Source organism: Rhyacophila brunnea, unplaced genomic scaffold (assembly GCF_057557595.1).
Source record: "Rhyacophila brunnea isolate RB1 unplaced genomic scaffold, BYU_Rbru_1.0 scaffold_8, whole genome shotgun sequence".
Lineage (NCBI taxonomy): Eukaryota > Metazoa > Arthropoda > Insecta > Trichoptera > Rhyacophilidae > Rhyacophila > Rhyacophila brunnea.
Window position 1 is genome coordinate 8292321 of NW_028233350.1, and position 101978 is coordinate 8394298.

Below are 101978 nucleotides of genomic sequence, written 5' to 3' on the forward strand. Positions count from 1 at the left end.
TTTCGAGCCCTGGCGCTCCTCAATTTTAGTTACGGCTGGCAAACGATTTTTGTATGCTAAATTAAAGTATTTATTACTTTAATTACTAACCGACGTCACGTATCACTGAATTTTTTCTGTTGTAACTTACTTGAACTTGCTAATAGTTTTAATGAACTATTTATTTTATTCAACGAATAATTCACAAGATTTAAGAATGTACCATTCCAATTATTGAACATTTAATTATTCAACATTTAGTTAGAACGGTACATTCTTAAATCTTGTGAATTATTCGTTGAATAAAAGAAATAGTTAATTAAAATTTGACAATAAGTTTAAAAAAAAACAATTTCATGTATAAATTATTAGGAAAATCATGATAATTAAACAAACGTCATTTTGAATTATGAGACTGCTTTCAGCGCTATCTGGTGGCGAGATTTGTAAGCGGCGATCGAAAAGTAAGTGGGTCGATCGACTCGTCCGACCGGTGGACGCTTTTGAAAACTCTGTTCTCGGCATTATACTCGAGAGATCGCGACAGAGCGGAAGTGGAGAGTCGTCCATTTGCAATAATAATACTAAAAAACTGCTTTATTTTAATCTAAAAGCGTGGAATAATTACAATTTATAGTTGAAAAAGTTATGTGCCGTGATTTTGTGTTGTTTACTGGAACATTCCGAATCGAGCTGTGGAGATTCGGGAGACTTTAAGTTTTCTATGACGAGGTTTGACGGGAGACTTTCGCTCTACTGTTTTTAACGGCGACTTTCGCGTATCGATTCGATTATTTTTGTGTGTAAAAGGACTTACGTGACAGCGTATACAATGATCTACGGAAAAACTTACGATATGGACAGTGAGGCGGTAAGAAAAACAAATAATCATTGTTCAAATAACAGAATTTACTAACAATAAAAAGCTTTCACAAACCATTTTGGAAGCAAAGATTTGTATTATTTATCAATATAAAAAAACCGGTTAGATTGGCATTAAATTAAATTTATAACCTGATTATTTCATTTTTTAAATTATATTTAAGTTTTAAATTTTTATTAACACTCCAAGTTTTTTTAAATTTAATTAATATACTTGAAATCTAAACATTTTTTTTATTTTATCAGCTGTATTAATTAGAATATTCTGTATTATATAAAATAATATTGTAATGCTTTCAGAAATAGTTGATAGAAAAAAAACAATACGAAACAATAATTTTAGTTTTTAATACCTACATTCTATAAGCGAAAGAAGGTTCAATTTTGAACAATAATAATATAATATGTGAATTTCAATGTTTCTGCCAGAAAATTAGGTACCTACCCACTAATTATTCAGTAATGTTTTTTTCCAATAGCCCTTTCGTCATTTGTATACACTCCATTTTTTCAGACATATATTATACTGTCATTTGCACAAAGAATGCAAAAATAATAATGTTAAATTATTGAATCCCTTTACTATATCATTATGAATTAACCTACGTGAATTTAATTAAACAGATAAGATAAATTACACAAAAAAGTAACCTTTCAGTTAATTCCATATATCAGAATGCTTAATTATTCCAGTGGGTCTATTCTATACTTATTGAACACTAAATTAATAAATAGTATCAAACTTAGGGTAGGTTTGTATCAAAATATTAGCACTTATTGTAACAATTACACGAAGCTGGTTTTTATTGTTGCAATAAGTGCGATATTTTAACAGCAGCAAGATATGTGCTGTTAAAATATCGCACTTATTGCAACAATAAAAACCAGCTTCGTGTAATTGTTACAATAAGTGCTAATATTTTGATACAAACCTACCCTAAGTTTGATAATATTTATCACTTTATCACTTTAGCGGTCGATAAGCATAGAATAGACCCACAGGTATAGATAGAGAAATATTTGGTACTGTTTTTATCATAATATAATATAAATGTCAGTGGCGAATGGTGGAGGTAGGTTGTTAATATCTGACATAAATAGTACTACCTCCACCCTCGCCACTGATATATGTATCTATATTTATACTAACTGTTTGCTGTATTAATTTGTTGAAAATATTGACATATTCAATAATCAGTTATCAATTCAACTCTCGTATTGTTGATTTCAAGATTTTTGTTTCACTTGCTGAATATTGATTGCATTAAATTTGGACAAAATTCCGTCATGAAAATAATTTTTGCACGAGCGAATAAATTATCGCCTCGTGTGAAAAAGAGTTGCTAAACAATACTTACATATATAGATAAGATGATCAATACAAGTGAGTAGTTTGTTTTAATAATATAATATAAATACAACAGACGAAAACATTATATTTTAGCCACATAAATACGTATAAGTAGTAGTATATACATATTTATTTGACTTTATGATTTAGTTATGATACTTTATTTATTTAGCCTCACTTATCACGCAACTTGTCTTTTTTATGACTGTATTGGTGAGGTAATCCTGTTTTTTAGTGGTTGATAGTGACTGGTAATAAATATCCATACGGATACTTACACACTTACACCGGGAATCACTATACAGTAAAGTTAAATCATTAACATAATGTAAATATTAAGGATTTTGTTAAATCTATGATATTTGAAATATTGATACTGGTAGCTGTTTTGGCTATAAATCCATCTTTAGAATGATTAAGATAACTCTGTTTTGTTTTAAATAATGATTTAAAACATAAATAACTCAAATTACGTAAAACAAAATAATAAAGACCTACTTAAGTACACTCCATTTCAATTGATATATAAATATACCAATAATAATTTATGTAAAACAAAGAAAATCTACTATATAAATAATATAGCGAAATATTTCATATTGTAATACATATGAAAATATTAAAACAATACTACACTTGTATTCACAGAACAGATTAATAAGCTGATATAAAATGTAAAATCCAACGACATGGTTTTAAAGCAGGGTATTTTATCACGGTTATGTCATAAAACCCAAATAAAACAAAGCGCGTCGACTGTATCAAATATTGAATGCGCGTTATATTAACGTGACAAGCTTTCATGCATATTATTATGATACAGATGTAACAATTGAAAATAATAAATTTCTTAACACGTGTTCCAATTCCAATATTTTTCGGCACTAGAGAAACGTAGCCTGTCATACTACATCCAGCAGAGCAAGCCAGTTTTGTGTTCCCTGCTTGTAACAAAATGTATAGTTTCTCAGTTTATAAAATATATTACTTAATCCTAATTGGATTCTTATTAGTCAACGATTAGAACATTTTAATTGAGCAAATACTACGGCGCTTTGTCGTAGAATAATATTAATTGGACTTGCACAATGAAAACATTACATTGAACGAAATTCTTCCTTTACAATGGTCGTGACAGCTTTAATCTGTGGGAAATACTTATATAACATAATATTATTTAACAATACAGGTATATACATTTTTTCTTCTTTAAGTGCTTGGTCTGGCCTTCCTTATATTGGCGATCTTTTTAGAGAATTCACTTATCTCTTGGACACTCTGACAATAACAATATTTTCTGTGTTTATTAACTTTTGAGTTCTCCAATATTGGGCTTCAATAATATTGGCCTTCAATATTAATTGCAGTATCTCGCATTTTTACAATCTTCGTTCTACCTGATATTTTGGAGTTGATTACTCCTCCGTCTATAGATACTCTATATATATTGGTTTATTAAATTTAAATAAAAATTTACATCTTAGTCTGATAGAACAAAAATTATTAGACGTATGTATGCTTTGACTAGTCTTTATCAAAGTATACAATTAAAAAAAAAAAAAAACAGAAGTATAGCGTCATTTTGAGACAGCTCAAACTATTTTATTTCACCAGGATTAATATATATTGGAATTATTCAGAAATGATACTTAATTAAAATTAAATTGTATTCTACAATTCGTTCATAAGTATATATTTCTGATCGCAAGTATCGCCCTTAATGCCAAGACATTTCCATTCTATGAAGCAACAAAGTACAATGGCAACCGTGCATGCTCAATTCATCATATTAATCGTGACATCATATTTTTAGTTAAGATGGTACAAATAAATCCCTACAGATAAATCTATCTTTATATTATCAATATGTTCCTTAACCTTTAATCCTTAACATGTCTACTTTTACATAATTTTTAACTTATGCATATACTTTGAATGCATTTATATCAAAATAAATCAAAAGTTATTTCATCATGTAATAACATATAAAAACAAGAATATTGAACCAATAGAAAAGAATGATCAATTTCTATACTCTTAGTTTTATTAAAATATTATATACATATCACATAACTCAAGTTAGGTCACATTATTTCAGTAACACAGTTAAATTTTAATAATAATTGATTTTTATTCTCACTATACAAAACTATTTCTTACATATCTATTGTAGAATGATAGTTTGAGTCACAGCTAAAAAAATCTTCATAAAATATTATGACTCAGATTACTAATTAAATGCCAATGATTTATCGATAAATTGTTGTAAGAAATAGATCAGGAAAGCATTATTATTACTGAATATTATGTTCTTTATTCTGCTACGCTTCCGTATTTTAAACTGTATTATATTACCATTAAACTGATTCTAATAACACTATTGTAATAATATCATGACTCGAAATTATTAATTGGATCAATGTTTCTAGTACTATATATACGTCGAACGTACGAGTAATCATTCATTTGAGAATTATTCAATTCAATTTATTTATTTTTAACATATTGTAAACATTACAAATTATAAGTCTAAGACGTTCACAACATGACATTTATAAACAAAGAAATATAAAAAAGAGATAGATCAAAATAGACATATTATATGGTAAGTTATTAAAAAGTAGAAATGTGTAAGTACATACAAAAAATATACATTAGATAAGTACAAGGAAGTACGCCGGATGAGTTAAGCAGACCCTATTTTAAGAATTTATAAAACAACGTCCACTTATACTCAACCTCACGTAGGTGGAATATATCAACACCCGAAGCAATTTCGTTGAACATAGTTATCGCCCTCCCCTGTAATTAATAATCATAGAATTACTGGAGTTTATTAAAATTATCCAAAATAACTATAACCATCCAAAAATTAGATTAATGAGATTATGCCTTAATTAAGTAATTTTACTATAAATGTTTTGGTATAATCTGATAACGGTTGATTATTAATAAAATATTGCGGTATTTCATTTTAAATAATCCTCATTATTTGCGGTTGCCCTTTTTTAAAATTTTCCTTTTATTTTTTACAATAAACTTGTATATGTTTTCAAAGAAATTACAACTTTTTCCTATACGCGTAATGACCTCATTATTTTTAATTATCACTTCCTTTTTTGTGGTCATATTAATATCACAATGCATTTACACCACTGGCGAAAGAATCATATATAGCAAATTTCGGAAGGATACGACGAATACCAATTGTGGTTTGTTGAAAAAACTAAACCTTTTGTTTAGCAATAGTCAAGTAAATAAATTAATTAATAAACAAGAATTTTGCACGTGATAAGTGATTAATGATTACACATGTTGTTTTCACTTTTGTCATACATTATGATTTCAAATCGAGAAACAATATTATTATTTAAAATGTATTAATTAGTGACAATTAAAATCAATGGCAACTATCATAATATAAAATTAGCTGACTATAATTAGTAGAAACGTCTGGTAAACAAAACAATACATTACAATAAATAAGTAATTTTTGACAATATTATTCTAATGATAAAACTTTTATCTCGGAACGTACCTCTTATACTTAAGTATTTATTGTGACTTAATAAATTACGTTCGTGATAGAAGAATGTATTGATTACACGATAAAGCTTGTTCAATAAATAATAATTAATATGTAATTTGGAAAATTGAGAGAAAAAGTTTATTTCACAAAAATATTTATTCATACATGAAATTCGAAAAAAAATTTCAAGGTGAATTTGAACTCGTTAATACCGTAATGCTATTATGATATTGGGGGTTTCCTTAAAAATATGACTCCTGCAATCCGTTCAGCCTTCGCTGAGTTAACTGCATATTTATAATCATTAATTAATTCACATCTGGGTGAAGGTCTCTCTAAGCTGGAAACATTTTTCTCGGATTCTTTCGTGCGGTGTATCAATCGGGTACATCTGCAAAAAATAATTATTTCGCCCATCCAGCAGTATCTTGGTTTGTCTTTCAAATTTAATGTTTCCCCCATCATGGGTACCACTAGTCTATATTTATATATGTGTACCCGTACATTAGATACATAATATGTAAATATTATTTTTATTTATTCAATACATCTATAATATACGAGTATATAGCCCAATCTGTAATATTATATAATATCGTATTTATTCTGTCAATTTAGCGTAGTTACCTATTTTTGAAATGTGCATCTTCACAGATGAGATAAAGAAACTAGTTCAATTATCTATTATAATATATGCAGCTGCTTTTTATTAATTTCATTGGAATTTCGTTGGAAGAATATATTCTTAAATCGTGTAAAGATGACTAAAAAACGTTCCGCATGTATTTAAGTACTTAAGAAAGAAAACCTGTCAATGAATATACCATTATTATTAGTAATATAACAATAAACATATCATTAAATGGACGCATGTTGGATTTTTATGACAAATTATATTTCGTTCGGCTCGCGTCATTTGCACAATCCGCGCATCGCCTAGTCACGATCTTTTTAGACCATGCCGCAGCTGAGGTATAGCCTTAATATTAATAATATGTTGACCATTGTTTCTAGATTAAAATACAGTATATTAAAGAAATAACAAACCCTTATATTTTCAGTTTTTTACAACACTTTCTATATTGGTAAAAAATGTGAAAATAGTAATAAAATATTTTACAGTTTGTAATAAAGAATATACCTAAATGAAAATAATATTTCGTAATAAGTCGCGGAGAGTATTGGTGTTTTTGTCTTATCTGTTGCATGCGTATTATCACACTGTGACCGTTTTATCTTATCATAACATTTCATTATCAGTTTATTAACTTCTGTTCAATATATTGATTACCCAAATCTGCTTATACAGAAGAAATAATTTATGAAAAATATCATATGGAATGATTAATTTATACAATATAGGCATAGTCTACCTACACACTATTGCAGTGGAGAAGGGTGAGGAAAGCTGTTAAGATCCACCTTAAATAGTGCACATTAAACTTTGTTAGTCATACGTATTTGTTTTCATTGAAAAAATTGAATTAAAAGCTGCGAAAATCAAACGAGAAAAAAAACAGGTGCGTATGACTAACAAAGATTATTGGGGCACTATTTTTGACGATCAGCCTACTTCAACCCTTCGCTAATGTAATATAGTTAATAGGTTGAACTCAAAATTAGTCTAGCTTTCTTTAATTTGCTAAAAATCTACTGTCTATACTCTACGTCTTGTGTGACTGTCCACTTACGGGCCCCAAACGAGCGGAGTTGTTTGCTCGGGTCCGACCCCATTTGGGCCCAATAGGACACGCGGACATGGTGGCAACCGAGGCCAATTTTGCGGTCTTTACTAAATTCGCCAGGGCGTACGGGGAGCGGGATACTCCCGACTCCCCTTGCGACTCTTCAAATTAAAGTCACTCTGATAGTTGCCATATAAATTAACATCATGCATTCGCACTTCGGTGCAAGGTTGCATCACCAGTCCCGTACGGCTCTGCTCGGAACAAAATGAGGGCTTAAATTCTTTGATCTGGCACACGTAAGGGTTATGTTAGGCGGCCGCGTACGACGTGGCTGCATATACATAACACACCATGTTTTACACACCATGTCTATACTCTATAGCTATGCATCCCATTATTATCAATAATAATTGTATTCAATTTAAAATTTACTATTTAAGTATTTACAAAAAAAAATTGTTGTCAACGGTTTATTAAATTTATTCATTAAAGGATTATTGCATATGTGGTCATCGAGATGCATTTTTTACACTGCCATAATTTAATAACAAAACTGCGTTCCTATGGCAACTAATGTGTGTGTGTATTCAAAAATATAGCGTATACCTAATACTTTTTTTATTACTTATCGATACATAGCGATTAAAGAATTTGAATATTTGTTTCACCTTATCTGTGTCGTCATAGAATGTTCTCGAATAAAAATATACCTGCTCTTAAGCAACTGATATGTAAGTACGTGTATACTAAACTGGCAGTATCATTTATAAAACGGTGAAAGTTATTTCACAACACTGTTTCTTGGGCCGTTTGATCGAAATATTTTACAGTATGAACTTGAAATGATTGTGTAAATCTTACTTATTAGTTTTGGCCTGTCACTTAAGTGAGAGTCACCTACTTGTGAAATTAATGATTACTGTATTATTCACGCTATGACATAATTGCATTACTCTTTTATAAAAGTAGTTAAATCAAAGGTTATTTTTAAATATAATATACTTATATACGTAACGTATATATACACACATCAAGTACCCAGTTTATAAAATACAATGTATTTCATTACAAAAAATAGTAAAAGTACATAAAAACAAGATTGTGAGCGAACAAAAAGTATAATAATTTTATACGACATTTACGTCTGAAGACTAAAATGTTGATACAATGCGACGTGATCACGTGCCAAGCTGATTTTGGAAAAACCACAAACTCTTTTTAACAATGTCCTTGGACGAGGCGTATAAGAACTGAACCGGTTACTGATGTGAGATGGATTTAGGCAATTGTCAAGTGATAGACAAAGATGGCTCTAACCAACTTTTTTAATGTTTGTTATTAAATCAGTGGTGCCAAACGTCCATAAAACGTAATCACAAGAGATATTGTTTTTAATTTAAAACATTTTTTTAAATCATGAGTATATTGTACATTTATATATTTAAGGCTTTTACGATCATGTTCCAGCTATTTTTGGTTTGATACTGTAGCCGATAGCGTAATGAATAAGAAGCATAGTGCAAACTTTTTTAGATTTTGGTTGTGAAAGACGTATGCAATAGCTTAATGAGGCTACTCTTATTGACACTTTTATTGAGTCTAGAAAAGAAATACCCCTCCCTTAATCAATTTACATGTAATGAATAGTGAAAGAATTATTTTTTTTTTCTTATTTATTACAAATTGATCAACCAATGTAGACTTTGGTAAATTCTCAATTATTAATTTAAAAAAAAAATAGGGTCCCCAATAAACTTAGTTATGCTTGTTCATATCTGGCATTATACTTATTAAAATCTATATATATGGTGACTTATTATATTATATTTACATTTTTTCCATTGAGCACCATTTGTTTGTTAAGTTTATATTAGCCAGCCTAATGGAAAAATTCAAATTTTAAATTATAATCGACATTCCAAGCATTTTTGAATAACCAATTTCATCGACTTAAGTGTAAATTCAAAGGTATGTACCTACCTACCTTTATATTTTTTCTATAATATTTTACATGTCCAAAATGACATTCCTAAAATTCCGATTGCGTTGGTGTGATTGTTACAAAATATTTCAATGTGAATTGTAATAAAAAATGAGCAAAGTATTGTTAGTTATTCATCATAATCAACCAAGCTGTTTCCATTCATCTCGGTTTTGTGCGATGAGTCGTTGTGTATTTCCTCATAACTTAACTAATTCGTCGATCCGATGGTATCTAGGTCTACCTTTCAGATTTTTTTTCCTCTTGGGTATCGCTAGATGACCAGATTTATCTTGACGTTATTTTTTTTCTTTGAACCACATGTCCTGCCCATTTTTATTCAAAGATTTTCACGAACGAATTAATAGGTTATCTTGTTTTTTTTCTAATTACATACCTAATAAGTCTGCATTACAAATATTTTAATATATTAATCTCAGAAAATATAGTGAATAATATTTTTTTTTACTTTGTAGCTATATTACCTATATTAATATTGATTTGATATTTTAACGTATCTGTATGGAAAGTTTTCCTTTGTTACCGTGCGTTGAAGTCTCTTTGCAAAAACTGTATTGACGGTAGACTCGCAAAAGCTACTCACTGGACATAGCGAATCTACATACACATCTATCTAGTAGTATCTACTCACTTAATAACGAATTTTTGTTTGCAATAAAAATTATCATGGGATGTCTCACAAATATGTTAAATCTAAAAGCAAACAATAAAGATAATATATAGTAGGTATACAAAACTTCAAACTAAAAAGTAAATCTTTGCTTTGCTTATATTTAATAGAAAAGATGTTTGGAAAATATACAATATACTGACTTCTCATTGGGTTATTTTATATAGGTACCTACTTGCATGTATATCACTCGATTCCATATTGCATACTGTGGTCGAATTATATTGACGAACATAAATATATTAAATGTTATTTCTACTTATTACATATTAATTAACATAATAGGTAAAAATGTGAATAATTACAATTTAATTCAATATTGAGTAGAGATTTGACGATCTATCTCGTATATCATTCCACGATAAATTTTCTTATATTAGCAGCTCTAATGCAGCTCCTCAATGACATCCAACTAGATATTAAAGGCTTTCAGACTGTCATTCTAAAATTAGTTCGTACTAACTATCTCGCATTGTTGTATTAAAGTAAAGACTACATTGATTTAACATTCATGAAGTATTATGCTCCGGTGTTGGGTGAATAGGCTTGAACAATCATCTTTTCGTCCGTAAAAGTAAACGTTTTTAGTAATATGTTACTTAAATAAAAAAAATCAGCTTCCTATATAACTACTACTTTACTACTTTACTATGTTTGATCCTAAAAGAATTCTGTGGGCACCCACAGAGTTTTTACGAGAAATGGATGTTAGCTACTTGCTCAATATATTAAGTCCATACTTTGACTCCAAATACAAATTGCAAAACAATATCTGTATTTGCCAAACTCAGAATTTGAACCTGGGACTCGCGACATTACAAGCTAACGCTTAAGCTGCTCGGCCATCGTGGGCGTTAAATTTGTTATATAAGAAGTATCGTGTCCAGTACATACCTATTCCTGGGTACAATAATAAATAACTATTTATGAATCTTTTATAAAAATGTATGCTCTATATTTTATCATTAAAAGATATAAAATATTCTCAGCTAAAATGGCGAGAAAGATTTTGTGGAGAAATGAGTTTTGTTTAAATTAAAAAAAAGAAAGTAAGTAAATATAGATACCTACGTATTTATATGCAATCAAAATTGATTATATTTCGCTCTCCTGTAAAGTTTCGAATTGTCAATTATGGCTTAACACAATCGATATAAAGTGGGTACGATAAAGTCTGTAATAAATCGTGGATAAAAAGAGCACAGGTAAAACGGCATGTAATAGTAATGGGAAATTGAATGATATAACAAAATATTGTTATTGTTTTTTAACAATGGTACGTAGGTACATACACAATCGTGAGACCCCCGCTGCGATACAAGGCAAATCAAATGTCAGAGATGACACAGTTTGGCTAACAAAACGAATCGTCTTTTAAAATAAAGGTCAAAGATGTTCCGATTGGAGAACGATTTTCTTTTTTATTCCATGACTAAATGAAGCGCCAGTATTTTTTTTTTTGAAAAATAAATTATGAAAGGGTAATCCCTTCGTCAGAAACCTTTATTTTAAACATGTATCATAATATTAATATTTTTAATACTAGACTATCAGCATGCAAATAGCTAGTATTTTAAAAAAAAGCATACAGATAAGTACATAAATACATAGTATTTTTAAGAAAAGTATTTATTAAATTAAATTTAAATTAGTATGACAATGTTAGGTTAAATTAATCTCTTATTAACTTTATTATTAGTATGTAAAAATACATTATTTAAAAATGCTCTAAAATATATTTAAGTATTGAAAAAATCATTGAAAATGACGTGGACCTGGTAGGATTTGAGCTTATGGTGTTCATTTTCCAGGAAAGCCTTCTAATCCAATTACAAAGTTGCTGATGCAGGAGTCTTTAGTGTGTTATTTTTCTTAGTGTAGGTTTTTTTAATTGGTATATATTGCAAGTTATCTACTTTAATCCTTCTCATTTATTTATAAAAATTCAATAAATATATAATACATGTAGAAATTATATCAAAAAGGACATCAGCTAAAAAAATCAATTGAGTGAACGTACTATTATTTATGTTAATAAAAAATATATTTTTGATTTGTACGTAAATACGTTATGCATATTTTGCACTAAGACCCAATCATTTTTCCCTTATGAAACAAATTAAATACATATAGGTATACTAACTTCATTTTGACGAATTTTTACATTGACTTAAGGGGGGACATGCTCAGCATACGTCAAAATGGAGCTTTTATACTATATTAAAAGCATGATCCTGGACATTCCTTAAACGTTGTAGATAATCCATTTACATAATTTTGAAGTCTTATTATTCTTAATATTTATTTTAAATATATGATGACTGTATAAAGTATTTTTATTACATAAAATAGTATTCTTTTAAACCTCTCGCTCTGATGTTTTAGAATATAGTCATATTTCAGTACGTCCATGTGAAGTGGTGTTAAGATTTTTTTATATTTATTAATTTTTAAAAGCACTTATAAAACTATAAGTAAAATTTATGTTGACATTATTATAGTGAAGTATTTACAATAAAAAATTATATTGATAATCTCTGTGATCCCAAACTTGACAAGAATTAGGCATTTTATTATTCAAAAAATGGGCAAGATTTACACATTTAAAGATACTTTTAAAGATACTTATTATAAGTTATGTCTTTGACCATTCAAATATGATAAATATTCTACGAATAATGTTTGCTTTACAATAATTATTGACCTAAGAATAAGGTAGTATTTTTTTGAAATACGCCATTTCTATTGGCATTTCCCAGTGGCTAAGCTACAACATACGGCCGTAGCCATAAATTGACAAACGATAAATGAAGTAGGGAGTAAGATCATGTTAACGCGCGTGTTTGAACATGTACCTAACAGTACAATATGTTGTATAATTAATAGCTTTAGTTGACCTACGAGTGTAACAAATGTACGTCGTACAGGGATCACTAGAAAAATTAGCGCGTACAAAACATTTAATGAATTACATTATTCATATCACCAATACCTGTATTATGTAGTATTGAAACAAACCGCTGCTTTTCAATAGTAACTTAAAATATACTGTCAATGAGTGTAATTAAGAGAAAAACAACATGTCAGAGTTATCGCATCAGAAACCTGTTGCATTTTCAAGGTATGGCGCTTATTAACTGTCTTGTTTGTCGTAATTATAATTACTCAACTCTGAGCAAATATAAAATTTTCATTCATCGTTGGAAAATTACGTATATCAATTTGAATGAATGACTACTAATGTAATTAATATGCTATTACTATACGTAAATGTACGTAAGCATTACTCACAAATATACACCAGGAATACTTTTCAGACTTAAAAATTACGTATTCATAATAAGTTCATATAAATAGCTCTATTTTACAACGTTTTTATTAGTTCGTATTCATATTTGTCCGGTACAAATCTTGCAATCGATTTTAACTAACTTTCCGACTAGCTAGACATTTGAAACTTTTAGAACATATCAGAACACGATGCCAATGCATTTTTTAATACTTTTAGCCATTTTTAAGTAGAATTAAATTCATTTTCAGTTAATTCTGTTTTGTATGAAAAGTTATGTCGGAAGAAATCCGTAATCCAATCCATTATTATTAGTTGCTAGGGTCTTAACTACTAAATTATTAATATATACCTGCGTTACTATGGAAATCAATATGAGTGTCAAAATGACATTTCAGTATTATTTCTATCAAATACACTTTTTTGATCGTTTAAGCTAGTTAAGTCAATTTATATGATTTAACAGAAAATTTAAAAACGTTTTAAGTACATAAAAGTTCTTTTCATTTTGTAATAATTTTTGATAACATCAGCTACATCAAGCTAATAAATCAAAATATAAAACAATTTTGAATGTAGTAAACTCAGATAAACATTGCCAATCGCAACTGTAGTAAGTACACTTAACAATGTCTTTATTACACTCCAGCTTCGGAGTACCTATAGGACTTCCAAAAGGTCACGACGATTCCATTGGACGCTACATCTACTTTATTTATAAGACTCTTGTCGACAAAAAAATATCGTCAACCAGACAAAACTAAATGTATGTCGATAAACAATACTAATTTAATTTAGATTTGTAACAAAAGTGAGAATAATAGTATAAAAGATGATTGTTTATAAATATTTAAAGGATATATAGGTATATCGTCACCTTAATACTACAACTAGATAACTCTGATTTGGTCATTGTTGGGAAAATGAAATTTAAGCTTTACTTGATTTACATAAATCTAGGCCAAAATTACTATTTATAATAAAAATGGAAAATTATGCTCGTCTAATTAGGAACAATTAAATAACATTCAATTATTGTATGAAAAAATATTGTAGGTATATTATTTTATATATTTAATGCATTTATGATTTTAAAGTTATCTAATATTTTCAAACTAATACAGTTCTCATTAATTTCTGACTCAAAAACAGCAAAAAAGTTATCTAGTTGTAGTATTGAGGTGAAGATATATAATAAAATATAGTGTTTCCCATAATTTGGTATGTTAAATTGCATTTTACGTACCTTACTTTTTTATAATTATGTTCTATTACAAAAAAGGGAATTTTTACATTATTTTGAAACACCGTGTTGGATATCATAAAATTATACTGATAGCTTTTAATGAATAACTATATAAACTCACGCGGTAAAATGGTGAAGTTATTGGCATAGTGTTTAATTGAAAAAACGGTTTTGCATGCTAAAATTCGGAACATACTTCTTTGATAGGTAAAGTTTAAAAGTATTTCGGTAATTCGTTCCACTAAGTTTATTTTAAAATTATTAGCGTTGTAAAAAACATAATTACCAAGTAACAACTGCTTGGCAACAAAAAATACAATCAGTGTAGATACTGTTTAAAAAAATATTTAATAAGTTTATCTATGCGATATTATTGTTGACGACGTAAGGTTAATGTGTGGTTTAAAATTGGTCCCATTGTCATGAATTTTGCAGTGGCAACATGAAAAAATATATTATGACTTGCGTTTATTTTTATTGTATTCAAAAGTTTATAATAATATTATATACTATAATTGCCATAATAAAGATTGAACTAACTAAAAAATTAAAATTAATTCTAAATACTTGTTTTTGTAATTAGCATTATTCGAATGCCGGAGATAAGAATTTTAGTATGTTATTTCCATATCATATTTTATAATAATTACTACAATAAAAATTGAAACAATTCAAAAAACTTATCTCACAATATTAAATATAATGTCTGATACTCTAATGTGCAATTAATATTATTCAAATCCCTGAGACTAAGAAGGATTTCAGTCTGAAATGTAGCAAATGATAACCATTCTCGTAAGAAATTTAATATTTGTAATATTATTTTATGGGGAAAAAGGCTGAATAAAAGGGTTACCAATATTATATATGTATATTAAGTGACAAATGCGAATTATTATAATACAGTTTAGTAAATAGTACGCAATTCTTATAATTTATTAACTATTAAGTTTATAATGTTTACATAGCCAATATCTATTTAGACGTAAGCATATGTATTTAAAACATCGTGAAAATGTGTCTAATTTTTGGTAGATATTTTAGTAATTAATATGTTCGAAACTTCCAACCCACATAAAACAAACAATTTGCCAATTTTAATTCATTTTGATATAAATATGAGTTACGCCTATAAATTGCATGACGGTATAGTATAGATCGGTAGATTTACGAGTTTTTTTTTAATAGACGGGCATGAATATAATGATTATTCGTCTTCTGTCATGTCTTCTCTTTCCAATCATGCCTTAGCATGATGGTGTCGGCATTGTGTTCAAACATATCATTGATGATGCAGTTGGTTGCAACGAACCGATAGATCAAAACATGTTCCGCTGTTCACTCGGCGCCATATTTACAGTTTAAAGGATCATCAGAGAATCTCTATACCATATTCTTTTTAGTTCTAGTTATTCCGGTTTGGATTCGATTCATCGTCCTCCAGGTATGTGTCTGATATTTTTATCCACTTTGCCATTATTTTCACCGCAGGCGACTCCATAATCTTCTTGGATAAAATAAGGAAGGTTTTCCTGGATTTTAGGCATGGTTGCGCTGATATATTATATCCATATAGTGAATGCCTTTCTTCACACAGTTGAGAGCTGTGTTATGTACGTTGGCGGTCACTTCTCTACGGTTATCTTTTAATGCAATTCCAGCCAGAGTGCGCATTTTTGCAACAAGAATCGGTTTCAAGCATTCAGTTAGTATGCGACAGACATCAGTATTCAGGGATGTATCTACCTTTTTATATGATGTGAACGGTTTCATACCAGTCGAAAATACGGTGCATATCACAACTGCCTCCACGTTGAGCTCTTTTCTCGCAATTATGTTCTTTTACGATGAAAGCTGCTAACTACAGTCATGGATGGTTTGGGCATTAATGCATTGAACCTTATTCATCCAGTGCTCTTAGCACATTCATATAAATATTTATTTTAATATTTGGTGACTTTACATATTGACATTAATATACGGGTAATTATAATAATCATTTCATTAATTTTCCAAAGAAATTAAAAATATCAATAACCAAAACTATCTTGATAATATATATCAAAATTGAAGATCCACTTTCAAATATAAAATTTATTTTGGACAGGCAAAACCAATCATTTTATCAACGCCTTAATATAGTAATATAAAAAGATAGTAGCTTATTTTACACATACGGCCTCAACATTAATCATAATAATACATAATTCTCCACTAAGTAACACTTTTTACAGTATTTACAATGTACAAAACCATTAAGTATATGATTACTATTGGTGAACGACAATAATAATTATACATGTGATTATATAATCAAATAAAATGTGCGTGATTTTGTATAATTATGTTTGATTATATCACCATTATAAAAGAACTAAACGTAGTATGTATATTGTATATATAATACGTTTATATATGTCGATGGAATAACCCTTGTTGGTTTATAAATACACTATTGCAAAGTTCTATCATCCTACGTCAGTACGTGGGTATTGCAAATATTTATATTACCGTGTGACTAATCTAATGATTTTTTTTATAACAATAAACGGGGTTTGCTTTATTTGTCGATATAATCCAACGTAATGACAGTTCGAATAGGTGGGCGCATCAGGCACTCTGCGCGTTTGATGCTTGGAAATACTCTTGCGGTTTGAATGGGGTTTTCAAAGATGCAAACAAAACCATCTCGTCGATCATATTGGATGTATTAAATAATGAAATCTATTTATAACTATTTCAACTCGAACAAAAAACGATAAGTATATGGTGGTGGAATATGAATAGAGTGGTTACGTAATACTTAGCTTACGTACTTAACAATTCTTTTAAAAAATATATTTATTGGTGGTTTAAAATACGATTAAGAATTATTTTCTTGGCTGTAAAGTTAGATATAATTGTAAAAGTTGATCGTATTATAACACATTGCATTGTTAATGATTTTATAATCACTCAAATTATTGTTTGTCATGTTGAATTTCAATTGATTGTTAAGTTTTGAAATATAATGCTAAATTAGTTGAATTTTAAATTAAAATAAGTATTGTTTTTTTATCCAACAAATTGGTTTATTAAATTATTAGCAAGTGCAATTAGTATTCGAATGTCAGTTAGTAATAAGGGAACTTAATTGATACCTTGGCTTAAAACACAAAAAACCAATATCAAAAATTAACGCAATTTGATAAGTATTTTATATTATAACAACTACTAGTTAATGTCATAACAAGAATATGGGAAACATGTAGCTTTATTGGGGAAGCATATTGGCGCGAATCCAGTGATTTGTGGTATATAATTAACTGAGGTGTTTTATAATTATGTAAGTATATTTACTCTTCACATTTTATTTTATACAAATTAAGAAGTGTAGAGTATTTTTAATCAAATCTCTGGAGATAAGAGAAAATAGTTTGTGTTGATCAAATATACGTAATATAACATGCAACTAGCATCTATTAGCATTATTGTTATACTGAGTCTACGTAATACGCTTACAAAATTCATTTATTTTCAGGCAAAATCGAACTGCTTAAGCTGTTTAATATGCTTGTTTTATATTACAGTAAATACCAAGTACTTACTTGGTATTGTATTATTAATAATGAAATTTGGCCAATTGAATAAAGTACCTACACACATTAGCAGGGGCGGCTCTACCTTAAGGGTTCGTAGGGACCATCCCCACATCATTATGTCAAAAATACAAGTTCGATATTTTTATCACTGTCACAATAAACCATACATATTTACATGATTAAATTAAATATTTAATTTATTTTATCATATTGGGGAGCGAATCAAATGACCCCATGGTGAGTAAAAATGCTCGCTGTACGTCGTTGTTTAAAACTGATAATGGTAAGTCTATAATAATTATTAATATGTAGATATTAATTAAGTTATTATTTTTAAGAACGCTTTTTAGATGTGATTAAGTGACGACTCAGATAATCATATTATTTATTCTGAAAAATTACTCATTTCCCCATTAATAACATCGTGTTATTAGAAGTATCATTTGTACAATGTGAGAAAGTAGGTAGATATGTATGTATATTTAATAATTAATGGCTAAACCCCACCACCTAGGAAGTCGTCGAGCCGCCACTGCACATTAGCCTTGACTGATATTTATATAGTGATGAAAGAGGGAAAAATAAGCATGACGTGTTTAAATATTATAATTATTGTACCTTTCAGTGAGCCTGTAGATTGTATATAAAAAAATAACACTTTTTAGTAAACGTAATATGTAATATAAGGTTTTTCAGCCGCTTGATGTGTACGTGTTGTATTTTAGGAATTTCAGGCTTCCGTTATAAATAAACTCAATAGGCGAATTGACTCAAACTATCTGATACATTAGGTATGCAGTTGGCAACTTTTTATGCAAAATCATTTACACAAAATACTGGGTCTAAGATACGGAAATGATTACAAGCAAAACTATTAATTAATAATTTCACTTGTTATATTCAATATAGACAATATCATGCTTATTGAACATACATAACTTTGAAAACATTTCTGATAACCATATTTCATATAACCAATAAAAAATATTTCTTTTTGGAAAAAAAGATGGCGTGCCAGCAAGATCGAAGCTGCGTCTCGCGCCCACGCACGTCGACACGCACAATGCTATTGGTATCCTATATATTTGTGATAAATTTTAACTAATGTCTCTTACAATAGTCTCTGAAGCGCTTTCCAATATGAGTTATTATTGGCGATCGGGTTTTGTATTTTAATTTAAAGTAGGTATTAATTACTAACCGACGTCACGAATCACTCTAAGGCTTTTTGTTGTAACTTACTTGAACTTGCTAATAATTTTATTAATTATTTTTATTGATCAATAAAAAGAATTTTACATTCTTAAATCTTGTGAAATATTCGTTGATTACTAAATCTAAATAATTATAAAAAAATTAATTATAAATTAGTAAGTAAATAATGCTTATTAGGTATAACAATGGAATTATAGTTTCGGTATTGATCCAATATAATAAAAAAGACCTAAGTCAAATTTAAATATTTGCAAAACTATAACATCCATTGTTTGTTTGGTGTTTCATAAAATTCTTGATATTTACAGTGTAATGTAAACGTAATTAGAACCTATCTTATCTTCAATGGTCTACCGGTCGCTTAATGTTTTTCTCCACGCAAAATGGGCAATTATTTAAATTTTAAGCAGTCAAAGACTCCATCGAAGCAAAACTGTCACTCGTGATTGCGTAGTGCACCAAAGATTGGGTCTGTTGACCGAATAAAAGCAGCCCAATGACGTCACTGCCTCACCAGGAAGACTAACGCCACGAGGACTTGAGAAAAATCCAAGGCGACCGGCACAATGTCGACAAAAGCGAGACGCACGTATCACAGCTACCACACGTCAAAACGAGATAAAAAAAAAACATTATAAAAGACTAACTTTTTGCATGCCGTAAATTATATCAGGTATTTCCCATGATGATTATTGTGCGTGAACGGGACGGATCAATGCAGGAAATAGTGAGATAGAACGAGTCGGAGCTTGATAGATCAGTTGACTTGAAACTGAGGGATAGAATGGTCGCGAAATTGAGTGCTCAGTGGTTAATGTTAATTCTGTGGTGAGTGGAGTCCTGATAGTGGAGATCTGGAGTTTTGGGTTCGAGTCTGTGACATAGTGGAAGCTCCTCGCGATGGTTCCGGGCGCACTTTAGCGCCAAAGGTGATGATTCCAGTGAATATTATAATATGAAAAAAAAAATCTTGTGTTTTCGCCGGTTGGAATGGCACGCAATGCGGAAATCCTTATTTCGATCAGTTTATTGCGGATTTGTTTTTATTATTGCAATGTCTGTTGAAGTGTTTTTGCAAATTTTTATATTCGAATGGCTAATTCAAATATTCAATTAAGTATATTATTTAATATACGTGAAAGGTGTTGAGCTGCTATTGTATAACGATTATCTAATTAATTATTTCAAATATTAAAACGTCTCAAAGAGGTTAGGTGCATAAAGTTATTTTATTGGAATACCTACATAATTTCACGTAAAAGAGAATTTGTTTTATATCAAACCCAATTTCATTATTTAAAGCTACTTGCAACATTACACAATACATCATTTCATTTTTCTATTATAGTAATTTATTATTACATTTGAAATTAGAATAAACATACATTCAAATATTTGAAACAAAAAAACTTCGTTTGAATTTTGATAACCAATCATTCGCGTTAAATGTTGATTGAGTAAATGTAATAAATATGTCACTCAGTGAATAATTAATATCATGTTTTAATATGGAACTCAATACTGTACCACTTTCATTACGCCAATCGAGATTTTTCAAAGAAAGCTTGCAACCTGTTGCAGTTTCCAAGCGCCATCTTGGATGTCGACTTATGTATGAATCACGACGTCATCTTGTCAATTTTCCCGCGCATTTATTGCTGGACGGTTAACTAGTCGAATACTTATTTTCTTTTTACAGTGTTTTATTTATATATTTAGTATTACTGAGATCGTTTAATTAGATTCAATTCAGGCAAACACAGGGGGTGTCAGGGAAGTCTAACTGTTAACTCATTTTTATCAAAGTCATTAGTTACGTATGTATAGTTTTATATACAAAAATATTAATGCATTATTAAATAATATAGATTTAGTTCTGCATTGACTTTATGTAATTGTAAAAATCATATCACTCAGCTTTAAATTAGTGACACACTTTAAAATCTATGTTTTTTTGTCAAAACAAAACAATAGAGCGATAATAAGTGTCAGCATTTCCCCAATCATAACTAAATAAGTAGGGTCTATTATGGTTAATTGCAACAATATAACTTGTAATATATGTACAGCATTTATCTAAATTGGAAGGACAATGCTTGAATCCTCACTCACATCGAGTCCGTCACGAGACGCACTACTATTTTCACGAGTCCTTCACTCGAATCAAGTCTTTCAGTCCATTAATATAATCAATCTCTTGATCACATCGATCTCACCAGTACATCCGTATCCGTGATAATAATATCACATTATCATCCCTGTTATTGAATTTAGTGTGTTCTTGTAACGATCAATACATTTCTCTCTCAACATCCAAGCAACAACGATCTTTTATCGCCTCCACATCATTCACTTTTCTGTCCATTTATTTACGAATTAACTAATATGAAATTTGGGGTATTTATTGCAAGAGGGCAGAATACTAACTGATCACTGTATAATAATAATAAATATAATTTTATTTCTTCGAAACAAATTGGCTGTCAAAATATCTACTCATTAATAATGATTTAGGTAACCTACCAAATATCAATTCAAATTTTTGAATATTTCTTAGTTTTATAAAAATAATATTATTACGAATTTAATTTTATCTATAATTATATATTATTAATGAGTATTTTTTAATTAGCTAAAAGCTTTATATGTATTGAAAATTGGCATACATGACCTTACGTTTTTTTATACTTGTTTTAACCAGGTGTGAAAAAATACATTTGTTTTTTCGTGAGTGAGGTATGCAAAGTGGCGCCGAACGACATGATGCCTAGCGCCCGCCCGCCCATGATTTAATTTAGAGCCCAGCATCGTAATTTCAGTGTATTCGTTAGATATCTCCAGAGCCGACATAAGAATTTTTAGAGCCTTTATCATTTTCAATTAAAATTAAATGTTGCCACTAATCATCATGGTTATATCTTTTATAAGTGAGATTTGTTAGTTTTAAGTTTATCGAGTTTGAATATTATTTATCCAATTTATGCAATATTAGTATTAACGGCAAAGTGGAGAAAATACTAAAGCGGATTTTCCTTTGCAGCGAGTTATAAATGGGATTACGAAATACTTAAAGTACCTATTATTGTTAAGCTTATTTTTTTTAGAAATATTTAAATTTAAAGTAGATATCAAAAATGTATTGACCAATTTATTATATGTTGCATATTACGCAATACTATATAGCAATATGATTGATTTGGCTATTTTACAACGTTTTTCTTATGCCATATTCTTATTTGTCCGGTGGTTGTTTGTCCGGTACAAATCTTGCAATCAATTTTTAACTAACTTCCCGACTAGCTAGATATTTGAAACTTTTAGAATATATCAGAACACAATGCCAATGCATTCTTTTAATACTTTTAGCCATCTTTAAATAGAATTGAATTCATTTTCAGTTATTTATGTTTTGTATAAAAAGTTATTTCGGATGAAATCCGTAATCCAATCTACTATTATTGGTTGCTAAGTGGGTGGTACTAGCAACTAAATTATTAATATATACGTGCGTTATTATGGAAATAAAAATGACATTTCAGTATTCTATATTTGTTTGTTTGTTTTTTATTTACTTCATATCAAGTACAAGTTTGAGCATATTGAGCATAATAATTCAACAGAAAATGTAAAAACGTTGTATATAAAAAGTTCTTTTTATCTTGTAATTATTTAAATTATTTTTTTATACTCTATTTACTCATAAATTACGGAATCTGGTAATTATTATGGTCTAACGAAGGTTAGTAATCTTTTAAAGGTATGTCGGGAGCAACCTTTCAAAAAATGGTTGACATGTATTAGATTGTGCGTAAATTATCTGAGTTGCACCGGTTGCCTCACAGGTAAATTGTACTGCATTCAAAAAAATGCTGTATCGAGACAATAAAACTTATATATTTTTGTATAATGATATTTTCAAGCGCTCTTTTATATACGGCGCCCCGTTATAGCTGCAGCGCGTACTATATCTGCCCCTGGCTGTCTCGCGATGCCTTCCGAATTGCCTAAAGTTCATCGACCATTCGCAAAAAGCTCAAGGCTTTGACGGCGGATTATAATATAAAAATGTAATGCAGATACAAAAATTGGCGTCAGAGATTGCGTCGTGACATATTTTGTCAGTCGCCGTACTTGTTTGTTGGCGGTACAGTTTTCTGCTTTGGCGATTTCCGCATTTCGTGCGCATGCGCGTCGCACGAATGTGCTTGCCTACCTGCCGAATACATTTACAAACATAAAAAACCAGTTAAGTAATTATTAGTGTTTGTACCTTTTTGTGGATTTACATAATTTTGTTTATCTCGGTAGTATTTAGAAAATAAATGTCGGTATACATTCATTAATCAGTGTTTTTCAAAATATACCAACATAATTAGGATTTGACGACAAACCAAATATTTTAAATTAAAAATAGTTAAAATAATTACACATCATCTATTACTATATTTTTCAAAAATAATCGCAATACACCTGAGTTATCGTCACAACACTCTGGTTTGGAAACACTGCAATAAAGTGTTTTTTCAAATGCATCTAATTATATAAACATAAACAAACTACAAGCTCAATACGTTCACAATATGACATTAAAATATTAGGAAAAATAAAATGTTCTCATACACTCATCCTCACGTAGATAGTTATCTATGTTTGAAGTAATTTGATTGAACACAGCCTTCCGAATTGGCAGGGCCGTACCAAGGGTTACTGCCGTCCGGGTAACGATCCAAAATTGCCGCTTCCCTAAAAACTAATAAATACATAGTGAAATAAAGCAATCAAAGAAAAATTTAAACAATTTTCAACAATATACCTGTTAAATTATATTTTTGCCAAGACTTTTATTTTTTTTATGCTTTATTATAATATTCTTGTAAATTAGGTACCTACTAAATATGAATATAGGAATTCGATTCTACGCTCTATGGTAAGTCCCGACCTTCCGCAGTTGGTAACGTTCGTCAGTATTTCATATTATATTTCATCATTAGTTTCAGTTTATCTGATTGAATAATTAATATTTATTAATAACATCATTACAAGTTTTCGGACTGTTGCCGCCTCTCGAATCCTGTCACCCGGATATTTAGTATCCCTAAAACCCCTGCTTGGCACGCCCATTTACATTAGCAGGCTAAGTATGCACCTTGGGAGAAAGAACAACGGAATATGAATGCCAGAGTTATCATTTACCTACACTACGTATACGCGGGAATATAATAATATGTAGCAGGGTTTTAGAGAAAATTAGTTGACTAAAGCCGGTGATAGTATTTTTACAGCATGGTGTAAAGAAGTTTATAGAAAAATATTTTTTAGTACTTCAACTAATATCGTGGCCCAAACATGTAACCGTGTCTCTATATAAAATATATACCTACACGTACAACAAATAATACATACGAAGCATTAATATTATTAGGTAGTTATTAAATATCAGGTTTATATACTGCAAATTAAATTATGATTATTATTAAGAAAAAAGCTTTTACATTTTTTATACAAAATTTAAGCGATTTTTTATTTTAATTTTAAACCAAATACGTCAGTCTGTAAATAAATTCCTGGCAGCGTTCGTTTGCACAAGGTCGTTATTATACCGAAAACTCGTTCACCGTAGCTATCTATGCTTTTTCTGTTTATCGGGTAATAAAAAAAACAAAATATACGGTTGCTGAGCCGAATAAATACTATATTTTAATATTGTTATCTCTTTGTTTATGGTAGTATTTCAAACAAGAATTTTTCACTAATTTTGTATTCATATTAATATTTGAATATCCAGGGTTCACGATACGTATTAAATTGTAATAAAGATAATTCTACAATCTAACAGTATCAATAATTAATTACTTTGACACTACTTATTAGAAAAGATTAAGAAAAATCTAAATATATAAGTGATATTTTAATTAACTATTCTTTTATTCAATGAATAATTCACAAGATTTAAGAATGTAACATTCTAATTATTGAACATACCTACATAATTTTGAAAACACTTACACACTAACCAATAGAAAAATCTTTTTGAAAAAAATAAGACCCCGCAGGAATCGAACCTGCATCTCTCGGGTATCGCGCCCACGCACATTGACCACCATGCTAAAGGAGTCATACTTAATTACGACAAATTTTAACTAATGGCTTTTAATACTCACTGAAGCGCTTTCTAAATTGAGCTATTATTTGGCGATCGGCTTTTGTATTTTAAAAGCAAGTACACATCTTATTATTCAATTTGTATATTAGTCAAAGTATTGACCTAATAAGATGAGCAAGTGGCTAACATCAATTTCTCGTAAAAACAAAAATCTGTTAATACAAAACGTCCAATGTGTGGAAACTCATATGATCTTATTACGATCGGACATGGTATTAATAATTGAATTGTCGCACTTCTTTTTTACAAATTGAATGTAACTCTAACTAGCCCTCACTGTAAAGCATATCGCGTTTACAAGCTGTGGGTCATAGGTACGAATCCTGCTTGATGGATAGAGTCATTTGCTATTTTGAATGTTTTTTTTTTGTTCAATAGAACCGATACTTATCTTATAGATTGCTGTAAAATTACAGTTTGAATTACAGAAGTTGTACTTTAGTATATTTATAAATCATCAATGACAAGATTACATTACACGTAAGTATACTTATATATACATTAGTGGCGAAAGGTGGAGGTACACTGTCAATATCTACCATAAATAGTGCACACTAAATTATGTTAGTCATACGTATTTGTTTTCATTGAAATAAGACTATAATTGACACATGGTAAAATTCAATAAAACCTTGCGAAAACCAAGCCATATTATAGTAAAAAAATACTCGTCTACTCATATAACGTCGACGACAATGAAAACAAATAAGTATGAATGAAAAAAGGTGAACAATTTCGCCGTATCACCCAAAGTATACTAAAACTATTATGGGTTAGTTTAGACAGGTTTTAATTTATTTTTAAAAACTAACCAACACCACCTGTAAATTGTAGCCTAAGTTCAATAAAAACAAATTTGTATGATTAACAATGTTTAATGTGCACTATTTATGGCGGATCTTAACAGCCTACCTCCACCCTTCGCTACTGATATACATATATGGGTACCTAGTTTAAGAGACGTTGCAAAGTTTTAACATACAAATTACAAAGCATCTTGAATAAAACTAGCTTTTTTAATTTAATTATTTTTTATTCAATGAAATTATGTTTTAAGTATGCGACATCCTTTATTAATCATACTTAATTGAAACAACCTCAGAAATATATCCATAAAAGAAAATAATTTACCGAGGGAGCCTATAACCCACATCCATGGCAATCGGGGTTTTGGGGATTGCCGATCAAGCTACCAATACAAATGATAATCATGCGGAATTTTCATGAAACATAACTTATTTAAACAAAATATTATATTAGTGAATGCAATGACGTGAAATCTAAAATTTGAAGATTTTCTAACGCTGTTTGTGAATCAAAGTCGATAATTATTAAACATACATATCTGATTTGAAAACACCTCAGATATATACATACTAGAAAAAATCGCATTTGAAAAAAATGTTTCCAAATTATATATTATTATGTTCAATATATGGAATGTAACATTCTCAAATCTTGTGAATTATTCATTGAATGGTTTATTCGATAGTTATTGTTAAAGCGTCAATTACATTGAGCTTCTTTACGAGCTTTTTGTTGGCGAATTTAAAAGCGGGCGATTCAGCTACTGCGATTTGATGATTACACACAAAAATTTCCACTCGCTGAGAAACCACAAGCCAGCGACTATTTTGACAGAACGTAGTTCGTTTTTTTACCGGGAGTTTGCTACTGCGCAGACGCAGTAGGCCCACACGCCGGCGTGTAGCGTGTAAAGTTGACCGGCCTTCAACTTTTCTCGGTAGAGTGTTTACAACCTGCTTGTTAGCTTGTTCGATGATTACACTGGACGACTTTACAGGCAGATTATAAATTCGCCAACAAACAGCTCGTAAAGAAGCTCAATATAATTGACGCTTAATACTAGATTACTAAAGATTGTTCCCAATATTAACTGAATTCGAATTAACACTAATAAATGCATAGTTTACGCATGTTATCGGTAAAGCACACTGCTCTGATATTACAAGTAGGTTTAAGAGGTTGTTTTAAATACTGTACATCAATGAAGCTTTTGTTAATAAATTAATATTACAATTAATATGTATCTAATGATTAAAAGTGCCTAGGTAACTAGTTCTTAAAATATTCATTTTCTGATGATTGACGATGGTTGAATATCTTTTTCATAACTACCGTTCTTCACCCAACAGTTTTCAAACACAGTATCACGATGGAGTCATAGCTATTTTAAGATTTTATTCCGAGAATACACATTTTGATAATCACGCTTTTGATGAAAGCAAGTACGATGGCCTATGTAAACAAATATATATCTATGTAAATATAGGAATTTTACGCAAATGATAAAACATCTTTATTAATATATAAAATTTAAGATGACATAATATTGGAAGAATAGGTGTACGAAGGCTAAGTACTGATTGCTTCCTAACCTTAAAAATTCTATCTTCATCTGAAATAATAATAAAGCCGCGTTGACACGGTCCATGTTCGATTCAAATGCACTTGGACCGAGTGCCATTCAAGTAAAAGCTTTATACTAATTATTACTATCCAAGCTAACTTGGATGAGTAGGACGCGGTCCAAGTAGCTTGGATAGGAATAATTAGTATGAAGATGTCTCATATGAGTTCATTTGGATGGCACTCGGTCCAAGTGTACTTGGATCGTACTTGGACCATGTCAACGCGGCTTAAAGTGTATTTTTTTAATTTAACCAAAATGCTAATTTGGAAATAAATTCAATGTTAATGTTTACTTAAAAAAATATCAATGCGACAAATTTGTTCAGTGTCTGCTTAGCTCAATGGCCCTACTGCCTTTGGCATCAGCAATATCCTTCTCCAGATCTCCCCATCGCCGGCTTTGAGCAACCAAGCCTTACATTGGCACTGTCAATTTTTGATCACTTTAGAATCAAATGAAACTGGTCCCGATCGCTAGTAAATTGTGTAAATCTTTTCCCAATAATAAAATGAAATAATTATTTAACCACCGTTACAGTTAAATAGAATTTTAAGACACCTCGAATAGCATAGTTAATATGAAATATATGCAGGCTCTGTAGCAACAATGGCAAACAATACGTATTTCCTAATCACATTGTGCTAATGATATTTTTCTTTGATTTTTGTGATAATATCTATTTTTAATATATATTTCAATGAAAATTACTACACTCTTCTATGTTGTACATAATATACATACATTATAGTTACAATATCGAATAAAAATAATTAAATTAACTATTAAAGTTATTTTAATACGTATATTTTTAAAATTCAATTCTGTCACGTGTTTCCCATCTTTATATAAATAATCGTAAGAGTATTTCCATGATGTTGCGTTGACTTTGCATACAAATGAAATTAATAATGTATTTTAGACGTATTGAACGTGGTTGAAAAAAATACATAAGTAGGTACAATGATCTCAACATATTTTCATTGTCATAATAAAATTATAATAAGTATAAAAAATAAGCCAGTCGTTCACATACGTGGCATGTGCAAGCGCATCTGACGGAATGATAAACAAGTGTTATATTTAGTGACGTTGACATGTCGAGAGTAATTCAAAGCTTTTTTTTTCATGAGAAAATCCTTAAAACATGTGTTATCATGAGTGGATCTGTAGCAGCGTCCCGAGAAATATCCCGCGCTTTGAATCTATAATGGCGTCATTTGACGTCATCAGTTTCCAATGACGCATGCGTGATGCGATGTGGCTTACTGCGAGATATGATAATAATAAATTGTTTTATGCATTGCCGCATGTGTAAGTGTATTTATTTTATTTTGATATCTAAAGCTGATATAAGCTGTTATACGCAAGCAATATTGTTTCATGGGAATTTTCTCGTTTTTACAGTAAAAAATAGACCGCTAAAACCAGTAATTACTTCATTGAAATAATATATTCTGTTTACTACTGCCTTTCTTCAAGGCATGCTCACTTTTCACTCTCTTGAATGTCGTAGGTCACTTCTGCTCTTGAAACATTTTTGTCTGCTAAGGGATGATTTCCAATCCTGGCGTCCTAAAGAAATTACATTTATATGCGCCTGTCAGTTACCTACGTGGTCGCAGCCATGAGCTATTCTGGGTCAGAACTGTTTCATCGAGTCAAGCCTATCAGGCGCCATTAGCGAGGGGTTTTCAAGACTAGTAAATGTGCTCCCTAAAGACATAGACATTTTTAATGATGTACTTTTGCATTTTGCACTTTATTTCACTGTATAAATCTGTTATACTTAATGTTAATCTCATATTGTGAGCTTTCTGAATTTTGATATTATGTCCACAATGTTTTTTCCTTATATAAATAAATAATATTTTCTTTGATTCATTGTATTTTTTCGTAATAATAATAAGTAACTAATAAGTACTTTTTAGACGATTTGATCAAATGACCATGTAAAATTCTTAGTGCAGAATATTTTTTTTTAAATTGAAAATACCCGTAAAATTATTTAGTTAATATTTAACTTATAATAATTGCATTTGTCAATTAATGGTGAGTTAATGGCTACAGATCAGGATAATTTGTCAAGGTTGATTTATAAGTAAATAATATGTGTAAATGCTTTTATTTTTGTATTTATGTATTTACTGATTGGTACTTGTTTTTCTCTCCCTCAGATGCCCCAGACAGTTCCATCGGCCGGCCTTTCACCGCCTTGTTCGTACAACTATTCAGCCGACAGTTTCGATCTGTCGCTGCTGCCCCCAGACGGTGAGGTCCCTGTATCCCCGCCATCACTGCGGCATCTCATGAACCTCTTCGGGGACCCCACCACGTCCCCAGAGCCTATGTTCAACGCCCAGGAAGACGAAGACTACCTGCAGGGCATTGAAAAGATCAAAGAGAACAACCTCAGGGACTTTGACTTCCCGACGACGATTCTAGAAGACAACATTCCGCAGCTGAAGTCTGCGCCAACGTTTAAGACTGAAAACATACCACAGGTTAACCAATATCAAAACAACACTGCATTGTTTGAGCAATTCCACAATTTTGGTTACCAGTCTCCAATATATCCTACACCGTCTCCTTCTTCAGACGAAGGGTCTATTCCTACCTTCAACATTCAACCTTGTTCTCCTTACGATACTTCCAACATTTCATATCCATCTTCGAATTCTTACTCTTCTTTGCTAACGGTCAAGGAAGAGCCAAATAATCTGCTGTCACCGCAGTATTCAGGAAACTCCCCCCATCCTTATTCCCCAGCTAGTTCCTGTACATCATATTCCAATCATCCTTCTCCATACTATTTCCAACCCGTCTCCCCTTCTCAATACATCACGAGGCCTGTGAAAGACGAAGCTGCCATAGACATCGAAGAGTTCTTGAAGGAGAATCAGATTCTTCAGGATACCGTCAGTTATTCATCACAAAAGACTGAATTGAACCACGTGCTGCAATCGGATTGCGATCAGACACTGTTGGTGCCAAAACAAGAAAACCCTTCCAAGCCGAGAGATTATCAGCTCTTGAGGGAGGTATTGCAAGATACTTCTTTTCAGAAGCGTTTCAATCTGCGGCCATTGAATTTTGATTCCCTTACTTCTGGGTTTACGTCTCAAGGCAATAACTTGGGAGTAGTGAAGATGGAAGAACCAGATGGACTTGGCTCTGCTAACGATAACCTCATGACGTCATGCAGCAGTGCACTTGCCAGAGAAAAGATTGAGCCTGTTCTATCGCTCGCCATCGAGCAGATGAGGAAGGATGTTGACAACACTTGCAGCGCGTTAGGCATCTCTCCGGGTAAGACTTTCATTTTGCTATTATACTTTATTATTTCTACTTTGTGCTATCTGCACATTGTATATATTTTATACACATTAAAAAAATACCATTTTATTTAGCTTTCATTTGATAGTTAGTATTTACGTCATAGTCGTTTACGTATCATCTTTTTTCAATAGGCCACGATGACAAAGCGTACAATTAATGACATTATGTGTTTTTTGTTTCGTATCAAAATCAAGTTTGTCTATGTGATTATATTCCTTTCCATTTATTTACTTCTACTAGGTATAAGATGCACATAATATGTATGTACTTTTCAACACAACTATAAGAAGAAAAGCTTTGAACTTTGTGTGTGAATTTCTATACTTTTTTATGTAATTTATCAATTCAGACGCGTTGATTTGACTCTTCCTCTTTTTTCCTCAAGCTATATTTATTAAACAATTACGGTTTTTATTTTATGGGGTCGCTGCCAAAAGTTGGTAAGTCAATAATTAGATTTAATTTAATAATTTAGAGTTAATAACGGATTATGTGTCTATATATAAATATGTATTCTAGAATAAAAACTCAAGGTCATCCGATATATAGAACATGCGCATAAAGCACAATAAGTATTCCAAATTTTATAGGGTATTTCAAATTTAGAATTGCAATTATTCCATAACATGATTTAGACTATTTAGAGACTTATTTGGTATGATAAGATTTATTAAATTTTTAACTTCGCACATAATATGTATATTATTAAATATTAATACTGAGTTCCAGACCGCTGAAAAATCATTAACAACGTAAAGATATGTGCATTATTTATACGTAATGTAGTAATGAAACTTTTGACAAAACAAAATCAGATTATCAAAGTTGAAAGCATATGAGATTGTACCAATACTCTTGTGAAACAATCGATCGTTAGGAATTGATTTTACCGGTCGGAATATCTAACAAGTTGAATAGTGAATGGCCTCAAAACTTTCGTAACTTTCTTATAGTAAACGATGACAAATGCAGCTATGTACACATACAACACGAAACAGGGACATTAATAGCTATGCAATTCATTCGGAAGCAATAACAAAGAGGCTAGACGCGACTAGAATATGCCAAAGAATAATTATTATTTATAACACATTCAAGTTTAAATAGAAAATACCTATGTACTTATATACTCAACACATATCACATGTCATATATGAATGAAGTTGTGTATTATTATTTTTTGTTCATGTCTATTTAATGGAACATTTTTGAAATAGCTAATATACTTACTGGATTATTTATTAGGTTAGGTTATCATTCTTATATTTATGAATTTTGCCGAAATCCACTATAAAAATTGTCGCTGTTCCAGCATGGCTTCCAATAAATTGTTAAATATTATTGAAAATTACCTAAATAAAAAATACAAATCTGTTGAAGTTTCATATTTTACTAATTACTTTGGAATCTCATGTACTTAAATCTTGGCTGTCTCCCGTAGCTTATTACTAGTTCATCACATGCATTATTACTCTTTCAATATCCTAGTTATATAGGGAAACCACTCAAAATAATGGCATTCCATTTAGTAAGGTGTTTTTTTTATAATTAAATGAAAAAAAACGATTATAAATTTCTTCGACGGGTCATAAAGTCGAATAACTCTTTCATGGATTAATCATCAATTCAATTATAAACGGGAATGTTTGGGTAAATTATTTGTTCAATAATACAATATCATTGTGCATTGCTAAGTTCATTTGAACTAAATAAAAAATAAACACATTCACTTCAAAAATCAAGGCTTTAACATTGGAATGAGAATTGAAAAATTTTCAAACGCTATTAACTTAGAACGAGGTATTTTAAGTTGTTTCCCTATATAACTAAGGTATCATTATGTTATGTAATAATGACACGTAATTCGATTAAAATGTATGTCTAAGTCATTCATAATAATTATATTCGGAATAGACGTAGAATTAATACACACACAGTTAACTGACAAATCAGTAAATTCTATTAATAAAATGTACTACTTACTCGTAAATTGAATTTCAAATCGCTTCCTATTAAAGACATGCATTTTTATCGACTTAATAATAATGAATGCTTTACGTCTGTAAGTTTTCAAAGAAAACTCTTTTTGGACTTGCATGATCGTAAACTATTTAGGATTCGATATTGAATCAGAAATAATTCCCTTAACCAGTTCAAAGAAATAAAATGAATTATGTATAAGTAAATCAACAATGATTTAATATGCATCTAAATATAAACTTAATAATGTTAGTCACGATTTCATTTAAATTATGTATTTATTTTACTTCATAACGTAGTTAGTTATAATAAATTCAGGTTTCATGACAATATGTATTGTTGGTTGGTAGTTCTTTAATAATAATTGTAATAAGAAAATAATAATAAATTTCATAATCAATATGTACAATAATTATTATTAAATCATTGTACGATTACAATATTAGAAATAAACCCAATTTATAATAGTACCAATATATTATGTACATAATTCTCATAAATGAAAGTTGTTTCTCTGCTCGTTGCATCAATGACGATGTATAATGTAAGCTTATGTTATTTATTCTTCATAGGTATTTTACTATATTATACTATGCTGGATGAAAGATTCATTTGTTTATTTCAATTTTATCATCAAATAATTCTGAGAAATATTATTAATTTGACATTTCAATGATAATTCGAGTTGTCGTTCACTGTTTTGTTCCTCTTAATGCTTATACACACAGGAAAGGTTTAATCGTAATAAATTATAACATAATTTATTATACCGAAATTATTTTAATTAATTATTGAGCTAGGTTGGTTATTTATTTATTGCAGAGTGTTGCAACTTGGCAAGAACTTATTTTTTATTGATTATCCGATATTTATTTAGCGATTCCTATCATGCCGGCAATGTCATGGTGTTGTCAACTCGATTCTCAAGCTATTTCTTTAGTAACCGCAAGATGGCCAATTTTTTATCAAATAACCCTCTCCAAGCAATAAGTTAAGTCTATGAATTATTATTTCAGAGGCTCAGAGACTAGGTTCAATATATAGTTACTTGTTGAAAAATCATTCGTTTTTTTGCTTACCACAAAATTGTGGAGACTACAACAGACATGATCATTTTTAATTATTGATTATTAGTAATAAGTAACATGTATGTTGTTAAAAAATGTTCAAAACACTGAATTTGGGTCATTGGTTTCGCATGAAACCGCAGTAGCAGTCCCCTGAGGCATGGAATAAATTTACCTGCCGACGTGTTGGGACCGCAAATCAAGTCGTGTCACGAATTTCAAAAACAACAAAATCACAATATGTCGATATTAATTTTGCAATGAAGTGAGTATCAATCGTCAGTAATCTATTTGTTTGCTACTTATCTGTATTTCAAAATTGAAATTTTAAAACTTTGAACTACAATTTCCTTAGTCGTGAAGCGTAAAACCGCATGAAAAAAAGAAGATGAGACCAAAATTTCTCAAAAAGAAGCAACACGACAATATATAAGAAGGTGTGTTTATTAAATACATTCGAAATAAATGAAATAAATATTATTGTCAGATCAATGAGTTAATCATAACTTAACTGTTTATATTGGCGTGAGAACGAAACTATTTCTTAGTTGTAAATAAAACATTTTTTAAATTTATTAAAACGTATGTTTTGTTGGTACCTTAAACTTTTGCATATTTTAACACGTATCAAATTAGTTTTCACTTAAATTGTGATTATTAAGTTGTATTTCTTCCGTACGTCTCACTAACGTTTTATTTATAAAATTAATAAATATACAGAAACTAATTTCAATACATATTTATTAATTTATTTAATTTCTATTTTTAAGAGTACATTAGAAAATCTAGACCGTGTAAAGCTATTCTGACCTATATTTTGTATCTTATCAATGATTAAAAATATTGACGACATTTTTTTGTGAAAAGCTTTTTTATCTTTGCTAAAAGGTGGAAAATCTGTATATTTAAAAAAATATTGGCATGACGTCTTTACACAATATCAAAATTAAAGCTTCATCCGATCCAACTTATATGATTATTTGTCATAATTATTATAGACTGCCACGAGACCGCCAATATAATGTATATTGAATACAATACACAAGCCTTAGTTGTGGAAAGTGGAGATAGAAATTGTGACATGTATTATTTAACTTAAATCCAAATGCTGTGTCCAATAAAGCTTTATTAATAATTAAAAATGCAATAAATTTATTTTAATTATGTAGGTATTCACTATATAATATTATAAAGATATCCATGTATCTCGTATATAGGTCTTAAAGTGAAAATTGTCAATGTCTAAATAATGACATCATATAATATGGGTAGTACCTTCATATCTTTGTTATACACACACTACAATAAATATTATTTATTTAATATAATATTATTTGATCATCTCCTATATTTACACTGCTAGATGCAAGCTTTTTTACCCTTACTATATTCCTGTGGATATTTCGCCATTATTAGTCACCCACCTCTGCTAAGCCTTAATATCTCATCAACACGGTTGGGGTTTTGGTTTAGTTTATTGTACTTATATTTACAGTTTACAACACAATATTTTATAGCTGTAACCCAATTTATGCACCTCATAATTAACTTTAAATAAAAAAGACACACATGCATATTTAATTTTATTATTTTTTACACAATAAAGTAATGCATTTAATTTTGATTGCGACATACTACTAAGGTAGTAGGTTTATACTCCATAATATATTATATTAAAAAAAAACATGCGAGATGTTCATTAGGTAGGTAACTTGTTTTCGGCAGTGATAAAACACTACCATTTCGAATTAAAACTTTTTTTGTTTGGTGATTTTTTTATTATCTTATAAATTTGTATGCCAAAGTAATGGTGGTATTAGCAATTTAAATAGGCTGCCGTCTCATTTTTGGCAACATTCTGAATACACAAGAGCTTCTTTTATATATATATCTCCATATCTCTACGCCATAATGAATTTAATGTATTTGTTCACACTCTTTCGACTTTTTAACGGGTTCGCTTTGATTTACTACTTTTGGTCATTTGTGACATGTAGGTACCGTATTAAGTGGTTATAAAACAATAATACGTAAAACTTTTGATTTGATTATCACACAACAATTTTAATCATATGTATTTTATTTAATTGATATTCATCCGTGGTGATATACGAAAAGTAAAACATATTAAATCAAAACAAAAAATCCGAAAAAATGGTAAAATTTAAATACAATATTTTCTTCTTCCCTTATCAATTGGTAAGTCGATTAGTTAACATAAATAGTATAATACGTCATATTAAATATTAGAAAATGACTAACCTAATGTAAATATATTATTAGAATGATTTCTTCGGTCATTGCATCAGTAGAAGCTTAACGTAAAATAAGGGTTGTGACTTGGACATGGCCCCCACAAGGGAAGGGCTGACAGGGCTCTAGTCTAGGGGCCTGGGCTCAGGAGGGTCCGGCATGGCAGGTTGATAAGATATGTGTGATAAACACACATCACAAACGTTCTCTAATAGTAAAAAGAAAGCGAGGTTGTAAGATACAATTTTTGATTGTTTTGTGTTGATACTCGACAACTTCATAATTCAAGTAGATGTATTAAAACTACAAAAAATCGCTAAAAATAAACTAAAGGTTCTTATTGTCCTAAGGTTCTTATATTGTGCGTAACACAAGCCATTAAACTTAGCGATAGGTAGGGGGGCGCCTTGGAATGTGGGGGCCATGGTCTTAGAATTATTATTGTAAATAAAAAAAAACTGTAATTGCTCTATAAAACTGTTTACTAAAATATACTTTTAAAACTATCCTGTTTGATATATTAGTCCATCGAAATACACAAAGATGACACACTTGCACAATTTTATAATATTAATATTATAAAATTAATAAACAAGTAATAATTAGTAATGGTCTATATCAAATCTAATAAAACATTATTTAAAACGATACGTGTTTTTCTGTTTTATCAACTAGGTATACATTTTTTTATTTGTTTGAGTTTATATAATACAAATTTAGTATTATCAATTGGGGGAGAAAAGGAGCGATATCATGTGAAAATGAGTTGGCACAATCTTTGCGATTTACTAGAGAGGGAAAGATTTTTATGGCAGTAGTAATTAGTTTAGGAATTAAAATGTGTAATATATTATTTATATTAATTAGTGCGTTTATTGGTCATGGAGTCCATATTTTTTACAACGTTTTTATTAGCTCGTATTCTTGTTTGTCCGGTGGTTGTTTGTCCAGTAAAAATAAAAAAAAAATCTTGCAATCGATTTTTAACTAACTTCCCGACTAGCTAGACTTTTGAAACTTTTAGAATATATCAGAACACGATGCCAATGCATTTTTTTAATACTTTTTGCCATCTTTAAGTAGCATTGAATTCATTTTCAGTTAATTCTGTTTTGTATGGAAAGTTATTTCGGAAAAAATCCGTAATTCAATCCACTATTATTGGTTGCTAAGTGGGTGGTCCTAGCAACTAAATTATTAATACATACGTGCGTTACTATGGATATCAAAATGACATTTCAGTATTCTATATTTGTTTGTTTTTTATTTACTTCATATCAAGTACAAATTTGAGCATATTGAGCATAATAATTCAACAGAAAATTTAAAAATGTTGTAAATAAAAAGATATTTTTATCTTGTAATTATTATATTTTCCATACCACCTAAAGCCCTTTGAGTTCTCTCAACCTTTAAGCGTAAAGAAATAGTAATCTATTGACACATTCTAATTCTCCGAAATGCATTTCAACATCACGTTATATCTCTAACTTCTCCCTTCCTTGTCGGAAACCAAGACGAAATTCCTATCTCTGCAAATGCCGAGATGAAAAAGACCTTGCCGCGGGCTTGACTCTCCAGACCACAGATAAACTGTGACGTCATTGAATACAAATACAACGATGATAATAAGATGCATGTATATGCGACTACATTACACATACATATATATAACTCTGTGAACAATCTATCTCTCTCCGCATAAGGTGAAATTCTTGCGCGGGTGTGTATAGGTTAACGCTTAACGCTATTTCCCAAAGTTTAATTATTTGTTTATAATGAAATATGCCATAATATATAATGTTTTAAATAATAGTCATGGTGTGACAGATTTTGTTAAAAACCATAATATACTTATACAATTTGTGATGCATTGTGATAGCTCATGTAAATGGAATATAACTTAAAACTGAAGACGTGAGTAATTAAATGATACCAAGTTTAATACAAATTAATATTTTGATACATATATATTCTTCTCGATTTCTATAATTTCTCTATCAAAACAGCTCATGTAAATGGAATATAACTTAAAACTGAAGACGTGAGTAATTAAATGATACCAAGTTTAATACAAATTAATATTTTGATACATATATATTCTTCTCGATTTCTATAATTTCTCTATCAAAACAGCTGAAGACAGTTTCAGTTCATAATAATAAGTGCCGTTTTTTTACGCAAAAAAACAATGAATGGATGTCAATCTGACTTTTTAGAGTATTTTAATGAAAAATAGTATACCAGGGATCCTTTTTTCAACTTCACTTTTATTTTTTTCCACTCCATCTCTATGGAAGAAAGTTCTCTTCAAACTTTGACTTAGTAGGTCTTTAGCAAAATAAATTGTTGTACCTATATTACCAATATATATAAATTTATGAAAATCCGCATTAAAAAGGTAATATTTTTTCATTTGTATAAATATATATGTATTGGTGTTAATTGCCAATTATTCTCGTTAGAATAAAAATGTACAATACGTAGTTCCACATCATTTAATGATGATCAGAACCAGTTTCGTCATATTGAAGCGGACAAAATCGGTCGTGACTGTTAATTATGTAGAATTAATTTATATTCATTCATAATATATCAAAGTTTTATGGTACTGTTCGGTTATCAGGAATACAGCGGAAAACACATTTTGAAAGTAGCCGATAAACTGGATTATTTGTTAGGTTGACCTAACCTAACCTAACCTAAACAAACCCAAACTAACAAATAATCCAGTTTATCGGCTATTATCAAAATGTATTTTCCGCTGTATTCCTGATAACCGAACAGTACCAATTTTCTTACTAAGGCAACCCAGGAAATTGATTTGATATACTTATTTAAAAAAAAGAATACTGAAAATTTTTTCCTAGTATATTTGAGTGAAACATTTTAAAGTTTTTGTCGTTCGATAGGTAGGTACCTCATTCTTGGACTGAAAGTAGCCCAAAGTAAGCGGCGACCGCGGTACTACACGCAGGCATATTATTATGACGATTCATAATATTTGAACTCTTAATATTATAATAAATAAATCAAAATAATACAATATTTCAATGATGTTATAATTACAAATGTCTTCCTCGTTTATAATAGTGTTATGGAAATACTTTCAATTTGGCTATACCTATAGATATTGTTAATGAAACAGTGTAGCGCTCAGTCAATGAAATCTATCTTTATCTAGCGTTTTTATATTAATTAATTATGTCTCCAAAAATTAATTCTGTTTAACAACGCCATATTATGCTTTGAAATAGTTTTTACTTTCAATAATATTAAGTTAAAATCATTTCGATTAATTTGAATGACATAATTTATTTATTGATGTGGGTTTTAACTTACCAAAAAACAATCGACATTATTTATTAGCATTTTAAATGTATTGTAACTTCATTGTCAGTATTTATTTCTTTAAAACACAAAGGCCGACACTCCTATTTTTAATGTTTTATTTTCCTAAAATAAATTTCTCTTATTTTTATTTCAAATACAGATAAAGAATAAATTCGTGACAGGAGTACGGTATTTTTTAATTATATTCAGAACGGTTTCGTCTGTAGAAAACGTTAAATGACTCATATTTTTCATGAATCATCGAGGTATTGTATGCAAAAAAAGCTTTGTGTAGGCGTTCAATTTCAATTTCATATTGTAACCCGAAAACGCACTCTTAATGGTGAATTCGACGTTTTCACCATGCAGATATTTTTGATAATGGATAAATAACCCTCGGTAAATTGTAATATAATTAATATGTATCATGCTGACGTTTTAACCTTTAAACTTACTACGAATTGAATGAATGATATTATAGAGGGTGGCTTAATTGTTTGCTGTTTTTTCGAAGATTTAAAAAATCTCTATGTATGTACTTACTTGTAAAATATTGAATACCTAGAGTTTTATATTAAACAATAGGCCGCGAATTCGACATTTATACATTCATGATTAACTTATATTCAATCATATCGTCACCTCAATACTACAACTAGATAACTCTGATTTGTTCATTGTTGGGAAAATGAAATTTAAACTTTACTTGATTATCATAAATCTAGGCTAAAATTATTGTTTAAAATAAAAATGGAAAATTGTGCTTGTCTAATTGGGAACAATTAAATAATGTTCAATTATTGTATAAAAAATATTGTAGATATATTATTATAATTATTTAATGAATTTATGGTTTTAAAGTTATTTAATATTTTCAAACACAAAATTAATACAGTTCCCATTAACTTTTCACTTACCTAGTTTTATCATTTTGTAAAGAAGGACATGTAAAATCATATTCAATAGCTAACTTAAAAACAGTGAACATCAAGTTATCTAGTTGTAGTATTGAGATGACGATTTATACAAAATATATGTATAGCTTGGTAAACATATAAAAATAATAATCCCTACCTTGCGAGTATTGAAACATTCATGGTATTTGTATTAACGTTTTGTACACTCTATGTGTAATACATTGTTAATAGAGTTTTTCCTGATTGCTCATTCAAATATTTTAAATAACGTTTACAACACAAGGCGTTTAAACTTCATTTTAGCATTGTAAAATAAATCTCAGAGCACAAAATAATGATGTTTGTTACAAATAGATACGTAATGCAAAATTGCTAATACATAATTACCATTATCATCAATGAACAATCCTATTTAAGCGCCATTTTCATCTATAAATAAAAATATAACACATAATCCGACTTCAAATGGACATTGTCAATTTTTATCTATTTAGACCACGTATTATATAATAAAGCTTTCTTGAAAGTTGATATAATATGAAAATGTCTTTAAATAATATTACGTAGTGCAAATGTTAATATGAGATTGCGCAAGGTTTTAAATTATAGTAATTCAATCGCTTTAAGTATACTTTATTTATTACGGGTTTTTCCGAAACAACTGATTCATTCTCGCCTCTTGCGTAACACGAACTAAAAAAACACAGCAAATAATAAGTATGAAGAAATTGTGTTACTCAACTGTAAACCAGGATTTACTTTCATTTTTACTCGAATCTATCTATTTAGCTACCGTATGACATAATTATATTTTTAACTGAAGAAAAAAAGAAATTATTTTAAATCAAGTCAAATATCTTTCACGATATTGATAAAATTTGTTTATAGATTTTGTGACAGTTATCAGATGTTTATTGTCCGCCATCTTATTTAGAATTTTATCTTTCATAAGTAGGATTTAGTTATACATCAATAAGTAGTATTTTTAATGATTACGTAGGTCTTTTTTTAATGTTTTCATGCTGTTAAATTAATTTATTCTAATTATTCATTCGTAGAAATAATAAATTATTTCTTTCAATGCAATAATCAATAAAAGTTAAATGAAAGTATACTATGTATTTACCAGTGCCGAAGAGTGGAGGTAGTCTGTTAAGATCCGCCATAAATAGTGCACACGAAACTTTGTCAGTCATATGTAGGTGTTTTTTTTCATTGAAATAAGACTACAATTTACAGATGATGTTGGCTGGTTTTTAAAATTCAATTAAACCCTGCGAGACCAAGTCATTATAGATAGTCAAAAATACTCATCTTATTATAAAATATCTAAAATTATGCAATTCAATCATAATAACTTTGGATATTTTATAGATAGAGTAATATTTTTTATCTATTACAGTTTGGTTTAGGCAGGGCTAAAAATGAACCAACAATATGTGTAATGTGTATTCTTACTCCAACGAAAATAAACAAGTACGAATGAGAAAGTGTGCACAATATTGTCGTATCGTCCAAAGTATACCAAAACTATTATGGTTTGGTATAAGCAGGGTTTAATTGATTTTTAAATACTTACCAAAATCATCTGTAAATTATAGTCTTAGTTCAATAAAAACAAATACGTATGACTAACAAAGCTTAATGTGCACTATTTATAGCAGGTCTTAACAGCCTACCTCCACCCTTCGCTACCGGTATTTACTACAAGTAGAATATTTACAACCTAGTTGGAATATTACTTAGAATATGATAAATATATTCTTCCTCTATTAAGAGAACGTGAAAATAATATTTTGTAAGGTTTACTGTTTGTTGAAAATTCGAAAGGAGGTGTTCACTTTATCATAATGTACCAATGTACTAATTTAATAAGCTTTCTTTAATACCCGGCTTCTACTATGAAACGATATATAATCTTCAATGTAGACTCAAAACTAATATATCGCACTTGGTTGCATGTAAGTTGCACGTATGCAGTTCATCGTGGGACACTTATTCGTGCGCCGCAGTACGTGAAACATGAGTTCGATTAACATTTTTTTAATGAAATAACGAGTTCTTCGTTGAACATTTAACCGTGGAATACATTTGTACGTATCTTACAAAATGCGGCGATAGTTTGCAAATAGTACTGTACCAATTAGATTAACCTTAACCTAACCTAGTAAAGACATCTCATAAAATTCGCCACATGTTGTAGCATACATACAAATATACTCCACGGTGAAATGTTCAACGAAAAACTCGTCATTTGATTAAATGTTACACGAACTCATGTTTCACGTACTGCGGTGCACGAATAAGTGTCCTGCGGTGAACTGTTTATGTACAAATTTCGGGATACGATCGCACTTACAACACGTTAAAGCTTGGGTGACGAATTGTATGAAGCTATTTAATGATTTACCTACAAAACATAGTGTGACAAATTGTACACAATTAATTAGATGCCAAGTTTTTGTGAACACACTTACACGTAATATAATAAACGGATTTTATTATGGATACTATAATTGTAAAGACGTTTGACCCGGATATACATAATTAAAATATTAACTACCAAAATAATCAAATACTTGCCATTTGAAATTGTTGTATTAAAAATATGTTTTTTTATCATAAATACTGAAACAATTAACAAACGCTGTAAAGGGTTATAAAATGATTTTAAAATGTTTTATTGACTATTTCCTTATACCGACTAAAATGTTGGCAGTGTATCTAATTGGTAACTGGTCATTTGAGATCCTGTTATGGAATATTCTATGATAGTTTTAAACATTTATGATTTAAAATATTTAGAACTAACAACTAAGTTAAACATTTTAACTTATTTATTTGTAACTATAAATAACCAAATAAAAAATCGAAGAAACTACAGATACACTATGAAAAAATGGAATGATACGATTTTTTTCAAATCCATGAGATAAATAAGTCTTAGATCTAGCCGCGCACCCCTCTCTCCCCACCACTCTACTACTGATATCAGACCACTTTATTACATGTAGATATCTATTTGTAACTTTCATATTGCTTAGTCTATAAACTGTGCAAGTTTCATCAATATTCATTCAGTAGTTTTTTTATTACTAACAGAACAGACAGAAAAAAACTATATTTTGTACTTCGGTGTACTTTAAATAGTCAAAACACATCTCGAAATCACAGACACAAACTTCAATTTTATTACCTTGAACTAAAATTATTAGAAGCCGGCTTGAGTGGGTCGATTGTTTGGGCCCCGCATCAGTTGAAATACAATCTTATGGTGGAGCGAGTACAACAAACATTTTTGAGACTTGTTTACTTGAGGTTGTATGAATACGATCCGTAGCTTTATCCAATACATTCGTGTTGATTTGAATACTAAACTAACTAAAAAGCCTATTTTTTTTTATCTCGATGCGATACAGTCATCTCTTTCCAATATGACAGCTTACTGTAATCTGTGATACGGCGAAATTTAATACCTATACTTTACTTTAACCAACACACACTGCACAGCCGCACACAAGTAAAAAAGTAACTATAGTACCTAAGTCAAAAACTTCGTCGGTGATTTATTGCGATTTTATTTTTCCACTCTTTTCATGTTGTCAGTATTGCTATTAATGTTCCGGGGAAAAAGAATAATTACTTAATTGAATCATCGCTCATCATTATTTTGTTTCTAAAGCCGTGTAAGTGGCACATTTGAGTTGAACGAGCGTGCAATATGTTGTTGTTGTGATTCTTGGCTGACTGCATTTGCCAGCAAAAAGTTGAAAATGATAATTACAGCATCCACATTGTACCTCCTCGGTAATGTTAAAATGCACTCCGACGGTGTAAAGATAGATACTCCAATATAGTTGAGCGATTTTCCGGATAAATATCTGTTTAATACCTACAATAATATTTTTTTTTTAAATCAACAGTACAAAAATATTAATATATTATTGTAATCATTGTATATCAAATATATTACTCAAAATATATATTGTCACCTCGATACTACAAAGTTAACTTGGTTTTCACTGTTTTTGAGATAGCTATTAAATTTTTGATTCTACATTTCCTTCTCTATAAAATGATAAAACTAGGTAAGTCAGAAGTTAATGGGAACTATATTAATTTTGTGTTTGAAAATATTAGATAATTTTAAAACTATAAATGCATTTAATAAATAAAATAATATATCAACAATTTTTTTTTCATACAATTGCACATTATTTAATTGTTCCCAATTAGACAAATACAATTTTCCATTTTTATTTTAAATAATAATCAAGTATAGCTTAAAAATATGTTAAACAAGTAAACTTTAAATTTAATTTTCCCAACAATCACCAAATCAGAGTTATCTAGTTGTAGTATTGAGGTGACGATAATATAAGTGGGTGTACTTGGAACATTTTCGTTATTAATGGATAGTTTTGTGTATACATTTACTATTTTTAAGACGAAATGAACCGGTAATTCATTCAAACAAACATCCTTTGAAAAGACATTCTGTGCCAATTATTATACTTAAATTATTGTATTAAGATCGAAGACTACAATGAATCACATACGTAAATTTTAGTAAAACGTCAACAATCTAATGATATAATTTTTTTTGTGGCAGCCAAGTCAACTATTATAAACGTTGTGGAATCATTAAGTTTTGATTCAAACTATTTATATGATCCTTCTAGATATCGTTTACAGTTTGTTTTAAATGACTGTATTTTATAAATAAACCTTAACAGTTAACCTGTAAATAAATAATTAATCAATCACCTGTCGTCTAACGATGTTTACTTCAATGACCCACCTGCAATTGTATAAATTTCTTGCGACGAGCTTAGTAGAGTTGTAGCAAGATGCCACGGACCGACTAATCGGTCACAAAGTCAAATCTTTTTTATCAATCTCACTGTAAACTTGGAACTTGTTTGTACTGTAGGAGGTTTTAATTTCAGCTGACGTTTTTATTGCACTCTTATAAGGTGGAATTGCGCGAGATATTCCAGGAAATCTGCTTCCGTTAAGTGCCCCGCGTTACTGCTGTGAACGTAGTTAACTTTAACTGTGAGACATAAATATATCACTTTATAAAAGAGGTCTTGTCTTCATAATAAATATTACCTCACATATATGGTTATATAAGTTAATAATTGATTTTAATTATTTCGACTGCAATATTCAGGTAATTTTTTTAAATGACAACATCTCTTATTGAATTTATACATTTCAAATACACCGTATTTCATAAATCATTTTTTCTATATAACTAAGAATCTTTCTATGACTCTTTATCGTAATAGCTTAATACTACACAAATTAAAAACAGACCTAGATTTACAACGAAACAGAGTTATTCTTTGAATAATTTAAATGCAGTTATAATCAACTTTATTACGTTCTATTAAATGTAACTAAAAAAATAATACAACATAAAATGATTATAATCAATAAATAACCTTAACCAGTTTCTTATACGTTTTGTAGTATTTTCTGTCACATATTTGATTGATTAGGTATATATATTAATGATACATGAACTACCTACACAACAAAGATAAATATTATAGCAATTATTAGGAACAAGATTTGAACAAATCTTTCAAATGCAAAGCACGTTCTACAAAAAATAGGTGTGACTTATATTACAACTCCATATGAATTAAAGATCATTCGCTTGACACTTGAATTTCTGCTTAGTAAAGCAAAAAATAAACTGGGTTATTTTATTCAAGGCCTGCCATACATTATAATGAATAGTTTTTTTTTTGTTGAATACTGGACAATGTTGTTAGTTTTATTTTGTCTGAAAAAATGTTATCAGGCATTATTTATTTACTCTGTAATAATTTATTGACATGCAACCAATGACATATTTGCATGCAACAGATAAGTCGTTAAAAGGTCTTCCGAGTTATACCAAATAAATACTTCAATATTAATAATTTAATCATCTTCCTATTAAATAATATATATGAATTTAAAAGGTGACTTTATACGAAAAATATTATTTCAGCTATGTGTATCATATTGGCAATTTTTCTTTTTATGTTAAATCTGTATATATTTTTAAATCAAGTTCACAAAAGAGAATTGTTTTTTTTAATTAAAGGTTTTAAATTATTAAGCTCTTCATTGCAAACACACAATTAATTATAACCTCAGAACAAAAGCTATTATAAAAGTTCTAAAAATGGGACCAAACTAGGAAAACTTTCACCCCGATTGTGATGGGCGTAAATTAAAATCCCATTTTAGATATTTTCTGCTATTCAAGTTATGTACTAAAATCACAAGGCTATGTTTAAATCCTTCATCTTTAAGCGTCTGACTTAACTCAAATAGAACCATCGCCATTACCAAAAGCACAACAAAGTGTGGCTACTGGTTTCTGCCAATAACCTTACCTAACGTAACTCTGTCAAAATGTGGCATATCATATCCTAATCCTACATAACAGTCGACTATTCCAAGTAAATTAAACCATTATCAAACTGATTATTGGAATATTTTTATTCCCTTTTACATGACAGTAATGTATGAGTAAACTGTAAAACAATGAAGTTCCTAAAACTTTGAATACTCATTTAATTAAGTATTTTTTAATTTCCTACTTGAATAATAATAAAATTGGGTATCTCTTACGCCAACGTGATCTTTAATCAAATATTTCGCAATAACTAGCTGATTGATACCCTTGTAAAAAGAATTTATAAACTATGCGTAGGTACTTATATTTTGCATTAATGGCCGTACCGTGTTCATGACTATTTCATATGTTTGTTTGACAGAATTAAAACTTCTGAATTAATGATTCTTTATGATTTAGTCGTGACCACACCATTCATTTAATTTGATTATCTTATTATAACATGGCAGATTTTAAAGTAGACAAAAATACATAACTTACTATGATACGCTTCAAGCTATTATATCATTATAACGATAAATTTGCGTACTTCGTAGTCGTAATAATATATAAGTAAGTGTTTACTAAAAAAACATCGGAATACAATTAGCAGTCGTCCTAACCCAGAATATTATTTGCAGGGTTCTCATATTAGCATATTACACGTCAGTTGATTTAGTTGAAATAATATGTATAGATATAGACCATGGACCTAATAGGTTAAAGTATTTAGAACAAGGTTTCTCGTAAAATATCTGCAAAGAAACTACATCGTAGGGTTGCTAAGATTCACGTCGGATCCAATGAAATTTGGGGTAGTTATTTATTTAATATCCCGCTATTTAAAACGAAATATTAATATAACTAATATACAAGCATAAATTGCACAATATATTAAGTAATTAAGTAATTGGTTACGCATTTCTGTAAAATTTCACGATGACTAAAATTGAATTTAAAACCTGTAATAGTGATTGTTTTCGCCCACGTTTCACGAAGGTTTATACTATATATATTACGAAACAATTACGTATCTACTCAAGTAACTTAAATATATATATATTTTTTTTTTTTTTTTGACCATGTCCGATCCTGATAGGATCATATGGGCCTCCACAGAGTGGAGGTTTGTATTGACAGATTTTGTTTTTTACGAGAAATGGATGTCAGCCACTTGCTCAACCTATTAGGTCCATACCATGACACACAAATTGAAAAACAATATGTGTACTTGCCAGACCCAGGATTCGAACCTGGGACCCACGGCTTTATAGTCCGTATAATTATATGTATGTAAGTACGTATAATTATATATGTTTATTTATTCTTATATCGACCAGAAACGTGCTGTGATTATTTTATAGTTTTTTTAAATACCGGTTTTATTGGCCTTCGATGGCGGGTGTGGCCTTTCCATACGGAATGTTATATAAAAAATACAACACCGGTAATTTGTATAGGCATATACATATATAATAATATGTTAATAAAAGAAATATATACTTCGATACCGAACGGTCTACTATACCTACTTATTATAGTATATTGCTTTGTTCAGCGAAAGGCTTTGTATTTTTTACACCCTATGTATTATTAATATTACAGTAGGTACGTATTTTTTTTAAGTATCGATTTATATATTAAATAATATTAATGTATATAATATAATTCTATCTGAAACATAAAGCAGAGGTTGGAAACTTTATTATTATGAAGGCCGCAATGCGAATATAATTTTTTTTTGAGTCTAGCTGTCAATTTATTTTAAAGGAATTATAAGAGAAATTGGCCCGCGACCACTACGTTGATGACGTCTCCAATAATGACTGATTTGTAATCTTGACAAGAACAATATAAGAACAATGATTTATAAAATAAATTTGGCTCTCTGAATTGATCTCTAATACACAATTGTCAGTAGTTCATTAGAACGTGTTTCATTGTTTACTGATATTATACCGATGTTTAATTGAAAAACAGCGATAAAACCTCGCTTTATTTTAAATATTATTTAATGTTAAATCAATCATAGTAACCTATGGAAAAGGTCATAATTTAGGTACCTAATCAATTATTACGTAATATTGAACAGTATATTCATGTGTTACTTTGTTGTAATCTGTATTTTTAATAATTTAAACAAAATTGTAGAGGTAGGTATCTAATATCTATATACCTAACTTCAAATAAACTAACGAATAATTAAAAGTTATTACTTTGATACTTAAGTGTATCTACATTATTAATATCAAAATACTGTATAAGTTGTTAGGGCATATTGTACTCAATCTACTTGTAAAAAACGACATAGGTAACTGACGTGGCCAAATGCAGCTCTTCATTGGGTTAAGTGCGGCTCCCAATATCTCTTGATAAAATATGGGTATTTTATTTACCCATTATATATAGCAATTAGAATGTGTTTAAATGTAATTAAATTTGAATTTGTGAATTTAATACTACGTGAGGTGACCATTATCTAGCTCTTTATATAAATGAAAATCCAGAATGTGGCTCTCGTTGTCCTCATGTATGCCCATCCCTGACGTATAATATCGAAATGGATTCAATTTGCGATTTTTCTCTAAAGCTTGAATATCTCAATTTGACTTAGTATATTGTAGCACTGTATTATCTGAAAGAATCGTTTTGTTTTGTACCTACATTACACGTATCGGATACTTTGTTGTATTACTGATTTATTATATTTGTCTATCTATTTTAATTGCGATAATGATTCAACTATTCTAAAACCGATTTATCTTAATCTTCCTTCTTACCAAAAATGCAATATTTACAGCAGGTTTTCCATTCAAAACTGGTACAACATCTTCAAGTTAATGTATTGTATTCTTATTATGAAAATAAAAAAAATATGATTTCCTGAAAGTTTTGTTTTTGTATGACAAACGAACGAGTATATTAGTAGATTATAGTTAGATAATGGTAATAATGGTAATTTTATTGACATTTCAATTTGCATAAGTAGTTTTGTAAGTGTTTTTTTGTTCATATAAAAGTGCCAATTACTAACGTTTTAACTGTTAATAATAAATACATTAACTCCAATCTCGCACGTGTTAATTCTTATTTTTTGTCAATTTAAATGAAAAAAACTCATGAATAATTTATTTCCTTATAGTCTTGCTATTAAAATATTGATTGTCATATAATATATTGTTCTAAATAATATAAAAAATACTATTTTAACAGTGTATCAATACTATATTATAAAATCAACAGCGCTATTTACGTTTTTTTACCAGAACTAAATTTAAAAATCTTTTATTTGGTTTGCAATTATCTTATCTGGCAGAATAATTTATGGTTTATTGGACGGACTGTCAATATGTTAATTTATTATGTAATTTAAAATTTCATGTTATTGTACTAATGAGTAATACTTTTACATATTTTATGTACCTACCTACTAGGTATAATAGAGAGTGGGTGGAATTGAGTAGATAATCTTGTTTGGTGTTTTATTATCATAACATTAATCTAATTTTATCTCTCAATTTAATATGCCGGAGTTAAAAAAATGCAGCCACATACGAAAAAAATTTAAATTATTATACTTAGAAATGTATTTTAAATCGATAGTAAAGTTTCTAAATTATTTTCGATATCTACTAGGTTAGAAATAGAAACATTGACATTTTTTAAGTTACACATTAATTTGGAATACTTAGAAACATACATTTATTACAAATATACATGAGTACCGAGTGGGGTTTTTTTAGGTATCACCACAGACACATTACGCCTTGTTAGTAAATTTCGACATGATTAGTTTAATTGATAAAATTCATAATAATAATGTATATTTTTGCTGTATGTATGTATGCATTATGTATGAAATACAAAAGCTGCATTGTTAAGTTTTATGTATTTTTCATTAAATAAAAATAAATATTTATGAGTGCAAGTCGGTTAACAGGAAGCCAGGCGGGAACCGCGTTAATTTTCATAGCCGATTTTGGCAAAAACCATGAATTCAAGAATGAAAACCTAACCTAACAAATAATTCAGTATATTGGCTATTTTCAAAATTTGTTTTCCGCTGGCTTCCTGTAAACCGACAAGAACCTATTTATGTTAATAGGTATTACATTTATTTAAGTTGTTGAATGATTTCGTCTTATTCATCAATTCGTCATTATTATCATGAATGAAGATCGTAATCACTCTGAAATACTATAAAATTCTGAATTAATACTCTCCATTTTCCATATTATCCGTAATCCTTGCAGCCATTGGTAAGGGTTTTCAATGAATTCCTTCACACTCTGTCCCTTTTTATTTTGTATTCAACAAATATTATACGACATGTGATTCTTTTATACAGTGCACTTTATCTTTCTAAATGTTATATCTAATATAATGAACACAATTAATAATATACTTTTTTCTTTTTCCTCAGATCCTGTCGACTGGAGCGGTGAAGATGTAAAGGCTTGGCTCCTGTGGACGTTAAGACAGTACTCTCTTCCTCTGGTTCCTGTGGAGTATTTCTGCATGGATGGCGCCAGACTGGCTGGTCTCTCAGAGCAGGACTTTGTTCAGAGAGCACCTCAGGTATATTAACATACTATTCTTACTGCGTAACCATTATAAGTTGGCACCACGTGAGGGTGTTGTTGTATCGTCAATATATTCATTTTCCAATATTTTCACAAATTTACACAATACCCTTATACTATTGGGAAAATCTAAGCTAATTAAGTACTATTCTTAATCACGAAAATGTATATCAGATAGATACCTACTTGCTACTACTATGCTATGACTGCCATGATTAATTTCCACACATTTTAACTATTGGCATTTTTAATACCTGCTCATAAGCGCTCTCCAAATTGAGTTACGAGTTAAATTAAAAAAGGCCAATAGTTAAAATGTGTCGCAATATTCTGACACCGATGTATATAACCCAATTCAACTATCATAAAAATACATTTTCATAGATGTTGTCGTTATTTTATCTAACGTATAGTGAATAATTTACAGCATTAGATTTTGATGAAAACAATGGATATCACATTCAAAATATGTATTTGTAATACAATGATAATACATGAAAATATAATTGAAAAATAAATTATAAATAGTATGATATTCATGTACAATGTACATTTTGATTGAACGGGTCTTAAAAAAAGCGATTTAAAAAAAGAACGTGTCCAAACTTTCTTTTGAGTCGGCCATTTTGAATTGAAACAACCTTGACAATACACAGTGATTCACAATAGATGACCTCTCTTCAATATACATTCATTCGCAGTATGCCAAATAACAACATTTTTAACTAAATGATAATTTTCGATGGAAAAATAACAGTTTTTTTTTTTAATTTAATGATTGATAATCCACTGTTAAATTGATTTTTCATAGTGTTTTATCAATTTTTGCATGTAAGATAAAAGCTCGTCTTTGGCGAATTATTCTATGAACAGGTGTAATAACAACATAGCTGCTCTCTTCTGTTATATCATGACGTAGCGGTTCGCGAACAAATTTCACCATCGCTCGGGAAAGTCAGCCATGCGATCAGAAGTCGAAACTTTTGAGGTGGACGGAATGTGGTTCTCTTTTAACAGGCGAAGAAAGAGATACGGCATTTTTGACAAGGCCGAATCGAATATAAAAGAGTTTTCTTCGTAAAACGTTATGTTTGACCACATATTCGCATTAAGTTTGCGCAAAATAATATGCGGATTTCTTTTCGTTTTTAAATTTTTATACATACATTTATAAAATCATATTGATTCTTCCTTATAATTTAATAATGATAAAATTATTACTTCTCAGTATAGAGAATTTTATTTTTGAATAATTTACAATAAATTAATTAGTAAGTATAATATTATTATTCTCCTTGTGTTTGCTACCTTCGCCATCATTCTGATAGGCCTTCGTCGTCTCCAGCACTCGAAAGTCTTTCTATATGCCATCAAGCAGTGACGTCCCTAGACAAAATGCCGCCCCAAATTTCTTCACAATATCTAAGATATATGCTGTATGGATACATTACTAACAAAATATATACCACTAAAACACACAAAGTTAAATTTATAAATATTTTCCCCCAAAAGTGGGGATTTTTTTGACGTGGATAAAACAGTAGCTTCTTGCATGTCATTTTTGCGATACTTACATTAATTTGCTCTTTCTTGCAATCCGTGTCGCTTTTCTTCTTCACAAAACACACAACATTTCTAATGATATTTATAGCTTTGAGATCGCAAAGGTTTAGGTATTATTAAATCGATTTCTGGTCACCAAGGCCATATAAGTAAACTAGACATCGCAAATCAGATAAAAATTACAGTCCCGTTAAACGTTTTGTGTTAAGTAAATTACACATTTTGTTTCCAACCAGTGAGCAGATTTTTTAATGGAAAGATATTTTCGTTATTACTAAGTTTAGGTATCTATAAGTATGCAACTTTCAACAATCAGTGACTATTACGTTTATAAACCATAGCACAATAATGTCTTACCATTTTTTTATAGATACAATCTTCTTCTTTTTGTAATCTTAAAGATCTAAAGATAGAGAGAATTATTTAAAATCGATATACGTAATAAATGATAACTGTCTTAAAATGGAATTAGATCGTGGATTTGCTGCTAAAAGTTGATAAGTCAATAATTTAGGTATTTAGAGTTAACAACGGATTATAATATGTTCATATATAAATATGCATGCTACAAAAATAATTCAAGGCGACACGATATATAGAAAATACACATAAATCACAAAGAAATTAGCATTATGCCTGATTTCAGAGGGCATGTCAAATTTCAATTTGCAATTAGGTACTACATAACAAGATTTCGAGATTTATGCAATATTAAAATGGTGTGCTACATTAAAAAAAATGAGCTTAGTTAAACACTTCACATTGTAGAAATGGTTCTGTACAATATTTTTTATATTATTTACCAAAATATTATGCAAGTATTAAATTATTTATGATATTTTTTTAATCTTTTTCAATAAGGGCGCCAATTATCAAGAAATTATTGCCGTGTCTGATTGATAATTAATTTGATATTTTCACTAAATGAATGAAAACAACTACGTTATAGAAAATGACGAACTATGAGAAAATTATTGTAATACAAATAAGGCAAATATTTTCTAATATTATAAATTGAATTCTCACGATTTCTTCACCGCATGACACACAATTCTGACCAAAGCTATGAGTAAACCCCATAAAATGGTTGTTAGTAATTTGGTAGTAACTAATTTTTATTAATATTCATAAAGCATCACCCGAAAAAGCTACTTAGCATAGTAGTTTCTGGAAAATATAACCGCAAAAAACAACAAAACTAATTCCGTGACCTGCGTAGTAAAAAATTATCAGTTGTAAATATAACCTTAGGTTTAACAGGACAGAAGCTGCAATTTAGTGGATTACCTACTTGTTTTATTGTGTATGTTATGAATAATATTGTCATTAATGCTGTCATTGTTCCATTGTTAAAAATGATGTTTAGAAATTGCGTATTGTTTTTTGTGGTAAATCACTAACCCATCGCTATTCGTATGGTTCCGGGTTCGAACCTGGAATTAACTAAAATACGTATGTACTACGATTTAATTTGGATGCTTCCAAAAGGATACAAGTTTATACGTATAACTAATTTCGGCTTTCATACAATTAATTGTCAGTCTAAGTGAGCAATTTATTGTGGGTACATATACAAAAAAATATGTATGCCCACTGATACTCAAGCAATGATAATTCTTTTATTTTTTTTTCTATTGATTCTGTAGAAGTAAATTTTAGCTCAATTAATGGCACAATCAATGTACCTATGTATACATAGGACAATAAAGGTAATCCAATAAGAGATAATTTCTACGATTAAAATAAAATATTTCAATGTTCCCTTATGAAATCGATGTATTATGATTTAAAATAATTACATGATAAAAAGAACTTTTTATAAACTTACAACGTTTTTAAATTTTCTGTTGAATCATATAAACTTGACTTGACTAGCTTAAACGATCAAAAAAATTTGTACCTGATAGAAATACTGAATAATGAAATGTCATTTCATATTGATTTATATAGTAACGCACGTATATATTATTGAATAATTTAGTTGCTAGGACCCTCTAGCAACCAATAATGGTATCGAAATAACTTTTCATACAAAACAGAATTAACTAAAAATTAATTCAATTCTACTTAAAGATGGCTAAACGTATTAAAAAATGCATTGGCATCGTGTTCTGATATATTCTAAAAGTTTCAAATGTCTAGCTAGTCGGAAAGTTAGTTAAAAATTGATTTAAAGATTTGTACCGGATAAACAACCACCGGACAAACAAGAATACGACATAATAAAAACGTTGTAATACAGTATGCAACTAATTTTATTTAACGTTCATTATTGTAGCTCTCTATAGAGCTTACCCACTCTAATCGTATTCAACTATCACTAATTTCTAAACTATTTTGTTTGTCTACTTTAATATAAGTGTTGAACGTGTGTAGGTATGTATTTTGTTAATGAATTATGTTAACACACCTTTTCAGCATTATGATAGTATCAATTGACTGACGTCATTTGCGGTGCGGTGCGACTTACATACCAATAATTTCACGTACAATTTAATCATAAGGGCAATTAACAGATGGTAACTGATAATATCTAATATATATCTAAACAAAGTTAAACAGTTACAATGTTTTTTTAATAAAATTTCAACATATTTAAAACACATACTTACATAATAATATTTTTCAACTTTTAATTACTTGTTCGGTTTTTTTTACTATTTCGGCAGTATTTCGATTTACTTGAAAAGTATTAATTTTTTACCATTATCACAATAGATCAGTATGACATAACTACCACAGAAATAAAAATAATAATACGTAGGTATATAAATATTTAATATTTTAAGCTAATTTAAGCAATGATTATTTGGTAATGAAAATTCCCGGTAAGTTTTTCGGTAAATATAATAACCAGGGTTATAAATTAGTTTGGAAATCCTAAATACAATCCCGAGTATGCTAGAATTAAAAAATAAATTGTATTTTTTTTATTGAAAGCACACGTCTTACTGTAGGTACCTATTCGCTTAATTGAAAAAAATATATTTAATACATTATAATCGATATCTGACACTGCCAAAATACCATATATAAGCATAAAGCATGCCTCCGACTCCATAGCTCTGATAAAAATGTCAAGAGTTAGGATAAGACAAATTTTGTGTATCTCATGTTAAAATATTAAAATATCCTATCTCAAATTTGTAGCTTTATCACGATCGATAACAGTAATAAAATGCATTATCATACATACGTAGGTACTAACATTTTCTCAGTATTATTTGGTATAACTACTTATGTTTACAAAAACATGTGTGTTTTAAATATCTGTTGATTTTAAATTAATTTTGTTAATAAGAATTCATATCTTGTCAACCGTAGTATAATAATGTACTACGATCAATTCATTTATACGCGATAGAGAAAGTTTTTGCAATAGCGAGTCATATTAAGAATCCCACTCACACTAACTTGTGGTAAGTGCTAAGTGGCAAAATGTGGTAACCTACTTGGCCGCGAATTCATCACAATCGAATAAATTGTTGTGACTGCAGTGCGCGTGCAACATATCGTAACTAACATTCAAGTAATATATTAGTTTAACAGTATTTTAAATCGACGGTCAGTAAATTTTAAATAGTTATTGCCAATAATATAAACATATTGACCACTTTTACAAAATACCAATTGGTTTACTTTAATGAAATTTTTTATTATGAGTCTATTTAATAATTGTTAACGTTTAATTTAGAAATATTATAATATGATGAATGTCGTGCCTGGGAACTTATACGTATGTAGTTCGCCGTATCACACTTCACCGTGAAATGTTGTATCGTAAATATATGACCGTATATTAAATATTGTCCAACCTCTTTGTGTCGTATAGTATACACATAAAATTCATGTTTAAATAAAACACGCTTCTTATCGGTTTACACTTTACAGGAAGCCAGCAGCAAACAAATTTTGAAAATAGTCAATATACTGAATTATTTGTTAGGTTAGGTTAGGTTGGGTTAGGTTTTCATTCTTGAGTTCATGAATTTTGCCAAAATCAGAGATAAAAATGGAATTAATTTTCATATTGAATCTAATAAAATTGGAGACCGTATACTCTACAGTCATCTCTTTCCGATAAGAAAGCTCTCGGTGACCTGTGCCACGGTGAAATGTTTTACGTACAATTTACTTGTAACCGTAGTTGAATGTACGTAGGAACAACGATTCACAAACGAACACTGTTACATGTATATAATAGTTAGCAACCTATTCGAGTTACTAGCTATTTCAACTAAACGATGGAAGTTGTTTCTTCGGCCTTGCCTTGCTTTCGTATTAAATACAGATACATACACTCATTTCTCGAAACATATTTTCATATGACGTATATGCATATTTAACATCAAAGTTGAAAATACAGACTTAGGTTGTATATAGATACATAGTAGATCTAATAAAATAAACTATAATTAGTAAGGAACAGCTTTTTACATGTTCTTCAAATAAAATATCGGCATTGTTTGTCTAAAACCTTGCAGCCAAAGTACCTACAATAATTCCGTAACTTTTGATTTAAATGATTCTAGAAAGATAGATAATAAAAACATATATCGATAAATTGTAAAAGCAAAGTTTAAGTTGCATTAAGAAAAAATTATACACGTAGTATTGCATTTATAATATTGTAATATTACTTACTATTTTAAATAAAAATATCTATAAGTAATATTTGAGATGAACTGACTATACTAGTACAAAAAGTCGGTTATGTATAGGTAGGTATGAATTATTATTTATCTATATTCTGTATACGATTTTTTCCTTGCGAGTTATTTAGTTAATTGCGGTTTAAAGACTGGCCGATGTATGGATTTAGAAATGATCTCATCTGATATCAGGTAAACCAACGTTTGGCTTAGGTGTACCTAACCACAAGAAGAAGATGGCCACTTAGCTAAATCGAAGAGTCGTGATTTTAAATTTAACAGTAATTTAATAAATAAAATTAAAAGAATATTTATTTTGTTCTACAAAAAAATAAGATTTATTTTATTAAACTATCATTATCTGAATAAGTGCATAATTTATTCATATTTGAAGAGAATTAATATGTAATGCCGCAAGAGGTCAACGTTTATCGCAAGTGTATTTAATTCATATCAAATAACTATAATTATTACTCAGTTGTTTATTTCTAGATTCAGATAGGTAAACACTTTAAATCTTATCAATTATCCAACATTCAAACTTGAATATCTTCTTATATTTTAATGAAAATACGCAGATTGTATTGCCCCCAGTGTTAGGAATAAGACGCAATAATAAATAGACGCAAAATAATCGATAAATGCCTTAAGAAATAAACAGTCATTAATAATATATTTTATTACTAAAATAAAGGTATATATATGTATATTAGGTTTCGTTTAATCGACAATGCATAATAAAAATGCATATTTTTCTCATTAAAATCTTAATAGCACTTCCTTATATAAGTTCAATAATAATAATTTATTTCTTCATTTAAAAAATAAAAAGGCAACCATGCATTTAAGCACATTATTTTGTTTTTAACATGTCTACTTGGTATTACAATGGAACATTTTGTGTTATTTTCTAGTCCATGACATAGTATTTTATTCGAAATCAATTTAATTTTAAACAATATTACCTAATGTTTAGCTTTATAAGATCTGTAGGTACAGTCCATCGGAAGATTTGTTATTAAAGTATAAATATCTCATGGTAGCAGAGGCGAAGGGTGGACGTAGGCAGTTAAGATCCGACATAAATAGTGCATACTAAACTATGTCAGTCAAACGAATTATTTTGTTTTCATTGAACTAATACTACAATGTGTAGATATTGTTTGTTAGTTTTTAAAATTCAATGGAACTCTGCCTAATTCAAACCATGTAAACAATAGTCAAAACATATTCGTTTATCTCTATAATATCTAAAATTATGCCATTAAACCATACTTCCATCATTTTAGATTTTTTATAGATGGAAGAGTATTATTTATCGATTATTGCTTGTTTTAGACATAGCTTAATTAATTAAAAAAAAACTAACTAACACCATCTGTAATACTTATGTATTTTTAATTCAACGGAAACAACTAAGTGTGACTTTAAAAATGTGCGCTATTTTGTCGTAACGTCCATAGCATGCGTAACTAAACTATAATGGTTAAGTGTAGGTAGGGTTTGTTTGAATTTTTAAAACTAACCAGCACCATCTGAAAATTGTATTCATAGTTCAAACGAAAACAAATAAGTATGACTGGCAATGTTTAGTGTGCACTATTTATGTCGAATCTTAACAGCCTACCTCCACCCCTAGCCACTGATTGGTAGTAGTATTTTCTTTATTAAACTCTCAGGCAATCCTAATGGATTTAAGTTTTATACTATTCCATTTGAGTGAATGAGTGAGTGATTCAAATTCCACCAAGTACCTTCAGTCGATAGTACCTATTAATATCTTAGTCAATCGTTTGTCAACCGATAACTAAGTACTGACTAGAGTTGAAGGAGATATGGTAGGTTTTCAGTCAGGCATGCAAATAAAAAAAAACACACAATCATCTTTATTATTTATTAATATTAAATCATTATAATATAGCATGTTCTACAGTCTACATCGTTAGTCGAAGCCTACTTTCACAAGATATGACATATTTTAATTACGTTATTACCAGACAGTTGGCATATTAAATAGAAAATTAATCATCTGCTTTTACCAACAGGCTGGGAGTACTCTATTCGCCCAATTGGAGATATGGAAAGCTGCCAGGCAAGAAAGTGGAAGTCTTGGAGAAGCCAGCATGAGCTGGACGACTGATCCTCAACAAAACTCAACGGTTTCAACGGCTTCTAGCAACGAGGAAGCCAGTGAAGGTGAGTCAATTGAATATAAAATAATATTTTTATTTTTTTTGAATCGGACATAGTTTATTGATGGCTTCAATGTAACTGATTATTTTGTTTGTGTTGTAAGTGTAATTGATTATTATCTAATGATATTATATACGCCTATTGATTGTATTATTAGTGATTGCTGTTTTTTTTACAAACTCATAATTTGTTTTTTATATTTTTTTATTCTGGTCCTTGACTAGGTAGGTGTTAAAGTTTTAACATACTTTATTGTACTAATTTATTATATAAGTTAGAATCAACTCATGGTCAGTGTGTATTTGCCTTTTGGTGAGTGCACATAGTGCCCGAAGATGCCGAAATGCGAAAGCCGGGTCGCAAAAAACGACTCAAATAAAATAGTACAAAACTTAAATCCATTAGAATTTTAATTCAAATTCCATCAAGTACCCTCCGGTCGACAATATTAATATCGTTGAAATATTATTATGTTATGCAATTCAGATAAGCTAAAAAAAAGCTTGCGAAATCGCCTGAAGCTTAATTATAAATTGCATGTTATTATAAAATATCTGAAAACTTTGTTTCAACTCACAATATTGTTATCACATACTTTTAATCAAAGATAGCTTTGATATATATACTTTATAATTATGTTATGTCTCATTTTTTTTTGTTTTAATTTGACGTGTTTCATGTCCGAATATATTAATTTGTATATTATAAAAAAATGAAAAAATCTACACCATTGTCATGTCATAATAACTATTTAAGTACCTAACAATCTGGTCGCAAGACTAATTTGATTGTTTTATTTTTATTTTAATGTCAGATTTTTTTTCTTACTAATATCTGGTTCGATCCACCTTCACTAATATCGTACGTGCGGTGAAAACTGTATTATATAATTCTATTAACGACATCAAGGTCTTTTTATTGATTGAAAGATATCGTTAAATGCCATAAAATGGACAGCAAATATTTTGAGTTAATTGTTTTCAATGTCATTTTTTAAGTACCTATATAATTAAAGGTATATATTGTAAGTCAAAAATACTGAAAACAATAGTAAGCGCAGTTGTAATAGAGCATAAGATACAAAATGCTGTTTTTAATAGTTTGCCGAGTGTACAAAAAAAACAAAACTACATTGTAAATAAATACATAATAGATAAAACTTGGATTATGAGGAATGTTCTATAATATATGTTATTACATCATTAATTACGGTCTTCCAATTTATTTGAGGGTTTTCTAGCTACAATCGAAGAAAATAAGCAAAAATTATAGCACTTTGGGGTCATATTTAATCAAAACTCATGTTTGGAAACTTTGAATCAATAATATAACATGTTTTTTAATAAGCCATTTCTTTTTATTCAACGAATGAGATACAGATTTGAAAATTTAACATTATACTGAATATACATAATTTGAAAACATCTCATGCATATACACACTAGAAAAAATCATTTTGTAGAAGCAAATACGACACCGTTAGTAATTAAGGAATTAATTATTGATACCTACCTTAATTTAATATACTAAAACCAATGACATTAATATGGACGAATCATCTAGAAAATAAAATGACATTCACTTTGTGTCGGGTCTGCCGGATGGCGAAATTCATATTTTAATATCGGTATCCTACGCTCAAATGAACATTCTGCTTGCAAGCGGTCTGGCGACACCGCTGGGTCTGCCCATACAAAATTTCTGACTGTCAGGTTTCGACTCCACCGTTATTATTGTGTTACAAAATGCCAATGTGCCTAGTTAAAAATTGTAAAAAAAAATCTACTAAACACTCCAAGAAAGATGGGATATCACTTTTCATGTGTTAGTATTATTTATTATTTATAAAATGCCATTTTAATTAATGCAATTGAATGACAGAAACCATTGGACAGTCGCCTGTGATGCGCTGTCTCACTTGCGTCTAATCTCCGAGAAGTCGTAAGTAACCGAGAATCTGTTTCTAACGCAATGAGTCATGACACTAATACGCCATTACAATAAAGGTTATATTACTATAAATTCTCGAAGCTTGTATCGCATAATGGAAACGGATACGTCATATGGTCACGTGACATCTACCTATACATCTGTGAATGACTTTCATGCACAATTTCTCGTGCGCGCCGGGTATGAAGTGAGTTGTCCATTTAATATGTCATTGACTAAAACCGATAACCATCATTATAACGCAATTCGATAAGCATTATATGTAACAACTTCTAGTTTTAATCGTCGTAGTTTGGTATGATTCCCGTAGCTTAATTGGAAAAGCATACTGGGGCAAATCCAGCAGATACAGGTTAAAATTTTTCAATCTACGTATAGTCAATATAATATCTATTTTTCAGATGTTTTAAGTTACCATTAGTTGTACACTTAGTAAAAAAAGTAATAAGATTTTTGTGCAGTGGTGTGAATCACCACTAAGTATCTAAACGCTGATTCTCTATGAAAGTATTAAAAATACGCTCTCCCAGTTTGTAGTGGATATTAATTTTATTTAAATATAATATATTTATATAGTATATATTATGATAGAAACGAGTTACTTGCAGACGGGTCAACTTGATAAATGACGAACCGACAATGGATTGTCGCTTGACTGAACGACGTACCGGGGAATCGCAAATAATCGCAGGTGTTTTCAAACAAAGTAACAGTTCATTGAGTTATAAATTCGATATTATCGTGAAATAACAATTTTAATTATTGATAACAGTTTATCACTTTCTAAATTACTGAATGTGACGTTATCGTAAATCGATTTGTAAAGATATAAAAAAACAATTTGGCAATCTTTCGCGACCAATTTTTATCTGTTTAGCCAGACTAAATATATCACCATTTTGACTCATATTACGAATTTCATTATCTTTCATAATGACTACGTACATGATCATACTTTGTTCTTTTAATAAGATAATTATTTGATTATTGCACAACAAGCTAAACACGCATGACATTTTTATAGGTACATTTATTTACCTGTTTATTTTTAGATTTTAATATAATATACATTCGATGTAGAAGAGGAAGAGAAACGCCTAAACGTTAGACGAATATTTAATTAATTTTTGTATTAATATCACAAAGTAAACATTCATAAAATCGCAATATTGACGAGGTACTATTAATATCTTCAGGCGCACCTTTTTACGAGGCTAATTAATAATATTCTCTCCACACCGTTTACATTTACACCGATTAACAGAAATAGATACAACTGTACCTGCTCATTAAATATTGAAACATTCTTTTTTTGTAGTACTTATTCCACTTTTAATCAATAAATTAGGACCGGTTTCGTCGGCCACAGAGGGACATTTTCAACTGAATGTCCTTCTGAGGCGGACGAAACCGGTCCTAATTTATTGATTAAAAGTGGAATAAGTACTACAACAAAAAAAATGCGTTTTATTAAATTAAAACAACAATACAATGCAGTTCCACCATGAATTGACAGTTCAAAAAATAAAAGAAATTGAAACATTCATCATATCATATACAATTTAAAGTATATATTGAATCTTGGGGGCGGTCCGGATCGCTTAACTACGCATTTATGCGCAAGCATCAATGTATTATACATTTGAATTTTTTATTATCCTAATATACATAATATATGATACTTTTTCAATTGGCAATATAATTCGACATGAATCTTTTTGGACTTTTCTTTTCGAAATATGATAGCTAGCCATTTGAATAAGATATTAAGTCCGTGACTAGGATCGTCAATCATCATATCAATAGAAAAGTATTGATTTGATACCAAAGTATCAGTCAAAACGCGTCGATACTTTTTTGTCGGCCCCACCCGTACTCATTCTAACTTCAAAGAAATATTATTTTAAAGACAACACGTGAATATGTCGGCTGCAAGCATTGTGCCACCAGGCCACCACGGTTTTTCGAAATTATCTATTCTTATCTATACTTGTAATCAATATTTCATATTAGACACTTTTTGTTACAACGCGATCTATAATTTAATCTGGCATCGATATGACTGGAAAACAATCATTGATTTTATAATTCTTACATTTTGTGGATATCAACAAGAAAAACCCGAAAAACAGTGACTTTATCTTTTTGCGTCGATCAAAATGCAAAACAAAGTTCAGTTTTTATAATGCATTATAAGATTAAATATATATTAGTAAACGGTTAAATCCGTCCACATTTTTGTCTTCTTCTACAAAAAAAAACAGTTTATTGAAGAGAACCTTCAAAGTGAAGATGTAGTTCAAATAAAATATGATACATTATTATATTGTAGTAGGTACTTATTTCATTCGGTTGTCAGTATCTCGTTAAAGCAAACGAAACCAGTACTGATGATTATATTTTTTTGTAAAATAAGCTCTACATATTATTGTGTTTTATTTTAATTATTAAATAGGTTGTAATACTAAAAGTTTATTAAAATTTCTCTTGAAATATTCCGAACGAATGTATTAACAGTGAGTAGGTATATAATGTACCAAATACAGTATTTCCATATACATACTTCAATTTTCCATAACAAGTTGTTATAATCTTTTTACTTAGTAATAAACTTTTCACATTGTCTTATTGCATTGTTAAATAAATGAGAATAATCTGTATTCTGTCAGAATCAATTAGAATTTAAATTCAAATTCCATCAAGTACCCTCAGTCGATAGTATCAAATTAGTTAAAGTTCTGATAACAATTTCATATAAACTTAGCTTTCCATTCATTCCTTTAAATGCTTTTGTATGGGAAGTTTTCCTTGGTATAGTTGTGTTCTTTTTTCAAAATGCGAATTCAAGTTGGTAATCCTGTCTTTTGCGTACTGAACGGAAATCATACTGCTGTAAATCGTAAGACAAATACAAACTTGGTATAAAAACTTCAATAGGCTGAAGATTGACCGCAAAACTGCCCGTTAGTTTTAAATATATAGTCTCTAATGTAAGATGTTATTATAGCCAGAAGGAATTATAGCCCATACAATAAAACGATACAGGTAAGTAGTTAGTTATTCGCAGTGTAACGGGTAATTTGTACTTAGATGGATCAGTACTTAATATTAGTCTTAATTTATTGTCGATTTTATGTGATGAATTTATACCAATTTATTGCAGTTAATCTAACCTTTAACCAAATATTTTTGATTATAAATAATGAGTTAATATTATAATAATTTTGTTATAATTCAATGTGGATCTTAGGTAAATATCCTTTTCTATACACCAGTGGCAAAGAGTGGAGGTAGGCTAGATCCAACATAAATAATGCATACTAAACTCGGTCAGACAAACGTATTTGCTTTCATTGAACAAAGACTACAATGCGTAGATAGTGTTTGTCAATTTTTAAAATTCAATCAAACTCTGCCTAATCCAGACCGTAGTAGATAATAGTCAAAAAATATTCGTTTATCTATAAAGAATCTAAAATTATGCCATTAAGTCATACATAATTTTAGATATTTTATTGATACATAGAAGATTATTATTTATCGATTATGGTTTGGTTTAGGCAAGTCTTAATGAATTTAAAAAAACCAACTGTAGGTAATATGTATTTTAATTCAACGAAAACAAATAAATATGACTGAAAAAGTGTGTACTATTTTGTCAGATCGGCCGTATCATACCCAAACTATTATGGTTTGGTTTAGGCAGGGTTTAATTAAATTGTAAAACTAACCAGCACCATCTGCAAATTGTATTCTTAGTTAAATGAAAACAAATAAGTGTGACTGACAAATTAATGTGCACTATTTATGTCGAATCTTAATAGCCTATCTCCACCCTTCGTCACTGCTATACACAGTATAATTAGTAATAATAAAATTATAACATGAAAAAAACTCAAACGTAAATTTCTGTATTCATATTTGATAAAGCTTATAATATGAGCGAAAGGCGTATTGTAAAATATTATTATGTTTGGTGAACACAAAGTAATAAATACATTTTATAAATTACCATGAATAAATGCTGAATTCATTGAAAATACCAAATTTATTTGACTATGTAAATACTTTAAAGCTTTTTGCCTTTACCGACTGAAAATTAAGATTAAACACTGACACTGGGTCAGATTAATCTACCCAAGGTTCTCTAGTCTCGGCATCGTTTCCAAGAATCCACAGACCTTGGAGTAGCTATTTCCTAACAGTTCTTCAGACTCATTCCATGTTGATGGCTTCTCGGGAAAGGCTGCATCAGGTTTTATGGGCGCAGCCTCTGCTGGCCAGGGGAATGCCGACTGACTCGTTCGTCTAGGGCTCGCGTTATATGGGGCACGTCGTCTCTATTTGACGAGTTAGTAGTCAGCAAGGCATCAACTCGATTCGTGGAATATTGTTACATGCTCGCCAGGTTATGTCGTCGGTTTACAAATTTATCCGGCGGATTACGGTGCTTCAATTAAAATTGTATTGAAATAAGTTTAATTCATACAATTTAAATAGTTATAATAATAAATCATATTGCATAATATACTAAACATACTCTTGTTATTAAAGTTCAACCCGCATAGGTTGCATTTCAATTGCTATTTTTATGATGTTTTCTATATTATGTATGCTCAATAATGAATGGTTTACTTAAAATCTTGTGTCATTAAAGATAAATGGTTTAATTAAAAAAATATATTAACAAGTAGAGAAAAAACCATCCAGGAATCAAAGTTGAGTATGGTCAAAAAAATATATAAAAATTGTTTCAACTCTCAATATTAACTGAGTTTGATTAATACCGCGGATCCATAACTATTACGATATTTCGCACCCTCGCAACTAAACCGCGACAAGTCCAAATTAACGTGTTTTGAGTTAATTACTACGTTTCATTGTCTATCATTCATAGTATATGTACCGAAAATCTCTAAGTCATCAAATTCAAGTCAAAACTTTATTCGATATCTAAACATATTTCAAAAACACAGTACAAAAACGCGATAGGTAAAAACTTCAAAGCTGATTTTCTCTGTTTTGACGTTTTTTGGATTGTGGCAGTATAGTTGCGATGGTGCGATTTTAGCGTGCGTAGTATTGCACCGGTTGCTTAACCGGTGAAGTACATTGCCCGGAGTGCGATAGTCCCGCTCCTAGAAATAATGGGAACTGAAATACCTAACGGGTAAGAAGAAGCAGGCAACCGATCTCGAGTAAGGAAGAATACGGGATAAATTTAAACACTTATCAAGAATACATCATAAGTTAAATACTGACAACTGCTCTCGGTTTATGCATTGACGCTCATGTAATATTGGCGTATTACACACACTATTTCACGTCTATAATGCGTGGTTAATTTTCATAGAACACTCACACATCCAAAACCCTGCTTTAAAATTTACTGTATTGGTATATAGCCTATCGGAATTCTATTTGTTACTTGTTTTGAATCCCGGTTTGTAGAAATATTTAAAAATATACATAATATTATATATTTCTGAAGTGTTTTAAATTATGTCCTATTGTCAACATACTGCAAAATATAAACAATCAATAGACAATTGTAAATACCTCCTTATGTATTATTAGTATTAAAATTATAGTAATATTGGCATAATTTTGGAAAACTTAAGGCAAATCTTATGTTATTTAGCAAATATAGTGATGCTGATGTAATGTGCACTGACGATGTAAGTATTTTTTCTCATGTTGATAGTAATTACTTTAGCGTGAGTAGTATGTTTTCTCTCAAACATATCTACGTATTTGCATATACAATATTCAGGTGTTCAAACAAACCGTATTTGTTTATTAAAGATTCATACGTTACCGGCCAGGTCAAATATTTATATTAAAAATAATCGAGTATATTGTTTATCTTCTTAAAAATTATTAAAAATAGATAAGTATTCTTATGTCATTTTCTGGATATCATATAATGTTGTTATTGTCTGGGGAAGAGTGTAATAAGAAACAGCATGGGTGTCCGGTGATTGGTAATAATCTCATGTAAAAGTTTCATGTGATATTTTAAAAAATGTTACGGAGAAAGGGTTCTCGTATAAAAAAACATACGTTTGCATGAGAATATTTTACGCTATATTAAGAGACGTATAATATTAATTGATCTTGATAGGACGGAGTCACGTTAGTGTAGCACGAATATCTCATCACCAGGCCAAAGGGCGAGCGATAAACTTTAAAAAATAAAAAAAATTCTACCGATAACATTCAATAGTCATCGGTTTATTTTACTTTATATTTCTGTCATTTATTTATTTACCATTAAAAAAACCAATTACTTACCATTAAAAAAAATTAAGCACCATTATTATACGCAAGATTTTTTATCAATAAAATTGCAAATAATTGATATAGTAAACTATTTCTTTTATTCAACGAAAAAAACACAAGATTTGAAAATGTAACATTCTATAATAATTGAATATACATTGTAACGCAATTTGATATGCATTTTATGTATCATTAATTAAAATTATCTGCTGTAAAATTGGTGCGTTGCTCATCAGGTGGCCATTAGATATACTTAGCATGTTATTTAAATCTGGTAATTAAATATTAATTAAAAGGTCCGAAGCGAATGGGATAATTATTATAATGCCCGTATCTTAATTGGAAAAGCACACTGGTGCGAATCCAGCAGTTGCAGGTTCAAGTCCCGTAGGGTGTCGTATTTTTTTCTAAAAAAAGTTTTTTTTCTAGTGGGTTTATGCATAAGCTGATTTCATATTATGTATATTTGATTCATGCATTCAATTTAACTTATATTTGCGTAAAGGTGCATTGGTGTTCTGAAATAAATACTATTTGTATATGGATCCAAATAATGGTTATCAATAAGTACTGTTGTTAATTTTCTTCCATCTATTCATTAAATTATATGAATTGGATCATTTATTATAAGTGATTATTTTCAAAAATTTCAAAGATTTACTTGCTCCGTTTGGAGTGAAAACTTTGAAAATGTATTTAATTTACTAAAACTTGTAATATTCCCATATATTTTAGTATTACTAAGTGGTGTATTATGTGTTTCACAATATAAATATTCAGGATGGTGTATAGTAGTATTGTACAGTAAGTCATCTAAATCTCATAAAGGAAACACTTTACCATGAAATAATATCAATACCTTTTGATATTTCTATAAAATTTATCGATCACTAAGTATTTACTACATATAAATCAATACATATGGTTAATTGAGTACCTTGGTATCAAAGTGGGACATAAGCCATTTACAAAATTTTACAGGAGACTGACAAACATGTGTGAAAAGTGACCGTTTTTCATATAACATACCAACTTTAAACTCAAAAATCTCTATGAAAACTACCGTTTTTGATACTTTTAGTGGATTTTTTGAAAAGTGCATCACTTGCACTACCATAATCAATTAAAACATGAATTTAGCGGGAGGTGGCGTATGTCCCACTTTGATACCAAGGTACTCAATTATCATCATCACCTATAGTCGATCTTCTGGACGAAGGCCTCCCTTAACATCTAATCAATACCAAGTCATAAATGTTATTAAATTTTCATTAATGTTGTATTTACATTGTAATGTATCGAGCAAACGCTGACTCTCTTGAAAAGATTTTATGTGAACGTTTTAACCACAACATAAAGATATATTAAGGTAACAAGAAATGAAAATATAATTAATATTAAATTCTACAGGTTTGTACCTGTAAAACCTGTAGAATTTAATATTAATTATATTTTCATTTCTTGTAAAATGGAATTCTACCAAGTAAATTCTAACTCTATTAATATATTTTAAGGTATTATTTTAATAGAATTTAATGTTTGTAGATCTAAAATAGATTAAATCACTATAAATAATTACAAGATAAAAAGAACTTTTTATGTACAACGTTTTTAAATTTTCTGTTGAATCATATAAACTTGACTTGACTAGCTTAAACGATCAAAAAAATTTGTACTTGATAGAAATAATATTGAAATGTCATTTTGATTTCCATAGTAACGCACGTATATATTAATAATTTAGTTGATAGGACCCCAGACCCCTAGCAACCAATAATAGTGGATTGGATTACGGATTTCTTCCGAAATAACTTTTCATACAAAACAGAATTAACTGAAAATCAATTCAATTCTACTTAAATATGGCTAAAAGTATTAAACAGATGCAATGGCATCATGTTCTGATAAATTCTAAAAATTTCAAATGTCTAGCTAGTTGGGAAGTTAGTTAAAAATCGATTGCAAGATTTGTACCGGACAAACAACCACCGGACAAATAAGAATACGAGCTAATAAAAACGTTCTAAAAATTAATAACGACATAGACGAAACCCTTCGGTATTATATGGATCTCATCAAATAAGTCGCCATTGGAAAACGTGTAAAGTGATCTTAATTATATCTGGCTAGTAATATGGTTTAATGGTGAACAACTTATTCAATCAGTGAACCTAGATTAGAATAGATGCAATATTGCGTAGATGTTCGACTTTAGTATTACGAGTGCATAATAAACCTTGGAAAGAGAATGGCAATAGTCTATAGTTTGATTAATTGGTCTCTTAACTGCGCTTACATAAATCGGTTACTGAGCAACTATGGCATACCTGATATAATAAGTATTGTACCTGAGCAGTAAACTCCAAAGTATACCAATAAAATAGTACACATTAATAAATAATAATTACAAACAGGAATCTGAATGCAATACATGCATATGATATAAACAAGGAACTGTTATGTACATGGAATTTATTACTCAAAAATATCAAATAAATGTTTATTATTCTGTTAGATTTGGGTAATAAACAGTGTATGTAATGGTTTGCTATCTTTTATCTATAATCAATGCTGAAAAAAAAACAATAAAACCTTACCGCATATTTGAGAATACTGATTGATTACTTTATATAAATCCAAAAGTCAAATTATTTATAGGAGAGAAAAAACATCTGAATCTTTCTATAAAATCTTTTTAAGATGAATATACTTATTTTGCTTTATGTATATACTACTGTTTAACTACTTTGGATATCCAGTCATGTTGTAATGTTAAAAAGAATATATATGTATATATACATTATTCATTGAAAATGCATAACTTTATAAAGCCCTAAAACTCAACGTAAAAACTCGTAAAAATCGACTGAGTATGCTTTGAATCTTTACATCTCTCGCATGCCGGACAAGTGCATTAGCAATTAAGCACTCAAACTATATCCATACTAATATTTTGTAATACCTACGCATATTTTTTTTTAAATTAATTGCAAAATGCATTTGGTACCTATGTATTGTTATTAATTTATCGCGAGAATAGAATGGCATTAAAATGTCGACTGTGCTCCTTATGTAGGGTAACTTTTTACGCCGAAGTACTTAACTGTTATTCTAGGATGGTATAGTTTTTGTTGAATTTTTGTAGTTATATTAGAGTTAAAATTAATTTAATATTCCTTTACAAAGTTGATTTTATCACAGATTTGCATACCTAATGTGTTATTTCAATCATTATTACGCAAGTTTTATATGAAAAATATTACACTAAACAAATAAATTTATCTAGCATTTTGTTGAATAAGCTTGTACAAACGTAAATATTATTTATTATTTGTTTGTATTCAGTAGATTAATAAACATTTACATAAAAAAACAGTGTAGCTTCTAGGAATAAGTTTAATTAATTAATTAACACGTTAATAATATAATTACTATTTAGATATTTCACTTACAACAGTAAATTTAATCACAGGATGTGTTCTATGTTCGGTATCGGCGTATTGCCTAGACTTGGTTTAACACATCTGGGTATCTATTCTATACACAAAGCGGCTATCGAGGAAAGTTTATCATATTTTATGTATTGAAGTTTTGAAATTGTTACAATAAGTTAGACATCTGAACTGACAAAACTGTTAATCTCGCTCTAAAAGTTAACACAGCAATGATATGTAGTGTTAAAACATAGCACTTTTTGACAGTTCAGCACATCTATTATATATACAAGACTGCTATCGGCGGCTATCGAAGGTAATTTATGTATTGAGGTTTTATAATTGTTACAATAAGTTAGCCGTCTAAACTGTCTGTTCTCGCTCTAAAAGTTAACACAGCCAAGAGAGGTGCTGTTAAAACATAGCACTTTTTGACAGTTCAGACGGTTCACTCATTGTAACAATTGACCACCTCAGTACATTAATATGATAAACTACCCTCGATAGCCGCCGATATCTGCAGATAGCAGCCTTGTATATGGAATAGATGCGCGGACGGTTAACTTATTGTAACAAATAACCGCCTCAATACATAAATATTATAAACTACCATATAGAATAGATGCGCTGATCCTACATTATATATTGTAAACAGATATAAATAATAGAAAGTCTTGTATAGAAACATTAAAAAACAATATCGATAATTTTTCTTAAAATCACAAATTAAAACCAATTCTTCATTTTTTAATAAAACAATATTTTTAATGTTTTCAACAGAAGAGGAAGATGAAGATTTGGCTGCCAAGAACGGAAGCCCATCAACACCAGTAGCGACAGCTGGTGTAGCAAAGGCTCCTACCAAACAGGGCGGCTCCCACATTCACCTTTGGCAATTCTTGAAAGAACTCCTTGCGTCACCTCAGCTGCACGGATCGGCTATCCGTTGGCTGGACAGAGGTAAATAGCTCTTTCTACACATTTCTAAAATTTTACAGTGGCAATAACTTCTATTAAATGGGCCAATGCAATAATTATAGTACTTCCTGTCCCAAACCGATTTTATGGAGTCAACAACATCTTGATTGCCTCCATTTTACAAATATAACTTTTTCAGTGTCTTCTTTTTATACCTTTCCTAATAAATTAACCATCAAAAAAATAATATGACTAAACTGTTTTAAAACTACACTTACCCAGTATTATTTTTATGTATCCATACAGCTGTTTGAACTTTCCCTATCTCTACAAATAAATTTTATCTTATCGTGTTCGCTCCCACTCACCTTTACATATATTTTGGATTCACTTATCTTTATTTTAGATATATATATAGGTATATGTTATTTTTACATATATCCAAAAGGGGTAACTAACATTTTGATAATTTATTAATTTTATTGTATTAACCTTCAATTCATGGTGGAAATGCATTTTATTGAAGTTATACCTCTTTTGGCGCGTTTGGGAAAACAGATCAGAGAGTATTTTTGGCGTGTGACGAAGTTGCGCGCGCCGATGCAACACATAATTTATTATTATGATTATATTCATTTCGGTCTCAAGGGTACATGCGCATGCTCATAGTTTCATTTAGTTAGTCGTTCAATACAACCAAGTAAACAGCACGTGTTGTAAACATAACCAATATTGTATCATAATAAATATATATGTTTATAAACAAATTTCTGGACACTTACATTCTACACTGTTCATAAAACTTTATTTATATTGGATTTTATATTTATTTTTCATTGTAAAGACTTTTATTATCTCATTCGCTGCTGACTAGATAATCATTTTTTAATTACCACCTTTAAAATCCACGTTAATTACATCAATCGGCCGCCTGGTCATTACGCGCCAGGTGCGTCTTCAGCGTCCAAAGTCTTAATTTAATAAAACGCAAATTTTATAGTACTTTTTCCACTTTTATTAATTAAATATGGACCGGTTTCGTATGCCTGGCTTAAAAATTTCCCTCAGAGGCAGGCGAAACCGGTCCAGATTTATTTAATAAAAGTGGAAAAAGTACTAATTATAAAATTTGCGTTTTATTAAATTAAATTAATAATACATTTTGATAAATGACAGATTTTTTTTCAAGACATTTCGCATTGCAGATTCGTGAGTAGCAATTTTACACCTGAGTCACCAAAAGAGACAGTAAAAATGGCGGGTTACTAATTATTATATTACGTATTGTATGGAAAATATTTTATTTTCAGAATTTTAAAATATCACATGGGCATAATTTTTATCGGTGGTGATGAGTCAACTAACACAAGTGCGCTGGTAACCAAGTTGTGGTAATGTGACAACTGGTCCTAATTCATTTTTTTAATTATGTATCACTTGTCATTTAATCCTCAGTTACCTACCATGCTTTATATACATGTTTAGATTTGGCAACTTCTGCCTGGAATGAAAAAAAAAACTCGTATCTTGGCACAATCATTTTAATTTGAGATAAGGGAGATTACACCTCGCGCCAGACAATTGCGCGTAATTTTACTTTCATTGATTAATTAATTATCACACAATGAGTTTGCCAGTTTTTTGTAATATTCAAATAAATTAAACTGATAGGGAATAAGTAAAGTACCTAATAATCGGTGAGCAATATGAAGGGAAAATATAAAATAATTACTAACATTTCGAAATAAACTTAGACCAAAAAAAAAAATAGTTTATTATAAAAAAAAAATCAATCTTTACGGCCTATCCACACGATAGGCAGCATCTCTTAAAATTACAATATTTCTCCTAGGATGCTGTGTGAGATAGAGTATACGTTTTGTAACTTTGCACTTTTAGCGCTTTTTACTACACTGATACGTCTCTTTGCCTGATAACCTCGCATAAAATCAGATCAAATGATATTCACGGTACAGTTCTGTTATGAGGAATACAGCGGAAAACACATTTTGAAAATACCCGATATACTGGATTATTTGTTAGTTTGGGTTAGTTTAGGTTAGGTTAGGTTTGGTTAGGTTAACCTAACAAATAATTTAGTATATCGGTTAATTTCAAAATGTGTTTTCCGCTGTATTCCTCATAACCGAACAGTACTATATTCACTTGTATTAATATATATATAATAATAAATACATAAATCGATAATATATGTAAAAATATTTTTAGAATATATTAAATACACTATTTTCATCCTAGAGCCGAAGTTAGAAGTTATGAAGTATATACTCTACTTGTGAGAAAGTAATACATAGTGTCAGTGTTGAAACTCAGTCTATTAAAGGTGATAAAGAAAAATCGGTACTGTTCGGTTATACCGGAGGCAGCGGAAAACGCATTTTGAAAATAGCTGATAAACTGGATTATTTGTTAGTTTGGGTTAGTTTAGGTTCGGTTAGGTTGGGTTAGGTTAGGTTAGGTTAGGTTAGGTTTGGTTAGGTTAACCTAACAAATAATCCAGTTTATCGGCTATTTTCAAAATGCGTTTTCCGCTGCCTCCGGTATAACCGAACAGTACCGAAAAATCTTATATATCAGTTATGTAGACATTACTATATTATGTTTATGAAATTAACGACAAAAATGTTAATTAGGCTAATTTTTAAATGAAATGTAAGTCATTTCACATTGCGTATTTTTTATGTAGGGGTTTTGCAGTTTTTAGGCTTTGGAATGTCTCGTTAGTAATCACTCAATACGGAGGTCGCCATGCATTCTAGTGTGATTTTAATTGTGCTCTGGTTTTTGTTAAAAATACATCATTAAAATCTAAATTACCAGTGATATAAAATCGCAAATAACAAGAAATATATCTACATCATTTTGAAAACAATTCTGAGAAAATATATTATAACCAATAGAAAAAATCTTTTTGAAAAAAGTAAGACACCCCGCAGGAATCGAACTTACATCTATCGGGTATCGCGCCCATGCACATAGTCTACTATGCTGAAGGAGTCATACTTTATCACGACAAATTGTAACTATTGGCCTTTATAATACTCACTGAAGCACTTGAAAAAGATTTTTTCTATTGGTTATAATATATTTTCTCAGAAGTGTTTTCAAAATTGTGTATAATTTGAATGTTACATTCTTAAATTTTGTAAAGTATTCGTTGAATAAAAAAATAGTTAATTAAAAACTAGAAATATGTAAATAGCCAAAGTATGGAGCTGAAGAAGAGAAACGTTATCAATTAAATCGTTATTGAAGCTATCTAGTGTCATCTTACGTGTAGTATTTACGAGGCGAAGATCGCGAGCATTAAAAAATAACGACTACCCATTCAGAATAAATTAATTTAATCGATTTGAGATTTAATGTTTCTATATTTAAATTAGATAATGATTTTCGCGCCATTTATATGTAATATTTTGTTTACAATATTTTTCTATGGGAATCCTCCCCGAACAGTTAAATTTGCCCCTGGTTTCTCACCTAATTGGTTAGTATTAATATTAAACAATAATATAATATCAGCAAGCTGTATATGGAATGATATTTAAATACTGGACTGTTGATATCGAGAGATAAACTTTGTGAGGAATGTGACTACTGACTTCTGAACTGGCTAGCCTCGCGACCGCTTGTTTAGTTTATTAAATTGGAAATTATTTATTAAAATGAATATCGTGAAATTATCTACGCAATGAAAGAATAATAATAATATTGCTACAATCTTTAACCGATGCAATTTTGTTGTAAGAAACTTGCATTATTAAATTATATTGCACCAAGTAACCATAACTACAACATTATGTAGGTATACGTATGTGTCATTCTTATTGTACATAATATTTAAAAGTTTCAAATTATATATTTATTTAGTGAACGCACCATTAAAGTTTGCAACTGATTCGTATTATTTTAGAAATTTGAATATTTTGGAATGTATATTTTCCATGATAATTAAATATATATATATATTATGTGGTTGCATAGTAATTTAAAAAAATAAGTCGCGTTTATTCGAATTTAAGATTTTAAATTTTCAAATTTCAAATCGTTATCAATTTTTTTTCTTGCATATAGTGAACATTGCATATTATCAATTTAAGACATTCACGACATGACATTTAGAAGAAAATAAATATTAATAAAACAGTAATATATGCATATAAAAAAGAAATAGATCAGCATTAAACAGTAGAAAAGTGTAAATACTCGTACAAAAAAAAATATATAAATTAGAGACAAGGAAGTACACCGAATGAGCTAAGCAGACCCTATTTTAAGAATTTATAAAACAATACCCACCTTATACCTACTCATCCTTACGCAGGTGGAATATGTCAATATCCGAAGTGATTGCCAATGTGCGTAAAGAATTGTGCTCTTTTTGTGTATCATAGATTTTGTCACATGTAAGCAAAGTAGATATTTTAATTTGTAGAAATGGCTTAAATTGAGTAAATCATTTTTAACTCTTAAATAAAATTACTGATGACATTGAATATAACACAATATCAAAAACGTAATTATACATAAATAATGTAAAAGAAATAAATAAAAGATAAACCAATTAACTTGTAAGCAAGAGTATTTTGAAAACCGTGATTAATTTGAAAATCGATTATCTCAGCTGGAACCACCACTTTTACTCCGAAACCACAGAATTATTATTTTCCCTAAGCAAATTATTTTACATTTAAAAAATACTTTTTGTTGCCCGTTAAAATATATGGATTTTAATTTTGTTTTTCCCCTTGTCCACAGGCAAAGGTGTTTTCAAAATCGAGGACTCAGTAAGAGTGGCCCGCCTCTGGGGAAAGCGGAAAAACCGCCCAGCCATGAACTACGACAAGCTGTCGCGATCAATCCGACAGTACTACAAGAAAGGCATCATGAAAAAAACGGAGCGCAGTCAGCGGCTCGTTTACCAATTCTGCCACCCTTACTGCCTATAGATCTCATTATAAAAACATCCGCCATCTTGTCGAACTACGCGCACACAAAATGGCGACGGATTTTAATGGATCCAACTAAATTCGTCGAGTAATTTATTCTGTGTGTTCTAATTCGACATGCATAATAAGCGGACTTTACAAAGCGTTCGAATAACGCTTTTGTTTTATTTATTGTACATTATAATATTGTCGATTTATTATTTGACATATTTTATTATGTCGATATTAAAAGTGCAATTTTAGTTATAGTGAAACTCGTGCAATGTTGCAGTTAGCAACGTGGTATTGAGGTTCTAATCTGGTCGTCGTATGTCGTATCACTCACATCTGAACACAGTAACAACACAAATGTCGTGACGTGTTTGTCACGATATTCAAAGCATTTAATCTGATGTCGACATAAAGACCGCATCTATAAATTAAGACAAATTAACTATTTATTATTATATTATTTATTTAAAGGCTTTATAACATCAGTGCCTGCCTTGTTATATAAGATAGATAATAATATAAAAGATCTCTGTGAAATTCACGAAAGGTAATTTTCTGAATCTCACTAGATGATCAATAGGATAGATATTTTAGAAATATATGTTGAGTTTAATGTAGATTATAAAATGTTCATGTAAATGATCTTTATTTTAGTTTATCGTGTAGGTCTAGTTTTAAGATTTTTTTGCTGACGAATAGACGCGAGCCATTTTTCTCTGTTCGAACAGGTCTGCGAGAGTTGTTATAGTCAACATCGCGTAATGTTGTAGTTTTATTCGCATCGGTTCTGCACCGACGCTGTTGACAGAGCGGGGAAAACCCAGCCTCCGCCATCGCAGTTTTTTTGCATTGCCAAACACGATCTGGGCACGGTTGCATTTTTGAAACCGCAAAATACACGCGCAGCTGTCGCAAGACGCCATTTTGGGACGGTTTTCCCACCGTTACAACAAACCAAAGGACCCGCAACACAGTAACGCAAACCGTAACAACTCGATGACTCTGCGAGAATGGTTATGAAATCTGGCTCCCCGTTGAAAGTTGGTGATTTTCGGTCCCATATATCTATGATATATTTACTGTAAGTTCTATGAACGAATATTGAAATATAAATAAGCAATATATTTTATAAGTAAACATTATGTATAAGACAACGATGCTTTAAAATTATTGGTTAATACTTTAAGGCATTTAAAGATAAGTTACATCTCATGTGAGATTGCTAATAATATTAGTTTTATTTTACGAATAATTAAGTCCATCCCCTTGACAAGTATAATGTCTAATGTTGTAAATGTTTATAACTAACTAATGTACGAGTGACGACAAAGTTATTGTCATAGTTGCAAAATACACCAAATTTAACATAGACTAAATGACAATATAAATACTTGGGACTCACTCAGAAATAAGAGCTCCTTTCTGGGCGTCTCCCGACCCTTTTATACAATGTAAAATTACTAAAAATTGTATATATCACAAGTAACTAAAATATATTTTATTTAATTTTATCAAACTATCATTAAATATGTACATATTGTATGTATGTACGTAGTTAATCTAATTCATACCCCGCCGACTTTTAAATGATTGTTTTAAATGCGGTGTTGGGAATAAATGTACCTACTGGTTATTTAAAAAAAATATATCACATGTTTTATGGGTTTAAAAGAATTAAAAAAAATTAAAAAAAATACTTACCTATACTTATTAAATTTATCATTATTACATTAAGAAAAAATATAAAAAATCTCAAATTATTTCAAGTGAAATTAATACATATTATTTATTAGAGATTATATTATTATTACATTACCTACTTAGGTTTTTAATTTCGTAAAAATGCCTAGTAATGGCTCATATTATATTATAATGTTATTTGTAAAAATGTAGTTTTTGTATAATATTCTGTAAATTTGTTACATTATTAATAAAAAATATGAAAAAATATAAACAATCTTTTTATTCCACAGTTATTATTCCCCTGTTATTTTTTTATATACATCATCACCAAATTTCGATTCTGTATTATCAGATGAATTTTGTTAAAACTAGAAAATAAATAACTGATCTGTACTGCATATTGGTGGTTCGAGGAATTTTGTAATATCATCGAATGATATTATTCATTGTCACTTGAATTTATTTAGATGTTAACAGAAACATTACATTCTCAACAAAGAGTAGGTAGGTATGGTGGACAACCTCTATCATGGTGCCGTAGAAGGGAATAATCGTAAACCCTAGTATGAAGGTTCTACAATCTATGGCATATTTTCTTAGAAATTACTGCATACTGTTGCATAATGATGTCTCATATACAATCAAATACAAAATAAGTACATACATGCCTCGTTCACACTTAAATAATAATATGATAATACATTCTAATTTTAAAATCGCTTAATTCAATTTGAAGAATTACAGTTGAATTTTTACAATTTCATAAATAAAAATGTTTGTAGCGATTTGTATCGGTATGAAATTTTTGTGCGCATGCGCAAATCAAAAATAGATTATTTAAAAATTTGAACATGTCATCTATAATATGGATGACTAGTATTTCAATGGAGGTGATTGTTATTAGCGAGGAAGTTGGTACAACTGCGAACAATTTTTTTCGACCATGTCCGATCCTAATAAGATCATAATGGGCCCCCACGGAGTGGAGGTTTGTATTAACAGATCTTGTTTTTACGAGAAATGGATGTCAGCAACTTGCTCAACCTATTAGGTCCATACTCTGACTCATACTCAAATTGAAACACAATATGACGTGTCCATGCGAGACTCAGGATCCAAACCTGGGAACCACGTCGCTATAGGCCGACGCTTAAGCTGCTAGCGAGCGTCGTATTTATTATCGTAATGTCATCTCACGAGTCAAAGTGAAATTACTTCGTTTGGCAGACCATGTCTCAAGGATTAAAGCCGAGCACATCCATTCGCCAAAGTGACTCCTGCTCCAATATAGTAGAAGGGTAAGCGAGGGTCGGAAGACTTAGCCTGAGGTGATTTGACTGTGTAGAAATAGATTAAATGCGACGAAAATATCGAGATTAGAGATTGTGCATTTTCTGAATATTTCTCAAGATTAATAATTCTCGAGAAGAAATTTCTTGATCACAACTTCTAATCCTAACACAACCTTTTAAAAAATACAATAGCTATAAACATGGTTCGTTTCATATTAAAAGAATCGACACAATCGGCTGTTTTAACGGGTTAACAGGATAAATGTTGACCGATGCATTGCTATAAAACTCATTGAGCTAATATAGGGTTTACAGAAAAAAAGATTAATATACGACATACGTCATATAACTACATAGGTACTACTACAGTTAGATAACTTGATTTTCACCTTTTTTTGTGAGATATATATTGAATATGATTCTATATTTCCTTCTCTACAAAATGATAAAACTAGGTAAGTCAGAAGTTAATGGGAACTGTATTAATTTTGTGTTAGAAAATATTAGATAACTTTAAAACCATACATGCATTAAATAAATAAAATAATACTTATACATATCTATAATATTTTCTCATACAATTATTGAACATTATTTAATATTACATTTACATTTTTATTTTAAATAATAATTATAGCCTAGATTTATGTTAATCAAGTAAAGTTTAAATTTCATATACCCAACATTGACCAAATCAGAGTTATCTAGTTGTAGTATTAAGGTGACGATATGCAACTGCAAATTGTGATGGTTTAGTAATAGAATTCCTTTTTTATAACTCAGTGGGATAAATCTATTGATAAGTATATAGTGAAGGAATTTAGAAGGGCAGTATTCGGAAAAAAAAGGTTTTTCTTAACTGTTTTCCCTTGAAAGATTTACTTGAAAGGAAATAATGTACTCATAAGACCCAATTATTCTAGAAATATATTATTAGCCAGGAAACCGAGACCTGTCTCTCAGACCTTTCAAGGTTTCAGTTAAAAGAAAAAGTAGAGAGAAAAAAGTGCTGATTCAAAGCTGAAAAAAATATTTAAACAATAATTTTGAGACCGGGAAACTCAAAATAATGGGAAATGAAATACCCAACGGGTGTGGAGTAACAGGCAACAGGAAAGAATATATGATATACTTAAACATGCTTGTACATAGTTCGGACAACTGCTCTCGGCTTACGCACTGAGTCAATATTGGTATATTTGAAGTTTGTAACACACACTATTGCACGTCTATAATGTAGGACACTCACACATTCAAAACCCTGCGTCAAAATATGGCCTATCATAATTATATTTATTATTCTGTTCTGTGTTTATTAGTTTCTTTTATAGACGTATCATACAATGCTAAAAATTGTATGTAATCAATTATGTAATATTTACATTACATTATTAAACAAAATAATTTCCATGATAAATATACATATTATTTATCTTTTCCTGTCATTGATATACGTCAATGTTCCTTGCTTACTGCTTAGTGTCGGTTTATTTGATTAATTGTATGCATCCAGTCACAATTTTCTACGCATTGGTTGTTGATTCCCAAACGAAGCTTAATGTATTTTATAACGCTAATTTAGATTGATGAAAACTCATTCTAGATATATTGATATCGTTTACTTTTTGACGTGGGATGCCAGGCAGAATAAATCAATAATTATTCGTCAAGTAGAATGACTTGGTTAAATATACAAAAATTCACATGGGAATTAATAAACTATTGTTTATTTTAAAAAAAATAATCTCGGATCTGTTTACAATGAGTCCGTCAAACAAAATTTGAAAATTATGCATGCAATGTAGGTAGGTAGTGCGAAAAAGCATTTAATTGCTTAATAATATTGGTAATTTTTTCTTGAATCTAAATCGAAATCAAGACCCATAGATAGACACGTCATAGAGAGGTTACTCTCCAATTCATTTTCATTGGTATGTGTCAATCATAGCCAGCAAATTTTCACCTGTCTTTGTTCCCACACGCTGCTGAAGTTTGGACTACTGGAAATGCGTATGGAAATGGAAATGGAACCAGCGTAATCTCCAAATCTTGATTTATTTAACCACTCTGTTATCAACGATTGTTTGTATTGTCATCCTTTAATTTTTGAAGCTATACTTCTTTTGGCGCGTTTGGGAAATCAGATCAGAGTGTATTTTTGGCGTGTGACATGTATCACATAATTTATTTTTTCACAAGAAAAAAAAACGCACTCGATTGGATTCGAACCCCCGATTGTTCGGTTATCAGCCGAACGCACTACCTTTACGCCACAGTATGATACTGCAATCGTGACGATTATACAGTATAATATTATAGTTTAGAATTGTTCCGTTGCCCAGGCAGCGAATTTATTATTGTCGGCCATTTGCAATTCCTTACGTAAACAAACGATTAAACGTCATAGTGGCAGTTGTTACTTTAAAAATAAAAACAACGATAAATAATTATATCATTTAGTAATATAAGTTAAAATTTATAGAAATAAACCAACGGCGCTTCAATAAGCGGCCCGTTTTCTTACGTGTGTAATTTAACAATATAATTAAGAGCTAGTCGAAGAATCTAGGTTATCACAAGTTTTGTTTTTGTTTTGTTACGCCAAAGAAGTATAACTTTTAACGCGCGTACATACGTACACACACCGATTTTTTTAGCGTTTTTCATTGACCCATAGATATTATGACGAAGAATTTTTTATTAAAAAAATATTTATAACTTAATTTCGCATGGTTTATAAAGTGTAAATGAGCACCGGCTTTTCAGGTATTTTATAGCTTGCTCTCATCTCGTACTGCATCTAGCGACGAGAGCCCAGGTGTACCCCTATATAACATTATACTTTTAATAACACAAAATAATTGAAATAAAGTTCGTAATAATCATCATTGTACGCACGATGGCGGAGTCAGTAGAGCGACCGTCTCTGAAACAGTGAGTCGTGGATTCGATCGCGTAATTGATAAAATATAATATATTGTTTTTTAACATGTGTTTGGTCTAAAGGGTACTCAATGGGTTTAGGGTTAGGCGAATGGCTGAAAGCCATTCCTTATAAAAAAATATTTGGTAGATTTAGCAAAAAGAGTATTTCATTGCTCATAAATAATCATTTTCTCTATAATCTGATATTGATATTGGATATTGGCTGCCTTCTGCAGAGGTGTCTGAAAAGATTTTATACGATAAATGATTGTAAGCTATTCGCTCAACCTGTTTGAAAATGAACGTATGTAATATACGGCCATATACTTCCGATGTGTAAATGTAACAAATATACAATAAGCCAAGTAAAGATAAATGTAATAAAGACGAAAGTCATGTTCAACTGCTTTGCGGGCCAAAAAGAGATCCTCATCAATGGCACTCAGCTCGAACAGGTGAAAAGCTATATCTATCTGGGACAACAAGTGTCTATAGATGGATGTATATTTGATGAAATTGTTCGCAGAGTAAAGCTAGGCTGGAGTGCTTTTGGCCGCCTGAATAATGTCTTCAAAAGTGACCTTCCACTCTGCCTAAAGCGCAAAGTGATCAACCAGTGTGTGCTTCCCGTGATCACATATGCGTGTGAAACATGGACCCTTAGTAAAAGAGAGATCCAGAAACTTAGAGTAGCACAACGTGGTATGGAGAGGTGCATGCTGGGCATAATGCGAAAGGACAAAAAGAGGAATGAGTGGATAAGGAAGCAGACAAGGGTTTGCGATGTAATAGAGTTTATTAAAAGCCTTAAATGGAGATGGGCTGGACACATAGCTCGAAGAAGAGACAATCGTTGGACAAATCTAGTCATCCAGTGGTATCCAAGAAGTAAAAAACGTCCGCAAGGTAGACCTAGAGGCCGCTGGATCGATGAAATGATAAAGTTCTGCGGAAGTACGTGGCAACGCAATGCACAGGACCGAGAGAAGTAGAAGCAGCTTGAAGAGGCCTTTATCCAGCAGTGGATAGATTCAGGCTGATGATGATATTTCCGATACAACATTTCATGGTGAAGTGTGATACGGCGATCTGCATACGTACAAGTTTCCGGACACGGTGAATTTGCCATACGTAGGAGTCTGCCACTAGTCCGCAGCGAGCTATGATACTAACCCAAAAATAACATCTAATATATAAAAATCAATATTTGTTCGTATTTTATGCGCTGCCATACCGTTCATCCGATTGCGATAAAACTTTGTCAACTTATTTCTCGCACTTGCGCGAAGGTTATAGGCTATAATTATCTTATATAATATATAAATGAATGCCTGTCTGTCTGTCCCGTATGCGTTCCTATACCATTCATCCGATTGCGATGAAAATTTGGTTAGTTGTTGTGTGAACACCCGCGAAGGTTTCTGAATTAGAAAAACCATCTTCTTCTTCATTCTATCTTCTTTTATTCGTATGGTTCCTATACTATTTATCCGATTGCGATGAAACTTATTATCACATTGCCATATTGTATTACACAGATATTTTAATATTAAGAAGATAATTACTTGTTATTATTTTTTAAATATCTAAGATAAATGTATCCACGAAGCGACCCTGTGCGAAGCCGGGTACTTCAGCTTGTTTCTAATAAAAAAATAACACACGTCCCCTGTATACCACCCTTTACACAGAAAAAATGTCAATATTATACTTTATTTGAGTACTTATCTAATTTTCTTGGTATCATCTACGTACACCTATATCTGCTGCAGTTTTCTTAAACACAGTTCATTGTATGTATTCCAAGTAAAGTGAATATTGAGAAATATTTAGGTCAATTTAATCTACATTTTATGACTACAGGCGCGTTACTACAAACAAATACCTTTTGGTCGGTCATTAATTCACACAGTTTATTAATAAAACCAAATATTCCTCGCTGTTCAAGCTTTCCATATTGAGAACAACGTTTCTGCATTACGAAATTTATATCAAAGTAACTTTGCATACATTGTACATAAAACAGTAAATTAATTCATCGTTTCAATACTTTGAACAATATATTTAACAATATATTGAACTATATCGGTATAATTAATAATATATTAGGTATATGGAGAATTTAGAACAGCTGTTGAGATTCCAGAATATTTTTAGTTATGATAAATAATTGGGAACTGCATTGTAAGAATTGACATGTCTGGAAATAATATGAAAATGGTGGCTTGATATTAATTAACGTATTGGTGGAAAGACGTGATAATATAATATTGATAATGAAATAAATAACAAACAGAAAATTTGTTATTTTTTTATATTCTAACTACGATTTCCACAATAATTTATATTATAATTCGACTTACGCTGTTTTACCCAGTTAAGGTTACTAGATCAAAAATAACTTGGTGTGAATGTAAGTAATCTATATTTATCTATGTACTATTTTCATGTAAGTAAACGTGTATAAATATATCCTAAATTAACTATTTTTTTTTATTCAACGAATAATAATTCACAAGATTTATGAATGTAGCTTTCTAATTATTAAACAGACTCGCACACTTCGCACACAATTTTGAAAACACTTCTGAGAAAATATGTTACAACCAATAGAAAAAATCTTTTTGAAAAAAGTAGCGAGTTCAAGTGAGTTACAACGAAAAATCTTGGAGTGATCCCTGACGTCGGTTAGTATTAATTAAAGTAGTACCTACTTTGATTTAACAATACAAAAGCTGATCGCCAATAGTAGTTCAATTTGTAAAACGCTTCAGAGAGTATAAAAATCAATTAATTAAAATTTGTCGCAATTAAGTATGACTCCTTTAGCATAGTGGTCTATGAGCGTGGGCGCGATACCCCTTACTTTTTTCAAAAAGATTTTTTCTATTGGCTTTAATATATTTTCTCAGAAGTGTTTTCAAAATTATGTATGTGTATATATGTGTTATTTCATAGTTTTGTACAATAATTGCAGAAATATTTGAATGTCTAAATTTAAAACATTTGAGTCCTACCTAATCCGTGAGGAAGTAAACATGTATCTTAATCGCTTGATATGGATGGAGTCATGGACTAAAGATTATTGTCATTTGAAGAGTGCAGAAATGGCTGTTATCTAAAAATGATTATTATTTGAGTATCTGTCGCTGGAAATGATTTCTTCGCTCTGGTCAACAAACTCTTGTAGGTATTTCGTATTTCATAGAATCGGAGAAAGGAGGCCCGTTCACTTTCTCTTCTCGATGTTTTGTTATTGGAATAATTGCGTCAGTTTTTTATATGCACGTTATGGTCTGCTACGGATTCTGAAAATTTTCAGTTAATGATAACAAAAAAAAACTTAAAACATATATCAACATAATCATTCCTTGATCCGCCTTTCATATTGTTATGCAGTACATAATAGTCTAGTATACGTAATGTAAATTCACAAGAAATGGTAAATGTTTATCAACTCTTTACTTATATACTTAATTATAAAAGAATTAATGTTCAAGATGTTAGATAGATACTTACATATGTATAAATATTGATAACTTGAAACAATAAAATTAGGAGATAATTTTAAATCGTAGTTTAAATCTATCGTCTGGCAAATAAAAAAATCTGGATTGAAAGAGTAAGGTGACTTAAGTAAAATAATCTTTTTTTTTAAATACATACAAACTATCCAGATTTCCCTCTGATTAGCGATGGACAGAGCATCGAGAGCGTCGACAGCTTCAAGTACCTGGGGGTACACATCACGGGAGATGGCATTTTGCAGAAAGAGCTCGCTATCCGAATGGGAATGGCTGGAGCAACATTCAACTCGATGCGAAATGTCTGGGACTCACGATTGTACTCGGTCAAAACCAAATGCCGCCTATTCGACGCTTGCATTCTGACGGTGCTGCTTTACGGTAGCGAATCATGGCACCTTACGAAGGCTCAGAGCAACCGTATACTGAGCTTCGAAAACAGATGTTTGCGACGAATACTGGGTGTGCGGTGGTATGACTTTAGGAGCAACGAGGAGATAAGAGAACGTACCAAGCAGCCTCTCATCACGCTGAAAGTGAAGAGGCGACGTTGGACCTGGCTCGGCCACGTGCTGCGGATGCCAGAAGAGAACTTTAACCTGGCTTGCCTGTTCTTCAAGCCGACCGGATTCCGGCGTCCTGGAAGGCCGCTAAATACAATCTACAGAGTGTATACGGCGGAGCTACGGGATGCTGGTTTGACCTGGAACGAAGCAAGAAGACTGGCGAGCGACAGGGATTCTTGGAGGCGCCGCGTGGTGTCCATATGCTCCAGTTAAGGGGCGGATATGGGCAAAGAAGAAGAAGAAAATCCATTATATTATTATGCAAATGCAAATTACGTAGTTGATCTCGTACGTTAGTTAATACCACAGAACAGATCAATAAGACAGACACGTGAAAGCCAATCACCATTGACCAAGGGTTTGAAGCCGGATTCAGATTATTACTTTATGGTAGCCATACTATAAAACGCAAGAAACGTAAAGCACAACGAGTGTTTTCAAATATCACTAATATTGAATACGCTTTTCGTTTACGTGACAAACTTTAATGCATATTATAATACAGACGTAACAATTGAAAATAACATTTTAACACGTGTTTAAGTTTATCCCATATTTGTATACACTCGAGACTTAAACCTTGTTACAATCTCATTCGGGAGGTAACCCAGTTACCATAATTTTTGTATTTACTGGGTAATCTGGGTATCGTGGAATATTTTGTCTTCCCCATTTGTCTACATTATGCCGCTGAGACTAAACTTGGTTACAGCGCTCGAAATGGAAAAGTTTACGAACCGGAGCGCTCGACAATTTTCTGAAAATATTTACATAGGTATCAAATTTTATGTGTATTTTATAAAAAAAAAAGTGTGTTAGATTTTTTGTTGTGTAGCCTATCTAGCTCAAACGGTCAAATTATTTTTTCCACGAGATGGAGTGATAATTTTACAGAGTTCACGAACCGGAACAGCGGTCCGGAACGCTCCAGTCCATTTCCAGCCCTGACTTGGTACGTACCAATAATATAATCAGCGAACTGTAGGTTGGAGACAGACTATCTTCAGCTTGTCTTCGCCGGACTCTTATTTTGTTAGTCATATAGCCTGCAGAGAAAATAACAACCTGGAAAAGTTCGTGATATTGGATCAGAGCTTCCTCTAGTCCAAAACTTATTATGCCCATGGACCCCTTATTAAAGCAAAAACCTGAAAAGAAATAATAATTTCTGACAGAATGCCTAGAAAAATAAATAATCCCCTTTCAGAAGAATCAAGATGATGCGTGCTATCAAGGACCATTTTTCTTCTTCTAGACTCTAGAATCTAGAAGAATAAAAATAATAAATATATCAAAAATAAGCCTTTGATTGAATGTCTAGAATAGATGAACAGACAAAATTTGAGTAATTTTTTGTAATGAAAGACAAGTGTTTTTGTTTAATCTGTTATGTCTCAGTGTCCTCCTAAGCCAAAAATAATACGTTTATTTACGTTCAAGATAATATGACCATGGCCCCCACATCCTGAAGCGGGCCCCCAGGCTAAGATCTTTGGCCGGCCTCCCTACCTATCGCCTACAGTAGGTGTACCAAATGGTGTACGCGATATAATTCATGTGTATATTTAGTGTTCTTTTGTATATTTTAATACATCCATTTGAATTATGGACTCGTCGAGAATCGATAGAAAATTAAAAATCAATTGCTACAACCACGTAATTTTAAATAATAGCACTAATGAGGAATAATAGCGCCGCAGGCGACTTTTTTATATTAGAGAGAATTTGTGATGTGTGTATATATCACTTTATTTGGTCGGCTCGCCACGCCGGGTTCTTCCTGGCTAGAGCCCTGCTAACCCCCCCTTTGTGGGGGCCATGAATATGACAATGGAAAGTGGTAGGTCACTTGCAGTTTACTAGATCACAATCTACTTGAAGCTGGATATATCTGATATATACGTAAACGAGCGAGGGGTCGTATAATTCCCCAGGTCTGTAGCCATGATTTATTGGTAAGACTATATATTATATAATAATTATAGCAAATTACCGTCTTTATTACTAAGCGGAACATAGAGTAAAGGGTATGTTAAACCATTCTTTCCCATGTCTCCAAATCCATTATGTGGGCGTATACCGTGGTGTAACGAACGTTATGCGCCCTTTAAAGTTGTGCGGAGAATGTCCCACGAGCAACCTCATATGATCTAGTGTGCACTAATAACAATTTTTCTTGAGGGATGGCTGTTGGCCATTCGCCTAATCCGATAGAACCTTGCACTGGATTAAATCAACGTATGTTTACCACTAATCGAGCCCACATCCACATCATCATGGATGGGATATTTTATTATTATTTAGATGATTAGTAAAAAAATAATATTTTTGTGGACAATAAAAAAGGTTTTCCTTTAATCTCTAATACGAAGAAAGACTAGAACTCTGACCGTTTTTTAAACCTATTTTGTGGAGTAAAGTCCAAGATTTGAGAGTAAGGTTCAACTGGAGATCCAAGGTGCAGGCAATCTCTGTTGGAGGCGGCCGTCGTAATTGCCAATTGGGTTATAATGTGGTACCTCCTGTAATAATAATCTAAATAGGTACATCAGAATTTAAAGAAACAGCATGTTTTAACTCTGACAATTATTGGAAACCACGAATCGAACCAAGGCAATCCGCATGAATTAAGGGTTACAAGAGACAGGCCGTTAGGTGTTTATACCAAAAAATGAGTCTAGCTAAACTGCTAAACCATGAATGACTGAAAAGCCCCGAGTATGTATCCTAATAAAATAGATTCGATCAATAATTTCCGTGTCGTGCTAAACATGGGTGGTAACGACGCGAACCAAGAAGAGTGGATGAACACAGGAAACAACAAACGCTATGGTGCTGATAGCTACAATAATGATAATGATTAATATTAATTTGGTAACTACAATATAATATGTTTTCAATTAGTATTAAATGGATTTTACTATGACAATGACATTGGTATTAAAAACATTATCGCAATGGTTGATAAAAAAAAACCGCGAATAGTAACCACAGATTGAATATATTTTTTTTAAATATAATTATCGTACTGCGTGTTAATAATGGAGTATTTAGTGTTTAACATTTTTAAGAAAGGCCGATTAAAAAAGCTGCCGTTAATCTTTTGTTCTTGTTTGCTAATGGCGACTTTTTATAACAAATCTCTCATAAATAAAACCTGTCTAACTTTATATAAATATATAAATGGCCGCGATATAATAAAAGTACCTACCTCGGCAACATAGAATGTTGTCGACCTTGGTTCGGTCCGCTTAACTTGAAAATATACAATATTACCATCTCATTTGCGGTAAGCGTGTAATGAATGATTTAATTTTGCTAAACATTGGTAAAGTGCTCATAGTATATATTTTTAAATATTATGAATGTTACCAGAAAATCTTATAAAAAGACATTATCTGTATTGTAACTATTGTTTGTATGTAAAATAATAAGATCGACTTATTTCAAATATACCGCCAATAACTTTCATGCCCTATTCTATTACAATGCCATCTGACGGTTAAATTTTGAAGTAAAGATATGAGGGTTGTTTTAGTGTTGCCAACCGTACTATAATTATAGTATTTTTTGTACTATAACTTTCGTCTGCGTACTATGTATATATATATATATCACTTGCGGTCTAGCACCCGTTTCTTACTACTTATTAATTTTGAAAAATAATTCGCAAATTTTCAAAATCGTTATTATTTTCACCACAACACTTGAACTTGAAGACAGCAGCCTCTCCCGGTCCTCATCAAGAACCGGGAACCTCACATCGCCACAGAATGGATTCGAAGTACAACACCTTAACTTGGAGGCTGCAGCATCTACCGGCCCTCATCAAGGACCGGGCAATTCACATCACCACGTAAAATCAAGCGAAACCTTCACCCAGAGATCAAGATTAGAGACGAAGGGGATAATGCTAAAGATATGTGAGCCCCAAAATCACAGAAGGATGATCCAAAGTCAAGTCAAGACTATGTATATATGTATAGTACGCTTAAAATACTATAATTTTGAATATCGAATAAAAATAGGCGAAAAGTACTAAAATTTTGATATTTCCGTGCTAAAAATCGGTGCAAAGTACTATAATTTCGCAATATAAGAAATTTTGGAGAACCTGGAAAAAAATTGCTCGAAAAACGTAAAAAATCCATTGACTGGTTTAAAACGAAATTTCTTGAATTCTTCGGTAAGCATTTCTGGTCGGTAGAGGTACTTTAATAAAAAAGGGTGTCGAAGTTTCTCAAATTCTCCGTTATTTTTTTTCTGAGAAACAAAAAACCTATACATTTTCAACAGATAACAACGCGTACTATATTTTTCCCCAAATACTAAAATTTTAAAGGCTCTGTACTATAATTCCACTTTGGAAATATGGCAACACTGGTTTGTTTGGAAATGGCGAATTCAAATGTCAGGGGTGAAAACGAAAAACAGGTTGTGAAATGGTTATAGAATCAATGTTTTTAAATCACCTTTGTGATATAAATGATAAATTGTACAGTAAAATTCAAATATTTGTATCAAAATGAGTGCAGCAAGAGAAAGGCGACGTCTTTCACCTTTAACAACACCCGATCGGACTAACACGGTTGTAGAAATACACAATAGAACAAATTCGTTCAGCGAAAACCCTTCTCCGCCCCTTCACAGGACCAGAGGAGACAGCGGGAAGAACGAAAGGTCAAGGAGGTCGTCCAGGACGGAGGACGGTCACAACCAACCCGAGGAAGTCATCCAGACAGCTGTCATAAACGTCGCAGATGTTTCCAAAAGAACACAAAAGACTCGCGATTCTTGGATAGAGTCAGACTTGAACGTTTCCGCGGAGGGCGAATTAGAAATCCACCATCAAATAAAGCAAGGTATAATGGGTTTCATGGAGAATGAAATCAAAAAATCTGACACAATAAAACATCCTATCGCGACATTATCGGCATACGTCAATTCCATCACGGAATCTGAAGAAAATCTTCGAAACAGCAAGAGCAGTTCGCGCCCAAGTAGTGGGCACAAAGAACGCAGGAGTCCTTCGAGACGAAAGAAGAAACGTATCTCTTCAAAGCATAGATCTGATTTAGGCTCCGATTTTGAAATAACCGCCTCCAGTATGAGCGCTTTAGAAAAAGTTGATGACTATTTGAGAGAATATAACAGATGCGAGGAGGTAACGCTAAGCGGAGAGCTGGAAATCGAACCGAACGACATGACTAACAATAACGGCGCATTGAAAGAAAGCAAACTTAAGCCGAGAAAAAGAAGAAAAAGTCGCCATGAGGAAGGGAAACGAGATAAGAATGCCAACACCAGAGATATCAGTCCGAGAGTATTTGATCCTTCTACGGGGAAACATGTTAAGCAATCAGGCACCGGCAAGCCAGGTAAATTTTTTTTCTTAACCCAGCTAGAGCCAATTAAATAAGAATCATATCATTTACTTATTTATTATATTTTGAGACATGACTGTTATTGTTTATTATCTGTTATTACACTCTAAAATCTTATGTAGGTATTCAATTTTCATTAAACCTATAGTGAAAATATGTTGCGCAAATACCAATTCTTTCTGTGCGCAGAAGTACTTAGGTCATTTTGTAAATTGTCTATAGTCACTTTTTTATAAGTACATACTACAAATTTTATGTTATTTAAGTTAACTCGATTGAGCTAAGTATGTGCACGAATCAATTTCTCATGCTGCCTGCATAAGCGCACAGCTTATAGGGGATTCAGTAAGGATCTCTACTTTGTGATTAATTATTTGGTAATTGTGCCGCAGATTCCTGCATGAGCTTTTATAATTTTCTTTTTAGACCAAACCCAACCTAACCTAATCAAACCTACCCCAACCTAATATAATCTTAGTGTGTGATAATGATTCATCGAAATGTATGAAAATTTAAAATTTAAAATTAACAATAATTTTTGGATCGAAAAGCATCTACGCCGACAGAAAAAGGTATTTAATATAATTGTCTACATGGAATAAACTGTTTCCGTAAAAAAAAAATATAAAACCTCATGCGGGCAATTTCTTAACTAAATACCTAATTGTTTCTTTCAGCGCGTCCAACTCTCGACCTATCTTCAATGTTGGACGATTTGGGATCTGATATAACATCGTACAATGAAAGGCATATCGACAATCCATTCTCTTCTCCATCGCCTATGACATCACCAAACGATGGTACATTGGAAGGGGCCTTCAGCAGACGATCGGATAAGATATATGTTCAGAGGGGCGGTCACTTTCGAGCTGTAGCTAGGGATAAAGTATTGGGGGAAGCTCAGAGAAGAGCAGAAGAAAGGAAGTATTTTAGGTAGGTACTTTATTAACCCATAGCTTACGGGCCGCACAAAATTGTGTTTTTGCTAATTACTTTTCAAATGCAAATTAACACGTTAATTACAAAATTAATTAAAAGGGCCCGTAAGTATTGTGTTAATACACGTCACTAGACAAGCGGATAACCACAAATAATGCAGTCATACAGAGGTACCTAAAGGATAATAGAGGTCATTGGCCAGCAATAAAATCCATTGAATCGATTATGATACTATTATTTCAAACTGGTACGTCAATTTCATGGTTACTGATCCAACAGAATATTACAACATTTATATTATTTGGTCCTTGGGTTATCACCGTGTGTAAAATCTTCTTCCATTCTATACACTTCAGGATTGCTGCAGAAGCCATTATCGAGAGAGATGATGTAGTCAAGTTAGTGTAGTAGTCATGAAAAGTTCCTGTTGGACAGATATAAACAATGAATACCTGAACAAAAATGTCCACTACGTGAATTTTATTTTTAAAATATCACTAGAAATATTGAATTTTCATTACTAAGTTTCACTTTGTTGATTTGGAATTATTTATTCCTCCTAATTCCGCTTGCTAGGACACACATTGATGGACCATTTTTCATAATCGTCTGCTAGGTAGTGTCATAGATTCTCAGAGAGTTATATGTAGTGTCTAAAGATGCTGACTACATCAGTATTAGTAATGTAGCTAACTGTATTATATTATTCTATCTATCCTAAACCAGTGGCGATGCTCCCTTGAGAGCGCTGGAGCGGTGAACACCCACCCACTCAATTAATGCGAAAAGACTTATTTTTTTTTAAATAAGTATTTCATTTATATTTGATTAATTAAAAGTGTTCTGATCTATTACCGTAGTCATTAATTCATATACAAAAACAAATTCTAATATGTGTTTTTAACCGGCTATTTTAAATATTATATGTTGATGGGAGCGATATCCGATATCGCTCGACCAAAGTGCCCAGTTCGATTTCTTTGCAATGATAAAGAGCGTCGTCTATCACGTGGAGTAGCAATATGTAAATATTTTTTCTGCGTGCTCCGGAGCGACAGTTTCAGTCGCTCCCAGCCCGAATGCGGCTTCATCGGTTTTAAAACAATACAGCTCGTATCACACGTACAATAGTTATTGTTTGACAATTTTTATTCAATATTAATATACAAATTAATTCTTTTCACAGTACATATATTAAATTTCCACACATGTTGACAACATTTCTCAAATTTAGGCGAAGTACAATTTAAAAATAAACTTCCAAGTTTTTTTCAGTTTGATAACTAAATTCACAATGTTTATCAAGTATGATATCTCTCCAAACTAGCTCTGTGGGGGGTTTAATATGCGTGGTAGGGTGGAAATCGTAAAATATCACGGCTACATGCTTAAATAATGTCAATTTTGATGAGTTACTGCTTTCAAGAGCCACAATAAATCAGGTCACCTATTTTCTTAATTTGTTATTGAAGTAAGCCAATCCTTAATATGTTGCTTCTCATTAGCAGAAGTCCTATTTTTTTATTGGAATTGAATGATAAATGGCATTGTTGATGATAATATTCTCAATAGTTTTTTTTTGATTTTTTGGTGAAGTTTTGATGAAGGCAAAGGCCTTTTTACGGCAGTCAAAAGGTGAAAAAAGTGAACTCCCAGTAAAATAACTAACCGATCGCCACTGTCCTAAACTATCCTATCTAACTATCCAAAACCATCGGTCCGTGTGCAAGGGAGACTGTATCCGTAATTTAATTAAGTCACTGATAAATCAAACATTGAATTATTAAAAATCTATAGTGATCATGAATTCATAATATTATTCAATTTATATTCTGTTTTTATATTTTAATAATTTAAAAATGCATTATAAAGTTTTAATCATTTTCATTGTTTAATAGTGACGTTGCTATTTTATGTGTTGCTTAGAATCTAAACTTTGGATAACAATAACAAACTTACCACAATGTCAAGTATGCATCGGGTTTATAATTAGTTACTTTAACATAACGTCGACATATTTATATTTGGCCATAAATATTTTGGTAATATAAAGTTATAAATAACAGCTTGAAGTATAATTGTTCTCGATATTAAGTTAGTAGAACACCATTTTTAATTTTAGCAGTACACCTAATCCATCTGACTAAAAATTGTAAGACTTTAGTAAAGATTTATTCATTTAACTGACACATTATGAATTGATATACATTTGCACAGGTTGAGCAGCTTGACACCTCTGGATGTTGCCATAAGCGCACAAGGGGGCTGGCGCGGTGTGGCGACACTCTGTCATGGACTATTGGGCGGACTATCACTCATGCACCTGCTGGCAGTTTGCTACGGCGATGGAGCTCGACCCGGTCACCTTTCATTCCACGCAGCCATCATCGTACCGTATTCGGCAGCTTACTACTTTCTGTGCGCTTGCTGTCTGGTATCTGTGTTTGACAGGTATTTGCTCACTATATTGAATTGAGTCTATGAACGATATTACGTTGAGTTAGTCAATATACATCCCGAAATGGTGCTATTAGTAGAAGACATTATAATCACTATATACCAGTTATTACCAACTTTTTTTGTTTAGCGGAATCCATTAACAATTTTGTAAAATCTCAGGAAACCCCTACCTGCTTCACAAATTAAGGTTTAGATGGTTAGGTTACAAAATAGATATGTAAAGCAGTAACCAATGACATAAGGCAAAGTGCCACCCTTAAGCAGACTCAAAATGTCACCCCTTACTATTTTAGTCTCAAATTTCATTCAAAGTTCATTACTACATTTTATTATTTCTGCTTGCTATCTTTAAATTTCTTACATATACAGCATGTTAGTACTGCAGGCAAAAAAATTGTCATTTTCATATCTACTCTCAAAAGTCATGGTTACGCCTCCAGCATTTGGCATTCCCGAGTAAACTCCTTAACTCTCGTGAGACGCGCACTACTAAGCGGGCAGCGACTTGCGCTGATCTCGCTTACCAAAGCCTACCGCACAACTTCTACTGACGCGCTTGCCGTACTCGTGGGGGTGCTACCCCTCGATCTGCACGTCCAAGTCAGAGGATCGATCACCCTCCTCTTGAGGGGGATCAGCACAATACTCGCTGGTGTCCATCTGACACCACCGCAGAGATCCGAGGATGTTCCTTACAGGAAGACTGTAAGTGACATTGTGTACAAGACCGCATTTGCGGCATGGCAGGCGAGGTGGACCACCTCCCCTAAGGGGCGGCACACTTACCGTTTTTTTCCAGACGTATTCTGCAGGCATCAAACTAGAAGACTCCAACCTTCGCACTGGATTAGCCAGTTCCTCACCGGCCATGGCAACTTCGCCGCCAGACTCCACGAGTTTGGCTTGATAGTAGATGGGCCGGGTTGTACCTGCGGGCATGACCACCAAGATGTTGAACACATCCTCTGGGATTGCCCTCTTATGGAATTCGAACGAGCGGAGCTGTTTGCCAGGGTCCGTCCTCACACGGGCCCAATTGGTCATGGAGATCTGGTAGCAACCGAGGCCAACTTTGCGGTATTTGAGAAATTTGCAGCGTCGTATGGGGAGCGGGATAGTCCCGACTCTTCTGTAGACTCATCCATTTCAATTCGTGACACTCAGTATGCGGGTACACAAAGCGCTTAACGTCAGCGGACAGCAGAGCCAGTCCAAAAACAAACATTTTCTTTCTTAACTTTCTTCTTTAAGCACTACGGTGCATGGTTGCAGCATCAGTCCCGTGCGGCTCCGTCTCGGGACGGAATGAGCACTTAAAATCACTTCTTTCAGACACGTTTAAAGCGTCATAGAAAGCGGCCGTGCATATCCACGGTTGTGCATATATGACGGGTGGTGGTGGGCACTTTAACGTATGTTGCCACCTTAGAGTGAGCCACCCTAAGAAATGTATGACTTATGTCACACTACAGGATGTCACTGCTAGTACTGTTAGGAACTAATAATTAACTATAATCTAAAAAAAATTATGGTACTGTCTGATAAGATCTTGTCGAAAACAGGGAGTCGCTGTAGTCACATATAGAAGACTTCTCAGTGACGTACCAGTCATGGCGGCAACGTGTGTTTAAATAATGTATTGGGTCTCTATTTAGATGCGACTCCTTTTCTTCTTCGCAATAAACCAAAAGTTTACTTTTAATCATTCTAACATCACTCCTGATTGTTTTAGATATATTTTTATTATAAAAACCATAAAATTACATAAATTGATAGATCCGTACACAACGGAAGCGTAAAATGAAATGATAAATTTGAGGGCATTCCGCATTTGAAAATGGAAGTGCGATAAACTGCGCAGGAAGGGCTTATCAGTTCACAGTTTTAACACGTGGACAAGAAGTTCATCAGCCGAATGCAGAACTGTTCTAACTTACATTTGAAATTTTTAAGGAGAGAGTTTTTTGAAACAACTTACTGAAATTATTTATTATCTTTATGGATAAATGGATGCATCATATTTTAGTAGGATTATTGATGAAAAAAATAGTGCATACACTTGTCCATATAAATAATAAATAACTGAAGTAGGCTGTTTCAAAAAACTCTTCTGCAAAATATTTCAAATGTGAGTTAGAATAGTTCTGCACTCAGCTGACGAGTTGCTTGACAATAAAAAAATATTTTTTGTCTATACTTTGAATACAAATCTTCCAGTACGCAAGCATAATTATATCAACAATGATATTATTGTAGTCTAATATTAATACGTTTTTTGCAGTTTGGATATAAGTGGCTTCAGCTTTGCTGTTAATATTCAACCACATATCCGAGGAGTGCTATTGGCAGTTCTTTATCTCGTGTGCATGCTGATTACCCTGTCCAGCCGGAAATATGACGAAATGATGGCATTCGAATACAAGCCCAATACCAACGTCACACATATCGAAACTAACAGTACAGTATTGGTAAGTATTGGCTTAACTTTTATCTGTGTATATTTCAATTTAAACATTTAACTTACTTGATGACATAGTATCATTATTTTTTGGTATACATCTAAGTCGCTGAAGAATAATACCCTATATAGACAATATATCCGACCATGTCCGATCCTAATAAGATCATATGGGCCTCCACACAGTGGAGGTTTGTATTAACAAATTTTTTTTTTACGAGAAATGAATGTCAGCCACTTGTTCAACCTATTGGGTCCATACTCTGACTCAAACACAAATTGAAAAACAATATGTGTATTTGACAGACCCAGGATTCGAACCTGGGACCCACGATGTTATTGGCCGACGCTTACGCCGCGCGACTAACGTGGGGGTAGACGATAAATGCTGCTTAAATAATATATGAGCATATGGCAGTTCACGATAGCCAAGCGGTACCGTGTCGGCTTATAATGTTGTGGATCAGTTGCGGAGAGTGGGGTTAGACTGTGGAAATCCAACATAAATAGTAGACACTAAACTTTGTTAGTCATATTTATTTGTTTTCATTCAACTAATACCCCGTTAACAACTGTATGGATTTACTGCTGACAGTACGTATTATCGCGGCCATAACAAGAAAATGCTAGTGTAAACATGTATTAGGTGTCATGCAAGTTGCAAGATTGCATACATGAAACAAAAAAGTTCAGAAGCTTCTGAATTTTCACACGACATTTGGGATTTTTTCGATATCTACGCCTGCGCAGTAGAATGATAATGGCAAACTTGCCGGAAAAAAAAACAAACTACACCGCGCAGAGACTCTTAACTGATTTTTACAACTGTCAAATAGTAGCATACAACATCATCGCGTCTCGCTTACTCTTGAAGAATGTGATCGGCCAGTCATTATCGCGACAGTTTAAAATACACACTATTGTATTACACTATTTACACGCAAGTAAATCCATGCTGTGTGGCTTGTTTTTTTACCAGCAGGTTCGCTACTATCGTCCTACTGCACAGGCGGAGATATCGCACTGTCCAATTGTCGCGTGAAAATTCAGAAGCTTCTGAAATTTTTTGGTTCAATCTTGCAATTTGCACGATAATACGTGTTTACATGTGCATTTTTTTTGTTATGGCCGCTATAATACGTACTGTCAGCAGTAAATCTTTGCACGTGTAAACGGGGTATTATTATCAATGAAAACAAATAAGTGTGACTGACAAACTTTAATGTGCACTTTTTATGTCGAACGTTAACACCACTGATGTTTTTGTAATAAGGAAAATAATATACTGCCTTTGGTCTCCACTTTGATAATACAATATTACTGTTATTTGTTTATTATTTTCAGATTCAACCGCCTGATTATTATTCAACTTGGACACACCTGTCCGTGTGGCGAGCCGTTTTACCGATAATGGCTGCCTTTTTTGTAGCACTTTTAAAGCAAGAAGACACGCTCTACCGAGATCTCACTAAACTGCTACAATTCAAACATTCTCTTCAGTCCATTGGAGGATAGGCCTCGTTCGTTTCACCAAAGAATTTCTATTCCCTTTATCTGACACAAATTTATGTAGTATTTAATATTCAATTCTTATTTTTAAGGATCGTGCTTAGCATCTATCAAAATGGATTGTCTTTTGACTTGTTTATCTCAATTTCTAGTCGTATTAAATTCTATCAGTATGCCTGATTATGTAAGTATAGTACAGGTTGAAGGTCTGAAAATTATTTGTTATATTAATTGTGTATAATATTGTATAAATTGCCTAATTGATTGTATGAAGATCTAAATAATGCGCTACATTTTTATTAACATATTGAATGAAACAAATATTGCATACCAAATGTTATACAGAATAATGTAGAATGTTTGAAAATATTCTATTCTCTTGCAGGCAAGAGTATTTTAATACCTACTAATATTAATTTATTGTGCAGTGAATCTACTTATTATAAGCAGAAATAGATTTAAAATTGTAATATTTAATTACATTCCATATGTATCTTAGTTCATATATTATTTTGTTGTCAAAATAAATCAAAGAACTAACACCTGTAGGTCTGTTCTTAACGGTTATCACTTTGGACGCTATATTTAATTCATAATATGGCAAAAATGTAGATTGGTTGACATGTCAGTCAAATTTGGATATGTTCGTAGTGCCGAACCCAAGAGGATAAATCCGAACACAAGCAGATAAAGCTGAACGAGCGCTATCTAGTTGGTAATGAGCCGAACACAAGAATTTTATATTGACATGTCAAACATAACCTACAATTTTCTTAGTCTTGCGTATCAATTCTCAATATGTAAAATTGACATACTCTGTCTCGTTCTCAAAGTTAGCACGGCTAAGCGAGGTGCTGTTAAAAGATATCACCTTTTGACAGTTCAGACCGTAAACTTTTTTTACATAATTAACCGGCAGAATATGTAAATTGATAAATGTGATATATTTATCACAATTAGCTCTCTTTTTGATGTTAAGTGATATGTGAGAATATAATTTACTTTTCTTGTAAAGAAGAAACTAAGGATTGTGCCAAATGTCTATTTTCAGGAAGAAAATAGCGTGTAATATATATTACAATCTTTTGCATTAATTTTCATGTCTCTGGGACAACGGAATAAATCAATCAAACTAAACAAGAGATTGTAATGTTTTTGGCAAAATAGAAATGCGTCTCATGAAATGCACCAAAGATTTTTTATTTTATAAATATTATTATGTATCGCCTATGACAAGATTTGTGCAAATACCTGAAGATTATTCTGCTGAACTGAGCTGACACATTAAAAATAATTCGAATTTGGTTGATTCTAAATTAACCGACTCGTTTTGATTGGTTGCCCACAAATGTTTGAATTTTATTGTTCATTTTAATCTTACTAATAA

At 30.9% G+C, this 101978-nt stretch overlaps 2 protein-coding genes across 3 annotated transcripts; both read left to right on the forward strand.

Moving 5' to 3' along the window:
- Positions 1-502: 502 nt before the first annotated feature.
- Positions 503-79518, forward strand: LOC147063879 (DNA-binding protein D-ETS-4-like). Of its 2 annotated transcripts, none has more exons than XM_085959296.1 (6): positions 503-850; positions 30204-31335; positions 51739-51893; positions 60159-60309; positions 72753-72932; positions 77670-79518. In XM_085959296.1, the coding sequence occupies exons 1-6, from the start codon at positions 812-814 to the stop codon at positions 77858-77860; spliced, it is 1848 nt and encodes a 615-aa protein (XP_085815422.1). In that variant the 5' UTR covers positions 503-811; the 3' UTR covers positions 77861-79518. The 2 variants fall into 2 exon arrangements, with proteins under 2 accessions (XP_085815422.1, XP_085815423.1); XM_085959297.1 differs by lacking the exon at positions 503-850 and adding an exon at positions 20192-20361.
- A 12716-nt stretch (positions 79519-92234) lies between these two features.
- On the forward strand, positions 92235-100597 carry LOC147063880 (uncharacterized). The gene is made up of 5 exons (XM_085958973.1): positions 92235-93219; positions 93903-94158; positions 96382-96615; positions 98906-99092; positions 100427-100597. Exons 1-5 carry the CDS (start codon positions 92367-92369, stop codon positions 100595-100597), a joined length of 1701 nt encoding a protein of 566 aa, XP_085815099.1. The 5' UTR covers positions 92235-92366.
- The last annotated feature ends 1381 nt before the right edge of the window (positions 100598-101978 follow it).

Excerpts from the sequence above, each read along its gene's own strand:
- LOC147063879 (XM_085959296.1), top strand. The coding sequence starts at position 812 with ATGATCTACGGAAAAACTTACGATATGGACAGTGAGGCG. Across the intron at positions 31,336-51,738 it reads CGCGTTAGGCATCTCTCCGG|ATCCTGTCGACTGGAGCGGT; the intron begins GTAAGACTTTCA and ends CTTTTTCCTCAG. Across the intron at positions 60,310-72,752 it reads CAACGAGGAAGCCAGTGAAG|AAGAGGAAGATGAAGATTTG; the intron begins GTGAGTCAATTG and ends TGTTTTCAACAG.
- LOC147063880 (XM_085958973.1), top strand. The coding sequence starts at position 92,367 with ATGAGTGCAGCAAGAGAAAGGCGACGTCTTTCACCTTTAACAACACCC. Across the intron at positions 93,220-93,902 it reads ATCAGGCACCGGCAAGCCAG|CGCGTCCAACTCTCGACCTA; the intron begins GTAAATTTTTTT and ends TGTTTCTTTCAG. Across the intron at positions 96,616-98,905 it reads CTGGTATCTGTGTTTGACAG|TTTGGATATAAGTGGCTTCA; the intron begins GTATTTGCTCAC and ends CGTTTTTTGCAG.